Source organism: Gossypium arboreum, chromosome 5 (assembly GCF_025698485.1).
Source record: "Gossypium arboreum isolate Shixiya-1 chromosome 5, ASM2569848v2, whole genome shotgun sequence".
Lineage (NCBI taxonomy): Eukaryota > Viridiplantae > Streptophyta > Magnoliopsida > Malvales > Malvaceae > Gossypium > Gossypium arboreum.
This window is the reverse complement of record NC_069074.1, coordinates 3523445-3662499: the sequence shown is the minus strand read 5'-3', so window position 1 is coordinate 3662499 and position 139055 is coordinate 3523445. Positions and strand designations below refer to the sequence as shown.

At 34.0% G+C, this 139055-nt stretch overlaps 22 protein-coding genes, 1 long non-coding RNA gene and 1 pseudogene across 29 annotated transcripts; 7 read left to right on the top strand and 17 right to left on the bottom strand.

Annotated features, from left to right (window-relative positions):
- Window positions 1-799: 799 nt before the first annotated feature.
- On the bottom strand, window positions 800-1727 carry LOC128292810 (uncharacterized). The gene is made up of 2 exons (XR_008282737.1): window positions 1664-1727; window positions 800-966 (listed from the first exon to the last, which is right to left on the bottom strand). It is a non-coding gene; the product is annotated as an uncharacterized LOC128292810 (long non-coding RNA).
- A 21927-nt stretch (window positions 1728-23654) lies between these two features.
- LOC108473107 (shikimate O-hydroxycinnamoyltransferase-like) lies at window positions 23655-25485 on the top strand. 2 transcript variants are annotated; one of them, XM_053028883.1, is made up of 3 exons: window positions 23655-23718; window positions 23795-24226; window positions 24300-25485. In XM_053028883.1, the coding sequence occupies exons 2-3, from the start codon at window positions 23813-23815 to the stop codon at window positions 25185-25187; spliced, it is 1302 nt and encodes a 433-aa protein (XP_052884843.1). In that variant the 5' UTR covers window positions 23655-23718; window positions 23795-23812; the 3' UTR covers window positions 25188-25485. The 2 variants fall into 2 exon arrangements, with proteins under 2 accessions (XP_052884843.1, XP_017630156.1); XM_017774667.2 differs by lacking the exon at window positions 23655-23718 and having other exon boundaries at window positions 23755-24226.
- A 15898-nt stretch (window positions 25486-41383) lies between these two features.
- Window positions 41384-46400, bottom strand: LOC108473681 (uncharacterized). 2 transcript variants are annotated; one of them, XM_017775384.2, is made up of 6 exons: window positions 45307-46400; window positions 44232-45041; window positions 43478-43535; window positions 43307-43390; window positions 43090-43231; window positions 41384-42472 (listed from the first exon to the last, which is right to left on the bottom strand). In XM_017775384.2, the coding sequence occupies exons 2-6, from the start codon at window positions 44716-44718 to the stop codon at window positions 42104-42106; spliced, it is 1140 nt and encodes a 379-aa protein (XP_017630873.1). In that variant the 5' UTR covers window positions 44719-45041; window positions 45307-46400; the 3' UTR covers window positions 41384-42103. The 2 variants fall into 2 exon arrangements, with proteins under 2 accessions (XP_017630873.1, XP_017630874.1); XM_017775385.2 differs by having other exon boundaries at window positions 44232-45029; window positions 45307-45853.
- A 1126-nt stretch (window positions 46401-47526) lies between these two features.
- On the bottom strand, window positions 47527-49516 carry LOC108473682 (uncharacterized). Its single transcript, XM_017775386.2, has 5 exons — window positions 49130-49516; window positions 48950-49010; window positions 48735-48830; window positions 48269-48617; window positions 47527-47944 (listed from the first exon to the last, which is right to left on the bottom strand). The coding sequence occupies exons 1-5, from the start codon at window positions 49268-49270 to the stop codon at window positions 47923-47925; spliced, it is 669 nt and encodes a 222-aa protein (XP_017630875.1). The 5' UTR covers window positions 49271-49516; the 3' UTR covers window positions 47527-47922.
- A 727-nt stretch (window positions 49517-50243) lies between these two features.
- On the top strand, window positions 50244-51411 carry LOC108473098 (putative leucine aminopeptidase 1). Its single transcript, XM_017774659.2, has 3 exons — window positions 50244-50379; window positions 50478-50688; window positions 51257-51411. The coding sequence occupies exons 1-3, from the start codon at window positions 50331-50333 to the stop codon at window positions 51339-51341; spliced, it is 345 nt and encodes a 114-aa protein (XP_017630148.1). The 5' UTR covers window positions 50244-50330; the 3' UTR covers window positions 51342-51411.
- Window positions 51412-52751: 1340 nt separating this feature from the next.
- Window positions 52752-56395, top strand: LOC108470408 (transmembrane 9 superfamily member 10-like). The gene is made up of 7 exons (XM_017771703.2): window positions 52752-53305; window positions 53677-53841; window positions 53928-54037; window positions 54122-54230; window positions 54340-54452; window positions 54643-54793; window positions 54875-56395. Exons 1-7 carry the CDS (start codon window positions 53195-53197, stop codon window positions 56030-56032), a joined length of 1917 nt encoding a protein of 638 aa, XP_017627192.1. The 5' UTR covers window positions 52752-53194; the 3' UTR covers window positions 56033-56395.
- A 129-nt stretch (window positions 56396-56524) lies between these two features.
- Window positions 56525-69325, bottom strand: LOC108471505 (probable leucine-rich repeat receptor-like protein kinase At1g35710). The gene is given in 8 exon segments (XM_053028673.1): window positions 56525-56967; window positions 57073-57603; window positions 57823-58176; window positions 58179-58193; window positions 63814-64433; window positions 68233-68551; window positions 68666-69069; window positions 69071-69325. Coding segments are annotated over 8 exon segments (2790 nt in total). The 5' UTR covers window positions 69217-69325; the 3' UTR covers window positions 56525-56566.
- LOC128293150 (probable cyclic nucleotide-gated ion channel 5) lies at window positions 65796-67175 on the bottom strand. Its single transcript, XM_053028698.1, has 2 exons — window positions 66628-67175; window positions 65796-66476 (listed from the first exon to the last, which is right to left on the bottom strand). Exons 1-2 carry the CDS (start codon window positions 66820-66822, stop codon window positions 66114-66116), a joined length of 558 nt encoding a protein of 185 aa, XP_052884658.1. The 5' UTR covers window positions 66823-67175; the 3' UTR covers window positions 65796-66113.
- Window positions 69326-69427: 102 nt separating the features above from the next.
- On the bottom strand, window positions 69428-70691 carry LOC128293142 (probable leucine-rich repeat receptor-like protein kinase At1g35710). The gene is made up of 3 exons (XM_053028672.1): window positions 70400-70691; window positions 70042-70310; window positions 69428-69697 (listed from the first exon to the last, which is right to left on the bottom strand). The coding sequence occupies exons 1-3, from the start codon at window positions 70689-70691 to the stop codon at window positions 69428-69430; spliced, it is 831 nt and encodes a 276-aa protein (XP_052884632.1).
- Window positions 70692-71400: 709 nt separating this feature from the next.
- On the bottom strand, window positions 71401-72780 carry LOC128292599 (probable cyclic nucleotide-gated ion channel 5). The gene is made up of 2 exons (XM_053027436.1): window positions 72233-72780; window positions 71401-72081 (listed from the first exon to the last, which is right to left on the bottom strand). Exons 1-2 carry the CDS (start codon window positions 72425-72427, stop codon window positions 71719-71721), a joined length of 558 nt encoding a protein of 185 aa, XP_052883396.1. The 5' UTR covers window positions 72428-72780; the 3' UTR covers window positions 71401-71718.
- Window positions 72781-73566: 786 nt separating this feature from the next.
- Window positions 73567-77219, bottom strand: LOC108473244 (MDIS1-interacting receptor like kinase 2-like). Its single transcript, XM_017774761.2, has 2 exons — window positions 74270-77219; window positions 73567-74155 (listed from the first exon to the last, which is right to left on the bottom strand). The coding sequence occupies exons 1-2, from the start codon at window positions 77151-77153 to the stop codon at window positions 73755-73757; spliced, it is 3285 nt and encodes a 1094-aa protein (XP_017630250.2). The 5' UTR covers window positions 77154-77219; the 3' UTR covers window positions 73567-73754.
- A 1476-nt stretch (window positions 77220-78695) lies between these two features.
- LOC108473427 (probable cyclic nucleotide-gated ion channel 5) lies at window positions 78696-84866 on the bottom strand. Of its 2 annotated transcripts, XM_053027955.1 has the most exons (9): window positions 84572-84866; window positions 84395-84438; window positions 83254-83340; window positions 82518-83100; window positions 81806-82018; window positions 81350-81663; window positions 80268-80379; window positions 79914-80150; window positions 78696-79528 (listed from the first exon to the last, which is right to left on the bottom strand). In XM_053027955.1, exons 3-9 carry the CDS (start codon window positions 83310-83312, stop codon window positions 78830-78832), a joined length of 2217 nt encoding a protein of 738 aa, XP_052883915.1. In that variant the 5' UTR covers window positions 83313-83340; window positions 84395-84438; window positions 84572-84866; the 3' UTR covers window positions 78696-78829. The 2 variants fall into 2 exon arrangements, with proteins under 2 accessions (XP_052883915.1, XP_017630460.1); XM_017774971.2 differs by lacking the exon at window positions 84395-84438.
- Window positions 84867-85019: 153 nt separating this feature from the next.
- On the bottom strand, window positions 85020-89514 carry LOC108473428 (1-acyl-sn-glycerol-3-phosphate acyltransferase BAT2, chloroplastic). Of its 2 annotated transcripts, none has more exons than XM_053027956.1 (8): window positions 89222-89514; window positions 87709-87752; window positions 87306-87378; window positions 86833-87024; window positions 86325-86731; window positions 86031-86132; window positions 85610-85906; window positions 85020-85351 (listed from the first exon to the last, which is right to left on the bottom strand). In XM_053027956.1, the coding sequence occupies exons 1-7, from the start codon at window positions 89361-89363 to the stop codon at window positions 85691-85693; spliced, it is 1176 nt and encodes a 391-aa protein (XP_052883916.1). In that variant the 5' UTR covers window positions 89364-89514; the 3' UTR covers window positions 85020-85351; window positions 85610-85690. The 2 variants fall into 2 exon arrangements, with proteins under 2 accessions (XP_052883916.1, XP_017630461.1); XM_017774972.2 differs by lacking the exon at window positions 89222-89514 and adding an exon at window positions 87831-88165.
- A 1178-nt stretch (window positions 89515-90692) lies between these two features.
- LOC108471504 (early nodulin-like protein 1) lies at window positions 90693-91732 on the bottom strand. Its single transcript, XM_017773116.2, has 3 exons — window positions 91454-91732; window positions 90914-91262; window positions 90693-90810 (listed from the first exon to the last, which is right to left on the bottom strand). Exons 1-3 carry the CDS (start codon window positions 91632-91634, stop codon window positions 90747-90749), a joined length of 594 nt encoding a protein of 197 aa, XP_017628605.1. The 5' UTR covers window positions 91635-91732; the 3' UTR covers window positions 90693-90746.
- An 800-nt stretch (window positions 91733-92532) lies between these two features.
- LOC108470517 (nucleoid-associated protein At2g24020, chloroplastic-like) lies at window positions 92533-95845 on the bottom strand. Its single transcript, XM_017771862.2, has 7 exons — window positions 95535-95845; window positions 94989-95143; window positions 93868-93968; window positions 93746-93785; window positions 93351-93422; window positions 93055-93111; window positions 92533-92971 (listed from the first exon to the last, which is right to left on the bottom strand). The coding sequence occupies exons 1-7, from the start codon at window positions 95620-95622 to the stop codon at window positions 92891-92893; spliced, it is 594 nt and encodes a 197-aa protein (XP_017627351.1). The 5' UTR covers window positions 95623-95845; the 3' UTR covers window positions 92533-92890.
- Window positions 95846-97023: 1178 nt separating this feature from the next.
- Window positions 97024-99817, top strand: LOC108470957 (uncharacterized). Of its 2 annotated transcripts, none has more exons than XM_017772493.2 (4): window positions 97024-98336; window positions 98748-98818; window positions 98907-99300; window positions 99384-99817. In XM_017772493.2, exons 1-4 carry the CDS (start codon window positions 98208-98210, stop codon window positions 99576-99578), a joined length of 789 nt encoding a protein of 262 aa, XP_017627982.1. In that variant the 5' UTR covers window positions 97024-98207; the 3' UTR covers window positions 99579-99817. The 2 variants fall into 2 exon arrangements, with proteins under 2 accessions (XP_017627982.1, XP_017627983.1); XM_017772494.2 differs by having other exon boundaries at window positions 98197-98336; window positions 98729-98818.
- Window positions 99818-100217: 400 nt separating this feature from the next.
- LOC108471503 (photosystem II CP47 reaction center protein-like) lies at window positions 100218-100628 on the bottom strand. Its single transcript, XM_017773114.1, has 2 exons — window positions 100414-100628; window positions 100218-100329 (listed from the first exon to the last, which is right to left on the bottom strand). The coding sequence occupies exons 1-2, from the start codon at window positions 100626-100628 to the stop codon at window positions 100218-100220; spliced, it is 327 nt and encodes a 108-aa protein (XP_017628603.1).
- Window positions 100629-104838: 4210 nt separating this feature from the next.
- LOC108472779 (UPF0057 membrane protein At4g30660-like) lies at window positions 104839-105468 on the top strand. The gene is made up of 2 exons (XM_017774335.2): window positions 104839-105029; window positions 105119-105468. Exons 1-2 carry the CDS (start codon window positions 104940-104942, stop codon window positions 105254-105256), a joined length of 228 nt encoding a protein of 75 aa, XP_017629824.1. The 5' UTR covers window positions 104839-104939; the 3' UTR covers window positions 105257-105468.
- A 1410-nt stretch (window positions 105469-106878) lies between these two features.
- LOC108471502 (shikimate O-hydroxycinnamoyltransferase-like) lies at window positions 106879-108391 on the bottom strand. Its single transcript, XM_053028669.1, has 3 exons — window positions 108335-108391; window positions 107994-108227; window positions 106879-107652 (listed from the first exon to the last, which is right to left on the bottom strand). Exons 1-3 carry the CDS (start codon window positions 108389-108391, stop codon window positions 107107-107109), a joined length of 837 nt encoding a protein of 278 aa, XP_052884629.1. The 3' UTR covers window positions 106879-107106.
- A 1094-nt stretch (window positions 108392-109485) lies between these two features.
- On the top strand, window positions 109486-111489 carry LOC108470544 (F-box protein SKIP1). Its single transcript, XM_017771894.2, has 2 exons — window positions 109486-110680; window positions 110763-111489. Exons 1-2 carry the CDS (start codon window positions 110316-110318, stop codon window positions 111334-111336), a joined length of 939 nt encoding a protein of 312 aa, XP_017627383.1. The 5' UTR covers window positions 109486-110315; the 3' UTR covers window positions 111337-111489.
- Window positions 111490-112239: 750 nt separating this feature from the next.
- On the bottom strand, window positions 112240-114168 carry LOC108470542 (shikimate O-hydroxycinnamoyltransferase-like; annotated as a pseudogene).
- Window positions 114169-117862: 3694 nt separating this feature from the next.
- Window positions 117863-121830, bottom strand: LOC108473370 (probable LRR receptor-like serine/threonine-protein kinase At2g24230). Its single transcript, XM_017774882.2, has 3 exons — window positions 121609-121830; window positions 121155-121241; window positions 117863-121044 (listed from the first exon to the last, which is right to left on the bottom strand). The coding sequence occupies exon 3, from the start codon at window positions 120735-120737 to the stop codon at window positions 118179-118181; it is 2559 nt and encodes an 852-aa protein (XP_017630371.1). The 5' UTR covers window positions 120738-121044; window positions 121155-121241; window positions 121609-121830; the 3' UTR covers window positions 117863-118178.
- A 1490-nt stretch (window positions 121831-123320) lies between these two features.
- Window positions 123321-128980, bottom strand: LOC108473369 (ubiquitin carboxyl-terminal hydrolase 23). Of its 2 annotated transcripts, none has more exons than XM_017774881.2 (11): window positions 128435-128979; window positions 127934-128048; window positions 127655-127765; window positions 127305-127477; window positions 126737-127063; window positions 126291-126416; window positions 125221-125832; window positions 124980-125126; window positions 124253-124862; window positions 124016-124112; window positions 123321-123755 (listed from the first exon to the last, which is right to left on the bottom strand). In XM_017774881.2, the coding sequence occupies exons 1-11, from the start codon at window positions 128774-128776 to the stop codon at window positions 123596-123598; spliced, it is 2820 nt and encodes a 939-aa protein (XP_017630370.1). In that variant the 5' UTR covers window positions 128777-128979; the 3' UTR covers window positions 123321-123595. The 2 variants fall into 2 exon arrangements, with proteins under 2 accessions (XP_017630370.1, XP_052884159.1); XM_053028199.1 differs by having other exon boundaries at window positions 123654-123822; window positions 128435-128980.
- Window positions 128981-135436: 6456 nt separating this feature from the next.
- LOC108473368 (BTB/POZ domain-containing protein At2g24240) lies at window positions 135437-137792 on the top strand. The gene has a single exon (XM_017774880.2). The coding sequence runs from the start codon at window positions 136248-136250 to the stop codon at window positions 137577-137579; it is 1332 nt and encodes a 443-aa protein (XP_017630369.1). The 5' UTR covers window positions 135437-136247; the 3' UTR covers window positions 137580-137792.
- The last annotated feature ends 1263 nt before the right edge of the window (window positions 137793-139055 follow it).

Genomic DNA, 139055 nt, shown 5'->3' with positions numbered 1-139055 from the left:
TAATTTGAGTTCGGAATATAGCGTTGATGATGGTGGTATGTTGCGTTATCGTAATAGAATTTGTGTTCCGAATAATCCAAAATTGAAAAATGATATTCTTGTTGAAGCTCATAATAGTAAGTAGTCTATTCATCCGGGTTGTAACGCCCCTTACCCGAGACCGTTGCCGGAGTCGAGCACAAGGCACTACTAAACTTATTTGAGCACTTAACCAAATTTAGATAATTTATATAATACTTTTCAGACAAGCTGTCCAACTGTGTCATAGTTGCTAAATAATTCATATCTCGAGTTATAAAACTCGAAATCCAAATCCGTAAATTTTCTCTGTGTTTATACTAATATATCTACTTACCAATTTTTTTCTAGAATTTTTGGTCAAGCCAATTAGTACAGTTTATTATTTAAAGTCTCCCCTGTTTCAGGGTTTGACTACTCTGACCTTTGTGTATTACGAATCAGATATCTCTCTGTAAAGAGCTTCAATGACTATGCCGTTTGTCTCTAATAAAACTAGACTCAATAAGGAATCTGTACATATAAAGTATGACTTCTAATTATCTTTGTAAAATTTATGGTGAATTTCCAAAGTCAGAACAGGGGATCCAGAAATCGCTCTGGCCCTGTTTCTCAAAAATTTAAACATCTCATAAAATATAGCTCATATACCTGTTTTGCTTCTTCCATATGAAAATAGACTCATCAAGATTCGATTCCATAATTTATTCATTATTTAATTCCATTTCTACTATTTTTAGTGATTTTTCAAAGTCAAACTACTGCTACTTACTGAAAACTATTTTAGTACAAATATTGTTAACTAGTTTATAACATCTTTACTTCAATTCATTCAAACTCTATACATGCCATATAAATCTTTAAACATAAAACAAAAACTACCGGAATTGATCTGAATAGTGTGCCCTGTTGTGTTGATCCGATCTACCCACTTCACTTCAAGTCAATCTACATAAAAATATTAAACACACACAAGTAAGCTTATTGAAGCTTAGTAAGCTCATAGGCATATAAACACAAATCATATCAAATATCGTACACAATCATATATCTATTAGTTTAACTATTTCATCCTCCAAATCACAATTTCATTAATAACTCATTGGAATAATTTCCATATGGCAACTCACAATTTAACTCCCTTAGGCCCATTTCTCATTTATTTCATTGTCAAATTAGGGAACAATAAGGGAATTGAGTGCTTCATTATCACATTGCCATAGTAAACCATGGACTTTCACATTGATACGCATCACACACCGAAGCCATAGCCTTGCCATGGTCTTACACGGTTCACATATCATACCAAAGCCATATCCCAAACATGGTCTTATACGGAATCACATTATCACATTATACCGATGCCATAGCCCAGCTATGGTCTTATACGGAGTCACATTATCACATTGCACCGATGCCATAGCCCAGCTATGGTCTTAAACGGGCACACTTGTTACATATGTTTCGTCAACTCATCAGGGTCACAGAATAGAAGCACTCAAATCCATTGTTCCTACTAATTTGTACTTTTAGTTACACATTATTCATTAGTTAATGCAAATTGATAGTATTCATCAACAATAAAATACTTTAACAATCATAATATTTTCATATCAAAACATTGAACTTTGTCATATGAACTTACCTGGACTAATTTGTAAAAGTCGTAGAAATTCAGGGACTATTATTGAATTTTCTCCTTTCCACGATTCAGTTCGTTTTCTTGATCTATAATTATAAAATCATTCCTTCATTAGCATCCATTTCAATTCTATTTCACTTCACAATTTATGCTGTTCAAATTTCGAAATTGCACTTTTACCCCAAAATTTACAATTTTCACAATTTAGTCCCTTCTCAATTCACCCATCAATTGAACTAATTTTTCTCAATTAACACTTTATTTTATCATTATAAACTATTTCAAAACCTTTTATATTCTTAATTTCAACAAAAACCTTCAATTCACAACTTTTTCACAATTAGGTCCTAAATATCATCTCCTATCAAAATCACTTAATAAAACCACCTTAATATAAAATTAGAACTTAAATTTCATAATAATTCATCATAAAATTCCCTTATCCATCCAGGGTAACTTCCAATTTCACCCATAAAATCAAAAACTAATGAATTCTACAAGTGGACCTAATTGTAAAAGTCATAAAAACATAAAAATTATCAAGAAAAGTAAGAATTAAACTCACATGATGTAAAATATGAAAAACCAGCTTTCTCCAGACCTTCTATGGCGTTTTAGCTGAGAAAATATGAAGAAATGTCTAGATTTTTCAATTACATCATTATTTAACTATTAACTTTTATGCTATTTCCAATTTTGCCCCTTGTTCACATTGTTTTCTTGCTTATTTCATACCCAAACCGTCCAGCCATTAACCTTTGGGTCTAATTTCTCTTTAAATCCATCTTTTTAAATACTTAAGCTATTTACTCACAATTTAACAAATTTTGCGCTATTTTCAATTTAGTCCTTTTTAATTAATTAGCCATCCAAACGTTAAAATTTTCTAACGAAACTTTAACACTAACTCAATGACACTCCATAAATATTTATAAAAATATTTATAGCTCGATTTTCAACTTTGAGGTCTCGATACCTCATTTTTGACCCGTTTGACCTAATAAATTCTTTTAATTCACTAATTTCACCATTTCACAAATTCTTCTAAATTCTTACTTGACTCATAAATATTAAATTACTATCTTGTTCAATCTTATTTGTCGAATTTAGTGATCTCAAATCACCATTTCCGACACCAATTGAAAATTAGGTCATTATAACTCTCCCCTTTAAAAATTTCGTCCTCGAAATTTGTTACACAACATGATTTGGATATTGTGATCTCATTGACTCCTCTGTTTCCCAGGTTGCCTCCTCCAATCCATGTCGATGCCATAACACTTTTACTAACGGACTCGTTTATTAGTAGTTCTTTAACTTCCCGAGCTAATACTTTCTTTGGTTCCTCCGAATAAGTCATATCGATTGTAGCTCTATCTCAAGATGAGGAATCACATGTGAAGGGTCTGATCTATATCGTCTCAACATAGATACATGAAATACATTATGGATCTTCTCAAGTTCTAGAGGCAAGGCCAATCTATAAGCTACCTGGACCGATCCTCTCAATGATTTCAGATGGTCCGATAAATCGTGGACTAAGCTTTCCTTTTCTACCAAACCGTAAAACTTTCTTCCACGGAGAAACTTTCAAGAACACACGATCACCCACATTGAACTCTATATCTCTTCTTTTCAAATCTGCATACGACTTTTGACGATCGAAAGCAGCTTTCAAACTTTCCCGAATAATCTGAACTTTCTCTTTAGTTTCCCGAATTAAATCCACTCCGACTAATTTCGATTCACTTAATTCGACCAATACAACGGGTTCGCACTTCCTTCCATCTGAGCTTCAAAGCGGTGCCATTTTGATACTAGCTTGATAACTGTTATTATAAGCAAATTCATTTAAAGGTAAGTACCTTTCCCACCGCCATCGAACTCGAGTATACAACACCTTAACATATCTTCCAAAATCTGAATCACTCGCTCTGATTGTCCATCTGTCTGAGGGTGAAAAGCTGTACTAAATTTTAACTTAGTACCTAAAGCTTCCTGTAGTTTATTCCAAAATCTCGAAGTAAACCTCGGATCTCGATCAGAAATAATTGATGTCGGCACCCCATGTAATCTCACAATTTCTGACACATATAATTCCGCTAACTTATCAAGTGAAAAATCTGTTCGACCAGGAATAAAATCGCCGATTTAGTTAATCATCTACTATCACCCAAATCGAATCTTTTTCTTGAGTCACCGGCAATCCGGATACAAAATCCATCGTCACATGTTCCCACTTCCATTCGGAATCATTACAGTTGTAACAAACACAGAGGCACTTGATGTTCAACTTTTACTGTTGATGATTAAACATTTTGCCACAAATTCACAAATTTCCGTTTCATACCGGGCCACCAATACATTTTTTCAAATCACAATACATCTTCGTCTTGCCGGATGAATCGAGTACATACTACTATGAGCCTCGATAAGATATCCTTCTTCAATTCTAGATTATTCGGGACACAAATTCTATTACGATGGTATAACATACCACTATTATCAATAGAGTAATCTAAGTTCAAATTATCCCGAACCATTTGTCGTTTCAACACCAACTTCGGATCTTCATCTTGCAATTCCGAATTCGTTGAAAGAATCTGGTTTTGTCTTTAATTCAACTAATATAGAACCATTTTCATTAATGGACAAATGAGCATTTAACGCTCAAGAGCAAATAATGATGATTTCGACTAAGTGCATCCGCCACTACATTTGCCTTACCCGGATGATAATCAATGATAAGATCGTAATCTTTCAACACTCTAACCATCGCCTCTGTCTCAAATTCAGCTCTTTCTGCGACATTAAATATTTCAAACTTTTATGGTCGTATACACATAACATTTCTCTCCATATAGGTAGTGTCTCCAAATTTTTAAAGCAAATACTATGGCGCTAACTCAAGATCATGTGTAGGGTAGTTCCTCTCATGTGGTTTCAACTGTCGAGAAGCATATGCTACAACTTTTCTGATTGCATCAATACACAACCTAAACCATTCGAGACGCATCACTATATACTACATATGGCACACGATTCAGTGAGTTAACACCGAGCCTCTGTCAACATTTTCTTTAATTGATCAAAACTTTGTTGGCACTCATCAGACCATACAAACTCAACATTTTTCGTAATAATTTAGTTATCGGTGAAGCAATCGGTGAAAAATCTTTCACAAATCGACGATAGTAACCAGCTAATCCAAGGAAACTTCGCACTTCAGTAACATTCTTTGGAGTTTTCCAATTAATCACCACGACACCTTACTCGGATCTACCGTATACCATCAACTGACACAATGTGACCTAAGAATCCCACTTCATGAAGCCAAAATTCACATTTACTAAATTTTGCATATAACTGTTTTTCCTTAATATCGTAGTACAATTCTCAAGTCTTTGAGCATGCTCGGATTACGTCTTTGAATAGATCAAGATATCGTCAATAAACACAACCACAAATCTATCTAGGTAAGACTGGAAAATTCGATTCATTAAATCCATAAAAGCAGCAGGAGCATTTGTCAAACCGAATGGCATAACTAAGAACTCATAATGACCATACCGAGTTCTAAAAGTTGTTTTCGGTACATCACATTCCTTTACCTTTAACTGATAATACCCAGATCTGAGATCTATTTTTGAAAACACTGTAGCATCCTTAAGCTGATCGAATAAATCATCAATACGAGGCAAAGGATATTTATTTTTAATTGTTACCTTATTCAATTTTTGTAATCTATGCATGACCTCAATGAACCATCCTTCTTTTTCACAAATAAGACAGGTGCACCCACGGCGACATACTCGGTCCGATAAACCCTTTGTCTAATGACTCTTGCAAGCTGCGTTTTAACTCTCTTAATTCTGCTGGAGCCATTCTATACGGTGTCACCGATATGGGAGCTGTTCCTAAGCACATCTATCACGAACTCAACTTCTCTATCGGTGGTAACCCGGTAATTCTTCAGAAATACATCCATGAATTCATTTACAATAGATAGTTGCTCTAACTTTGATTCGAACTTGAGTATCAAGAATATAGGCTAAATAAGCCTCATTTCCTTTACGCAACAATTTACGGCGGACATAAAGAAAATCATTCTAACCATGTCATCCAAATTTCCAGACTCAACCAAAATAATGTCTCTGTTTGACATTTCAAACTAATTCGTTTTTCTCGACAATTCACTATTGCGTCATGTTTCATTAACCATCCATGCCCAAGATAACATCAAATTCCGAAAGGGTAGCAAGATCAAATCAATGGGAAATCACGACCCTTAACTTTCAAGTGGACAATTATGACATATTAAATTAACTACCACACTTTGACCTAATGGATTTGTAACTTGTACATCATAATCGTAGGCTCAACAAATAAGTTCTTTTCGAGATGCTAACATAGTGCAAATATATGAATGAGTAGACCGTGGTCTATTAAAGCATACAGGAACATCATAAAGATAGAAAGTACCAGCAATTACATCCGAGTGTTGCTTCTTCTCTCGCTCGAATGGCATAAGTCTGCAGGAGCCCTAACTTCGATCGGCTAGCAATATCTTTCATACCGAACGAGTAGCCCAGAAGACCGCTTCTCGACGAGGCGTCTTCCTTTTGAGGAAGAATTTTCGGTTTCTCCTCTGTTCCACTTCTTCTACTTGTAATTGGGGACAATTACGAATAAAGTGATCGATGGCCCCACATTTATAACAAGCCCTAATTTACTTCTACATTCACCGGGTGACTTCTTCCGAATGTTGACACTTGGGCCTTTGGGTATTTTGTACACTACCCACACTAACAAAGAAGTCTGTCGGATGCTTTGTAATCGATTGTCTTGGCCTACTTTTTCCGATCTTTCGGTAATTGAAGTGGCTCGATTGAATTCCTCTTTAGATTTCTTCTTTGGTAAAGCGAAAATGACTTAGATGCACTTCTTTTGAAAGATTCTTTACTTCTTCTATCTCGTTGCATCTTTTTATTATATACTTCTTCAAGCTTCGAGCACGATCGATAGAACAACAAATTCTCGTATCTCAATGCCCCTATCATCATTTTAATCTCATCATTAAGCCCTTCTTCAAATCGATACACATTTCTTCTTGATGGGTACTATATCTCGAGCATATTTGCTCGGATAAACAAATTCTCTTTCATATTCAGCCACGACTTGTTTCCCGTCATAAGTCGAGAAATTCTCTTTTCTTCTTATCCGGATATCTTCTACCGACATATTTCTTCTTAAATTCATTTTGAAAAAATTCCCAAGTGATCTTCTCAAATTTACAACATGCTTCTATTGTTTCCCACCAGTTATAAGCTTCTTCTTTCAATAATGACACGGCACATATTAAGTAATCATCTGGTGAGCACGCCATTTGCTTAAAAACCCTCATTATACTTTGTACAATATTCAGCTTTAACGGGGTCATCGTCTGTTCTTCCCCGAAATTCTTCAGCCTCATGTTTTCTGAGCTTTTCAAATGGAGAACGTTTGCCAGATTCAGTTGTCGGAGGAGGTGGAGGAGCAACCGGAGGTACTATAGATGTTGAGGTAGGGGGAGGAGGTTGCGGAGTCTGATTTCTTTCTCGCACATTCTCATTATACCACTGATTCATGAATCCATAAATCATATTTTTGAGTTCTTGTTCTCGCATCAATGAAATCGGAGCTTCACTACTTGTTCCTTGTTCAGAGATTTGTACTCTGCTATTAACTTCTTCTTGCTCGGTTTGTTCGGTCTATCGACATCTTTTCAAATCGAAGATAATCTATAATAAAAACAAGGATTAGATCGGATCATACACAAGACACTATCATAGATTTATATTGCATGTAATTCTAGACACTTTTCACATCATACATATTCGAGAATCGCTAAACCAAGCTCGATACCAATAAATGTAACGCCCCTTACCCGAGACCGTTGCCGGAGTCGAGCACAAGGCACTACTAAACTTATTTGAGCACTTAACCAAATTTAGATAATTTATATAATACTTTTCAGACAAGCTGTCCAACTGTGTCATAGTTGCTAAATAATTCATATCTCGAGTTATAAAACTCGAAATCAAAATCCGTAAATTTTCTCTGAATTTATACTCATATATCTACTTACCAATTTTTTCTAGAATTTTGGTCAAGCCAATTAGTACAGTTTATTATTTAAAATCTCCCCTGTTTCAGGGTTTGACTACTCTGACCTTTGTGTATTACGAATTAGATATCTCTCTGTACAGAGCTTCAATGACTATGCCGTTTGTCTCTAATAAAACTAGACTCAATAAGGAATCTTTACATATAAAGTATGACTTCTAATTATCTTTGTAAAATTTATGGTGAATTTCCAAAGTCAGAATAGGGGATCCAGAAATCGCTCTGGCCCTGTTTCTCAAAAATTTAAACATCTCATAAAATATAGCTCATATACCTGTTTTTCTTCTTCCATATGAAAATAGACTCATCAAGATTCGATTTCATAATTTATTCATTATTTAATTCCATTTCTACTATTTTTAGTGATTTTTCAAAGTCAAACTACTGCTACTTACCGAAAACTGTTTTAGTACAAATATTGTTAACTAGTTTATAACATCTTTACTTCAATTCATTCAAACTCTATACATGCCATATAAATCTTTAAACATAAAACAAAACTACCGAATTGATCTGAATAGTGTGCCTGTTGTGTTGATCCGATCTACCCACTTCACTTCAAGTCAATCTACATAAAAATATTAAACACACACAAGTAAGCTTATTGAAGCTTAGTAAGCTCATAGGCATATAAACACAAATCATATCAAATATGTACACAATCATATATCTATTAGTTTAACTATTTCATCCTCCAAATCACAATTTCATTAATAACTCATTGGAATAATTTCCATATGGCAACTCACAATTTAACTCCCTTAGGCCCATTTCTCATTTACTTCATTGTCAAATTAGGGAACAATAAGGGAATTGAGTGCTTCATTATCACATTGCCATAGTAAACCATGGACTTTCACATTGATACGCATCACACACCGAAGCCATAGCCTTGCCATGGTCTTACACGGTTCACATATCATACTGAAGCCATATCCCAGACATGGTCTTATACGGAATCACATTATCACATTATACCGATGCCATAGCCCACTATGGTCTTATCTGAGTCACATTATCACATTGCACCGATGCCATAGCCCAGCTATGGTCTTAAACGGGCACACTTGTCACATATGTTTCATCAACTCATCGTGGTCACGAGAATAGAAGCACTCAAATCCATTGTTCCTACTAATTTGTACTTTTAGTTACACATTATTCATTAGTTAATGCAAATTGATAGTATTCATCAACAATAAAATACTTTAACAATCATAATATTTTCATATCAAAACATTGAACTTTGCCATATGAACTTACCTGGACTAATTTGTAAAATTCAGAGAAATTCGAGGACTATTCTTGAATTTTCTCCTTTCCACGATTCGATTCGTTTTCTTGATCTATAATTATAAAATCATTCCTTCATTAGCATCCATTTCAATTCTATTTCACTTCACAATTTATGCTGTTCAAATTTCGAAATTGCACTTTTACCCCAAAATTTACAATTTTCACAATTTAGTCCCTTCTCAATTCACCCATCAATTGAACTAATTTTTCTCAATTAACACTTTATTTTATAATTATAAACTATTTCAAAACCTTTTATATTCTTAATTTCAACAGAAACCTTCAATTCACAACTTTTTCACAATTAGGTCCTAAATATCATTTCCTATCAAAATCACTTAATAAAACCACCTTAATATAAAATTAGAACTTAAATTTCATAATAATTCATCATAAAATTCCCTTATCCATCCAGGGTAACTTCCAATTTCACCCATAAAATCAAAAACTAATGAATTCTACAAGTGGACCTAATTGTAAAAGTCATAAAAACATAAAAATTATCAAGAAAAGTAAGAATTAAACTCACATGATGTAAAATATGAAAAACCAGCTTTCTCCAGACCTTCTATGGCGTTTTAGCTGAGAAAATATGAAGAAATGTCTAGATTTTTCAATTACATCATTATTTAACTATTTTCAATTTAGTCCTTTTTAATTAATTAGCCATCCAAACGTTAAAATTTTTTAACGAAACTTTAATACTAACTCAATGACACTCCATAAATATTTATAAAAATATTTATAGCTCGATTTTCAACTTTGAGGTCTCTATACCTCATTTTTGACCCGTTTGACCTAATAAATTCTTTTAATTCACTAATTTCACCATTTCACAAATTCTTCTAAATTCTTACTTGACTCATAAATATTAAATTACTATCTTGTTCAATCTTATTTGTCGAATTTAGTGATCTCAAATCACCATTTCCGACACCACTAAAAATTAGGCCGTTACAACTCTCCCCCCTTTAAAAATTTCGTCCTCGAAATTTGTTACCTGAAAACAGATTTGGGTACGAGGCATTACCGGAACTTACGGAACCAATTTCCATTTACCTAAACCAAGTACCATTTATTTATCAAAAATTACTATTATGTCACTTAGATGGGCTTCCGAAGCCCAAATTATGCATCGGGACCAGGCTGGAACCAAATCAGAATCACAGGGAATTTTTCACAAAATCCAAAAATTATACTTATTCTAGCCATGCCAATAGCTAGGTTACAAACATCCATTTCCGTGTAAACATTGGTATTTAGTCTATACATGTCATTCTTTCAAAATAAGTCATTTTTATATACCAAAAGATATGGGTTGATAGTGCGATAAAGCTCCGACTAATCTTCGACCTTAGAGCTCTCGAGTACTACAAAATAGGGAAAAAGAGAACGGGGTAAGCACATAGTGCTTAGTAAGTTCATGCAACAAGAATTATACTTACCATACTTATACATCCATCATTTAACAACACAAGCACACATCCAATTCACATAAACATATACCTATCACATACAAACTCAACTTTTGCATTAGTTAAGCAACATCATATAAATTCAATACAAAGATAAATGATTAATTTACTCATCAAATTCCATAATTTTCATGTTCTTCCATTTCTCATATTTATCCCGTTGAATTTCTTGAAATTTCGATAATATTCAGTAGTACACTTTTGTGTACAATTCCGAGTTCGTCAATTCGTACACATATGGGTATACCCTTTTTCTAAAAAGCACACTCTTGCGAACCACATTTCTTACAGTGAGATAACCAGTCCAAGCTAATCCCCTGTATCATATGCTCAAAGAGTATTGTCGAGATTACCAGTCCAGGCTAAATCCCTTGTAATGACAATTACTATAATGAGCTTAATTTGGATTACCCGTCCAGGCTAAATCCATTTCACACATATTCTTCGAGAGGGCTATATCATTGGGATCACCTGTCTGGGCTAGATCCTTTGTACCGTCAATTCCCTTTTCAGTGATCCATCGAAGTCCATTTCATTCAACCGGGATTTATTTCCCCTTTTTTATCGAGAATTATCAATTTTTCATCAAATATCATACAATGAACATCCAAACCATAATCACATCAATAAACATACATTCCAATAATTTAAGAATATAATTCAAGTTACACAAACTTACCTGTAACAATTTGTAGTAGTTGTAGAGATTTTAGGGACTATTCAACAACTTTTTCCTTCCCTCATTTATCTTCAATTTCTTGATCTATAATATGAAATTTTCCATTTATCAGCATCTAAATTTAATCTAATTTATTTCACAATTTATACCTCTCAATTTTTAAAGTTCATATTTACCCCAAATTTTTACAATTTTTATAAATTGGTCTCTACTCAATTAACCCCCTATTAAGCTAATTTTTCCTCAATTAACACTTTATTATATCATTTTAAACTACTTCAAAAATTTTTGAAATCATAATTTCAGCATCAAACCTTAATTCCAAACTTTTTTACAATTAAGTCCTAAAAATCAAGTTCTACTAAAAAAAAATTAGTAAATCCATCTTTTGATAAAATTAAAACTTCAAATCCATGTTTATTCATCATAAAATTCCAGTACTAAACCATGGTAACTTTCAATTTCATCCATAAAATCAAAAACTAACGAATTTGATAGTAGGACCTGCTTGTAAAAGTCTTAAAAACATAAAAATTACAAGAAAAAGGAATTAATTACCTCACTTGATGCAAAAATTATGAAATACCAACTCCTATGTCATTTTGGCTGATGAGAATGAAGATAAATCAAAAGAAATCTAGATATTTCCATATTAGTCCTAATTTTATTTAGCTAATTATGCAATATTCTAATTTTACCCTTAAATCATCCATTTTCTTGCTGATTTCATGCCCTCTCCGTCCAACCAAAATAATTTTGAGTCTAATTGCATTTTAAATCCTTTGTCATTAGAAACTTAAGCTATTTAATCATCCCAGTCACTTTTACACCTTTTTCAATTTAGTCCTTTTCATTTAATTGACTACCCAAACATTAAAATTTCCTAACGAAATTTTAATAACACATTAATAAAATTTCATAAGTATTTATAAAAATATTTCCGACTTAGTTTTATGAGAAAGAGGTCTCGATACCTTATTTTTATCCAATTTCTTTAATAATTTCTTTTTTTTAACAACCACTAAATCGGTAAAATTTTTCTATCGATGTTTTTATACGATTTTCCTATCACATAAATATTCATGAAAAAATATTAAAATAAATTTCTCTTCAAATCAGATTTGTGGTTAAGAAACCACTGTTTCAATAACCTTGAATTTAGGCCATTACAGGAGCTTATCGATTTGCAGCTCGGATGAACTTACGGTTTATCACTCGTATGAGCATACATGTATAAGAATTGATAGATTACCGTTTAGTACAGTTCGTGTGTACTACCTGTGTATCCTACGATATTCTAAGTGGTTCAACGGGAATAATGTTATTACGAGATTATACATGTTCGATACGAACTAGTACATGTATTTACATGAAAATGGTTTATATATGATATACGGATACACAGTATATATATGTTACATGTACATGAAACTTAATAATGGTTAAAATCGTACATAATTCTGTTACGAGTCTATATGAGTTCAATATGAACTAGACAAGTATTTACGCAATTACACGGAAATGTTTTGATTTATTGATTTATAAGTCTGGTAATGCTCCGTAACCGTGTTCCAACATCAGATACGGGTTAGGGATATTACATGTAATGACTTATTTATTGTGGCTAATAATTCTATCATGTTTCACATGTTACTTTCATGGTTAATGAGATTTTGTCATGTTTTCATAGTTTAAAAATATTTTACCTTGAACCATGTAACACCTCTATACTCGGTTTGATCGTATGAACCCGGTATAAGACTATTACATTCGGTGCTAAAGTGATTTTGGTTATACACTATATAATTTAAACATTTATCCATCATATATTAACTTATTTAACCCAAAATTGTTAATATAAAGGTATGAAGTTAGATTTTGTTTGAAAATTATTTTAATATTGTTTTTACTCAAAATAGAGGAAAAGTGTAGATACCAAAACAAAAGGTATTGATACCTTTTAAAAAAATATCTCTGCCACTGCACAAAATCAATACCAAAATAACATTTTGGAACTTTGAAAATTTAAATTTTAATGAAGGTATTGATACCTTATGCCTAGGTATCGATACCTAGCCTCTGATATCGATTCCAATGACAAAAACGATACCAAAATCACATTCTGTTTTGGAAATTTTGTATTTCAAAGTCTTGGTATTGATTCCTTAGGTAAATTTTAGCAAAAATCAGTTTAAAAGTCCACTAAACCCCCTGCAATCATAATCATCATATTAGCAAACCACATTTGCAAACATACTTATAGTTTCAATAATTTATTTATGAACTTTACAATTTGGCCTTTGATCAATTGTGGATGTTTTAATGAATTCCTTTAACTCATAATTAGTTATGTTGTAAATTCAATTATTACTAAAATGAGTTAATGATCTACATTAATTAAATAATATGATAAATTTATCTGAAATTTTCAGTAGTTGTTAGGCTAGGGGTGAGCGTTCAATTGAATCAAATCAAATCGAATGAAAAAAATTCGAGTTAATCGAGTTGACGAATCATATTTTATCATCCTAAATTGATTTGAAATTTTCTCGAATCAAGTTGAGTGAGATGGAATTCGAATCAAATATATTTGTTCAAGTTAAATTTTAAAAAAATAATTTTGGGTTTTTGTAACCGTTATCACCCACCGTAATAAAATTTGTCTACCTTAATCAAAATTTTTATTAACTTTCATCACCTCATAATTTATTTATTAATCTTTTATATACGGGTTAGCTTCTTTGCTTGCTTAGTTGTTTCAATCATCTTCAGTTTCTTTGTAATAGCCTAAATTCAAGGTTATCGGAACAATGGTTTCTTAACCATAGATCCGATTTAAAGAGAAGTTTATTTCAATATTTTTGCTTGAAAATTGATATGATAGGAAAATCGTATGAAAATATTGATAGAAAAATTTTACCGATTTAGTGATTAGATAGAAAAAGAAATTATTGAAGAAATTGGGTAAAAACAAGGTATCGAGACCTCTATCTCATAAAACCGAGTCAAAAATAATTTTATAAATATTTATGAAATGTTATTAATGTGGTATTAAAATTTCGTTAGGAAATTTTAATGTTTGGGTAGTCAATTAAATAAAAAGGACTAAATTGTAATAGGTGTAAAAGTTGCTAGAATGATTAAATAGCTTAAAAGTCTAATGAGAAAGGATTTAAAAGGAAATTAGACCCAAAATTTATTTGGGCTGGACGGCAAGGTTATGAAATCAGCAGAAAAATTGATAAATTAAGGGTAAAATTGGAATATTGCAAAATTAACTAAATAAAACTAGGACTAAATAGGAAAGATCTAGATTTCTCTTCATTTCTCTTCAATTCCAGCAGCTAAAAACGCCATAGTAGGGTTCTATAAGCTGGTATTTCATAATTTTTGCACCAAGTGAGTTAATCCTTGCCTTTTTCTTGTAATTTTTGTGTTTCTAAGACTTTTACAACTAGGTCCTACTATTAAATTCATTAGTTTTTGATTTCATGGATGAAATTTAAAGTCACCATGGTTGAGTGCTGTCAGTTTATGATGAAATAGAATTAAATTAAAGCTTTAATTTGTTTATGAGATGATTTTATTAGGTAATTTCAATAGAAATTGATTTTTAGGACCTAATTGTGAAAATGCTTGGAATTAAAGTCTATTGCTAAAATTCTGATTCCTAAAGGTTGTAAACTAGTTTAAGGTGATAGAATAAAATGTTAATTGAGAAAAATAAGCTCAATTGAGAGGCTAATTGAGTAGGGACGAAATTATCATTTATTAAAAGCTTAGGGGAAAAATGGTAATAAACAGCTTGCACAAAAACAGTTTGGACAGCAGCAGTAGACTAACTTTTAAAAATCACCATAAATTGTAGAAATAGAATTAGAAGATGAAAAAAATATGGAATTAAAGCTTATTGAGTCTAGTTTCTCATAGAAGAAATAGTGTAAGCAATGGATTTGTAAATTTTGAGATATAATGAATTTTATGAGACAAGGTCAGAATAAATTCGGGTTCCCCTGTTCTGACTTTGAAAAATCATAAAAAATTTAAGAAAAACAATTATGGGCTTAAATTTATATGTCTAGAATCCTTAATGAGTCTATTTTTAATAGAAACAAACGAGAACATTATTTGAATTCTGTATGAAGAGATAATTAATTTTTAGTGAAGAAGGGTTAGAACTATCGACAGCAGAACAAGGGTGACTTTAAAGAATAAACTGTACTGATTGGCTAAACCAAAAATTCTGAAATTTTATGGTAAAAAGATATATGAGTCTAGTTTCAGGAAAAATTAACGGATCTTAATTTGGATTTCCGTAGATCAAGTTATAAATAATTTAGTGACTATGACTCAAGTAGACAGCTTTGAATGAACTATAAATAATAGTTGAATTATAGAGAATGTTGCATATGAATATGAAATGTATTAAATTGATAATTAAATTTATTTATTTAGATCCGGAAGATTCAAATACGAAGCTAGATCGAGGAAAGGAAAAATTTCGGGATTAGTAGATTTTCTTGTTTACAAACAAGTATCAAGGTAAGTTCGTGTAACTTGAATTATATTCTTAAATGCTTGAAATGCATGTTTTGATATGAATATGATTTGAATGTTCATTATATGGAAATTTATGAAACATTGATATATTTGATAAAATGGAAAGAAATCCGTTTGAATGAAAGGAAAATTCGATGGATCTCGAAAAGGAATTGACGGTAAAAGGATCTAGCCGGACGGGTGATCCTATCTTGATATAGCCCTCCAGAAGAATATGTGTAAAATGGATTTAGCCGGACGGTAATCCGAATTAGGGTATGAATTTAGCTCGGATGGTAATTCAGATCCAAGCTCATTAGAGTAATTGTCGTTGCGAGATTTAGCTCGGGTGGTAATCCCGACAATACTCTATGAGTTTATATTGCGAGGATTTAGCTCGGTGGTAATCCCATTGTAAGGTTGAGGTTCATGGAGTGTGCTCTCGAAATGGAAATGTCGCACGTGAATATGAATTGACAGACCCGGAATTGTACACTAAAAGTGTACCTCTGAAAATCCATCGAAATTCCGATAAATCTAACGGGATAAGTATAAAAAATAACAAGGAAATGGAAATTATAATATTGATGAGCTCATCAATCATGGTATATATTATTGGTACATGGAAATTATTGTACTAACTTGAATGTTGAGTTTGTGCATATTAGGGTAATAATGCATTGAATGGATATATGGATGTTTATTGTATTGTATTGAAAATATTAGGTAAGTATAATTCTTGTTACATGAGCTTACTAAGCACGAAGTGCTTTCCCCGTTTCCTTTTTTCCTGTTTTGTAGTGTTAAGAGCTCGGAGGTCGGATTTGGTCGGAGACACATCACACTGTCAACCTCAGGATTTCGGTATATAAAGAAACTTTATTTTGGAAATCAATGGCATGTATAAGTTAACAAAGTAAATGTTAACGTGAAATGAATGTAAAGTTAGCCATTAGTATGGTTAACAAACCTGGTTTTAGATATGTGATGACGTTATCTTATAAATATGCATGAATTTATCTTGAAAATATGTTGAATTGATTTGGTTGATGTGGATTGGTCTTGATTTAATATTGCAGGGAAGGTTAGATATTTATAAAGGGCTATATTGAATATAAAAAAATTAATTAAGTAAACTCGGTAATGCCTCATACCTATTCCAAAGAATGAATACGGGTAGGGGTACTACATTCTTATCACTATGTATTTTGAAATTAAAAATATATTAATGTAAAATGTGATTTTTAATAAAAGTTATTTTAAAGATAAAAAGTGAAATTGATACCAATATAAAATTTTAACATGAATATTTAATGGCATAATTAATAATTCAATTTTAATATAAATATTCAACATGACTAAACAATTCAATAATATAAATAATATAAAATGTGAAATTTAATTTAATAATATAAATAGTAGATATAAATAAAATTATTACTATTTATGTTTAGTAATTTTTTGGATAATTTTGATTTTTTATTTGAGAGTAAAAGGTGAGAAGTAAAAGTTTAGGGGGAAAATAAAAATTTTAGGGAATAAAAGTTTGAGGAAAAGTAAATAGGGAGGACTAAATTTTAGAGGGAAAATATTAAAAAAAATTGGGGGGTGGAAGGAGGATGCGTTTGGGGTAGATGGGAGGTGGGATGGGAAGAAAGTAAAAATTTTAGGGGAAAGCAGGAGGGAGTAAAAATTTTAGGGGAAAATAAAAAGTTTTGAAGGTTTTTGGTAGTAAAATTTTGAGAAAAAGTAAATGAGAGAGTAAAATTTTGGTGGGAAATAGATTTTGGTAAATTGGGGGGTTGGGATGGAAGGGGAGTAAAAGTTTTGAGGGAAAAGTAAAAAGGTTTGAGAGTTTGGAGTAAAAATGTAAAATATTATAGTTTGATATTTGAATTATTCGAGTTATTCAAATTCGAAAACTCAACTTGATTTGAACTCGAAATTCAAAGAAAATTCGAGTTGACTCGAATAACTCGATTCGTTTAACTCGAAATTTGAATTTTTTTTATTTTTTGAGTCGAATCGAGTTTTGCTCACCCCTAGCTCTATAATGACCCAAAGTTCACGGGCATCAGAAAAGTGCATTATCGGGCCTCTGTCTTAATAAACTGAATTCGTAAATAATTAATAGAAATATTAAAGAGTTTAGTAGTGTGTTTAATTAGGCTTTAATTAGGTGAATTTAACTTAATTAGGAGAAATTAGGAAAAATGATTAAATTGAATAAAGGGTAAAAGTTTAATTATAGATTAAAGAAAAACTTAGGGGCTAAATAAGCAATTAGACTAATTGCTTAGAATGTGGCGGTTAATGAGTACAAAAATCTTTAGATTTTGTTATCAATTTATTATTATAATTATTATTATGGTTTTTATTTAAATATTATTATTAATATTATTATATTATGAAATAAAATAAATTAAGACAATCTGTATGGTGATAAGATGATACAACTGTAATAATATATATATACACTTGTATTATAATTATTTATTTACTTAAAATTTAAGTTAAAAGATATTTATTAATTAAATAATTATATTATAAATTTTTGTATGATAAATAAATAAATAAAAGAAAGACAAATGGATGGTCATGATAATATACAAATGTAAAAATATTTATATGTACAATTTTGATATATGTATTTGTTATTAAATAGATATTTATTATAATTATTATTATAATTTTATATTAAATTATTAAATTATGATTGTTATTATTAGTAAAATAAATTAAAATGAAGATAATTGTATAATGATTAATGGTACATGTAATAAAATAAAAGATATTTATGAATTATATATTATTATATTATATTATATTATATTATTATAATGTATTATTATTATTAATATTAGTAAGTAACATATATATATATATATATATATATATATGAAATAAAGTAAAATAAAAAAGAAACAAAAATGAGAAAATAAACAGAAGCTTTCGAAATAGGGAGAAAGAAGAGAAGAGAAGAAAAGAAAAGAAAAAAAAAGGGGGAAATAGAAATTTTAAAGCTTGGAACTTAAATAGGTAAGTTAATTAAGTCATTTTCTTTTAATTTTGATGTCTTAGAAGCTTTAGAACAAAGTTTTGTTGAAATTGAGTTGAAGTTTTGGAAGTTCTTAGGTTTTTAAACATAATTCATGTTGAACAAAATGATGAATTAGGGGTTTAATTGATAGAATTTTTAGTTAGAATTGATTAAAGGATTAAATTGTAAAAGAAGCTATTAGTTTTACATAGTAAGGACTAAATTGAAAGAATTTAAAATTAGGGTTTTATGATGAAATTAGATAGTTATGTCTAAGTTTGGTTGAAAATTGAGTAGAAATAAAGTATTAATTGAGATAGAAAAGTAAGTGAATTTAGTTTAGACTAAATTGAAATTAAAGTAGAAAATTGAATAGAAATTCAATTTATTACATAAAAATCAATATTGTATTAATGATTATGAAATTTATCTTAATTTTTGTAGCCAATATTGCATCCGAGGCATTCGCAAAGAAAGGAAGAGAAAAAAAATAGAGCGAGGAGTAAAAGCGAGAAATCACGTTTTGTATTACTATAATTAAAATCTATTTATTATTAATTGTTATATTTTAATTAAAATGCATGGTAAGTAAAATTAGGTAAGCAATTGAGATGATAATATTGATTTGAATGAAATTGATTCAAAAATGTTTATGGCTATTGAAATTGAATGTGAAGAAATTGGAAATTAAAAGTGATTTGAACTAAGTAATTGAATTATGAATTATGTGAATATTTGAAAGTATATTGATTGGAAACTAAGAGTGATTTGAATTGAATCAAATTGAATTGAATGAAGAAAATATGTGAGTATTTGAAATGTATATTGATTGAAAAGTAATTAGTGATTTGAATTTGATTGGAAAATGAATTAAATAAATGAATTAGTTTATGAATATGTGTGAATATGTGAATTGTGTATTGATTGAAAAGTGGTTTGAATTGGATCGAAATATGATTATATGTGATTATCTGAAATATATATTGGTATTGTATTGTTTATTGATTAAAAAGTGGAAAAGTGAATTTGAATTGAATGAGAATTGAATTGAATTGTGAATTTGAATTGAAAGTGAAATTGGCATTGAAAGTGATTTGAAATGTGAATTTGGAGACCCTATTAACTAGTCGGGCTAAGTCGGATATAGTTGGCATGCCGTAGGATTGAAAGAGTTCAGGGATATTTCGACCTCGAGTCGATGAGACATTGGGTGTCACTATTTTACTTTGGATAGATTCGATGAGGTACTGGGTACCACTTTGCTTCTGCTCTGCCAATGAGACACTGGGTGTCAACTTTGCTTCGAACTATCTGATGAGGCACTGGGTGCCAATCTGGCGTGTTTGGTTGGATCTACGTATCTGCCAAAGTCCGAGTCTGTTAATAAGGGTAATTAAATGGAAAGTTAAATTAACTGAATTGAATCGATTGAGCCATTGGAAAGAAATGAGAGAGTAGATTATAAATTGAAAATGTGACTTGAATTTGTGAATGGAATTAGGATGTGAGATTTAAAGCATGAACTTAAGGTTTATGAATTTGATAAAATATTGAATTATTGATATTGAAATTAGTTAAATAAATGAAATGAGAAAATCAAATGAATTGATCGATTAAACTATTGAAAGTATGAGAAAGTGAAATTATGAATTGAAATGTGAATTGAAATTGAGATATCAAAATAAGAAATGAAAATAGAATGATTTGGAAATAATGAAATAGTGTATGAATTAGTTGAATATAATCTTTGAATTAATTATAATTATTTTTATTGAGAAATGTTGGTTTAAATAATTATTGAAAGACTAATGTTGTAAGGTTTTAGATATGGAATAGAATAAGTTATTGAATTAGGATATAGAAATGAAATATATGAAATAATGATTTTATGAAATGGTTATTGATGAAATGCATGAAAATGGATATTGATATAATAAGAAGATATATAAATTAAAATAAAGAAAAGCTATTTAAGATATATATTATTAGAATAAATTTAAAGTTTAAATGCATAAATGATTTATTGAAGGTAAAATAGTGGTAATATTTAATGTGTATATATATTGTTTTTACCTTAAGTATTTAAATTATGGTAATACCATTGGTGTATACTCAGCGTACGGTTTGTTTCCGTGCGCAGATTGGGTATAGAAATTTTAAAGAGTTGAGATTACGAGTCTTCATCTCATCACATCTTCAAGTAACAAGATTTGGTACATTTTAAAATTTTGAATAGAATGACATATACTTAGGAAAAATTAAGTATGTCCCAAGTGGTAGTAATGGATTTAAATATAAATTATTTAAATTTATTATTTGTCCGTTTTTATGTTCAAATATTATAGTAATTAGCCAAGAATTACTTTGGCACCAAATGTAATATTTCTATATCAGGTTCCTTCAGTCGAACATGGTATAGGGGTGTTACAAGCTCCGGCAACGAATGTGACATCCTGGTGCCTTGACTCAGCGATCGGGTCAGGTAATGGGGTGTTACACTAGTGCATATTTGTTGGGTAATTCCATTTTTAATATTTAGCATATGGTTCTTATCATTATTTGTTAGTTTTTGACCGAGTTCATTATTGTCTAAATTTAAGCCTACACCATTAAGATTATCAAAATTTCCTTCTTCCATGTACTCTTTGAAGTATATGAATTATTTCAATTCCACCTATGATTAAAACTATAAAATATGCAACATGCTTATAAAATCCACCATGTTATTTTTTATGCTATACTAATGTGGTGATGTTAATATGAGAAATATTTTATTATAACAACAAATGCCTTCTCAACCACATTTGAAACCTTTTATAATACATAAATTAAGTCGAATAATTAATTTGAAGAAAAAACTTATGCTAGGTTATATCCCTTTTTATAATACATAAATTAAGTTAGGATAATATAAATTTAACCTTTATAAAAAAAATTCTTATAAAGAATATAATTTTTGTTTTAACTTTTAAATTTTATTATAAATGAGTAATAATTTTTTATAAATAAATACATTATTTTGTAATAAACAACATTGAGGCATAAATAAATTATGTCATTCAATATAATTTTTATAAATAAATATATTATAAAATTTTTATAATATAAATTTTTTGATGATAATTTTAGAATATTTTTAAAATTTAAATAATATTTTTTTATAAATTTATAAAATATACAAATTATTTTTATAATATAATTTTTAGTATTTAAAATATATATATATTTTACCATAACCATCTTAAATGGTCATACATGTTATATAGAGGTGATCATGGGCGGGCGGGCAGGTTCGGCCGGGCCCAAGTAAAATTTTAGGCCCGTCTACTAGGCCGGGCCGGGCCCGCCCAAATATGGGCCTAAAATTTTACCCAAGCCCGCCCGAAATAAAATTACTAAGCCCGAGCCCGGCCCGGCCCGACCCATATTAATTTTTTTCTTATTTTATTAAATAAAAATTTTAAAAATATAATAAATCAAATATATTTAAAACATAAAATAAATATTAAAACAAATAAAATAATACTAAAACAATTCTTAAAACAATACACAAATTAACAATATAATAAAAAATAGTTATATTAAAATTTAAAATAATTAAAAATAAAAACAAAAATATATTAATATATAATTCGGGCGGGAATGGGCGGGCCCGGCCAAAAACTCTTACCGAGGCCTGCCCGTTTTTAAACGGGCCTCGTTTTTGCCCAAGCCCATTTTTCTGGCCTATATTTTTACCCAAACCCTCTCATTTTTAGGCGGGCCTTGGGCCGGGCAGACCGCCAAACCATGATCGGCTCTAATGTTATACTTATAAAATAATTTTTAATATTAGATTTGGGTCCATTTCTCACCCCGCTAAAAACGGAAAGTGTAATTTGAATATTTTAATTACACCAAATTTTATGGATCCACTAATTATGATTATTATTTAAGCATATTATTATATAAATAATTATATTTAAATTTAATTATTGGGTAAATTTCTAAATATTATCTAAAAATCAATTTATTATTTATAATTTTACTCGATTTGACTTGTGAAAAAAATAATTATTTTTCTATCAATAAAATATTTATAATTAATTTCCACAGCTACTTATCATCATCAAATGAATCAGCCTTTCATTTTTGGATGGATTTGATTATTTTCTTCTCTCCTGAGATCGTGACGCCATAGACATAATCTCTGAATGTCTGACACATTAACACCTGTAAAATATCCTGGTTTGAATTATGGTATGTGCGGAATGGTGTTGTTGTGGGACACGGTTCGTGTTGGTTGGTAGCAGATTGTTTTTGGTTTTCTTAAGGGTTTCAGTGAATGTGATTGAAACCTTATTAAAAGGAAGACAGACGGGAGAGTGAGACAAGTAAACTATGTTGCCTTTTATGCGTTTGACTCTAGGAGGGTACGGACAGTAGCTATCATATAGATTTGAAAACTCAAAATTTCTAATATAAAATCTTAAATTCTAGTCATTGTTTTCTTCTATTGGACCTCGTGTTAAGTTTCTCAACACTACTTTTACAGCCATACGTCTCTTTTTATTTTTTTATTTACAACCATAAGTCTCTTTTAATATTTAAAAAAATAAAACGTGACAAGTAATGTGAATATGATTAGTTTTATTTTTATAAAATAACAAATAATACTATATTATTATATTTAAAATCTATAAAGAATTCATACCTAAAATAAATTTGAAGAAAATATCTTAAACATCAATGTTTAAATGTAGACAAATTGTGGTAGTTGAAGATTCCTCAATTTAATGCGCAGCCTATAAAAATTTACGTGTATTCTTTGTAAGTTCACAGTTCAATTATTAATGTAAATCTGTTTCACTGATTTCACGTGGAGGTATATGAATGATATAATACTTTAGGGTTTGATCCAATTATAAAAGCTGATTTTATGTTGGATATATTTTGTGCAGGGGCGAGAGATAAGAGATATGGAGATTACTATAAAAGAGTCAAGCATGGTGTATCCAGCTGAGGAGACACCAAAGCATCGGCTATGGAGCTCAAACTTAGAACTATTGATGACACTGCATCATGTCCCTACTGTTTACTTCTTCAGACCAAACGGTTCTTCCAATTTCTTCGACACTGGTGTGCTTAAGGAAGCTTTGAGCAAGGTTCTTGTTCCATTCTACCCCATGGCTGGGAGATTGGGAAGGGACGAAAATGGAAGGATCGAGATAGTCTGCAATGGAAAAGGAGCTTTATTCTTAGAAGCTGAAACTGATTATGTAATCGATGACTTGATTGGCGATACCATGATAAATAGCTCAGAGCTTTGGCGATTAGTTCCAAAAGTTGATTATTTTGCTGATATTTCGTCATATCCTCTCATTCTAGTACAGGTATTAATGTATATATACATAAGATATTAATTGTTTTTGAATAGTTTTAAGGTGCATATATTAATGTTGTTAGGTGACAAGGTTCAAGTGTGGAGGAGTTGGCTTTGGGATTGGAATACAACATACTTTAGCAGATGGTCCAGCTTCGGTTCATTTCATCAACAGTTTGGCTGAAATGGCTCGAGGGCTGCCACTTAGCACTCGGCCTTGCATAGATAGGTCACTGCTTCGAGCTCGAGTTCCACCAACTCCAACTTTTCACCATGTTGAGTATGACCCACCTCTTTCCATGGCCGCTACTAAAGGACCCCGATCGGATCCTGAAACCACTGTCTCCGTTTTCAAACTCACTCGTGATCAACTCAACACTTTGAAAGCCAAGGCAAACAAAAACAGCGATGGTGGTGTTTACAGTACCTACAACAGCCTCGCAGCACACATATGGCGTTGTGTGAATAAGGCCCGATGCCTCCTTGATGATCAAGGAACAAAGTTGTACATTCCGATTGATGGACGATCTCGATTGCGACCTCCTCTCCCACCTGGTTATCTTGGCAATGTAATTTTTATGTCTGCCGCAATAGCTTCACATGGTGATATACAATCTGAGTCGTTTTCGGATACAGCAAAGAGAATCCAGAACATATTGAGGCGAACAGACGATGAATATTTAAGGTCAGCTATTGATTACATGGAAAAAGAACATAATATAAAGGCTCCAGTCCGAGGAGCAAGGGGGTTTCAGTGCCCCAATCTGAGTATCAACAGTTGGATGTGGTTGCCTCTCTATGATGCAGATTTCGGATGGGGTCGTCCCATATGGTTAGGACCAGCCACAGTGTCCCAAGATGGGAAGACATACATACTACCAAGTCCGGCTAACGATGGGAGCTTGTCTGTTATGTCATGCTTGGATACTTCTCATATGAAAATTTTTGGGCAGCTTTTTAACGAGTTCTAGAGGGCAATCGATTTCGATTGTTTTGCAGTTGTGTGCATATTTATTTGGGCATCGTCTCTTGTTTAGTAGTGGGACCGAAAATAAGAGGAAAGACAAGACGGCATCAATGAGGAAATTCCAATCGTACGTCCAGTGAGTGTGTTCCTATTTCCCATGTACTGCGAGTTTATGCAAACGAAACTGTTCAAATTTACGTTTATGGCATTCGTACATTGCATCACATGCATATATATCTAATAAGTACTTGTACTGTTCGTAAAGCTGTCTAAATTTAATAGATTTGGCATATTGAGTGCGACCTTTGGATTTTAATTTTGTTTTTCTACCCTCAGTCCTGCACAACTCATAAAGTTACTTAACTGGCCAATAGTGTTAAAATTCTGACACGTGGTACATTTTTTATTTTATATTATGCATAAACACATATCCGGTCTCTTTTAATTTTGATAATTGAGAAAAAAATAAGAGCAGTTAATCCTATTAATTTTAGAAGTAAGTCACTAAAAATAATTAATTATGTTAATATTATATGTCAATTATACATAATTTTAATTACTAAATAATAGACCTAGCCTATAATTTTTATATATTATGTAATTGTTGACGGAATCAAGAAGTATTACAAGCTAAATTCGTCAAATTAAAATCAAGTTGGCAAAATGTGTAATTTTTAAGGGTTGAACTTGTTATACTAATGAAAAGTAGGGTAAACTGCACCCAATATCCCTAAACTATAAGTAAATTTATATTTCGATCATTCAAATTCAAAACATTACAAAATAGTCACCGAATTATTTAAAAATTTTCATTCAAACCACTAAGATATTAGCAAGTTTTTTATTTAAGTCTAAGTAGTGAGCTCCAAGTGACGATTAGATGATCGGTACAGTAGATCAGTACCTATCAACGAGTAAAAGAACATACTTTAGATCCAAGTTGATCTAATGGTCACTGTCGGAGATCGAAGAAGATAGCTGTTTGGATTTTGTTTCGCATATTCTTAATGTTTAAAGTTGTTTCATGAAAAAAAAAACTCAACTATAGAAGAGAAGGGGAAGAAAAGCTTTCAATTGGTACAATTGGTGCGAACGGAGAAGACTATGCAACAACGATTTTAACAGCTCAATGACTTATATAAAAAATTATGAATAATAAAATGACTATTTAGTAACTTTTTAAAATCGAGTGACTAAAATATAGATTTACTAATACTTCTTAGTTGTCCCGAAATTACTTTGATTTTTTTAGAACAATTAATTACCTTAATACAGTCTGTGGTAAGATTGTCTGCCAAAACTAAAAGAAAGAGAATTAGAAAAATGATGATATTAGTTGAATTTGACATCTGCCCAACTCACCTTTACATGTTTCTCATTTGGCTAAAACCTAACCTGTAAGAATTTCAATGATAAAAATTTACGTTGCAGTCAATGAATGATGTACCTGCCTGCCTCTGTTAAGGCTGAAACCTAAACACCTGTTTGGTTTAATGGAATGCCCCATTACGGGCCTATGCAGTAAAATTGTCTGATTTCTATTCTGTGTCCTCACCACCGACTACAGATTCAGTGTTTAAGGAGACCATCACCACCAAAACTCTCCCCACTTTGCCCTCTCCCATTTTCTCACATGAAAGGCTCCCCACTTTCTCCCTCCATTCCTTCCATATTCCTCTATTCCAATTTTTCTTCCCTCTTTTTTCTGCTTTCTTTTTCTTTCTCTCAATAGAGTTTTTCTTTTCCTCTCTTCCATTTCTTTTGTAACACCCCCTAACCTCGAATCGTCCCTGGAACAAAGTTACGAGGCATTATCAGACGTATCAGATAACTTATGAATAATTCACAAATAAAATAATATTCATAGCATAATTTAATTACTAAATCCCTATATTGAACTATTCAAATCTAAATCATACATTTAAGTAAAACGGAACTCGTTTAAGTACTCCAATTTTATTATTATTATTATTATTATTATTATTATTTTATAAATTTCGATAGCATTTCGCCTATTTTTACATAAAACCCCGCAATTAAACCATATTCATTTCAAACATAACCAATTCAACCAATTTATTTCACACATTCATTTTCTATTCTAAATGCCTTCTAATCAACTTCATCAATATAATACCAATTTAAAATTATCATTGTACTAATTAAATTGAAATGGATAGACTTTTTCATTATAATTCTTAGACTTGCAATACTAATATTTTAAACCTTTTATATTCAAAACATAATAACCTTTTTATACATCCTATGTACATGCCACATTATCAAAAGAAAATATACATCACCAAAAGTTCTTCAAGAGGCGGTCCGGCTTTGGATCTTTGGTTCAAGATTTGACTTCTACAACTGCAAGACGGAAACAACCGTACGCTGAGTATGCATATACTCAGTGGTATCACTATAATTTTGTAACGCCCCTAACCTGAATCCGTCACCGGAATAGAGTTACGGAGCATTACCGGAGTTACCGATTCATTTATCAGATATTTCATTAATCTGATATATTTTCTTTTCCACGTTCAAGTCTCGTATTCAAGTCATCCGGATCTTTATAAAGAAATTTGATCATCGTTTTCATTTATTTCATGTTATAGTACATTCAACTAATGCTCTAAACAAAATTATCATTTTGCCCCTAAACTTTTAATTAATGACGATTTCATCCTTAGGTTAAAATAAAATAAATTTATTGCAATTTAATCCTTATTTCCAGCCATTATTCTCACATAAATTGATAACAACCTATGAATTCTATAAAATGTCAGAATTTTCTATAATTTCAACACTTTTCAATTTAATCCTTAAAATATGTATTTCCTTGATCTTGAGCTAAATTAATAATTTCATTCAATTTTGTAATTTAAATAATAAAATAATCCATTTCATGCAAATTGTTCATTTCTAACATTTTTTACAAAATTGCCCATAAAATTTTACTTTTATTCAATTTAGTCCATGAGCCTAAAACATACAAATTAGCCATGCTAGCAGAATATTCATACATATTTTCCTCCTCCTCCTCTCCATTCCACATCCTTAATTTATATAACATGCAACAAGTAACATTATCAATAATTTCACTATTTACTTATGTATATTCAAAACTGTCCATTTGCGTCATAGTCACTAAATTATTTATATCTTAAGCTACAGAACTCGAAATTAAGATCCGCTAATTTTCCTGAAACTAGACTTACTTATCTTATTACCAAAAATTTTCAGAATTTTGGTTTAGCCAATAAGTACAGTTTATTCTTTAACGTTGCCCTGTTCTGCTGTCGACAGTTCCGACCCTTCTTCACTAAGAATTAATTATCTCATCGTGCGAGATTCGGATGATGTTCCGCTTATTTCTATTGAAAATAGACTCTTTAAGGATTTTAAACATATAAACTTAATCCCTTAATTATTTTTCTCCAATTTTTGATGATTTTCCAAATTCAGAACAGGGGAACCCGAAATCATTCTGACATTATCTCACAAAACTTATTATATCTCATGATTTACAATTTTATTGCTTACACCGTTTCTTCTATAAGAAACTAGACTCAATAAGCTTTAATTTCATATTTTATTCATCCTCTAGTTAGATTTCTAAAATTTTTGGATATTTTTCAAAGTTAGACTATTGCTGCTGTCGAAAACTGTTTTAGTGCAAAATGTTGACTTTCATTTTGCCCCAAATTTCACAGTTCATACAATTCAGTCCTTACTTAATTAACCCATCAATTAAAATAATTTTCTCAATTAATACTTTTCCTAGACATTATAAGTTATTTCATAACTATTGAAATTTAGAATTTTCACATAAAACTCTAACTTCAAACTCTTTTACGATTTAGGTCCCAAACATTCACTTTCTATTCAATTCTTTCAATAAAATCAGCATATAAACAATTTAAAGCTCTAACAATTTAAAGCTCTAATTCTATGTCAAATCATCATATACTTCCAGCACATATTCATAGAAACTTTCAATTTCTTTCATAGAATCAAGAACTAATGAATTCAACAAATGGACCTAGTTGTAAAAGTCACAAAAACACAAAAAATTCAAGAAATAATCAAGAATTGAACTTACTTGCAGTAAAAATATGAAAAACCAGCTTAAGGGAACTCTTCCATGGTGTTTTTTCTGATGAGAATGCAGAAAAATAAAGAGAAATCTAGATAATTCCACTTTAGTCCTAGCTTTATTAAGTAAATTTTGCAATTTTGCAATTTTTCCCTTAATTCCCCTTATTTTCTTGGTGATTTCATGCTCTTGCCGTCCAGCCCAAATAGACCTTGGGTCTATTTGCCTTTTAAACCCTCTTTCTTTTATCATTTAAGCTATTTAATCATTTCCCACAATTTTGCATTTGATACAATTTAGTCCTTTTTGTTCAATTAGCTATCAAGATTTTAAAATTTCTTGTGAAACTTTAATACTAACTTATTAACACTCCATAAATATTTATAAAAATATTTATGGCTCGATTTAAAATTCCCGAGGTCTCGATACCTCGTTTTCAATTTTAATTATTTTAATATATATATATTTAGTACATTTCACTATTTCAAAATTTTTCCTAACTTCACATTTAACTTATACTCACTAAATTAATAATATTTCCTACTCATTTGTCGAATTTAGTGATCTCGAATCACTGTTCCGACACCACTGAAAATTAAGCTGTTACAAATTCAGTTTATAATTAAATACATTAAATCACACACATACTTTTACAGTACAATTATCATCACTTAATGAACAATTCAATCTTTTTATGTTATCATTCGATTATATATATATCATTCTTATTTCTTTATTTCAATTCTCAACTTTTGCATATACTATATCATTCAAATTTAGTTTTATCAGTAGATTTATTTCATTTGTCCCTATTAAAAAAAGAAATATTGTTTGTCAAAACAAAAAGGAAACTTGCAATTGTTTTTTATTCCCAAGACAAGACTTCTTTCCTTTGGTTCTATATTCCTATCCTGAAGGAAGATATAAGAGGGACCTATGGATAGTGTGGTCAGAAATCCATAATAGAGTCCGACCATAACGACCGAATTGATTATCGTCATGTATAAGGATATTAGATTCCCTGGTATAAAAGATTTTAAAATCATCATTAACCTCCAATGGGAAACCTTTCTCCTCTTACATGAATCCAATTTTCATTTCATCCGGGAAAAGCCATCTTTTTCTCAACAATGTCTTCCAAGTGCAGGGGTTGCGGGTTTTTTTCTACCAATTGGAGCCCTCCCTTCACCACCCCCATGGGGATGGTCTACAGGGTTCATAACTACTCCTCTTACTACAGGACACTTACCTAGCCAACATTTAGATCCGGCTCTACCCAAACTTTTCTGGTTCACCCTTGTTGGACGAAATGATAAAAGAATACCCGGAAACACATCGAGGCAAGCATCACAACTTCTTCTACCCATCCTGTATGTTGTCCTTTTGGCTCCGTGTTGGAATAGAAACTTATTGTATTAGTAGACGAGATTTTACGAAAAAGGTTCTTGATAGGAGAAAAATTTCTTTTTTCAATTTTTTCAGTGCGGATTTTACACAACATGGGGAAATCACTATTTCTAATTGGCGGATACACGGATTCCAACCAACACACCAGTACAACATAATGTGCCTTAACGGTACACGAAGACCTAATCGATGTCGATAGCAGTAGCGATGGCGATATGATAAGATTCAACACACAAAGTCTTGAATCGTAATAGTAGCGATAACGATTCGACACACAAAGTGTCGAATCGATAATGAGAACGATAATGATAATGATGAGTCGACACATAAGTGCACGATCGATGGCAAGCAAACCCGTACTCTTCCGGATCCTATGGCATGCCAACTATATCCGACTAGCCCGACTAGTTAATAGGGTATTTAAATCATTTTCAGTACAATTTCCATTTCGATTCAATATTAATTATAATTTATTATTTTGATTAATTTTCACAGTAATTCAATAATTCACTTCATTAGAAATTTTACAGTTCAATGCAATATACGTAACATTATTCAGTAATTTCACAGTTCAATTCGGTATTCAAAACAATATTCAGTATCCCATAATTCAGTTCAGTATCAATCTCAATTTTAATACCTAATCACAAATTTTATCAGATCATCAAATACTTACCGTAAAAATACTTACCACACATTCATATTAAATTAAACACATATTAATTATAAAGCTTGAGTTATAGTGATACAAACCAGAATTCTCTTCGGATTTAATCCTCGACGATCTTTCCTTTTCCTTTTTGGGCCGATGCTTCAGGCTCGATATTAGCTACGAACAATTAAAATAATTTCACAATTATTAGCATAACACAATTTAAACGCTGAAATTTTTATCTAACGTTTACTTTAATTCCAATTTAATCCCAACTAAACCTATATATTTTTCTTTCTCAATTCATACCTTTTTGCTACTCAATTTCTTGCCAAACCCACATCTAACTATTTAATTTTTATCATATTTTCATAATTTCGAATTTATTTCAATTTAATCCCTAAAACTCAAAACTTATAGCTTAGTTTACAATTCAATCCTTTATTCAATTCTAACTTAAAATTTATTCAATTAAATCCCTAATTCATTATTTTGCTCAACATGAACTATGTTCAAGAACCTAAAAACTTTCAAAACCTTAACTTAATTTCAACAAAATTTTGTTCTAAAGCTTCTAAAACATCAAAATTAACTAAAAATGACTTAATTGACTTACCAATCAAAGTTTCAAGCTTCAAATCTCCAGTTTTTCCTTTTTCTTTCTCTTTTTCTCCCCTGTTTTCAAATGTTTCTGTTTTCTATTCTGTTTGTTTAGTTTCTATTTATTTTATGCTTTATCTTTTTTTACTTTATTTAATTTATATTATATTTAATTAATAAATATCTATTTAATAGCAATTATATATATAACAATTGTACACACACATGTTTTACATTTGTCCAATATCACCACCCTACATTTGTCATAATTTTATTTAATTATCACATAAAAATCTTATTTTATAATTATTTAATTAATAAATATTTCTTAATTATAATAATAATAATTAATAAATATCTACTAATTTAAATAAAATATTATAATTGTATAAATATTATCATTACATATGTATATTTTTATCACCTTACACTTGTCATAATCATACTTTATTTAACATATATAAAAAAATCTTATGATATAATTATTTAATTATCAATAATTTAATTTAATCTAATTATCTATTACTTTAATATTAAGTAAACAAATTATTTTATAACAAATACACATGTATCTATTTATTACAAATATACCAATATTTTTATTACCATACAATTCTCTACTATTTAATTTATTTAATAATAATACTAATAATAATATAAAACCATAACAATTAATAATTATAATAATCAATTATACAATATTATATAATGTATATATATAATCTAAATAAAATCTTAGATTTTTTTAATACATTTATGCGCCTCAACCATTACTTAATGGCATATTTCCCATTTTGACCCTTTTTACTTTCTATTGTTTTAGAATTAAACTTTTACCTCTTATTCAATTTAATCCTTTTCGTTAATTACTCTAAATTAAGCTAAATTTACTTAATTAAAACCTAATTAGACACACCACTAGGCTCACAAATATTTTTAATAATTATTTTCGAACTTATTTCATTAAGATGGAGGCCTGATAACACACTTTTCCGGTGCCCACGGATTTTGGATCGTTACATCTTTTTCTTGATCTATAAAATTCCATCGATTGTTGGAAAGAGCAAGAGGGTTCTTAGAGGGGGAATTGAAATCTAAATCGAAAACCGAAAATATTGAGGGTAAACCGAGTGATAAACCGGGCACGAACTTCGATTTCAAATTGTCAATACCTCCTAAGTCATGACCCAAAGATTTCCGCTTCACCTCCTCAAAATTTCGCATCAGAATTATCCATTCGCTTCTTCGATATTTACAAGGCAATTCCTCCATCTCCCCCTTTTTAACTCTAAAATATTTGATTTTTTAAGTTATAGTTCTTTTTAACTTTTTGTCTTGTGTGTGCAGCTTGCAAGCAAGGAAAAAATCGACAAAGAACGAGCAAGACAGTAAGTTTAAGCTTTGTTCGATTATTGAAATTTTGTTACGTGCTCTTTTTTCCATGAAATTTAATATAAATAATTGTTTTAATTTGATTTAGGGCAGTGTTGATGTGAAAAATAAAATAGAATAAAATAAATAAAAATAAAGAACACATAAATTTTACGTGGAAACCCTTTCGGGAAAAAAAACCACGGGCAGAGGAGAAGAAAATTCACTATGTCGAAAAATTTTTACTCTAATACAAGAGGAATAGACTATGTCTATTTATAGGCTTGCAAAGCCATATTCTAGTAGGATTGAAACACCTTATCCTAATCAATATAAAATAGATGGAGTTTAATAAGGTTTAAAACCTTATTCTAAAATAAAATAAAAGAAGTCTAGTTCTATATGGATTTTACTTTTATTTTATTTTCCATCGTATTTTATTTAAATAAAATTTGGGTCACTTAATTCTAACAATCTCCACCTTGACACAAATTCTCAATGAACAAGTTCTTCATCGCGAACTTTCAATAAACAAGTTCTTCACCTCTTCCAAAAACCCCTTAAGGGTTTAACTTCAACAATGAACACCAACCAAGTCTAAGCAATGCTCAAACTTGGTTATAGGAAGTGACTTAGTCATCATATCTGCAGGATTTTCATGAGTGCTAATTTTGCTCACAACAATATCACCACGAGCAATAATATCACGAACAAAATGATACCGAATATCAATGTGTTTTGTTCTCTCATGAAACATTTGATCTTTTGTAAGAAAGATGGCACTGATCGTCACAAAATCTTGTGCTGATTTGAAGGTCTTCATTGAGTTCACTAAATAGTCCCTTCAACCAAATAGCTTCTTTACAAGCCTCAAGAATCGCCATGTACTCAGCTTCGATTGGTAGACAAAGCGATTGTTGTTTGCAAAGTGGCTTTCCAACTAATTGCACAACCTCCGATTGTAAAGACGTAACTCGTGAGAGATCTTCTTCTATCAAGGTCTCCAAGCAAAATCAGCATCAACATACCCTATAACTCCATCTTTAGTTCTTCCAAACTGTAAGCAAACATTAGTAGTGCCTCGTAAGTATCTTAAAATCCTTGAATCGCTTTCCGGTGTTCTTTACCGAGATTCGCCATGTATCGCTAACCGCACCGATGCATATGATAAATCGGGCGTGAACAAACCATAGCATACATGAGAGATCCCTTGCACTAGAGTATGGAACATGGTATCATGCACTAGAGTATGGAACATGTGACATGTACTCAATCTCATTATCGATTGAGGAGATAAGGCCGATGAAAGTCCGAAATGGTCGCTAAAGGAGTACTAACGAAGCTTAGCACTCTGCATATTGAACACGCAAAGAACTTTCTCAATATACCCTTCCGACTTAGGTACAATTTACTTGCTTTTCTATCTCGAGAATCTCCATACCAAGTATCTTCTTTGCTGGTCCTAAATCTTTCATCTCAAATTCTTCACTTAGTTGGGCTTTAACCTTTCTTATCTCTCTTTTATCTTTTGTTGCTATCAACATGTCATCAACATAAAGAAGTAGATACACAAAAGAACCATCAACTTTTTCTTAAAGTAGACACAATGTCAAAACTACTTCTTTTGAAATCATGAGAAGTCATAAAGGAATCAAACCTCTTGTACCCTTTGTCTTGGTGATTGTTTCAAACCGTAAAGGGACTTTTTCAACAAGCAAACATAGTCCTCTTTTTCGAGACTATAAAACCCTCTCGGTTGTTGCATGTAAATATCTTCCTCAAGTTCTCCATGCAAAAATGCGGTTTTACATCTAACCGCTCAAGCTCCAAATCATGCATGGCCACAATACCAAGCAAAGCTCGAATCGAACTATGCTTAACAACCGGAGAGAACACATCTGTGAAGTCCACTCGGAATTTGATCAGTAACCCTTTGCAACAAGCCTTGCTTTATATCCGGGTTCTTCAACTCCGGAGTCCCTTCTTTCTTTTTAAACACCCATTTACAACGAATGACCTTTTTACCTTTAGGAAGTTTTACAAGATCCCATGTTCTGCTTTTTGTGGAGTGATTCCATCTCCTCTTGCATAGCAAACATCCACTTTTCGAGTCTTCACACTAATCGCCTCGAATAATTAAATGGCTCTTGATTAGCATCTATATCTTCACCACATTTAAAGCATAAGCAACTAGATCAACCTCGGCATACTTCTTTGGAGGTTTAATTTCTCTTCTTGTTCATTTTTGGCGATAGAGTATTGCGGTGAAGAAGCAACTCTATTCTCAATTTTGTATTGGCTTGAGGAGTTGATTACGTATTAATCGATGCTCCACCGCTTTTGGTTTTCTTTATTGGAAGAGTCTTTAAGAGATAAGTTAGGTAGCATAGCGTTTCATCAAAACAACATCTCTGCTAATCACAACTTTTCTATTTTCAGGACACCATAACTTATGGCCTTTTACACCAGCTTTATAACCAAGAAAACGCATTTAATGGATCTCGGTTCCAATTTTCCATTATCAACATGAGCATACGAGACACCCAAAATCTTTAAATCGAATAATTAGCGGGATTACCGGACCATACCTCTTGTGGAGTCTTTTTCTCAATGGCAACGGATGGAGATCGGTTGATCAAAAACATGCAAGATGAGGTCGCTTCGCCCAAAATGACTTGTAAGTTGGCATTTGACAACATACATCGAACCTTCTCCATGATCGTTCGTTCATTCGCTCGCAACGCCGTTTTCTTTGTGGAGTATGACGAATCGTCAAGTGTCTCATGATCCTTCCGACTTGCACAATCTATTAAACTCATCGTAATGAACTCTAAGCCATTGTGCATGCGGAGGTATTTTATCTGCTTTTCCGTCTGTTTTTCAATCATAATTTTCCAAGACTTAAATGTGGAAAACACATCGCTTTCGCTTCGGAAGAACGCCCAAACTTTTCGGAAAAATCATCAATAAAGGTTAGCATATAATTAGCTCCACCTCTCGAAGGCACTCGGACGGCCCCACAGATCGAATGGATATACTCCAACGTTTCCTTCGTGTTATGGATTCCTCTAGTGAATCGAACTCTCTTTGCTTCCCAAAACACAGTGCTCACAGAAATTCGGTTTGCAAATTCCTTGCCCATTAAGAAGTCCTCTTTGCTTAATTCGCCATGCCATTCTCACTCATATGCCCTAGGCGCATATGCCAAAGTTTAGTAATATCATCATCGACAAGGAAGAGGAAGCGGCAATTGCATCACCGATATGATAGAACCACTCAAAACATATAACTTGGCAATCTTTCTTTGCCCTTTCATCACAACAAGGGACCCTTTGAAATCTTTAAAACCCCACTTTCACTGTGTGTATCTGCACCCTTTTGAATCAAGAGTACTCAACGAAATTAAATTTCTTTTCAATTCGGAACATGCCGCACGTCACTAAGTGTTCGACAACTCCATCAAACATCTTAACTTTAATTGTTCCAACACCGCGATTTTACATGAAGCATTATTTCCCATCAAAACAACACCTTGAGATCTTGTTTCATAAGTTGTAAACCAATCCCGATTGGGACTCATGTGGAAGGTGCAACTGAATCAAGTATCCACTCCTCGCCACTTTAGAATCATTGATGAAGCAACTAGAAGTTCACCATCGCCGTAGTCTTCTACAACATCACTTCACCGGAATTTTCATTTGTTTTCCTTTTGATTCGCACCTCCCTTTTAATCTTATTTTGTAGCTTATAGCACTTTCAGATTTAATGTGCCCTTTCTTCTTGCGAAGTTGCAAGTTTTACCTCTGTTTGAAGATTTCGATCTACCCTTAGATTTACCACGAGGATTCCGTTCTGTGTTCTACCACGATCATCATCAACATTAGGTCTTGTCTCCCACGAACAATGAGACCCTCTCCCGAGAGTTGGGTTTAACCACAAGATGCTTCATCTTATCATACGAGGTTAAAGAATCATAAACCTCATCAACTGTGAGAGACTCGCGGCTATATAAAATCGTGTCTCTAAAGGTTGAATAAGACGGGCAACGAACAAAGTAGAATCAACCCTAGATCTTCCTTATCATCTTGAACCTCCATGGCCTCCAAGTTTGAGAGAATTTCTTTAAACACTTGTTAAGTGTTCGTGTACGACGCACCTTCCTCCAAACGATGAGCATAAAGACGCCGCTTCATATGCAACTTGCTTGTTAGAGTTTTCGACATACATATTTGTTCTAGCCTCTTCCATAATGCGTGGCAGTTTTCTCTTTCATCACATCCCGCAAAATTTCGTTGGACAAATGCAGATGTAATTGTGTTAATGCCTTTCGATCCTTACGCTTCTTCTCTTCATCTGTTAATGTCGAAGGCATCTTATCTATCCTAGCAGGGCATCCTCTAGATCCATCGTGCAAGAAGCGCTTGCATCTTAATTTGCCACAACGCAAATTTGGTGTTGCGATCAACAATAAATTTCATACTTCAAAGACGCCATTACCGTGATCGAGATGAATAACCCTAAGCTCGATACCAATTTGTGAAAAATAAAATAGAATAAAATAAATAAAAATAAAGAACACATAAATTTTACGTGAAACCCTTTGGGAAAAAAAACCACAGGCAGGAGGAGAAGAAAATTCACTATGTCGAAAATTTTTACTCTAATACAAGAGGAATAGACTATGTCTATTTATAGGCTTGCAAAGCCATATTCTAGTAGGATTGAAACACCTTATCTAATCAATATAAAATAGATGGAGTTTAATAAGGTTTAAAACCTTATTCTAAAATAAAATAAAAGAAGTCTAGTTCTATATGGATTTTACTTTTATTTTATTTTCCATCGTATTTTATTTAAATAAGAATTTGGGTCACTTAATTCTAACAGTTGATGAATTGAATAGAGGATATTTTGATGATATGTCTGAGCTAAAACAACCCGGTGGTAAGGTATTAACGATTTGTTCTTTTTATATACATATAGGCTATATCATTTGCAAATATGTTCAAATTAGTTGAATTGCAACCGATTTCGAGTAAAATTAATGTTACTTTCTATAAACATTTTAATTGTTAGTTTTTTTTCTTTTCTTGCAGATTGCTTTGGCAAATAAGATTTTAATTCTCGGAATTGCAGCAAGGAAGTTTCACGCCATGGATGTTATATATTCGATGGTAGAAAATCAAAGTCGCGGTTGTTTTTGATGCAAGTGGCGTTGATGCTAGCAAGTTAGTCGTCCTCAAGCATCTTTAGTCATCTATCATTTAGAGCAAACTCTGGTATGGTTTCCTTTTTCTATGTTTGTTTTGGATTAAATTTATGTATTTTTAATGATGTTATAAATCTTCCATTTTATCATGATAAGAGAATGTTGAATATAGTGCATTGCTTTAAAATTGTGATAAGAGGCATATCAGCGACTCCATGGCAATGGAGGGGTTAGCACTAAGTTGCAATCATGAAAACAACAAAAACAAGAGAAACAAAAGATGTTGTTGGTTGCTAACTTTTCTTTTCTCTTGTTTCTGGTTATTGTTGTTGATGATGCATTTTAACTCCTTTTCCTTGTCAGGCTATGGTCGATTTTTGAAGCAAGCCTTTTTATGACACCCTTTAGTGAGTCCAAGAGCGTGCAGCTATATGAGGTTCTATATTTTTGCTATTTAACTTTTCATTCCTTTTTGGCATGTGTGGTGAATCAATGATTCTCAGTTTTCTGTTGCTAGAAAGAACTTATAGTTACATGCATCTGTAGTCAATAATAATAACAAACAAATAAAACAGTGAACAAGAATAAAAGATAACCATGCTGGTATGACTTGAGTTATGACCGTCCTAGTTGAGCTTATAGCTCATCAGATCAGCCTATAATTAATAATGTAGTTATCCTTTTATTTACTGTATTTGAATGGAAATTCTTGGCGGTGATTTTATGTTTTATATAAGTTATTTGTTAAAATAATTGTGTTTGGAAATTATTATGTGTTGCTAAATGATAATATATTTTTTTGTTATCGGTATCTTTTATAGACTCTTGGCTCTTATGCTTGAATCCCATTAAACGATCGCTTCTTCGATTTATGAGGAAATCTAGTGATGGAGCGAAGGATGCTCTTCGAGGCATGTTGTTTATTCATTTGGTGATCATTATTACTTGAGAAAGGAACTTAAGATTCGAACCTTCTAACTGGGTAATCAAAAGTTTCTTATATCCTAATCAATAACATAACTAATATTCATACGATTCTTTTGTTAGTCCGAGAAGATGCTTTTCACTTGTTTGAAGGTACATCTTCCGCTTGACAAATTTGGTAGAATAAGATGGCGGGGCTTTGGTTTGGCAAAGCAAGGAGAGTTGTCATCGCTTTTTATTGCACGAAAGTTATTCGGAGGAAAAATAGGTAACCTGACATTTTTTAGGTACCGTATTATCTTAATGGGTTAATCTCCATTTTTTGCATTCAAGGGATACTAGTGTCAAATGAAAATAATGATGTGCTTTGCTGGAGACATGGTCCTGTTTGTTGTTTTCTTTTAGATTTCTGCAACCAAGCAAAGCCTTAGGTTTTCCATTTTGGGTGAGCGAGTGGAAAAGTAAAGAAGTATCCTTATGCTAGTGTCAGTTTTATTTCAACTTCACTTTCTTGTATTCTAGTTTTGTGTCAGACTTAAGTTATATGCCTATCAATATGATATTCCTTGCAGATACTTTTGGCTTGCCTGGAATAGCTTAGTTCTTACATTAAAAGCCTGTTGGCTCAACAGGATGAACAAGTTCACAGTTTTGAGAGACCTTAATTTTGTTACAGAAAACCTTGGTGTTGAGTTTTTCAAAGGTACTGTTGTGGTATAATAATCTTCCCATTACTGATGATGTGTAGAGTTGAATGAATTTTGTATTATTTTCTTCAACAATTAGAATAAATTGTATTTATCTCTTCGATATCAAACCAGTTGGCAAAGTTGTTGGCAAAGCTGTTAAGGGAGTATTGTTATGGAGCATTGGGATTTGGTGGACAAAGTAACTAAGCCGATAAATTGGCAATTCCAAGGAAACTTAAATTGCCAAATCTCGAGTCTTTTCGGGTTATATCATTTGGTATAATTTGTTTAATCATTTCCTTTAAAGCAATCATTAATGCAAAACTTTCTCATTAACATCACCTTTTCCAATTTTATAATGTAGATAAACAAACATTTTTGTTTCTTTTAGTTGAAAAAGAAAAATAAAAAGATGCTATTTTTTTTGGATGCTTTGTAACTTTTCTTTTATTTGTAATAAAATTTGGTGTTTAATACAATTAATTAATTTTAGATTATAACACGGTAAAAAGTTTTATATAAAAATTATGTAAATAACAAATAAAACTTTAGTTGAAATCATAAAATTGAGATAAATTGAGAAGCAATGCATTTAAATAATAGTGTACTATTTTAAAATATAGTAAATAAAATTTTAAATGTTTTAATATAATTAAATATAAAAATAAAAAACATTTTAGTATAATTTAATATAAAATAATTATATTAAGAATGTTATTAAATTATATAATTTAATAATAATCTTATTAAAATTTAATATCCATATCTAAAAGAAATTTAACCAAACACAATAATACTATTACAATTCTATTTCATTACATTCAACCAAATAATTAAATTATTGATTACGGTTTTATTTCATTACAGCTCTATTCAATTACAATCCTATTTCATTCGAGTGAACCAGACGTGCCCTAAAAGGCATTTCTTCATTTATATTTTGAAAATTTATTGAAACTTTATATTTATCTTACTGTGGAAGAAATGGATGATGTTTTAGGTGGATATCAAACCTAGACCTGCTGCTGAGCACATCTAGTAATTAAATTAAATATTCATCATTTTTATAATAAAGGTTTTGAAAAGTTAATCCTTTCATGATCTATTATTTCCATTGTGAAACTACAAAGATATACATGCAACTCTTCTGAGATGTTTTTTTTTTTTTCCTTAAGGAAGTTCATTTTTCTGTTAATCTATGTTATTGCATTGTATCAATGCATTCCTCTTAATCCATGACTTGGGCCATTGCTCATTTATATTTGAACGGTCGACCATCTACTATTTACTCTTCTCATCTAATGCAAAGTACAGCAAAGCATTGGAAGTTTTCTAGAGTTTTCTCAGACAGAAGCATCCATCATCAAGCCATTATTATCTCAACAAGAACCAAAGGAAACAGAGGTACCCTACAGCATTGTAATATTGGGTCCAACACAACAAACAAGCATGCGTAGTAAAGATGGGACCCCTTTCAGGACACAAATGTAAAACCCGGCCCATTTAAAGCAAACCGACTTTTGTCAAGTGTAAGCTTTAGCTGTCCAGCAACTTACAAGGTTTGAGTCCACACCTTCAGCCAGTCCCACATAATAATATGATGGTAAAGAAACTGGTGGCCACAGATCCAATGGCAAATCTAGGCAGCAGAAACCGATGCCAGTGTCGGGTATATAAAAGATGATCTTTACTTAGTAAACTTTTTCAAATATACAAAGAGAAAAAGAAAATGGTGCATCATAATTTAATACTTTTATGACAAACAGGCAGGCCCCCGTCAACAGCACATTTCACCGGTTAACTTTTAATTTACTTTCCAGAAATCTCTAATCTGGCAAAGTCATTATGAGCAAGTATTTAACAAACCTTTATATGCAAAAGGCACTTACGTTATTACCCAAGAGTATGTGTATTGAATCAATTACTGTGGTAAACTGATGGTCGAACCTGGAACGCCATCTACCACCACCCAGCATCATTCGGAGGAGAAACTCAATTCATCGATAGCTACGGACAATTCTGTGTTGATCACATTAACAGTTTCTTTCTTTTCAGTCGGATCTTTGGTTACATTTTCTTCTTTTGCTTCTGCTGCAGTTATACACTCCTGGAATCTGAAACAACTTGTGAGATGGTCGTTTGTTATTCCCGCCACTTGCATGAAAGAGTAGATGACTGTCGGCCCCACGCTTCGGAAACCTCTTCTTACGAGATCTTTGCTTATGACATCTGCTTTTGGGGTCTTAACTGGAACCTGACGAGGGTATCTGAATCTGCTAACTATAGGCTTGTGGTTCACAAAACTCCAAATATACTGGTCGAACGACCCAAACTCATCTATAACCTGGCATCACCAAAACCTACAAAAGGTCAATTGCAATGATGGAAAGTACTTACTTCAGTGACAAGAGCTAAAGGTTGGCAATGGAAAGTAATTAATCCATATGAATGACTTGGGACTTACCAACTATGCGAGCTGCATCTAATGGAGGGGGAATATTAAGTCTTGTCATTAAAATAACACTAATATGTCATCAAATTGTACATCCTAGTCATGTGGTATTTTTGTTCCATATGATTCAGAGAGGGTTTAGGACCACTATTTAGCTGCTTTTTATCTAACCTAATAAAATAAGTGATCACTAAGCACCTTTTATTTTTGTTTAACTACTTGCTAGAACAAGAAAGAACAAAGTAAGCGGTCCTAATATTGAGTGTAACGGTCAATTGAATGAATTTTGCATCAAGAAATATGTGTGTAGCATAAGGCCAGAAGTGTGATTTATCTTTCAAGATAGCATTGAATTATATCTTCCATTGTTAACCAACTCTTTTGTCATATTCTATCTGGTATGCAGCACTATTACTAATTTATTCTACTTACATGTGATTCACGGAGCGCTACCTTTCATGCCAACCAAGGTAAAAAGTAATGGTTAAAAGAAGAATGAGATGATCTACCTTAGATATTTGGCGTGCATTCTCGACAATAACTCGCAGCTTTAGTTCTGATAACAAAGAACTTGCCACGCTACCATGTGCTATTAACTTCTTCTCATTCAATTTTGATACAGCAACAGGATCAAAATCTATAAAAACTTCTCTGAATAAAACATAACAGTTCAGCAATGAGTCTGCTTATTCAATGGAGTAAATTGAACTTACAAGGAAACAGTACCTAAATATGTGCCTTTTGCTTAGGATAGCAGACCATGTAAGTTCAGATAACGAACCCGATAGTACAAGCAGCTCAAACAGTTTCCTGCATATGGACAACAATATCAAACGAAATTTTATTGTTAGAGAGAGAGCCCTTTTGATAAGCAAACAGACGGATGAGACCACGTACCTGTCATCATGTACAGGAACTCCCCACTCTTCATCATGGAAAGCAGCATAACTTGGATCTGATACCGAAAAAACAAAAATAAGTACACAGAAAACATGCGATAAGAGGAACCAAAGGATCAACGAAACCAAAGTGGAATGCTTTCATTAAATGAAATAGAACTCCCTCCATGGATTAGAGATGACTTGAAAACAATAGTCTGTTAGACAGTCTCTCACTTAGAATGTAATGCCTGAACCTCTGAAAGTGCAACTAATTCGCATTTATCCTATTACTGCCATATAATGTATTTGGTGATAACCATACAAAACTGAAAAATGTAAAGTAAATGGATAGTTCAAAGGCACTGTTTTACTTTTGCATGGGTCAAGAACTTGAGATGCCACCTATGGTTCATTTGGATAAATTCTGAACCCTCCTGGCGCTCTATAACTATACTACTTGAATAACCTAATACTGCAGCTGGGATTTGAGAACATGAAAAGTGTGAATTATACAATGTATTGCTTTGTTCTTGGTGCAGAACCAAATAAATTATATCCTATTCCGTATGCCCATGGCCGTGGCCATCCCAAATAATTCTTTTGTTTATGACAGTAAGAAGGTATATGCAGGGGAATTTGCCTAACATGATACTTAGAGGAGCTTCTGCAGCTATAACTACAATTCAAAGCAGTCTTGGGAAGAAGATGTTAACAGAATTTCTAATCAATCATGGAATGACACTGAGAACTTAGAGGACATGGGAACACACCTGTACTTGGTGTCACCCATGCGCATCTCTTCTTAGGATGTGAACTATTAGATGACAAATCCAAACTGTCATCAGAAACAACACTTTTCGGCTTTGATGCATATGGCTTCCTCCTACTTCCTAAACTATCGCAACGATTTAACCTACCAGTTGATGCTCGACTTTGAAATGAATCTGTGGAAGCATCCGATGAACATGAGGCATTTAGCGATAAACTAGAATGTAATAGGCGCTCATGGCGGCGTAGCACTGAAGGAACACTCAGAGAATGAGTTTTTGGAGAAAGAGAATTAACAGTTGATGATGGAAGTGCTTTTTTCTCCCCTACTACAGTCACCTCAACGGAAGACTTTTCAACCTTCTTCGAAGACTTTGAAGCTGGTTTTCTAGCACTCAACGAACCAGCTTTGTTTCCGGCAGGTCCTAGTACAGGCCTTGCCTCAGAATCGGTCACATTCATCGACCTCAATCTTGGAGCACCAGACATAGGTTAAGAAATCTATCAAATCAACACTAATTATTAAGGGATCTCAGTTTTTTCTTTTGAAACCCTCAAAACAGTCCAAAGTTCACTCACTTTATGAGCTCTTTAGCTCATTCCAATCCTCAACATTGTCAATCCAACCTCAATTATCAGAACTCACTAATAAAATCCAAAAAACAATCACATTCCTCATAAAGGAAAAGGTTAAACAACTTCATCAAACCCTTCAGCGCCAACAATTGCATAATATTTTGAGCTTACAGTACACACATTTATCCCTTGAGAGCTTCCCAAACAGATCTTAGCTTTTCACCCTACAAGAAGTCCTACAAAGTTAAAAACAAGGTCTTCAAATCAGCATGAAAACACAAAAGAACGAATACCCAAACCAAAGTTAAACAAAAATGAGATCACTTTTTTAAGAAGTAGAAGCTAAAGGTTCATACTTTAAACTTAAAAAACTTAGAAAAGAAAAAGGAAAAAAAAATGGGATCACGTTGTATATTCATTTAAAGCATTCGAATTTAGCTTAAAAGAAAACAGAGATTCTATTCTGCATTGTGGAAACGAGAGATAAAGTTATTCTGTTACCTCAAAAGAAAAGTGCTGTCAAACTGTGTCGTTTCCAGTCACTCTCTCAAGGAAGAAAAAAAGCCAACACATCTGCAAGCATCTCCATACTTTCTTCTTTCTTTTTCTCGAATAAATGCAGGAAAGTGACCGAGAAAATTTGATTGGAAACTTAAAAAAAAAAGTGTTCGATCTATGAGGACTGGATTACTGTCTCAAAATTACTATATTAATAGCGTAGACAGAGAAGTAACGAACCAATGAATGGAAGATAAAGAAAAGTGAAGATTGGCCTTTTGCTTGCTGTATTTTATATGAGAGTGACCGGTTCTATATATAGGTTAATGAAGGTTTGGTGTACCAAATAAGCATAGGATAGGGGGATCAACTTATTTTTTAATGTCTGCTACTGGATTTCATTTTATGAGAAAAAATGCCATTAAAATAACAAAAAATGATTAACTTGCTCGATATAAGTTATACAACTCAACTTAGGGGACCATCCTCCACGACAATAATTATATGTAGTGTGCCCGTGGTAATGGAATCTGTTCCAAGTTTAGCAGCACAACGAGAAGGAAGAACAAAGAATTGTAAGGTGAACTGTAATTGAATTTGACTTTGGTTTGATTTGAAATTTTTTGGTTCTGGCTTTTTACTTTTACATTCCAAGTTGAGATTTCATCCTATGACAATGACCAATGGAAACCCAGTTTTTTTTTTCTTCTGGGTCCTGTTGGGTTACCAAGAAATTCAATGGTTGTTAATTCTAAGCGTGGCCCACGCAGCTAACTCTTAATTGAGTTTTTCATGCGTCTGGGCTAAAATTAAGCGAATGGTTTCAGCTTCATTTAGGCCTCTGCTAAGCAATTAATCGCAGAAACGTGGTTTAGGGTTTTCAGCACAAAGATCAATTTAAGGAACTTGCTCAATACGTTGCCTGTTGGAAAGAAGAAAAGCTTGCTGTCACCAGGTATCGTGTTTGCACCACCATTTCCACAATAGGTATGTTTACAAAGTATTAACCTCTGCCTAAATCCGATTTTAGCGCTTGAAGGGAGATGTGTATTAACCAGTCCAATTTCCCCAAATGACAATATCTCATCTAAGAAAGAAAAAGCAATTAATATTTAGGTGAGTAATCTACTGTTTTGTCTAACCTATTTAATCAGTTAAACTTCTTTAAGTTGGGTCCAATATTTTATTATCTTTATGGTGTGGGGTTCAAGAATAAAAATAGAATTTAAAACCAAGTAATCTTCTAATGCGAAAAGTTTAATTTACTGATCCACTTACTCTTGAATTTTTCAAAGTACATATATGGATTATTATCTGATAGTGGATATATGCAGCATTTCAGCTGTAGTGGATATGAAAGTGGGAATCATCAACCGAGAAACAAGGGGGTAGAAATGAATCAAGTTTTCTTACCCAACACTTTTAAATAGCTATAGAGTAAACTATAATTTACATGGGGTAGGCCGTAGGCATTTGACCTAGTGCAGGAACGGGAATGTTTTTGTCATATTCTATTGACAAATATACTTTTTATATTGTACAACAGAAGAAAAGTTAGGATTAAAGTTAAAGAAGTGAAAGGAAGATTTAGAGATGAAACTTGAAAAGCAAAAGCGAAAGCAAGGAAATGCAACACAAATCCCTTTCTTGCTATTAATCAAGTAAAGGAGCTGAAAAAGAGAGATTTCATTCTTCAAACTTGAAAATCATAAATTCAGTCATTGGTCTCAAGACTCTCAACTCATACTAGAGAGGGCAAAGTATCAAATCTTAAGACTCTTATTTGACATGAGATGGGGTGGTGGAGAAGGCAAAGTATCTCAAGACTCAAATCCCTATCTTTCTTTGTTTGAACACTTCAAATAGTGCAAATGTTTATGGATTCTTTTTCTCACTCCCATAATTTTACGTTCCGCGTCAGCTTTCATTGAAAGCTAAACCAAACTTGCATTACAAACAAACCCAACCTCCCTCCAACCAAGCCTACAAATTAACAGTGTACATAAAACTTTCAAGGTCCTACAACCCTTCCCTAAGATATAATCTATATCACCGGCTACCTCATATGTAAGCATCTGAATCTGATCTCCATGTAAGCATGCTTCAAAAATCTCAAATTCAAGTTGACAAACTATTTGTTACGGGATAGTTTGCCATGTTCCTTCTGATAAACTCTCACTAGCTAATATTAGGGGCTTCCTAGTTCCTATCAAGAAGAATGGCTTCTTAAGAACAAGAACTCAATTAATCATTTAGCTGAAAAATCAGTCATTTCTCCTTAAACCTATGACTCTGAAACACCTACTAGAAATTAACTTCATTCATCTTGACATAGATTTGAGTTGTACAAGCAAGTGACAGAATAACAGCAGCAGTAGCTTTCCTTACCTCACAGCACACGGAATAATGAAGGATCAATCTAAAAGCTTAAAAAAAACCCCATCTCAGCAGTGCAAGAGAAACATTGGATTCATTCAAAAACAAAATATTTGGCATATCCTCAAGAATCCAAGGTATATATAGACGGAAAAAAAAATCATGTCAATGTGCCTGTCTGAGTGTTGTCTAACAGATAAAGGCAACCAAATTGCTGTATTCTGATCCATTGATGCAGAAAAATCACATGATACGAAAATGACATCTGCATAGATCCCCATCATCCACAAATTAGTAAATATTCCAAAGTGTATAAGTAGGCAACGCTAAGCAATTTATTTTTGCAGTTCATGCATATGTTAAGCAACAATATTCACTACAGCAATAATCTATAAGCCCTACTTGTCTCTCCTACTGATTGCATAAGTATATATTACTACTGTTCATGACCAATCATTATATCTGGCCTCAACTATTTTCTTGAAATTGAATATTTGTTTTAAAAATCTAAACTGAAGGTATAGATGTACTGACATGATTTGTAATTTAAAGCTATTACCGATAAGCAGATTAAGTAGAAATGACATACCCTAGCAAGCCCCTGCCTTGCCATGTTCTAGGAGTCAATGATAGATTAAGCAATGCTCCTTGTCTCATGATTATGACAGGTACGGGATGACCCTGATTAGCCTGAGCTTCAGAAGCAAGTCGTTGTAGCAAACTATCTCCAGCTTTCACATTACCAAATTTCACAATCTGGTCTCCAAGTTGTAAACCATCCTCAGCTGCCGGAGATGCATCAGCTATTTCATCAACCATTGCAAAGGGCATACTAGAAATCATATCCACATCATTCGCACTCGAAGAATCCCTCAAAACAAGGTTTTGCAAGGACGCTGATGCACCAGCAACTGATGCATTTTGATTCGTTTCAACACCTATCGGATTGGTAAATAGGTAATTTTAAACTTCCATTAGAAAACATAAGGTAATTGGAAGATCATAGCAGAAAATCATTTATCTAAACAAATGGTGCAAGAAATTGAGCTACTAACCTGAATCTTTAGGAGTTGACGTGAGTTTTGCTGAATGCAAAACTTGAATATTAACATCAATTTTTTCTGTAATTTCCTGGTGATCATTTTTCAGTTCTGCTCAAATTAAATGAAAAAAAAAAAGTTTATTAATAATAATATACTTAAGACAAACCTTCCTCAAATGCACAACTCTACCATCCTAACAAATATGAAAATAATGAAATGAAGCCTACCAGCAAGACGATGCCGTTGTGCTCGAACAACAGGGATGTCAATATCAGCACGAGGAAAACCCTGAAAATACAGAAACCCTAATTTCAAGAAAGAGAAAAGATTGAAACTTTCAATCCTAAAAACGAAATTGAAGTAAATAAAAAAAGATGGATATCCAAATAAAGAGAAAAGGAAAATACTTTGGAATCGACGAGGTTGCCAGAGAGACCAGGACCCCCAGGTTGACAAAGCTGTTCAATTATGGCGTTCATCTCAGCCTCCATTGCACTTCTCTTGTCCATCAGCTTCATCGTCTCCGATTTCAGATTTGCCCCTACCATTCTTAAGCGTAGTTCTGTAAGGTTTTAGAACTAACTTGGCGGAAAAGAAAATAGGGTTTGTGGGGTTTTCATTTTCTGGGAAAAAACCACTGTATATATCGTGAGGACTTGCAAGACGAAGGCACGTGATTCAGGCAATTTGGGCTGAGATTAAATTGATTGGGCTTAGGATTTTTTCCCAACGTCCGGTGGCAATGCAATAAGCCGAATCAAGGACTAGACCCATAAAGTGAAAGCACGGACTTCAGATGACATGAGATGCCCTTTAAAATGATGTCAATTGTCAATGCCATCCCTCATTTGCACGAGCTGATGATTCATTACCAAATCTCAATTCATGTCGAAACATGGTTCGTGCCTGTTAAGGATTTAACCACAAGAAATTGTTTCTTCGATGCAAATCTACTTGTGTCTCTGCAGCCATCTCAATCAGTTTCTCATTCTTTTCCTTTGAACTTCTTTGTTATTCACTAAGTAACGTTATTCGTCTACGCTTAGATTTTACTTACCACTTGCTTCTTTGTGTTCTCCTAAGAGTCAAGTTCGTGGCACACACTCTCGCCGACGTCACTCTTGGCCATACTCAGCCTTCTAATATAAAAAAATTTCTGTTTTAATTTATGTTATATGAATTCGAGTGTGAGTGTTGAATATGAGTATGTATTTGACACAATATTATTAATTTTTCTAAGTTAATTCATGTATTCGGAAAATCTTAAAAGTCATATCTCTATATCCGTGTGTTAAATACAAGTGTTGGATATAAATACTTCATAAAAATTAAAAAGTCTAAACACCATAAACTTTGAGTGCCTTTGGTTTATATTGAAATCTTAGAAGGGGTATTTATCTTTCTTAGAAAGCTGTCAACTTTGAATGTTTGGAGATACAAGTTCTGTTCTTAAAAACCATTGACCTTTGACTGTGGATTGATTCTTTAAAGGGCTTTAAAAAGTTTTATGTGCCTGCCCTTGGTTGACGAGTGTAGGCGCAATTCTGAAATAAAAGGAGCAAGAATTAGCTAACTACGTTGGTCAGCTTTTAGTACGTATGTTATAAGATGACCCTAGTTAGATCCTTGGATTCGCTTTTTCCATTGGTTAATTTTGGTTCGTACAAGCATTATCCTTGCATTTTTTGTTAAACCATCCTTTCTTTTAACAGTTATTAGTAAGGATGATTAATCTTTAATTTTACGTTGCTGCAGAGGCTTCAAATATTGCTTCCTGGTACAACGATATTCTACATATAAACATCTCGACAGTAGAGCAATGGAAGGAGTTGAAGATGAGATCTTATATGGGTGTTGCTGCAACATCTGTAGATTCCCCTTATCTCATCCATTTGTGCTACAAACCCCCAAGTGGACCTATTAAAGCTAAGTTATCACTAGTTGGAAAAGGATCAACTCTTGACAGGTAATTTCACATATACTTACATAAACATATTCTAACAAGAAGATACATTTATAATCAGTTACTTTAGGAAACAAAGCAAGGATAGAGATTAGATGCCTGCCTTTTTTCTTTTCAAGTTCATACTGCTTGTCTTAAATGTTGTTCGTGGTGGCCACAATATCAAGACCGGACTTGGTTGCTCGACTGAGAACATGAAAACTGACACGGAAGGTTCTGCAGCACTTCTTGGTACAGCAAAAGTCCTCGCGCAAATCAAACCCCCAGGAGCAGCTTTTCTTTATTATGTTTTTATTTATTCTTTCATTTGCATTTTCTTTTCCAATTTCCGCACTGGATCTTTTATTGTTGCATCTTGTGAAAACATGACACGTGAGACCTGGAGATATTATCAAAGCCTTTTTTCTCCTAAACCTTCCCAATTTCGAGCACACCAATTGGTAGCCTGGCATTGAATAACTTATCTTCTTTTCTGTGTTAGTTTACTACAATAGAGTATCTGCACTTAAATCTTCTTCATCATAGTGGCTGAGCTCTTTCCTGTTCACTTGTTTCAATTACATATGTGCAGAGAACAAGTTGTGGTGGGAGACATGAGGGTTATCATCATTCAAGCTATGCTGCAGTATATGCTTATAGAAAAAATAGCTCTGTAATTGATTTATAAAATGCTTATAACAAATCAGCAAACTTTAGGATAATAAGACAATATTTGATATTAAGAAAGGGAGATTTTGCCTTCGAAAAAAAGTGTTCTTACTTTTTTGTGATGATAGTTGTTATTTAAACTACCATTAGATCCAACATCTTTAAGTTAAGCGTAGTTGGATCATCACACCTAATCTAGAGATTGATCACTCACCAACTTTATAAACACCAAATCTCATATATTTAAATGAACCTCTCTTCTTTTTTTTTTTTTTTCTAGTAATAATTTTAGAAGTTATTGCGTTTGGGTTTTGATCATCATAATGTGCATGAACAGATCCAGTCCTTTCATGTCTATTCTTTGGGTTTAATGAGCTTATAACTTAAATACCCTTTTTCTTTATATTAAACACATAAATAAATAAATAATGAAAATAGTAATAAATTAATTATGATCTTATTATTTGATAGGGAAAAATGTGAAAATGTGATTTATAATTTATTAGTTTATGCCAATTATTATAATATAAAAGGAAAATGTATCAGAATCAATCATACACGTTTTAGAGGTCTAAATAAATTTGCTTTTCTAGATAAATCTGATAGATATTAAGAGTTATTTAGGTAGATAATTTATATGGTGTTTTTTAATTTTGATATTAAATAAATTGATTTATTTTAAAAAAATAGAGTAATTTAGTCCTTTTAAAATTCGAGTGAGCAATCATGAACAATTAATTACGGTGTTCACTACTTTATCGAGTTATCATACTTTTGGTTGGTATAATAGCCCTTAATATTTATATATTCTATCAATTTTATCCTAATTCTAAAAAAAACTTAACAAGTTTAGCCTTCACTATTTACATATTCTGTCAATTTAATCCTGATTCTAAATTTGTTGATATCCAATGAGCACTTTGTTGAATTTTCATAATCGATACTAGTGGCGAAGCCAGAACGATTTTTTAGAGGGGGCCGAATGAAATTTTAATTTTTTATAGTCTATATCTTTATAATTTTAAAGGATTAAATCAAATTTTTTAATTTTAGGAGGGTCAAAGTGAAATTTTATCTTTACTAATTTAAAATTTTAAAAAATTTTAAAGGGCTTAAATAATAATTTTTCATTTTAGGGGAGGCTGGGGCCCTGCTAGCCCTCCTAACTTCGCCTCTGATCGATACCAAAATGATAGAATTTGAAAGTATTGAAAGTTAAATTTGTTATTATATCAATTAAAACGTAGAATAAATTAATGAAAAAGTAAACTTTTTAATTGTCTTACTTTCAAAATTGATAGGGGTTAAATTACTTTTTTAGAGGGGTCAATTTGACCAATATCGAAATTAAGAGGGACCAGTGAGGGTTTTTACCAATTATTTATTATTCTCATTTATGAGAAATAAAAAATGGGCTCATCAATCTGAAAATTCTTCCTTTGTCAATAATAATAATTTATTCATGTTTTCATTTCTAGGAATAGACTGAAAATTAGACTGACACAAACACGAAGAACATATGTAAACCCTATGGCTCCAAACTGTCACCGTCAAGGTCACCTGATGAAGATCAAGACCGTACATCGAAAACCAGAGAATTTAAATCAGACGGTTGGTGACTAGGGAAGGAAGGGTCCCTCTATAAACGTATAGTTTCTGACTGCTCTCTCTCCGCAGGGCTTTCGTCTCGTGCTTACCAACGAACCACCCTTTTTCTTCTCTTTGTCCCTCACTTTCTCTTCATTTCTTCGCTCACAAACAAGAAAATTCAACTCAGTAAAGTAAGGTTTTTTTGTTTCTTCTTTTTAATTCCTTTGGAAAGTGGGAATCTGGGAAACGGATCTAGATCCGGACAGAAACCATGGCGGGTCATAGGTTTGACGTCGCATGGATATTCTCTTTGGTAGCTCTCTTCTTCCTTCGAGCCCATTGTTTCTACCTCCCTGGTGTTGCTCCTGAAGATTTCAAAAAGGTCAGTTTCATCAGATGCATGCATGGGACATGCATGTAAGTTAATGTTTGCATTATCGTGTGCTTTGGATCTTTGGGTTGACTTGGATTTTCCGTTCTGTTATTGGGTTTTGTTTAGATCTGTATTTTATGATCTCTAGAATTAATAGGTGTTTCGGTTTAATGAATTTGGATACGATGATTCTTTGGAAATTAAGTCTGTTAAGTTTCAAGCTTTTATTTTTTTCCTTAGTTCTATATGGTCAATTTGGCTTAACATTTGAAGATTATTTATGAAATTTAAATGTTGATTAAAGCTTACTGAATCTGTCATTCCCAATTATCAGTCTACGGGATCTTTGCTTTAACCAACTTGTCTCTGTATTTATGCAGGGAGATCCATTGTTGGTGAAAGTGAATAAGCTGACTTCAACTAAAACTCAACTTCCTTATTCCTATTATTTCCTACCCTTTTGTCAGCCTGAGCATATAGTTGACAGTGCAGAGAATCTTGGGGAAGTCCTCCGTGGTGATCGTATTGAAAACTCTCCTTATGTGGTGCGTTTGGACTCTAAGATCACTTCTTTATATCTCTTTTCTGGGCCTTGTTTTTTCAGTGATTGAGAGGGATTATTTGTTTACAGTTTAAAATGAGAGAACCACAAATGTGCAATATTGTATGTCGTAAAATTCTTGATAAAAAAGCTGCAAAGGCTTTCAAGGAGAAGATCAACGATGAGTATCGAGTTAACATGTGAGGATCTCATTCTTGATAATCTTATTTGTAGTTTCCCCTTTCTTCTTTTAGTAAGTGATATCTATGATATGTTTGCAACAGGATTTTGGATAACCTTCCATTGGTTGTTCCTATAAGAAGGCCTGATCAGGAAAATGCTGTAGTGTATCAGTATGGATATCATGTTGGTCTCAGAGGACAGTATGCTGGGGTAAGTGCTAGATTTTTTGGCATCTATTTAGAACTTTTTTTTTTTTTGTTATTATCATTTTTGCCATTTGATGATGCAAGCAGTGCTGGTTTGGTTTCCTTACTTGTAGAGCAAGGAAGAAAAACACTTTATCCACAATCACTTGACTTTTACAGTCAAATATCACAAGGATCCATTGTCAGGCTCTGCAAGGATTGTTGGATTTGAGGTCAAACCATTCAGGTTAAAAAATTTCATTCTCTATGATAGAGGCATATCTGTTACCCTCTATTACCACTGGTTTTATTTTGTACATTTCTTACCGAACCAATTTCATGAATGTACAATGCGAGGCATATCTGTTACCCTCTCTTACCACTAGTTTTATTTTGTACATTTCTTACCGAACCAATTTCATGAATGTACAATGCAGTGTTAAACATGAACACGAAGGTGAGTGGAATGAGAAGACCCGTCTGACAACCTGTGATCCCCATGCAAAACGTGCTGTTACTAGTTCTGAATCTCCTCAAGAGGTTGAAGAAAAAAAGGAGATCATATTTACATATGATGTTGAGTTCCAGGTCGGCCTTGTGTCTCTCTTTGTAAAATAAGAATACCATGTAGTTTGGCTAATCAACAAACTAATTGTTATCATCTTGCAGGAAAGTGATATAAAGTGGGCATCCCGATGGGATACCTATCTTCTAATGGCTGATGATCAGATCCATTGGTTCTCAATTGTTAATTCATTGATGATCATACTTTTCCTCTCAGGGATGGTGGCTATGATCATGCTTCGTACTCTTTATCGGGATATCTCCAAGTATAACCAACTCGAAACCCAAGAAGAAGCCCAGGATGAGACAGGGTGGAAGCTGGTCCATGGGGATGTTTTCAGGCCTCCAGCCAATTCTGACTTACTCTGTGTGTATGTGGGAACAGGGGTTCAATTTTTTGGTATGATTCTTGTTATGATGATCTTTGCTCTCCTTGGCATTCTGTCCCCCTCAAATAGAGGTGGGTTAATGACAGCCATGCTCCTACTCTGGGTCTTCATGGGCCTGTTTGCTGGATATTCCTCAGCTCGTCTCTATAAGCTGTTCAAGGGAACAGAATGGAAGAAAATTACACTCAAAACAGCATTTATGTTCCCTGCAACTGTATTTGCCATTTTCTTTGTCTTGAATGCTCTGATATGGGGCCAGAAATCTTCGGGAGCGGTGCCATTTGGAACCATGTTTGCATTGGTATTGTTGTGGTTTGGAATCTCAGTACCACTCGTTTTTGTGGGTAGTTATTTTGGTTTTAAGAAGCCAGCAACTGAGGATCCAGTGAAAACTAATAAAATCCCAAGGCAAATTCCAGAACAGGCTTGGTACATGAACCCAGCCTTCTCCATCCTAATTGGGGGTATACTTCCATTCGGGGCTGTTTTCATTGAGCTCTTTTTCATCCTCACTTCAATATGGTTGCATCAGTTCTATTACATATTTGGCTTCCTCTTCATTGTCTTTGTCATTCTTATTATCACTTGTGCCGAGATCACAGTCGTACTCTGCTACTTCCAGCTATGCAGTGAGGATTACCTATGGTGGTGGAGATCATACTTGACTTCGGGTTCTTCAGCATTTTACTTATTCCTCTATGCTGCCTTCTACTTCTTTACAAAGCTTGAGATCACAAAGGCAGTATCTGGGGTTTTATACTTTGGGTATATGTTGATAATATCTTACTCATTCTTCGTGCTAACTGGTACAATTGGTTTCTATGCTTGCTTCTGGTTCACAAGGCTCATCTACTCATCTGTGAAGATTGATTGATCTGATATTGCAACTTGAGGAAGATTTAGTTTGTTTCATTACAAGGATGTTCAGATTACACAAAACAGAGGAAATCGGCGAATTACCGTTTGGGGTTCAGTTTTGAATCTATGATCATAGAAATTGTTAATTATCTTAGCCGCCTCCATACAGGTTCTATGGTGGTTGCTGGCTATGTTTACTTGTTAATTGGTTCCATTACTATTTTGTATAAGACCCTTGAGAGATTGTTGAGAAATCTCTTCTAGAATTGAAGGATCCATGTATTTACACGCATAATAGTCCTTGCAATTCTGTGAAGAATGAATTCCAAATTTGTGTCCTTTAAGGATAATAAAAGAAATTATCAATTCAACGTCTAAACTGTCTGCTAACCTTTTATTTTTTGGTCGATGTCTTCTAGGATTCAGACAAATCCAATTTGGATAATACAAACTAATTGGAACATCAAGTGATAAAAACATGGGAAATCAAGGAAATGCAGAATCAGAACAGAACCAAAAAAAAAAAAAAGGGAGTATTTCATGCCAGGCTTCAGGATGTATAACAGCTGGAATCAAACAATTGGCTTATTGTTATTGTGTGAAATTGCTTCACCGAGGGTGGATTCCGAGTTGACAGCTCCTGAGAAACTTGTTGCATACTTGGTCGAGATTGTGGAGTGGCATGTAGGCATAGAGATGCAAGTTTTACAGCGAAGACCACTTCCGATGCTATTTTTTCCCTAGGAGATGGAAGACGCTGGTCTAACAGAGCCTTCAGTAGTAACTGATTGAAGGGTACTGATGATGAAAATGATGGTGTGAGTGAAGAAACTGATGATGACAGGAAAGATACCATATCCCCAGGATGCCTTCCCATAAGCGTTTCCAGTGTCACCACTCCAAAGCTAAATACATCACATTTTTCAATCACTTGCATGGTGTAAGCAAGCTCTACAAAACAAAAAGCGAGATCAAGTGCATGGTTATGATTTCAGCTCGTGTTTAACAATTCACTTTATCAACAATTGTAGCTTAAAAAAAGAAAACAAAGCATACCTAGAGCAATGTAACCAAAAGTGCCTCTAAATGAGGTCCAATTGGATGAATCAGGCTTTAGAAGCCGGGCATTGCCAAAGTCTGCAACATGAGCCTCATTGTCTGAATCTAGCAGAATGTTCTTGCTTGAAATGTCACGATGGACAATAGGAGGGGAGCAGTCATGGTGCATATAGGCCACAGCATTAGCCATGCCTTTGACAACATTTACCCTCTTAATCCAATCAAATTCCATTGCTTGTTCATTAATCCTCAGTATCTTCTCCAGGCTTCCCCCTTCCAAGAACTCGTATACCAAAATCAAGTGTTGGGGATGGGAACAGAAACCATGAAGTTTCAGAATATTGCGATGGCGTATTTCAGTCAAGGCCCGAATCTCACTGTTGAAAGCTTTCTGATCTCCCACCCCACCTTCTGGAAGTGGGTGAAGTTTTTTCACAGCAACAATTTGACCATCAGACAATTGTGTCTTGTAAACACTTCCATATCCCCCAACTCCAATGCAGTATTTGGAGTCAAATTCTTCAGTTGCTTCAACTATGATTTTATACATCATTTTCCCATCATAGTTACAAACTGAAAACAGATTATCACTTGCTACTACCCTTGGTGTGTTCTCGGTATTCCTTTCTCTTCGTTTTGAAGAAGAAAGAATCCCAAAGACAACAAATACAAAAAGCAGTGTGAATAAAATAGGGACTACAGTTGCAATCACAATTTTGCTATTCTTTTTCCGATCAACATTACTGCTTAATTGGGAAGAACATACTTCCAAACCTGTGATATTACCGCGCAAGCCTTTGTTGTTTCTGAAAGCCTCAAATGAAGCCTCTCGAAAGGCCTTGTTGTCTGGAAGAGGACCCTCCAACTGATTGTCGGATACATCAACAGATGTTAAGTTTAACATATCATCAAAAGTTGAGGGAATAAAACCGAAAAGCTTATTGTGAGAGAAGTTCAGCTTTTCTAAAGATTTCAAGTTCCCAACTACCTTCGGTATTTTACCCATCGAGAAAATTCGATTGAGATCAAGAATTTGAAGAAAAGACAAGCTGCCAACCTCGGAAGGAATTCCTCCACTCAATCTATTGACACTCAAATTCGGTTCAAGAGATTTTCACCTTGCCTCAACCATATTGGAATGGAGCCATTTAAGTTGTTTCCGCCAAGTTAAGATGATCGAGGACTAGATAGGATTCCAATTTCGGAGGAATACTTCGAAGATGATTATCACTCGACATTAGGTGAGCAACAATTTTAGCTCTCCTAGTTCCTTTGGAATGCCTCCGGTTAGATGATTTAAAGAAAGGTCACATACTCGTGGTGAGTTGCCTTTCCAAGTTTCGAGGTATTTCTCGAGAGATTATTGTTAGAGATCCTTAGGCTTGTTAGATTGTGGCACTGACCCCATTTTGATGATAGCTCACCAATCAATTTATTTCCACTCAGATCAAGATAGTCCAAGTTCGGGTATATGCCGAATTCTTCAGATACATTCCCGATAAGTTGATTGTGTTCAAGCCGAACTCTGCATAAGCTGGTACAGTTCTTCAAACTTTGGGGATTGGACCTATGAAATTGTTGCGCGGAAGCGTGTGAAAGAGTAAAATTATTGTACTGAAAAATCACACCAAGTTCAATTCCTAGGAAAGAGAGGTAGATCACGAAGATCACTTAAATACCAAGTCTTTCCTAGCCAGAATATCCTCTATCGTAATTTAATAGCACAATAAATCACTACAATCACATTCACAAAATATGCAAAACAAATAATAAAGAACACGAATTTTAACGAGGTTCAAAAATTTTGCCTACGTCCTCGGGCACTACCAAATATATTTCACTCCAAAATTACAAGTGAAATTTACAAATAGAGAGAGAATAATGCCTTAAGTAGAGAATGGCAATTATGGGATGAAGAAAGTAAGAAATGGTTAGGCCTATTTATAGTTGAGGTTCAAGGATCAACTTGCAATGTCCCTATACAATTAGGGACCAAAATTGCAATTATCCCATGCCAACTTTTAACCCAACTTGCCAACCAATATTACTTTCTACTTTCGGTGCCCACCCATTTGACTTTTCAAAGAATGGTGGGTTCCAATAATCTCCACCTTGAAGATTTGATTAGGATAATCTTATCTTCACACAATTCTTCTGCTTTTGACAACAATACTTGATAGTGCCTTCTTCAACTGTTAAACTTGCGGGATATTAATCAAGTTCAAACAATGTTTGAACTTGGTTCTTATTACCACCTTGGTCATCATATCTGCGGGATTATCTGCAGTCTTGATCTTCGAAGACAAATTTTCCCTCTTCAATAATTTCCGCACAAAATGGAATCGACGTCGATATGTTTTATCGTGCATGATAGACTTGATTCTTTGCTAAATGAATAGCAGTTTGACTATCACAATACACGTTAATATGCTCTGAACCAACCCCAAGGTTTTAGCCATACCTTGTAACCAAATAGCCTCCTTTACGACCTCATTATGACCATGTACTAAACCCGTGGTTGACAATGCAAGCGTAGAGCGTAGTGTAGACTTCCAACTTATTGGTCCTCCAGCAAGTGTAAACACATAACCGGTGGTTGATCTTCGCTTGTCCAAATCACCGCATAGTCGGAATCAACGTACCCAATAACACCTTTACCAAGTGTATTATCTCGCTTGAGCGGTAATCCAACATCCACGGTCTTACGAATATACCGTAGAATCCATTTCTGACTTGCCAATATCCTTTTCGAGATTATGCATATACCGCTCACTATACTAACGCTGTGAAATGTCGGGTCTTGTACACACCATTGCATACATCAAGCTACCTTTGCATTAGAATACGGAACTTGCAACATGTATTCTCGTTCCGTATTCGTCGAAGGAGATAGTTGTGCGAAAGCTTGAAATGAGAAGCCAACGGGTACTTACAGGTTTTGTCGCTCGTTCATGCCAAACTATTGTAGTACCTTTTTCAAATCGCTTACGAGACAAGCTAACTCTATTATGAGCTCTATCTCTCCATATTTCCATGCCGAGAATCTTTTAGCTTCTCCTAGATCTTTCATCTCAAACTCGAGATTGAGTTGAGTCTTCAATCTTTCAATCTCAACTTTGCTCTTAGATGCTATTAGCATATCATCAACATATAAGAGCAAGTATATGAAAGTTTCTTCTTGTAGCTTCGAAAATACACGCAATGATCAAATTTACTTCTTGTGTACCTTTGCCCTTTCATGAACTCGATCAAATCGCTTGTACCCTTTGCCTCGGAGATTGCTTCAATCCATAAAGCGACTTTGTCGGTTGCAAACCCAATTTTCTTTTCCAGCAACCTTGAATCCATCTGGTGAGTCATATAGATTTCCTCTTCCAAATCACCGTAAAGCGCGGTCTTCACATCAAGTTGAACTAGTTCAAGATCATATTGCGCAACTAAGGTTAGCAAAATCCGAATAGACGAATGCTTCACAACCTGGAGAAAACACTTCATTGTAATCTATTCCTTCTTTCTAGCGTAACCCTTTGCTACCAATCTAGCCTTGTATCAATTTCAATTTTATCGAAATCCTTCCTTCTTTGCATATACCCATTTGCACCCAATTGCCTTCTTTCCTTGGGTAGTGTCACCAACTCCGTGTCTTATTTTTATGAAGAGACGCATTTCTTCATTCATTGCTTGCTTCCACTTTACACCATCGGGGTTACTTACATACGTGTAAGTAGAAGGAACATCATCATCTGTAATTGGAAGTGCATAGGCCACTATATCATCAAAGCGAAGCGGGCTTACGAATCTCTCTTTTGGCCTTCTATATGCAATTGAATCTTGTTCTTTGTAGAGGTTCTTGGGTAGGAACCTCTTCATCATTTGTCCCTTCAATATTAGTTGGATCATCGTTAACCTTTTCAAGCTCCACTGCGCAAAGTACTCTTGGTTTTGTCATCCTTTTGTGAATCCTTGTACTTCAACATGGTTGATTCATCAAAAGTCACATCTCTCTTGAAAACAATTTTCCTTGTATTAGGACACGAGACGGTATCCTTTTACTCCATCGTTATACCCAAGAATAATGCTTTCTTTGCTCTTGGGTCTAACTTAGATTCTTTACATGATAATATGCGGTGGAACCAAATACATGTAAAGAATCATAATCGATGTGATTTACAGTCCACATCTCCATAGGAGTTTTTCCATTTATTGCGGTGATGGAAAGCGGTTAATTAGATGGCACGATATGTAATCGCCTCACCCAAAATTCTTTGTCCAATCCAAGCATTGGACAACATACATCGAACTTTCTCCGGTATAGTTCGATTCATGCGTTCTGCCACCCCATTCTGTTTGTGGTGTATCCCGAACGGTGAAGTGTTGCACAATGCCCTCATCTTGGCATACTTGTAGAAATGGATCGTTTTGTACTCGGTACCATTATCGATCGAAGTCGTTTGACCTTTCGACGATCGAGTCTCCACCATCTTCTTCCATTTTAAATGCATCCAAAACTTTACTTTTCTTTTCATTAGATACACCCATACTTTTCTTGAATAATCATCAACAAAAGTAACAAAATAGTGCATACCTCCCAAAGAAGCTACTTTGGTAGGTCCCCACATCATCGTGAGCGTAGTCCGAATTCCTTTCGTATTGTGAATTCTTTGGACCAAATTTTACCCTCTTCGCTTGCCCGAACACAATGTTCACAGAATTCCATTTTGCAAGAATTTGCACCTTTCAACAAGCCTTGCTTCGCCAATGTCTGCAAAGCTTTTTCACCAGCATGTCCCAATCGCATATGCCATAATCTGGTAGCCTCTGAATCTACATTTTTTGTAGAAATTGTTGATGTTGATCCAATAACTGTACTTCCATTTAAAAAGTACAAGTTATTTCTTCTTGTGCCTTTCATCACCGTCAATTGCCCAGCTACTACTTTTAGTAATCCATCTCTCAAAGTGATTGTGAGCCCTTTAGATTCTAGGGCCCCTAATGAGATGAGATTTTCTTCTGCTAGGTATGCGTAGCGAACATCTGTCAAGACTTGGATTGAGCCGTCGTGATTCTTCAATTGGACTGTACCCACTCCCATTGTCTTACAAGCACTATCATTGCCCATAAGAACAATTCCACCTTCTAGCTCTTTAAGACTAGAAAACCAGTCCTTATTAGGACACATATGGTAAGTACATCCTGAATCCAAAATCCACTCATCCGTTTGACATGCCATTGCCATGCTAACCAAGCTAAAGTCGACTCCTCATCATGCTCACTACACATGCATTAGAAATAGCCTTGCCCTTTGTAGCTTAGGACAATTCTTTTTCCAATGCCCTTTTCACGGCAAAAGGCACATTCATCTTTGGCGGGTCTCCTTTGGACTTTCCCTTCTACCAGATTTGTCTTTGTGTGAGCGACCTCTTCTTGTTAAGACTTCTGCGGTTGTATCTCGTGATCTCTTTTATCTTTCTTTCGAGACTCAGATCTATACAACGTACTACAGACTGCATCAAATGTGATCGTGTCCTTCCCATGAAGCAATGTGGTGGTAAGATGATCATATTCATCAGGAAGGGAATTCAACAACAATAATGCCTTGTTTTCATCTTCAAATTTCTCATCCAAATTTAGCAAGTCTGCTAAAATTTTATTGAATGAGTTCACATGGTCATTCATCGACATACAGGGTGCATACGTGAATCGATAGAGTTTCTTTTTCATATAAAGCCTATTTTTAAGACTTTTCGTTAGAAACTTTTCTTCCAGTGTATCCCATAACTTCTTTGATGTCTCCTTCATGATGAGTACTTCGCTCTTTGGCCAAACATAGGCGGATTGTACCACACACTGTCTATTGATCTTGGCCCACTCCTTGTCATCCATCTTGTCGGGTTTTTCTTCAAGGGCTATATCTAGCTCTTTGCGACATAAGACATCCAGGATCTCACATTGCCACATACCAAAATTATTGGTACCGTCAAATTTCTCTACTTCAAATTTTGCATTTGTCACGGAGTCCTTCTTGATGGCGATCTTGTCTGCCATTTTCTCCTCAATCCCAACTCATCGATATCGTGAACGATCCGTATTAGTAAATAGTGCCGTATCGTGAATAGTGCTATATCGTGAATAGTAATCGTAAAGCGGTCGTATTCCCCAAGTACGAATCTGCTCTGGTACCAATTGTTCTTGCGAAGCGTGTGAAAGAGTAAAATTATTGTCTTGAAAAATCACACCAAGTTCAATTCCCAAGAAAGAGAGGTAGATCACGAAGATCACTTAAATACCAAGTCTTTCCTAGCAGAATATCCTCTATCGTAATTTAATAGCACAATAAATCACTACAATCACATTCACAAAATATGCAAAACAAATAATAAAGAACACGAATTTTAACGAGGTTAAAGAAATTTTGCCTACGTCCTCAAGCACTACCAAATATATTTCACTCCAAAATTACAAGTGAAATTTACAAATAGAGAGAGAATAATGCCTTAAGTAGAGAATGGCAATTATGGGATGAAGAAAGTAAGAAATGGTTAGGCCTATTTATAGTTGAGGTTCAAGGATCAACTTGCAATGTCCCTATACAATTAGGGACCAAAATTGCAATTATCCCATGCCAACTTTTAACCCAACTTGCCAACCAATATTACTTTCTACTTTCGGTGCCCACCCCATTTGACTTTTCAAAGAATGGTGGGTTCCAATAGAAATAATTGTCATGGGCAGTAAAACTTTCCAGTACTCCGCCAAGGCACACCTGTTGTGGTAAATGGCCAATCAAGAAGTTTTCAGAGACTTCAAAAGCTTTCAAACTTGTAAGATTGTTCATCTCTGCTGGAATGAAACCACTGAGACTGTTGCCGAACAGTCGTAGCTCATCAAGGGATAGGAGTTTACCTAATTCCCAAGGAATCGAGCCCTGTAACTTATTGCAATGCAGGAATAGTTCAATGAGATTTGTCAAGTTTCCAATACTAGAAGGAATAAATCCTGATAGTGTATTAAGCTGAAGGTAAAGATATGACAATTTTTTCAAGTTTCCTATAGAAGCAGGGATTAAACCCGAGAGATTTGCGTGTGACAATTCAAGGTCAATGAGAGATCTCATTTCTCCGATCTGTTGAGGAATCGAACCATGAAAGTTGTTAGCAAAAAGGTAAAGACAATATACTTTGGTCAGGTTTCCTATAGAAGCAGGAATTTCACCAGTAAGACTATTATTGGACAAATTAATCACTTCAAGGGGACCCAGCATTCCAATTTCTTTTGGTATGGACCCCGAAATTTTATTGCTATGAAGGCGAAGAACAGATAAGTTGCTTAAGTTTCCAATAGAGGGAGGGAGAGAACCGACCAGATTATTGTCAGAGAGTGCAAGTTTATACAGGGACTTCAACATTCCAATTTGTTGAGGTATAGAACCATTGAGCATGTTTTTTTGTAAGTGGAGAAAAGACAGGTCTGTCAGGTTTCCTATGGAAGGAGGGATCGAACCTGTTAGGATGTTTCTTTCAGATGAAGCTCTGAAATAGACCTTAGCTTTCCTATTTCAAAGGGAATATACCCAGGAAGATTATTGGAAGACAAGTCCAGGTATGTTAATCTAGATAGATTACCAACACCTGATGGGATGGTTCAGCTGAGATAATTGGAGCTGAGATCAATAACATTAAGTTTGGGGAAGAAGAAGCTAAAACCATAGAATTCACCTTTTAAACCGAAATTTGAAAGGTTTAACTGGTTGACCCTTCTAGACTTGTCACAAATGATCCCAGTCCAGTTACAGTGGCCATTTCCATCCCAAGAAGAGAGGGAGGATTGACTTTGATTATCAAGACTAGCCTTCCATTTTAGAAGAGCATTCGGTTCCTTCTGTCTTGTTGATGCTTCTCTAAAAGTTCCCGAAACAGAATCAAAGACATGGAAAGAAGAAACCAAAAGCAGGCTGAAGAAGAAGACCCTGAATGATGAAAAGGCTAGTTTGTTGATAAAAAATAGCATAGCTTAAATCTGTAAGGGCAAGTATTGGTTACTCTCAACTTTAAAGGAAACTAGTGGCTCAGACGGTGATTATAAAGATAGACTAAGTATTACATTTATAGCCAACGTACTTTTGTGTTCCGCGTATCTTCGTGTTTATTGGGGTTGAAAAGTATGCCGGTGGCCAAGTGTTTCGTATTGTTAAGTACGATTCTATTTCAGTTAAATTTGAGAAATAATTTTCTAGTTAAACTTTGTTTATTTGTTTCAACTAGGTTCTTTGTTTTTAAATTTTTATACTATTTGTTTTTTTTGTGATTATAGTAAAATTATCTTTACTCGTAATTTTTTATCCTCTTTGAAACGATTTTTTCACGTTAAATTTATCTATTCAATTTCTTAATTTATTCTATTTTTTTACTTGTTACTTAATCGGGTCGATCCCAACACATATCTTACCTGTTCCATTAAAGAATTTTCCAGTCCCTTAGAACAGTCCAAATCATTGTTACTTTTGGGTCTCCGTGAAGAAGCATTATGTCATGTCAACTGTCAACCGTTTTCGTGAACTAGGGTGTTGACTGACCATTAATATTTGTTTCTGGACCTTCATCCAACTGTTGATAGCTTGAAAGGAAGACCAAGGAAAACCAAGCCTCAAGACAGCCCCTGAACCGACTCCTGAAATTTAATAACAATCCAATCGCCACCAAACATTGGGATCGGTTTGTTCATTAGAAAAAATTCCTTCTGGTACAGGTCACCATCACACTGCAACATGTAGGGACAATTGGAACTAAATTATGGGCCTGAATATTCTATACTATAACTGGCTTAGGAAATGGGCAATAAATATGGGAATTCATTGTCGTAATGCAGCAAGCAAGCTTTTACAGTCTTGCCATTTCTTCCATCAAGCTTTCCAATTGCAATTCCAAACTGGAGTGTGTTTGTATTATACGTTGTTTTTAATCTTCCAAGCAGAGTACAAAACAGTATTTTAACTCTCAAAATTAGCGGTAACGTATCAATCTGCATCTTCAGCAGAGAAGTCAGTATCTATCTGCAACTTCAGCAGAGAAGCCAGACTCGGGAGGCTTCTGTAGCTTCACCAGCTCCTTCGCACTCTTAGCATTCTGGTTTCGATGAATACCACAAAGCGCATTTGCTGCAAACTTAGAAGCGAAGAAACAGCCACCAAGGCTGTATGAACCTCCACCACTGTTACTACGGTATCCATCTGACCCTTCTGCTTCCTCTTCTTTCTTCCTACACAGTTCCATAATCTTTCTCTTGGAATAACGCCGCCAAGCAGCTTGGATAAAGCGAACTGCCCAGGTCCTCCACTGCTGTGAATGAAAACAGAATGTATGTTGCACCTGTCTACTGTGAAAACGCCTGAATTGACTCGCCACCTGCTAATTATTGATGTTTCATACGAATGCAATTATTTGTGTTAGTATAAACATTATATCCTCCAAAATATCGCATAGCAGAATCCACTGCTATCTGCTTTTCTTAATTTATATCTCTCAATCAACAGTTTGGAGGAACATGTTTTCTCACCTCAAATTCTGTAGAGCCCCACCACAAACAGTACAAGTATTTGGGAAAGAGTTTAGTTGATGAAACAATACCAGATGATAAAGTTTGTGTGAAGACTGCAAAATCAAATGGAGGATTATTATAATTTTCATTAACTGGGCACTTTTCATTAAGAACAGAATCTCGCATGCCCTTCCATATGTCGTAGCCTTTCATCTGCTGATTCCCACAGTAGTTGCAATCACTACCAATATCCTTACAAGCGTTGTGCCAGCACTATCATTTCGCTCTACAGCTACCAGGTACCAGAATGCCCCTACTATCTGAATCATCCATCCAACAAAAACAGATATCAAAACATGATTCTACAAGTAAGCTTCTTTGCCGAAGGACAGGGTTCAGACAGCATCAAAAGCAACAGGGAGGAGAATAATTGACAAGTTTAACTAGTGAAATAAAGACACAAAGCTTATATGACTGCAAAGCATATATAATAGCAAATAGCATGCAGCTCCAGCCCATGCAGTTTCAGCAAAGACACAAAGCTTACATGACTGCAAAGCATATATAATAGCAAATAGTATGCAGGTCCAGCCCATGCAGTTTCAGCAAAGACACCTGCGTTCTTTTCATTTCTGATGTCAAAGGTAGAACTCTAAGAAAAATAGGGATGTACTGCAGCAAGACAACAAAATACAACGCCTGTTTTGTTGCTAGCACTGCTGAACCATTGGAACTAAATATAATTATCAATTTAAAAAATAAAAAATATACATAATTGATTACAATTATCAATTTCAATATATACTGAAGTATATTTTACAAACTATTATAACTATTTAAGTAAAAGTTCGGACTAAAATTATTTACATTATCAATTTTAGTAAATACAGCAAATATTGAGTGCAACGATAAAACATATAAAAGAAATTAAATCATTAAAAATTTAAAAATATCTTAACTGAGTGAAAACACCCACCAAAAATTATATAAACCCAACATTATATATGATTTTAATCCAAGTCACGTTAGGAACGTTGACATGAAGACTTTAATCACTTTTCAACACAATTACCAACAAAATACAAACATAAGATTCATTAATCCAACACATTAATTATAAAATCCTTATAATTAATTATTTTAATTAAAGTTAATCCAAAACCATGAAAATATTTTTAACTTTGAAAATGCTTATTACTATAATACCATAAGACTTTGGGCAAGAATACAAGTGAGCAAGAGGCAAGAATTGTTTACAGACCGAAAAAAAAACCGTCAAAGTGAAAGCACAGATAAATATATAATCAATCAAGAGATTAAAAATATATATCTAACATAAAAGTGAAGCAAATGGCAGAAAACTGTCAGTATGCTAACCATTTATTTTTTGGTCGATGTCTTGTAGGATTCAGACAAATCCAATTGAGACTTGGATAATACAAACTAATTGGAACATTAAGTGATAAAAACATGGGAAAGCAAGAAAATGCAGAATCAGAACAGAACAAAAAAAAAAAAAAAGGAGTATTTCATGCCAGGCTTCAGGATGTATAACAGCTGGAATCAAACAGTTGGCTTATTGTTATTGTGTGAAACTGCTTCACCAAGGGTGGATTCTGAGTTGACAGCTCCTGAGAAACTTGTTGCATACTTGGTCGAGATTGTGGGGTGGCATGTAGGCATAGAGATGCAAGTTTTACAACGGAGACCACTTCCGCTGCTATTTGTTCCCTAGGAGATGGAAGACGCTGGTCTAACATATCCTTCAGTAGTAAATGATTGAAGGTTGCTGATGATGAACATGATGGTATGAGTGAAGAAACTGCTGATGACAGGAAAGATACCATATCCCCAGGATGCCTTCCCATAAGCGTTTCCAGTGTCACCACTCCAAAACTAAAGACATCGCATTTTTCATTCACTTGCATGGTGTAAGCAAGCTCTACAAAACAAAAAGCGAGCTCAAGTGCATGGTTATGACTCCAGCTTCTGTTTAACAATTGACTTTATCTAAGTTCAGAATAATTGTAGCTTAAGAAATGAAAACAAAGCATACCTGGAGCCGTGTAACCAAAAGTGCCTTTAAATGAGGTCCAATTGGATGAATCAGGCCTAAGAAGCCGGGCAGCGCCAAAGTCTGCAACATGAGCCTCATAGTCTGAATCTAGCAGAATGTTCTTGCTTGAAATGTCACGATGGACCATAGGAGGGAAGCAGTCATGGTGCATATAGGCCACAGCATTAGCCATGCCTTTAACAACATTTACCCTCTTAATCCAATCAAACTCCATTGTTTGTTCATCAATCCTCAGTATCTTCTCCAGGCTTCCCCCTTCCAAGAACTCGTATACAAAAATCAAGTGTTGGGGATGGGAACAGAAGCCATAAAGTTTCAGAATATTGCGATGGCTTAGTTCAGTCAAGGCCCGAATCTCATTGTTGAAAGCTTTCTGATCTCCACCCCACCTTCTGGAAGTGGGTGAAGTTTTTCACAGCAACAATTTGACCATCAGACAATTCTGCCTTGTAAACAGTTCCATATCCCCCAACTCCAATGCAGTATTTGGAGTCAAATTCTTCAGTTGCTTCAACTATGTTTTCATACATTTTCTCATCATAGTTGCAAATTTCAAACAGAGAATCACTTGCTACTACCCTTGGTGTGTTCTCCGTATTCCTTTCTCTTCGTTTTGAAGAAGAAAGAATCCCAAAGACAACAAATACAATAAGCACTGTGAATAAGATAGGAAATAATTGTCATGGGCAGTAAAACTTTCCAGTACTCCGCCAAGGCACACCTGTTGTGGTAAATGGCCAATCAAGAAGTTTTCAGAGACTTCTGTTGTGGTAAATGGCCAATCAAGAAGTTTTCAGAGACTTCAAAAGCTTTCAAACTTGTAAGATTGTTCATCTCTGCTGGAATGAAACCACTGAGACTGTTGCCGAACAGTCGTAGCTCATCAAGGGATAGGAGTTTACCTAATTCCCAAGGAATCGAGCCCTGTAACTTATTGCAATGCAGGAATAGTTCAATGAGATTTGTCAAGTTTCCAATACTAGAAGGAATAAATCCTGATAGTGTATTAAGCTGAAGGTAAAGATATGACAATTTTTCAAGTTTCCTATAGAAGCAGGGATTAAACCGAGAGATTTGCGTGTGACAATTCAAGGTCAATGAGAGATCTCATTTCTCCGATCTGTTGAGGAATCGAACCATGAAAGTTGTTAGCAAAAGGTAAAGACAATATACTTTGGTCAGGTTTCCTATAGAAGCAGGAATTTCACCAGTAAGACTATTATTGGACAAATTAATCACTTCAAGGGGACCCAGCATTCCAATTTCTTTTGGTATGGACCCCGAAATTTTATTGCTATGAAGGCGAAGAACAGATAAGTTGCTTAAGTTTCCAATAGAGGGAGGAGAGAACCGACCAGATTATTGTCAGAGAGTGCAAGTTTATACAGGGACTTCAACATTCCAATTTGTTGAGGTATAGAACCATTGAGCATGTTTTTTTGTAAGTGGAGAAAAGACAGGTCTGTCAGGTTTCCTATGGAAGGAGGGATCGAACCTGTTAGGATGTTTCTTTCCAGATGAAGCTCTGAAATAGACCTTAGCTTTCCTATTTCAAAGGGAATATACCCAGGAAGATTATTGGAAGACAAGTCCAGGTATGTTAATCTAGATAGATTACCAACACCTGATGGGATGGTTCAGCTGAGATAATTGGAGCTGAGATCAATAACATTAAGTTTGGGGAAGAAGAGAAGCTAAAACCATAGAATTCACCTTTTAAACCGAAATTTGAAAGGTTTAACTGGTTGACCCTTCTAGACTTGTCACAAATGATCCCAGTCCAGTTACAGTGGCCATTTCCATCCCAAGAAGAGAGGGAGGATTGACTTTGATTATCAAGACTAGCCTTCCATTTTAGAAGAGCATTCGGTTCCTTCTGTCTTGTTGATGCTTCTCTAAAAGTTCCCGAAACAGAATCAAAGACATGGAAAGAAGAAACCAAAAGCAGGCTGAAGAAGAAGACCCTGAATGATGAAAAGGCTAGTTTGTTGATAAAAAATAGCATAGCTTAAATCTGTAAGGGCAAGTATTGGTTACTCTCAACTTTAAAGGAAACTAGTGGCTCAGACGGTGATTATAAAGATAGACTAAGTATTACATTTATAGCCAACGTACTTTTGTGTTCCGCGTATCTTCGTGTTTATTGGGGTTGAAAAGTATGCCGGTGGCCAAGTGTTTCGTATTGTTAAGTACGATTCTATTTCAGTTAAATTTGAGAAATAATTTTCTAGTTAAACTTTGTTTATTTGTTTCAACTAGGTTCTTTGTTTTTAAATTTTTATACTATTTGTTTTTTTTGTGATTATAGTAAAATTATCTTTACTCGTAATTTTTATCCTCTTTGAAACGATTTTTCACGTTAAATTTATCTATTCAATTTCTTAATTTATTCTATTTTTTACTTGTTACTTAATCGGTTGATCCCAACACATATCTTACCTGTTCCATTAAAGAATTTTCCAGTCCCTTAGAACAGTCCAAATCATTGTTACTTTTGGGTCTCCGTGAAGAAGCATTATGTCATGTCAACTGTCAACCGTTTTCGTGAACTAGGGTGTTGACTGACCATTAATATTTGTTTCTGGACCTTCATCCAACTGTTGATAGCTTGAAAGGAAGACCAAGGAAAACCAAGCCTCAAGACAGCCCCTGAACCGACTCCTGAAATTTAATAACAATCCAATCGCCACCAAACATTGGGATCGGTTTGTTCATTAGAAAAAATTCCTTCTGGTACAGGTCACCATCACACTGCAACATGTAGGGACAATTGGAACTAAATTATGGGCCTGAATATTCTATACTATAACTGGCTTAGGAAATGGGCAATAAATATGGGAATTCATTGTCGTAATGCAGCAAGCAAGCTTTTACAGTCTTGCCATTTCTTCCATCAAGCTTTCCAATTGCAATTCCAAACTGGAGTGTGTTTGTATTATACGTTGTTTTTAATCTTCCAAGCAGAGTACAAAACAGTATTTTAACTCTCAAAATTAGCGGTAACGTATCAATCTGCATCTTCAGCAGAGAAGTCAGTATCTATCTGCAACTTCAGCAGAGAAGCCAGACTCGGGAGGCTTCTGTAGCTTCACCAGCTCCTTCGCACTCTTAGCATTCTGGTTTCGATGAATACCACAAAGCGCATTTGCTGCAAACTTAGAAGCGAAGAAACAGCCACCAAGGCTGTATGAACCTCCACCACTGTTACTACGGTATCCATCTGACCCTTCTGCTTCCTCTTCTTTCTTCCTACACAGTTCCATAATCTTTCTCTTGGAATAACGCCGCCAAGCAGCTTGGATAAAGCGAACTGCCCAGGTCCTCCACTGCTGTGAATGAAAACAGAATGTATGTTGCACCTGTCTACTGTGAAAACGCCTGAATTGACTCGCCACCTGCTAATTATTGATGTTTCATACGAATGCAATTATTTGTGTTAGTATAAACATTATATCCTCCAAAATATCGCATAGCAGAATCCACTGCTATCTGCTTTTCTTAATTTATATCTCTCAATCAACAGTTTGGAGGAACATGTTTTCTCACCTCAAATTCTGTAGAGCCCCACCACAAACAGTACAAGTATTTGGGAAAGAGTTTAGTTGATGAAACAATACCAGATGATAAAGTTTGTGTGAAGACTGCAAAATCAAATGGAGGATTATTATAATTTTCATTAACTGGGCACTTTTCATTAAGAACAGAATCTCGCATGCCCTTCCATATGTCGTAGCCTTTCATCTGCTGATTCCCACAGTAGTTGCAATCACTACCAATATCCTTACAAGCGTTGTGCCAGCACTATCATTTCGCTCTACAGCTACCAGGTACCAGAATGCCCCTACTATCTGAATCATCCATCCAACAAAAACAGATATCAAAACATGATTCTACAAGTAAGCTTCTTTGCCGAAGGACAGGGTTCAGACAGCATCAAAAGCAACAGGGAGGAGAATAATTGACAAGTTTAACTAGTGAAATAAAGACACAAAGCTTATATGACTGCAAAGCATATATAATAGCAAATAGCATGCAGCTCCAGCCCATGCAGTTTCAGCAAAGACACAAAGCTTACATGACTGCAAAGCATATATAATAGCAAATAGTATGCAGGTCCAGCCCATGCAGTTTCAGCAAAGACACCTGCGTTCTTTTCATTTCTGATGTCAAAGGTAGAACTCTAAGAAAAATAGGGATGTACTGCAGCAAGACAACAAAATACAACGCCTGTTTTGTTGCTAGCACTGCTGAACCATTGGAACTAAATATAATTATCAATTTAAAAAATAAAAAAATATACATAATTGATTACAATTATCAATTTCAATATATACTGAAGTATATTTTACAAACTATTATAACTATTTAAGTAAAAGTTCGGACTAAAATTATTTACATTATCAATTTTAGTAAATACAGCAAATATTGAGTGCAACGATAAAACATATAAAAAGAAATTAAATCATTAAAAATTTAAAATATCTTAACTGAGTGAAAACACCCACCAAAAATTATATAAACCCAACATTATATATGATTTTAATCCAAGTCACGTTAGGAACGTTGACATGAAGACTTTAATCACTTTTCAACACAATTACCAACAAAATACAAACATAAGATTCATTAATCCAACACATTAATTATAAAAATCCTTATAATTAATTATTTTAATTAAAGTTAATCCAAAACCATGAAAATATTTTTAACTTTGAAAATGCTTATTACTATAATACCATAAGACTTTGGGCAAGAATACAAGTGAGCAAGAGGCAAGAATTGTTTACAGACCGAAAAAAACCGTCAAAGTGAAAGCACAGATAAATATATAATCAATCAAGAGATTAAAATATATATCTAACATAAAAGTGAAGCAAATGGCAGAAAACTGTCAGTATGCTAACCATTTATTTTTTGGTCGATGTCTTGTAGGATTCAGACAAATCCAATTGAGACTTGGATAATACAAACTAATTGGAACATTAAGTGATAAAAACATGGGAAAGCAAGAAAATGCAGAATCAGAACAGAACAAAAAAAAAAAAAAAGGAGTATTTCATGCCAGGCTTCAGGATGTATAACAGCTGGAATCAAACAGTTGGCTTATTGTTATTGTGTGAAACTGCTTCACCAAGGGTGGATTCTGAGTTGACAGCTCCTGAGAAACTTGTTGCATACTTGGTCGAGATTGTGGGGTGGCATGTAGGCATAGAGATGCAAGTTTTACAACGGAGACCACTTCCGCTGCTATTTGTTCCCTAGGAGATGGAAGACGCTGGTCTAACATATCCTTCAGTAGTAAATGATTGAAGGTTGCTGATGATGAACATGATGGTATGAGTGAAGAAACTGCTGATGACAGGAAAGATACCATATCCCCAGGATGCCTTCCCATAAGCGTTTCCAGTGTCACCACTCCAAAACTAAAGACATCGCATTTTTCATTCACTTGCATGGTGTAAGCAAGCTCTACAAAACAAAAAGCGAGCTCAAGTGCATGGTTATGACTCCAGCTTCTGTTTAACAATTGACTTTATCTAAGTTCAGAATAATTGTAGCTTAAGAAATGAAAACAAAGCATACCTGGAGCCGTGTAACCAAAAGTGCCTTTAAATGAGGTCCAATTGGATGAATCAGGCCTAAGAAGCCGGGCAGCGCCAAAGTCTGCAACATGAGCCTCATAGTCTGAATCTAGCAGAATGTTCTTGCTTGAAATGTCACGATGGACCATAGGAGGGAAGCAGTCATGGTGCATATAGGCCACAGCATTAGCCATGCCTTTAACAACATTTACCCTCTTAATCCAATCAAACTCCATTGTTTGTTCATCAATCCTCAGTATCTTCTCCAGGCTTCCCCCTTCCAAGAACTCGTATACAAAAATCAAGTGTTGGGGATGGGAACAGAAGCCATAAAGTTTCAGAATATTGCGATGGCTTAGTTCAGTCAAGGCCCGAATCTCATTGTTGAAAGCTTTCTGATCTCCCACCCCACCTTCTGGAAGTGGGTGAAGTTTTTTCACAGCAACAATTTGACCATCAGACAATTCTGCCTTGTAAACAGTTCCATATCCCCCAACTCCAATGCAGTATTTGGAGTCAAATTCTTCAGTTGCTTCAACTATGTTTTCATACATTTTCTCATCATAGTTGCAAATTTCAAACAGAGAATCACTTGCTACTACCCTTGGTGTGTTCTCCGTATTCCTTTCTCTTCGTTTTGAAGAAGAAAGAATCCCAAAGACAACAAATACAATAAGCACTGTGAATAAGATAGGGACTACAGTTGCAATCACAATTTTTCTATTCTTTTTCCGATCAACATTACTGCTTAATTTTGAAGAACATACTTCCAAACCTGTGATATTGCCGCACAAGCCTTTGTTGTTTCTGAAAGCCTCAAATGAAGCCTCTCGAAAGGCCTTGTTGTCTGGAAGAGGACCCTCCAACTGATTGTCGGATACATCAACAGATGTTAAGCTTAACATATCATCAAAAGTTGAGGGAATAAAACCGAAGAGTTTATTGTGAGAGAGGTTCAGCTTTTCTAAAGATTTCAAGTTCCCAACTACCTTCGGTATTTTACCTATCAGAAAATTCTGACTGAGATCAAGAATTTGAAGAAAAGACAAGCTGCCAACCTCAGAAGGAATTCCTCCACTCAATCTATTGACACTCAAATTCAGTTCCAAGAGATTTTCACACTGCCTCAACCATATTGGAATGAAGCCATTTAACTTGTTTGCCGCCAAGTTAAGATGAACAAGACTAGATAGGATTCCAATTTCAGGAGGAATACTTCCTGAAAGATGATTATCATTCAGCATTAGGCTGAACAACAATTTTAGCTCTCCTAGTTCCTTTGGAATGCCTCCAGTTAGATGATTTAAAGAAAGGTCACATGCTCGTAGCTGAGTTGCCTTTCCAAGTTCTGAGGGTATTTCACCAGAGAGATTATTGTTAGAGATCCTTAGGCTTGTTAGATTGTGGCACTGACCCCATTTTGATGATAGCTCACCAATCAATTTATTTCCACTCAGATCAAGATAGTCCAAGTTCGGGTATATGCCGAATTCTTCAGATACATTCCCGATAAGTTGATTGTGTTCAAGCCGAACTCTGCATAAGCTGGTACAGTTCTTCAAACTCTTGGGAATTGGACCCGTGAAATAATTGTCATGGGCAGTAAAACTTTCCAGTACTCCGCCAAGGCACACCTGTTGTGGTAAATGGCCAATCAAGAAGTTTTCAGAGACTTCAAAAGCTTTCAAACTTGTAAGATTGTTCATCTCTGCTGGAATGAAACCACTGAGACTGTTGCCGAACAGTAGTAGCTCATCAAGGGATAGGAGTTTACCTAATTCCCAAGGAATCGAGCCCTGTAACTTATTGCAATGCAGGAATAGTTCAATGAGATTTGTCAAGTTTCCAATACTAGAAGGAATAAATCCTGATAGTGTATTAAGCTGAAGGTAAAGATATGACAATTTTTTCAAGTTTCCTATAGAAGCAGGGATTAAACCCGAGAGATTTGCCTGTGACAATTCAAGGTCAATGAGAGATCTCATTTCTCCGATCTGTTGAGGAATCGAACCATGAAAGTTGTTAGCAAAAAGGTAAAGACAATATACTTTGGTCAGGTTTCCTATAGAAGCAGGAATTTCACCAGTAAGACTATTATTGGACAAATTAATCACTTCAAGGGGACCCAGCATTCCAATTTCTTTTGGTATGGACCCCGAAATTTTATTGTTATGAAGGCGAAGAACAGATAAGTTGCTTAAGTTTCCAATAGAGGGAGGGAGAGAACCGACCAGATTATTGTCAGAGAGTGCAAGTTTATACAGGGACTTCATCATTCCAATTTGTTGAGGTATAGAACCATTGAACATGTTTTTTTGTAAGTAGAGAAAAGACAGGTCTGTCAGGTTTCCTATGGAAGGAGGGATCGAACCTGTTAGGATGTTTCTTTCCAGATAAAGCTCTGAAATAGACCTTAGCTTTCCTATTTCAAAGGGAATATACCCAGAAATATTATTGGAAGACAAGTCCAGGTATGTTAACCTAGATAGATTACCAACACCTGATGGGATGGTTCCCCTGAGATAATTGGAGCTGAGATCAATAACATTAAGTTTGGGGAAAGAAGAGAAGCTAAAACCATAGAGTTCACCTTTTAAACCGAAATTTGAAAGGTTTAACTGGTTGACCCTTCTAGACTTGTCACAAATGATCCCAGTCCAGTTACAGTGGCCATTTCCATCCCAAGAAGAGAGGGAGGATTGACTTTGATTATCAAGACTAGCCTTCCATTTTAGAAGAGCATTCGATTCCTTCAGTCTTGTTGATGCTTCTTCTCTAAAAGTTCCTGAAACAGAATCAACGTAATGGAAAGAAGAAACCAAAAGCAGGCTGAAGAAGAAGACCCTGACTGATGAAGAGGCCAGTTTGTTGATAAAAAATAGCATAGCTCAAAATTTTAAGGGCAAGTATTGGTTACACTCAACTTTAAAGGGAAACAAGTGGCTCAGACTGGTTATAAAGCTAGTAAGTATTACATTTATAGGGTTTTTTACTTAAATAATTTTTAAAAAAATTAAATATGAAAATTGTTTTTTATGCGCGCCCAAACACCTTTTTATATTAATTTTTTTAGTTTAAATAAAATATTATTATTTTATTTTTATTAAAAGTATTTAAATATATATACATGTCAAAATAATGTGAGCAGGTTAAAATACGAGTTAAAATATCTGAGATTAGTCTCTTTTGACAGGTAGGCCCAACTACCTCACTCTGCCCCTTACGAAAATATTTTTGTTATTAATTATTATTTATAAATTGTTTATGTTTAGTGCTTATGGTTTTAAGTTAATATTTTGTAAGAATGTAAATTTTTTATTTTTATAATTATTTTAAAATTAATTTGTCAATAATTTAGTATTATGTTATAAATTGTTTTGTTTTGTAATTATTCTAAAATTAATTTATTAATAATTTAAGATTATATTATAAATTGTTGTGTTTAGTTTAGTATTTGTTGAGTTTTTAGTAATGTAAAATTATTTTGTTAAATATTTTGTTAGTAATTTATTATAAATTATTGTGTTTTGTGAGTTTTAGTAAGGTAAATTTAAAAAAATTATAGTTATTTTGCTCAACCATTCGCGATTATGAGATAGGCTTCATCAATCGCGTCTACCAGATAGGCACCACCTACCCTCATATTATTTTTGTATATTTACATGAATCATATATTGATTTAGAAAAAAAATACAAGCAGTGACACCTATGAGAAAAGCGCCACCCATAAAATAATAATTTTTAAAAAATAAAAAAAATATTTTAATATAAAAAAATGGTTATGTCTGTCAGATAGACACGGCCCAAAAAAATTATTTTAATATATAATCCAGTTGATAATTTATTTCAATATTTAATTTTTTTAATTATTTAAGTAAAAAACCCACATTTATAGCCCGTACTTTTGTGTGCCCCATTTCTTCGTGTTTATTGGGGTTGTACAGTATGCTGTCGCCAGGTGTTTCATATCCTACTCGTTCGATTCAAGAATTTTCCAGTCCCTTGGAATAGTCCAAGTCATTGTTACTTTTGGGTCTCCCGGAAGAAGCGTTATGTCATGTCAACTGTCAAGCTTTTTCGTGAACTAAGGTGCTGACTAACCATTGATATTTGTTACGGGACCTACATCCCAACTGTTGAAAAGTGTATCACTTGGAAGGAAGACCAAGCTTCAAGACCGCCCCTGAATCCACTCCTGAAAAGAATCCAATCATCATCTAACATTGGAAACGATTTTTTCATTAGCAAAAGTTCCTTCTGGTAAGGTCACCAAAATCTGAACATATGTTTCATCACCATCACACTGCAACTTGTAGAGACAATTGGAACGAAATTACGGGCCTGAATATTCTATTTTATAAGTGGCTTAGGAAATGAGAAGTAAATATGGGAATTCATTGTCTTAATGCAGCAAGCAAGCTTTGACATTTCTTCCATCAAGCTTTCCAATTGCAATTCCGAACTGGAGTGTGTTTGTATTATACATTGTTTTTAATCTTCAAGCAAAGTACAATTAGAAGAAACTAACAGTATTTTAACTCTCAAAATTAGCGGTAACGTATCAATCTGCATCTTCAGCAGCGAAGTCAGGCTCAGGAGGCTTCTGTAGCTTCACCAGCTCCTTGGCACTCTTAGCATTCCGGTTTCGATGAATGCCACGAAGAGCATTTGCTGCAAACTTAGAAGCCAAGAAAGTGGCACCAAGGCTGTATGAACCTCCACCACTGTTACTACGGTTTCCATCTGACCCTTCTGCTTCCTCTTCTTCCTTCCTATGCAGTTCCATAATCTTTCTCTTGGAATAACGCCGCCAAGCAGCTTGGATAAAGCAAGCTGCCCAGGTCCTCCACTGCTGTGAATGAAAACGGAATGTATGTTGCACCTGTCTACTGTGAAGACGCCTGAATTGACTCGCCACAAATTTTAACTCCTCAGCTATAAGGGCAAAAGCCTCAACCTCAGTCAAAGCCTTCACCGTCCGAGTAGATGTTGGAAGGTTAGCACCGGATTTGGGGTCCAATGCCCATGTTAGAAGTTCCTCTCCACAGAAATCTCCTTCTTTCAGCAAACTGTGGTTGAAAAACCCACTCCTCCCACCATCTGTCGTTACACTCTCAAGGCGGCCACGAATAATAAAAAGCATCTCATCAACTGGATCCCCTTCTCGAACTATGTAAGTCCTATCGGTAAACAAGCATGGTTTAAGCCGTTCACAAATGGCATCAAGCAACCTCTCGTCCATATTCTCAAACAAAGGAACCTACAAAATGAAGTAAGGCAGTTACAAAATATTACAGACCAATAAATTATTGGAGGCCAGTTGGAAAACGACAACAAAAGTTGAGGATAAAGACTAATTCGCTATGCAAATATAAACTGAACTGAGATCACGAAATAAGAGCACAAAAATTTCAGGACTATTTACCAGAAAATCCACTAAAAATCTATAACCCATTAGCAATCAAGTTACATACATAATACAATCATGAGAATTTACTAGGGAATAACAGTCATGGTATTGTATTGCACAAACAATCCACAACTTAGTATTTCTCACTACTACTAATAGAAAAGACACCGCAAACCAAATTAAAACAGAAAAATAAATGACTGAGATGTGAAAAAGAGAAAGGAAAAGAATTTACCCTTCTAACCAAAGCCAGACAGAGGTGCCTCTTGATATCTCTCCTCAGATCCTTTGGAAGGCTCTGAACCAGGCTTTCTTCATCGACACCACGTGTTTCCAACCACTTGTATTGGTCATACCGTCTTACCCGTTCCCTAAGATCCTGGGGAAGCATCCGATGATGCATCCACTGTTCTGAGTCACGCCTTTTGATCCTCATTTCTTCTAGCCGAATTGTAAGAGATTGAAGATAAGTCTGTTTATAACATGAAAGCAACCGCATTTCCAGAAGATCATTGGATCAGGTGCTTCAAGAGTTTCACTCAACTTAGTCATTAATTAGATAAAGCATGAGATCAAGTCCAAAATTCACCTGCATGTTTCCGATCAGCAGTGCAAAGAGGATGAGTCCAAAAATTGCAAGTGCTATGGAGAATATAACCTCACCAGGATAGGTACTAGTTTGAAGCCCCTGGCCAAGGGTACTGCAAAGGAATTGATGGTTTAGTTTTTATAAAAGATAAATATCAGAGAGACACATGCATCATTTACATAATTTATTCATTTTGGCATGATATATTAGCTGAAATTTAATGGATAGTTAACAATGCCTTCTGTCATACAACATATTTTCGATTTTCTTGAATGTCCAGCACAAGATTATATTTTATACATGTGTAGGTACAGAGACATCCGACAATCTACACTACAGACTACAGGCACCTTAGAAAAGAGTTCTTAAAAAATGAAAAAGCTGAGTAAAGTTTTGCTCAGAATATGATAAACACAAGCATAGAGAATGTATAATCACAAATAACTGAATTATCACATTAAGGAGAGTAGGCTTGCTGATCTAATAACCAAATATCAAGTATTAAAAACACAAAGGGTAACAGGCATTTTATTTATTTATTTAGTCAAGCAAGGCCAAAAGTTTGGAGGAGATAGGAAGGTAAGATTTCAAAGTAGAATAGCAAATATAGGATGAATACAAGAGAAATGTTGTGAGATGCCTATTAGAACCCATGATCCATGAGAAAAAGTGGGTACATGTGGCTTCAATTCTAAGTTTTAGAACATTATGAGTTGACCAAAGGACTGCAGTCACAATGTAGATCTCTAATATATGTTTCCTGTATCATCTAGTTCCCTGTTAATAGATAATGGATATACAGAAAACAGAAGATACAACCTAGAGTGCCACTCATGAAAACTTTCCAAGTAGTCTCTAGCAAGTTCCCTTTAAAAAAAAAATGTTTTGGAAAGATTATTCAATGCAAAACCACAAATAAACTTTGCCACCTTCTAATTATTGATGTTTCATACGAATGCAATTATTTGTTGTAGTATAAACAAGCATATCCTCCAAAATATCACATAACAGAATCCACTGCTATTTTCTTTTTATTATTTTGTATCTCTTGATCAGCAGTTAGGAGGAATATGTTTACACACCTCAAATTCTGTAGACCCCACCACAAACAGTACAAGTATTTGGAAAAGAATTTAGTTGATGAAACAATGCCAGATGATAAAGCCTGGGTGAAGATTCCAAAATCAAATGGAGGATTATCATCATTTTCATCAGCTGGGCACTTTTCATTAAGAACAGAATCTCGCATGCCCTTCCATATGTTGTAACCTTTCATTTGCTGATTCCCACAATACAAGAAATCTTTATTGCAGTCACTACCAATATCCTTGCATGCATTCTGCCAGCATGTATCATTTCGCTCTACAGCTACCAAGTACCAGAATGCCCCTACTATCTGAATCATTCATCCAACAAAAATACAGATCAAAACATGATTCTACAAGTAAGATTCATTGCCGAAGAACAAGGTTCAGACAGCATCATAACAAATAGGGAAGAGAATAGTTAACTAGTTCAATAAAGACACAAACACTTACATGACTGCAAAGCATATATAATAGCAAATAATATGCAGCTCCAGCCCATGCAGTTTCAGCAAAGACACCTGCTGTTCTTTTCATTTCTGATGTCAAGGGTAGAACTCTAAGAAACCTAGGGATGTACTGAAGCAAGACAACAAAAAACAAGGCCTGTTTTGTTGCTAGTACATCTGAACCATTGGAACTTTGAAGAAATCGCCAAACAACAATCTGCATTTATGCGCAAAAAAAAATGAGAAAGCTATAGATTTTCTGACCAGCCAAGTTGCAACTAGGATGCCATGCAACAATGATAGCTAATTGACATTATTTGCTCCACATTTAAAAAAAAAAAAAATGCAGAGCACATATGCTCCATGAAAAATAAACCAAAAACTGCTCATGTGTTTCACACTTCAAATGATAGATTTACATGCAGTAAAGAGGGTATCAATGAGAAAAAAGTTGAAGCCTTTATAGCAAGAAAGTTTAGGGTTTAGGGTTTAGGGTCAACTAGGTAAAACAAGAAGAATGAAGGGAACAACTCTACAGCATTAGACATATTTATCACCCACAGAACTCATAAAGAAATACAACAGTGGCACACAAAACAAGGATACAAGAGAAGAAAAAAAAAATTATACACAATAACAAGAGAGCTAGATACATTAGAACAAGTGAAAATATGCAGCCATCAGCTATTGAATACTCGGGAAAGACACTTTCAAACCTGTGGTAATGGAGCCACCGCAAGAAAATCAATGATGAAATATCGCTGCAAGTACCGCTTGGCTATTTGTGCAGGATCTATCACAAGTTCACCTCGTCCAAAAACCCGAGATGATGGAGCAATGTAAGCTGTACGAAACTGGAGGGCCATGCGTATAAGATAGAAAGCATCTATAATGGTCCGCAGAGTCGTTGCACTGACTGCTAATTTTCTATCAATAGTTAGACACTTTTGCAAATCGTTAATAACTGGAAGATAAAAAAATAGAGGGTCCACTGATACTGCCAGAATACAAGATATGAAAAATAATTTATTGCATAGCAAGAGGAATTTATCCTGAGGATCAAAAATCTTCTTCTCTGAAACTTTAAGATCCTCTGGAAATACAACTCGTGAAACCCCAAATCCAAGGGAGCGACCAATTGACTTAAGTCCTTCAGATCCCTTTCTGATCCCTCTCTTAAAAGATCTTGATGTTGTATTGTTTGCATGGCCAGAGCGACCTAATCCATCAATGTTAAACCCACATTTTTTCAATCCTGTATCAGAGGATGATGATAATCTAGAGTCCAAGTCATCCAACCTGAAGAACATAGAAAGGAAACTAGAAGATTATGCCTTCGCTCATTAAAGAAAGAGGAATGTCCAAGAGCAGCGGCAGCATATTAGCCTTTAACTGTGACCGAAGGAGAGAAAGAAGTGGAGAAAAGAACATCTATAATACTGCTTTCAATACCTGACAAATTTCTCCCTCCGCCCACTCATATACTGAGCTTTATAACCACAATCAAACATTTTCTACAATGGAGTATAAAAATACATCCTGCAAACCAAAAAGAAACAATTCAATCAAGTAAGAAATAATTAGTACAGTTGCTTGGACAATCAGTCAAGCTCCAGCAGTTAAGCAGCTACAGTGCCAGAATATTGCAAGGTCTTTGGCCAAAGTTCTAATTATGCGAATAGATTGAGGAAGCACAAGACCTATGTCTCGTAAGACCAATCAGGTTTATAATGTCAAGAAGAAATATAATCGTATGCTGTGTCTCAAATTGTTTTAAAAGATTCCAACACCAAATTGGCCAAAAATTTTCAGACCATCGAATCCTTCCAATCCGAGTTTTACTTCCTGAGAAACAAATTCACACTTGACTCAATGCATGCCCTTGAAGATTCCCAACTTGTGCAGTTAGAATTTAGCAGTTTAATCCATAAAGCATCACTCAAAGCTTAATATTTCTCTACAGCATAAGTTAACCTCATTTTTCTTTTAATTCCAACAAGCTAAATGCCTCTGCTCTTGCTTTTTAGAAGCAAAGCCGAATTTTTTATTATCAAGGCAGCTTTTCTAAAAGTTACCAAAAGCCGCAAACTTCATTTCTTCTTCTACTAATCAAGTACCGACCATCATTTCAGTAAGTCTCCCCTTCCTAGTTCTTATCTCTTTAGAACTAAATTAGATAGAAATTGATTATATTCTCTAGCTATATTACAGGATCCCCAAAAATGGCTATTAACTTGATTCATTCATTCGCTTTCTCCATTCAAGAATCGTCAACATTTTCAGTATCCTAAAAATCAATTTAGTCCCATTAGTTGACCGATTAAACGAATAAAACATTCACTAAAACGCAATGAAAATACTAATTAGAGGGGGAAGGGACTTCTAGATCGGAAATTCTTTGTTCAAACTTCATCAAAACCAAACCAGATGAACGCGTAAGTTTTACAGTAAAGTGAAATAATCAGACAACTTTAAAAAGACAAAGCAAAATTTAAATGCAAAAAGAAAAAGGGCAGTAAAAACTTTCCAAGTATATCGTTATGAACAAATATAAAAAAAAATTTAATCGAGAAAAAGAGAAAGCGAGACTCACAAAAAAATCCTTGAAGTTAACTTCAAAAATAAATTACAGACGAACTAGTTAAAAGAACAAAAAAAAAAACACAATTAGGAGCCGTGCGACTAAAGAAGAAGGGGAAAAAAGAGAAAAATAAAACGAAGAAAAAGAAGGAAAATTGGAAAGGAAAATAGGGCGGTGAAATGAAAGTACCCTTTATCGAGAACGTCGGACATAAAACGAGAAAGTGCGTCAAATTGATTAATGACCAAAATATCCCTAATATGGCTGTTGTCGTCGTCGCTTTTGACACCCGCTAATTGTTGGATAGGGTATTAGGGTTTAAATATTACAAATTTTTAACTTTTATTTTCTAATTTTCCATGGATGGTTTAACCAAAATCAAAATCCAATCTCTTGATGAATCGAGATTTACAATGCAAAAACAACATCCACCAAATCTCTTATTTTTTTCAATCTTTTTTTTTTTTTAAATCCAATGTAAAGATCAATGTGGTCCAAAGGTATTAAGCCAACTAAGTTAGAGTTGGCTAACAATGCCTTACATTTGCTGAGACTTTGTAAACCACATTATCTTCGACCAGCCGCCGTGCCATTATAATATATATAAACAAAGACGTGAGATATGACCCCTTCACGGTTGTAAATTTATAGCCTCCAATTGCAAGTATCGTATGAGAAACTAATACATAATCTTAACCAAGTTTTATCAAGGGACAGCAAAATTTTGTGTTGGACTTTCCCATACAATATCTGGAAATGCAATACATGATATGAACAGAAACATTTTGATGCCAACTTCAAGCTGTAGTTTGGCCAACTCCATTGTTAAACTGTTAGCGTTGCGACCGCATAAAATCATCTGCCACAAACACGGGATCCCTCCAAGTCTGTTACGTGTGAAATGGAAGCAACTAAAGCCAGTAACCGATCACATATTACTAAAACGGTGCTAATTTGGAATTATAAAACCTGCAGAGAGATGGTTCAACAAATAAGAAATCATATACTTCAAGGAGAAAAAACAATATATTGATGTCAAACACTTTTTGTCAATCTATTCACTAACTTCTGAAAGTACAACCTTGATCCAAATTCAACAGGGACTGAGTCGTCCCTTTTCTCGAAAGAAAAATATAAAAAGTTCTAAAACCAGAAAGATGGGGGAGGGCTGCAAAATCATAAAATAACATAACAAGTACGACTAAGATGAAGGGTGACATTTTGTACCTTCCTACCACGTTCCTCAAATCAGCAATAAAGGATTAAGTATGAACCATAAAACCAAAAGATGTCACAGTGGCCACTTTCTCAGCCTCGAAGCTTAAGTGTATCTAAAATCGTGTTTCTAGCTATTTGGCGTAATATTTCAGGATCAGTTTCTTTGATCGGTTTATGAATAATAACTTTCACAGATCCTGAATTTACGACACCCTCCATTCCTGTAGGCATGATTCCGCCTGTGCCAATTAAGGTTATAGGAACGACAGGCACCCTAGTTTTTGCTGCAACACTGAATGCACCTTTCTGCCAATTTGAATCAAGATAAAACAGTTAGCTTTTAATAAGTAGTGGCATTATTACATCTTCCTTATTTCCGATAACAGCTTAATCAACCGAACATACAATAAGAATTCTAGTATGATCTCACCTTGAAATCACCTAACTTCCCATCCTTACTCCGTGTGCCTTCTGGAAAGAAAAAAACAGAGGCACCATTCCCGATGAGATCCATACATCTCTTAAGACACTCCTACATGCACAACAATAATAGAATTCAAACCCATACTACAGAAAAAAGAAATAAACCAAACCTGCGAAGGCCGAAGCTAAAAGATAATATTACAATAGATTAATCCTATATTGCCATCTAAATACATGTTAAACAGATCGATCCAATATTGCAATCTAAAGAATGATAACAGAAAAGGTGAAAAGGGAATACCAACTGGCTTCTGCTGTCCATGCGCTTTAATGGAATAGTCCCCATCATAGACATGGCCCACCCAATAATGGGAAAAAGAAATATGGCAGTCTTGCTGATGAACTTGAAGCTTCTTCCAAGAGTTAGAAGTGTATAGATATCTAGAAAACTCTGGTGGTTGGAAACATATACGGCAGGAGCATCATGTGAAGGCAAATTCTCCAATCCTTCATACTCAATTTTAAAGAACGGAGCAACAGTTGCTGCAGCCCAAAGTTTGGCAACAAAATGCTGAGCTTTTCTTCTGTAGCGATCAAACAAGAGCACAAAGGGATGTGCCACTATCATAAACCCAATAAGTGAAATAGCTGCAATTGCCGTGACAGCATAAAAGCATACTCCTCTAACTTTCGAAGATAGTTTAACTTCTGCATTTTAAAAATTGATGATAATATAAAATTGTGAGGGGCATGAGCTAAAAAGAAGAAAACCAAAATAGATCAATGACTGAGTAGCTTTCCATGAAAACCTGATAAAGAATAGGAAGCATCAGGTGTCCCAGCCCCAGCAAGTTCAGATTTCGCTACAACATATCTGGACAATTTGTTCAGGTTATATAATTTACTAATGCAATATCTATTTAAACCCTCATTTGGGCTAAAATAACACCGAGGTTCGTGATCATGCGCCCTTGAAATATGCAAAAAGTTTTTTTGAGCAGCTGCCAAAATAAAAGAGGAAAAGCTAATAATGTAAAGATCCATAAGGAAAGAATACTTATATACACAATGAAATACCAACCTCCTAACTTGGCATCCACCACCAAATTATCATTTAAACGGGATTACAAGAACAATTTAAATCCAATAAAAGAATCCATTAATGTACCCCAAAAAGATTCTAAATGAACAAATAATCACTTTGCAAAAAATTTACAGTGCATCCACGCGTTGCAGCATCTATCAAGAATAAATAACATGATCTTAGTAAAAATTATCTTACAGTTACATGAATTTCTCAAAGTTGCCCGTTTACGCACAGAGTAGCCAAAATAAGCTCTTGTCCGATCAGAAAACTGCATTAGACAATATATACTAAGAACACGGTCATAAAGCAAATCATTAAGGAATATAAAGGAAAAAAAGAAGAAAAAATCTCAAAAATTTTAAACTATCTCTAATTATAGCACACATATTTTCTCTTAAAGACGGAAAATTGATGAAATCATTTCAAATTGAAAACGATCAAGCAAATAAAAAGAATAGCTGATTAGTTCGGTGAAAAAGCTTATTTTCCCACAATTAAGAAATCGCGAAGTTCAGTCAACTTCGGTCAATACAATCAGCCTTTATTTTCAACGGAATCAAACAGATTGCACCCAAACCAAAAAAAAAATGAAAATTACCGGCAAGAAAGACAAGGTAGAAGAACTACTGGGCTTTGGGTAACCTGGAAAATGAAAAAAAAATTAATACATACAAAGAATAATACAAATACGTAAATGGGAAACATAGAATTTCGTATTACAGAGAGGAAGCGGTGAAAGGGAATGGAGGGAAGAGAGCTCCATGATGAGTGAGAAAGAAAAGGAATGAAAGGACTGGGGGAGATTTGGGTCGATCCGAATTATTTTGTTGATAGATTGCAAATTTCAAGGCCTATTGAAATTCCCAGTCTTATTTTATTCTTTTGCGCCTCTGATTCTTTCTTTCTTTTTTTTCCTGTACGGTGCTATTGGAAGAAAGCTTAGTATTTTATCTGTTTATAAATCAAGTCTGAAATTGTTCGGGGCCCGGACCTTACTTAGCCCACGCCCCTGTAATTCTTCTAGGCTCCCGCAGTCCCCGAAGACTTAATTGCATCACACATCCCTAAATTATGACCCTTATTTTAAATTAGTCTTTAAACTTTAAAATATTTTAATTACATCCCCAATCTATTGAGGTTATATCAAGAAGGTTTTTCCTCTATTAAAATCGTCAATTTAACCGTTTAATGAGATGTTAGATTTTATGAAACATAAATTTTAAAGAAAATGAATGTTGTAAAATTTTAATTTTGAAGTTTTTGAAGCTTTTATAGAAATTATTATTTACTTTTTTTACTTTACTTTTTAGTTTTTTATTTTATAGATTATACAATAACATTTTAATTTTCTTTAAAATGTTTATTTTAAATATATCACATAAGATTTTATGTGTCATTTGATGGTTAAAATAATGGTTTCAATAATAGAATGACCTAATTGATATAAGATTGATAGTTTAAGATCTAATTAGAATGTTCTCAATTTTATAACCAGTTTAGAATGTGGTGCAATTAACTCGTCCCTGAAAGTATATTCCTATGGCTAAAATAATTTAAAACTCCTTGAAACTTTATTTTTTTATCTAGATAAGTTCTTATAGTTTTTTATACACTTAAATGAACTCTTATTTAAAGTGAAAGATGGATTTATCTTGAGAATTTGAAGCTTAAGGGCTTATTTGGGTATTAGTTAAAGGTTAAGGATTTATTAGAATACAAGAGAAACGGTGAAGGGCTTATAAATGGAAGGACTGAAATGTAAAAGAAATGAAAACATTAGATAGGTGGTAACCATTGTAATAGAATGAAAGGAATTTATCATCAAAAGGTCAAAACTCGTAGAATGATTTGGTGTTTTCAAAAGTAGAATTAATAAAAGAAAAAGAACATCCTGTATGCTACCTGTCAGGAACAACATACAAATCATTACATGTACATATACTGTTCTGTTCTCAATCCGTAAGGGATTACAATATGACCCTTTTAACCATACGAGAGATCAAATTAAGAAATGCGATAAAAAAATGTGGAAAATTAAGAAACAAAAAGAGGGGAAATATCGGTGCATGAATATTGCAGCTAAGGTTGGTTTTAAATACGATGAAACTAACGTGGTCGGGTGTTTCCAGGCTTGGAAACATCGGCTGTGACTTTTGCGACGTCCTTGGCAGAGGCTTCAGGTTTCTTATTGGAATACAAGGCAAAGTAACCAAGGGTAGCAACAATGGCAACGCCATCAATGGCCATTTTCATTGAACGTGGTCCTTTTTTTGTCTGGTTAAGTACTTCCGTTGAATGTTGCGCTGTCTGGTCCTGCCATCTTCTGCTTCTTTCTATCTCTTGTTTTTTTTTTTTTTACTTGTTTTCATGATTGTTTCCTTTCTCTTCTGGATATGGGGAAATTTAAAGGGAAACATGAGGGTGGCAAAGTGAGCACGTTGAAGTATTACCACAAGTTATGGGGGCATAAGCCTTTGGTTTTCAGGCATGTGTCAAATTTACCGGTTTGCTATATAAATCCTTTTACCTTTTTACGTATTTTTATGGATATATATAAATCTTCTTTTTATATAAAAAGATTATTATTTTATTGATGACATTTAAATAATCCATTTAATCGACTTTAAGTTCGACCTTCAACGACTTCTCTTTATAATCTGAAAAATAAACAATATATATTTCGACAAGGATGGCAAGCCGTTAAGACAATTCTCCATAGTTTCTAGCAAAAAAGACAGTTGAATTTTCAAGTTTCAACTTTTTACGGTAAAAATTAGATGGATAGAGTTCATTGTTTTCTCTGCGCCTTCATTTCTTCCATGTGATTGATTTTTGTGCTAAAAAATATCCTCTTTTTTCATAAGAAATATTAAATGCCTGTTATTTAAATAAAATGAAATGTTATAAATTAATATATTGTTTTTGTAATTGAAACTTTATGAAAATAATATTAATTTATACTAAATTGAAATTTTCTTGTTAAATTTTATAAATATTAAATTTATATTAAAAATTGTTTGATAAATTAGTAAATATAAGTATTGATTTTTAAAAAATTAAATTTAATATTATTAATATAATATTTTATATTATTTTGGATAATTTTAAATAAAAATACATATGGATATTTGGATATTTCATTTTTAAGAAATGATTTTTTAATTTTAATAAAATAAAATCAGCTCAATATTTTCTACTATCTACTTACTTATCTTATTCAACAAATTTTTGTTGAAAATTTTATATCAAGTAAAAATTAAAATGATTATCAAACACATTTAAAATATTAAATGTTGAAAATTTTCAATTTCAATAAAAATTTCTATAATCTATCAAATACACCCTAAGTGTTAAATTTAAGTTATAAAATTTATTTGATATATAATTTAAAATTAAATTTAGAATATAATTAAATAAAATAAAATAAAATCATTCTATTATCTATTAAGAGTATTTATCATTTTATACATTTTTTTAGAAAATTTTTCTGTAGTCGTTTTTCGTGGTTATTAAATGTATATTAATTTTCATTGAATTTTTCAACATCTTATTAAATAAAGTCAAACTATTTAAAAATATCGATTTATGAGTACCCTAATATTATTTTATTTTGCTCATTAATAAAATAAGGAAATGTTATTCTTCAACCAAGTAGAAAACCCACGCCAAATACAATCCCATAATAATAATCCAATAAATCCTACAAAACAGATGATAATTAACTAATTAATTACTACTATAACTATCCTATTCATATCTGTCTTCCATCTTTCTATCAAACGGAAGTAAAAGCAAAAGCTAACCCTAGCAAAGACGTTACAGCCAAGAAGGTGCCATCCTTGTATGCAAGTGCCTTGTTGGGGCTAGTTTTGGCTGGTTCAGGCGCCGGAGCAATTGCTGGTTTTGGAGAGAAAGCAGGGGGATTATCATGATGCCGATGTTTTTCAGATATGACAGTAACTTCAAGCTTCTGTCCCTTCTGACAATGGCCATCAGCTCCACTGATGAAGTAAAATGGACCCGATTTATTCAGTTTCACCGTAGTGTTGTTACCGTTTTTGTATTCCTTGATTGGTTTTGATGTGTTGCAGCTTTCGTAGTTCTTCTCTGTCACTTGAAGCTCTGAATCGGCCTTGCCATTGTACTTGAAATCTACGTAAAAGAGAAGTACACCACACAAAATAAAAAATGAGACTATAAGAATAATAATTATATTTATGCTAGAGTAATACCTCGTGCTTGGTAAATGAAAACCAAGATGGATTTTCACTCGACAAAAAGAAAAATGAAAAAAAAAAAAACCATATAATATGAAGAATGTGGTTGTATGTATGAGATATTACTGAGGAAATCGCCAACTTTGAAGCGGTGTTTCCTAGCCCACTGATTCAAAGAATCCGAGGCGTTCTTTGGGATTTTCCATGCATCTTCACTGCCTCCAACTAGAATATCCTTGCCTTCACCTACCCTAAACAACACAAAAGCCAACGCTGAAAACCAAACCAAAGTTCTCAAAAACGCCATTGCCGAAAACCTAAGACGCAAAGAGCAAATCAAATAGTATATTAGTTGTACTACGTACAGTTGATCCCTGTAGCTCTAAGGCTCCTCGGCAACTTAAATAGTGGTCGGGTTCTATTTGCAACATGCGTCTGAAGCATTAAATGGAGGACACGTGTGAGCCCATAGTTGCAGAGTTCATTGAAACTGAAATTTCCTCAAAATGTTCTCATTGTGAAGTTTCAAGCAAGGAACCATTTGGGTTTATCGTAATCTCCGCTATACGATTGATTCTTAGACGTTTGTAGAAATAGCAGCATAACATTGATTTTTTTTCCCAATATAATGCAGAAGTCGGCAATTTTGAAACAAAAGGAGTATGGTACGTTTAATTATAACTTTTGTTTCTGTTAATATTCAGAGTTGTGCACATGCATGTCCAGTTATTTTCCTTTTATAATTGGACTTTAATTCAAGTCGGGGCACAATAATTACGAAGATTACGCTATAAGAAGAATATAAAAATAATTAAAATACAAAATAAATTACTATATACAATGTTACAAAAAGAAACGACTGATACGAACATGAAAAGACTACATTGTTATCACTAACAGTATACATGTTCGATATTCGATGAATTTGAACATGTATTGACAGTTATATTTTTGGAAAAACAGTTTAAATGCAAGCTTATTTAGCTATTTAACTTATTTGGAACTTAGCAAATTCACAAAAATTTGTACATTCTTAATTCAGTATTTGCAGCTATTAAAATTTGACACACACGTGAGTGAAAGTAGTGGTTGATTTAATGTCAAAAATAACATCAGTGGAACAAGTACAAATTGCATCTTTATAAGTTCTGTAAACATTCGACATTGTTATGCAACATAGCATTTTTGATACATTGGACCTAGGGTTTCAAGTAACATATATAGTGTTTCTACTTAGCATATTGTTAAGTAACATACTGTTTAAACTTACAAATCCATGGAAGGATGCATGCACTGTACCATCATATTTCCATTTTGGAATGTGCAATACCACCTTGAAGTTGAACAGATATTTTTAAGTCATCAAGGCATTTTAGAATAAAAAGTGTGAGTTCCATCAGAAAACTAAAACCACAACGCAGTTTCATGGTAAAAAGCATATATATGAGCATTTTCTGCATTGATTTGTATACAAAAATTGAAAGCTCATCCAGGTGTTGACTGCTGGAGATTTGACCATCGTTTAATCCCTTGCTAAGCTCCCATCGGGGACCAGTTGGGAGATCATTGTTGCTTTAATCCCTCACCAAGACCTTGTGGCATTCCTAAGCTTTGCGCAAGATCGCTCATCCTTTCTTTCATGGCCTGAGACAAATGGACAAAAAGAAAAGCATAAGTAGATTTGATTGTGGAAAAGGTTTTACCTCTTGAAATTATGAGATTATCACCTGGACACTCTTTTGATGTGCATCCTTGTATGCTTCATTAACTAAAAATGATAGCTTCTGCACGTATGAAGTTTCAGAAAATAAATTAGCACGTCGATACGAGAATCAAGGAAAACTGCACACAACAAGTTTTAAATTCTTCTGAATGCCTTAATACTCGCATCCTAACATGGGACATTATTGGGATCCAACTTAAACCAAGTGGAAGTTTCGAAAATGCTCGCTAAGATATGGCTATAATGCACGAGTCATCTAAAATAATCTGGTGGGAAAATAGTTTAATAATTGCTACTTACTTCTGCACCAAGTTCCATTGCTGCCTCAGTAATCTCTATGCGTATAGGCTGCTGGTTTCCAGATAATGTTGCCTGAAAAAGTAATATTTTCAGTCAGAATATCTGTAAAATACAATAGAAAGATACGGTGTTGAGACAAGAACAAGTAAAAGTTCATAAGACAAAGTGAAAGCTAAATGAAACGTCAGAACCATTCTTCATGCAAGGCATCTTTTATATTGTTACTAAACAACTGAATGAATGCAATTGAAGCAAAAAAAAATGGGAAGTTATCATGTGGAACTGAAAGTTGTAAAGGAAATTGGAACATAAAAATAAATCACCACGTTTATCAGCTAATGACACTACCAGAACTAGAGAGAGAGATAGTGAGAGAGAGATTTCTAATAACCTACCTTTATCAGCTCACCTTCACAATAGCCATCAAATTCTGCTCTGCAATAAAGAATAAAACCGAATGGAAATCATGAACAGAAGCTAAAGTTCAGATACTAAGAGGGTAATGAAAGATCCATACGCAGCTAGTTCTTTTTGCACCTTCACAGCCTCAACCTGGACAACCATTTGTGCTTTCTTCACCGTCTCATAGAGATTTTGCATATTTCCGAAAATTCCTGCCTATAAAATCAATTCAGTAGGACAGCAGCATTAGTTTAGGAGGGAGAGACAGTCAATAATCGTGCAGACTTCAGTGCTCTAACTATCATGTGCAATTGTCAAAGATGATTAAGCTTGTGTGGTAATCAAGTTAAGCATAATAATGCTCGGTCACATGACTCGAGCAGTCAATCAATTTCAGTACGTTGAAACAAAGTTTTTTAAATATAGTGACAAGACAGAGGAGTGGAGTCACACAAGCACAGTGGCTGTCTCAATTCCCTCTCTCTCCATGTATGATATATAGGAGTAATAAAGTGAAAAAGAACCACAAGATAAACTTCGCTAGCATATAATTGACTAGGAATACCATCAAAATGGTGATTTATGCCAGGCCTTCTAGCCCGACATCCAGCAGTTCAGTAAAATCACATTTCACACAGAGTAGATAATATGATTTCACCCAGATACTTGCTACGACAGTTTTGCAAACCACCTCAATACATTTGCTTCACTTATGGATTGATGCATGAGTGGCCTATGCATAAGCAGAAACTCCTTCAGTGCTTGCCACCTTAAATATGGAGAACAAACAAAGGCATAGAATAAACATGCATCCAATGCATGGTCATGGAGCAAAAATATAGCTTATTTTGACATGGAGCATATAATATGATACAACAAAGACCAGGTACAGTGCTCCACTATGATCTACCCAACCACCAATACCAAACTCCTCCAATAGATGTGTCACTTTCTCATGAATTGCTAATGGAAACAAGTAGAACATGTATAACAATCAAAGGTATAACTTGAATCATCATTTTCAATCCTAGATAAGGCTACGACCATTGCAATTAGTATTAGCTACGAGTCTAAACAATGGGAATCGATTATAAAAATATAATAAAGAGGCTAATATCCCCATAATCTACACTCCATGCTAGATCCTACTAATGCCAAAGATCAATGCAGCCATTTATGAAGAACAGTTGAAAAAATCATGCACTTGAACTAGATGCCAAGGTTACCATAACTGACCTTGGAAGGTGCACCATCACCCTCGTCACCATTTTCCTTTTTTCCTCCAAACAGCCCATACACACGGAGAGACTTATAATTATGGCCAGTTTTTCGACGAAATGTCGATGATAAAAGCTGCTTACAAGCTAGATTTGTATTCAAATTAAAGTTACCTGAAAAGCATCGACAGAAAAACAAATTACAAGATACAACCCACTCTTTAAGATCATATATTGGAGGAAACTAATAAAGATAAACACCCACTGCAAAATAGAGAAGAATAAAAGAAAAGCACACAGAAAAAGCAAACAATCCTCAGTTTGGTTACTGGGAAATTTCTGATTCTACTTAATAAAAACTGAAAAGGGGAATTCAAAGTCCATACCTTACTATTAAAATAAAACCTATCAAATGAGAACCAATACAATTATTTCAGCCATGCTGACACTCCATCTCTTCTAAAAACAACCACAAAAACAAACCCACAAAACAAAATCAAAACTTCGCATGGTCGATTCTCTATTTTCTCATCAACTAAACACAGACAGAGAGAAAGAAAGTTACCAAGGGAGGGTGAATGGATGGCCTTCTTCCAATTAGTGGCTCCATGTAGATTTGATATTTGAGCAGTCACGGCACCTGTTGAAGCCATTGCGTTTGCAGTTTCTCTTCACCCAGAAATTTTATAAAAAATCAAATATTTCTACAGATTGAAAGTGAGAGATCCCACAAGATAAGGTGGTTTTTTACAGGTGATTCCAAGAGGACCAATAAGAGGACGACACATTGTCCTGTCCGGGATATGTTACTCGTTTTTCTAGGTGGAACGTGGAAGCAAGAATGAAAGGAAAATTTGTTCAAGTTAAAGAAAAAGGCTCATAATTCAACACTGGAAAATGGAAAATTTTCTATAAGAATGTTATTGTGATTGTCAGGCCCAATTTCGTTTCTTGGGCCTATTACATGGTTTCTACTTCAAAGTCTGGTTTCTGTATCACATGTTGATTCGACTTAAAATATTCAATCACTTGAACTATGAGTTAGTATAATAAAGAAGTTCATACATTCATGTTATAAGTACCTGTTAATGCACTTCGTACAAGCTTTTTTCAGTCATTTGCCTTTAGCATTTTTTTCAATGTTTCCTGTCAGTTTGAGCTCCTACTTGTTCCAAAGTACAGAAAAAGTTCAAACAAAATCGTCATGGTTCTGTTCTAATTTGTAAACAGTAATAACAGTAATAATCACTACAAGTCGTCAATTGTGGAAGTGACCCCTTTGCTTCTGCTTCTGTCACTTCATGAATGGTCCACTTGCTCATAAGCAAAGTTGCTGGTACTTGATTGTAGCCGAAAACAAAAAGACGGGTTTGAAAAGTGCCTGCTTACGAGCCTAGTGCTTTGAACAGTTCAATAAAGGAAAGCAATAAATCAGCTTAAACAGTTGAGCCAATAAGAGAAACATAAGCACATTATTTTCAAGGTTTTTGGTTATCCACTTGTTTACTTTTGACATATTGGAAAGTGGGTTTGTTTCACATGGAAAAGGCCTTACTCAAAACTGAACTAAAAATAAATAAAAAAAGGCACCAGAACTCTCTATTAAAGAAATTAGGTTGCCACCGAACAGTGATGATGATGGAGAGCCAATGCCATAAGTGATAAGCTCATATATTTTATTTCATTGACAGATGGGGTATCAAGCTTAACCTTCAAGGGAAAAAAACTTCCCAAATGGAAGAATTTTATGGAAATTTGTTCCATTTCACTCTCACATGTCCATATTATGCAGGGAATCAATGATTAATGTAGATGAAATGAGAAAGACAAAGAGACAAGAGTTAAATATGACTATATGATATTGTTCACTGCACTCTCACATTTAAAATGAACAAACAGTAAGAACCGGTCACCGACAGTGCTATTACAGAAGGGAAACAAACTTCAAGAGAGTACCCCCACAAACCCGCTTTTTTCCTATTTTATTTTTTCACCATGCCATCAGCTATTCACTAATGGTGGGTACTAGTCATACCTTTATATGAAATGAAGCTTGTTTTACCAAGATACCCTCTTTCATTTCTATGAAAAAAGGGAACTTAAATGACGATTTTAAGTTTATCAGATTTGGAAATCATCAATGTCAACCAAGCTACATCATAGTAGAGAAAATTTTGGAAATAGGGTCGGGATCCTAAGTCACCAACTTTGTTCGTTTCCACTTTCCAGCATGAATTTTCTGCTAGTTGTGATGAGGCTGATGGCTAATAAGATAGGTTGGTATCCTTACAGGGTTAGGTTAGGTTGGTTAGGTGGGTAAATCTGTAGATATATGGATGATGAGTTTTATTCAAATTGGGTGTCTGATATTACTAGTTTAACCTAATATGGGGAATTGAATAGCAGAAAAACTAGACAGCCTGCAACTCATGTTTGATCCTATCCATTCATACAGGTTGTCTAGCAAAGGAGTTCCTAGCTTGAAACCAGATGGGGACTTGCAAGGTTAAAGGGTTTTTTTCCCACGGAAACTATAGTTACTGATAAGACCACAAGCCAAAGGCAAACAAGTGAAACACCAGCCAGGCACGTACCAGCTACAATAACAACACACAAGAAAACAGCATCGTCCTGTTTTATCCTCTTGCCTTTTCAGACCCCCCCCCCCCCTTTTTTTTACAAAGCCTACATCTTTCTCTCTCTAGAAGAAAAAAAAAAAAAGGAAAAGAACTTGCTTTCCTTTCTCTATCTACTCAAGGGAAAAACATGGGAACTCCACGCACCCCCATCAAAACCACCCACTCTCTCTTTCTTCTTCAATGGCCCAGCTGGACCAAAATTTATGTACAAGGAAAACAAAAAAGAAAGGAAAGAATAGATAGAGAGAGAACGGTGAAAGCAAGAGAAGATATAGTTATCTTCAGATGTCCCCCAATCACAAAACTCTCTCTGTTTACCGGAAATACCCTTCTGAAAATCCGCCCCAAAAATCCCATCTTCATCTCTTTCTCAATCCTCAAAACAAACAATTGTTTTTTTTCCCCGAGTTATTCGGGCTTCTTTGGGTTTTCATTGTTTCGGTCAGAGTTTTCACAGGGTAAACAGGGAGACCAGAACCTTCCTCTATAACTTTCCCTTGACTTATCGATAAATACTCTACTTTCTCCCCCTTTGTCTCCCTCTTCCTCCATATTTCCTTGTTTTGGCCTTTTGGGTTTTTTTCTTTGTGACCTAAAATATGAAGAAGATTAAAGGGGTTGCTGCTGCTGCAGCCGTCATGGCTTATTCTTCATATGATATGTATGATGACCAAAGAGCTACGTTCAGGTATCCAATTCATATGGAAGATATTGAGGACTTGCACAAGGTAATAACTTTTTAGCGGATTGTTTAGATTTTGAGTTACTTCCTGTCAAATTTCATTAAATCTCGATGTTTGTTAATCTTCTGGGTTTTCTTGATTTATGTTCTTATCTTCAATCTTTGGTTGGCGATAAGAAGAGCACACCGTTGTTTGGATTTATGTTTTGTGTTTTGTATAGTGGCATTTTATTCCTCTTTTCGTTTCGTCGAATGCCTTTGTTTCTGTTTTTGATCAAATAAAAGATGGAGGAAATAAGAAGTTCTGGATGTTTGTTTGTTTGTTAATATTTCCCATCTTGCTATTCAACACTTATCTACCTTTGTATCTAATCAACTATGGCACGTTAAGAACTTACCAATCCATAAGCCCCCACCATACTCTTAACGAATATTTAGTTGCTTTATGTTCCTTCAGGAAACAGAGTTCCTGAGGAAGAAATTGCAGATGATGAAAGAACAAAGATTGACCCTGTTGGCAGAAGTCAAGTATGATCATGTTCTTCCATAAATTTGTGGGATTTTCATAATTTTAGAATCATTATTATTGATAAAGATTCAACATTTTTGTTGTTAGGTTTTTGAAAAGGAGGCACAAGTTCCTGATGCAAAACCAATCAAAACCCCCAGCAGAACGACATTTTTTGCAACCACAGGATATGGTGATTAGAAGCAAATCAAATATGAAAGCAAAGAAATCCACTGGAAAGGGTACTTCGTCGAACCGAGCTATGGCTTTTCATCTGAACCAAAAGGGAAAGACAAATGGTGTAAAGGGAACCTGTTTCACTCATCCTGCCCTTATGTTGGACGTAAACCGGAAGCAGAAGAAAATTTCCAGTGGAAAGGTGGAAGTTACTTTGCGAAGTTCTTTATCGGTTCTCGACTTGAACCAGAGGGATAGGCTTTATGGTGGAAAAGAGGCCACTGCTCAAAGCATAAAACCGATTTTTGACCTAAACCAGATTTCGGTAAATCTGTTATTATCATAAAAATTTGCATGCTATAATCTTTTTATCATGAGATAATCTCCCTGACATCTCATTCAATGCAGAGAGAGGAAGAAGAACTAGAAGCTCTAACTAATTCAGTGAGAATTGAGGAATTTAAAAGAAGTTCAACCAGAATCGGAAGTGATGAGCAGCACCATGATGTTAAAATATCAGCCTGCAGGAACACTGGAAATGGGCCAAACAGAACAGGAAAAAGAAAGATCTCATGGCAAGATCAGGTGGCATTGAGGGCTTAACTCTCTTGCCCGTTATAGAGGTGCTCACTGATTAGTTTGAGGGATTCGGAATAATAGTCAGTTTAGCTTGCCTCCTCCCTCCACGCCCCCCCCGTTTTTTCTTAATTGCTCCATGTTCTTTACTTCTGTCTTTTTATCTCGTATGTAAAGAAAAACAATCTTATTATAGACTCGTTGTGATCTTGTGATCTTGTGATCTTGAAATTATATAATAATGGAAACAGCAACCTTAGTCGTCATCTCTATATCTGGTTTATTGGTTTACTTAAGAGATCCATTCGAGGAACATGGGGACTAATTGAAGTAATGATACTTCAATTGAGATAATGAAAAATCATTTCATTTTTTTAGTTAGAATTTTAGGTGGTTCTCGAAAAAGGATAGTGAAAAAATTATCACTAGACTAGATACTAAGAGAAATGTATAAACCAATGTTTCCATAAATTCGGTCGTGATTTACAATTATAGCTTTTGTACCTGTTTATTTTCGTACATGTTTATTTGGAATCATCTCCCGAATAAAATAAAGAAAGAACAAGAATCAAAGAAAAAGCAGAGATTTAAATCAAGATTTTTTTCAACAGCCTATGACAAATCACAAATAAAAGTAGAAACGAAAAATAACAAAGCAATCTTGCATCATACTATTTGTTTTCTTGTAGTTGGATCTCCAAGTTTTTGGAATGCTTCAAATTCCACTTGAGCATCCAAATCTGGATCAATACTGGCAAAAACATCTCTGAACAGGGTTCTAGCAACATGCCAAATGTGTCAGAAGAATAAAAGCACGGCAAACGAAACATGCCCAAAAGTAAACCAACCCTTGGACTGTTACAAAAAAACACCATCAGATTTCAAAGTAGCACGATCTAATTCAAAAATTTCAGCCAATTGAGCACGTCTAGCATCTTTTTTCACAGTAGCAGGATCACTATAACTCACTCCATTGAGTTTGCTGCCATAGAACTCAACGGTTACACCTGCTTGCTTGACACTATGCTTTGATTGTGCCCTTCTCCCCCCCCCTCCTTTTTTTCTTAATTGCTCCATGTTCTTACTTTCTATCTTTTTATCTCTTATGTAAAGAAAATATAGTTGCAACTGTTGGATTTATAAAGATAAATATAATAATTGCTACTTGGGAATTAGATACATGCTTACTAAAAATGTAGCTTACTCGCATCATATTATTCATGACTCATGGTTGTTGCTCTGCTCCGCTTTGGTCCGTGGGAGTAATCGAGAAGCAAGTTTCATGTCTTGCAATTATTTGTGATGTAAATGATTGTTGAAAGGTTCCAAATTTTGTTCCTTAAGTTTCGTTTGCTAAGCAATGGAAGATGATCTTGGCACATGATATCAAAGGCTTAGTGTGGTCCTAAAGCAAATGCAAACACATAATTATACAGTAAGTGTAACGTCCCTAACCCTATACCGTCGCCAGAACAGGGTTACGAGACATTATCAGTTAGTATAATTCAATTCCGATCATTAATTAAAATAAATATTCACACTCATCCTAGTTTTAAGATGTCGTCCCTTTAATGGGCCCTCGCGGTCCAATATGAACAGTAAATTCAATTCGGGACTAATTTAGAATTACTACGAATTTTCAGTAAATTTCAAAATTCATATTATATACCGTTGCCAACCATAATTTACTCATTTCATCAATACTTCTACAACCTAAATAACTCTCATAAAACATCCTAGGTACATGCCATTACCAATACTCAACATACTTTACCTCATTGAATTCGGAATTGGCCTGGGATGCTGATTCAATAGTCTAGCCTTAACTTAACTCTGCATACGAAACAAACCGACTGCTGAGTATACACTCGATGGTATTTCTATAGTCCGAACACTTAAACAATTATAAAACATATTAATTTATATATATTGAACTATTCAAACTCAATGAGAATTCAAACATTCACTTTCCAACCAATGTTTTGGTCTACTTTAAATTTCAAATCATTTATTATTTTTCAATAGCAATTAATCAATCAGTAATGCTCATTAACACTCAGAACAATTATTTATTCAATAATAGTCAATTATTCGGTAACAATCAATTATTCAATAATAACCAGTTATTCAGTATCGATCAATTGATCGGTTATCCAGTAACAGTCAATTATTCAGTAAAATCAAATATTCAGTAACAATTAAGTTATTCAGTAACAGTAATTCATTCAGTGACAATCAGTTATTCAGTAATGATCAATTATTCAGTAATATTCAATTATTCAGTAATAGTTTAATATCCAGTAACAGTCAATTATCCGGTAACAGTAAATTATTCAGTAATAATCAGTTATTTTATACATTTATTTACCCCTATTAACACGACTCGGACTTAGAAGGATACACGAATCCAACCAACACACCAGTACGACACATAGTGCCTCATCGGTGAAGCCGAGCGATAAGATGTGACGCGATGCGGTACGAGTACCTCATCGGAACAAATCCGAACGATGTGATGAGTCGGCACATAAGTGCCTCGATCGAAGAAGGCAAAAACCCGTACTCTTTCATATCCTATGGCATGCCAACTATATTCGACTACCCCAACTAGTTAATAAGGTATTTAATTCACTTTTCAGTTTCCAATTAATTCATATTTTAATTAATTAACTATATATTTTTTCAATTCAATATAATTCCATTCACTTTTCACTAATAAATATTCAATTTCACAATAATCACAATTTTCTATCAATTTCATCACACTTCCAACTACATATATTTTCCAATATAACAAATATTTATTATTCAATTTCCACATCAATATTCATTTCAATTCAAACATTCACATATATTCATAAATTAATTCAATATAATCAATATTCAATCCAATTCAAATAATCATCTCAAAACACCTACTACATATATATATTAAATAATAAATCCAACAATTTAAGTATTAAGTTCGGATTATAGAAATACAAACCGTAATTTCCGAGCTAACTCCCGTTGACTTTGTCTTGTCCTTTTTTAGCCGAGATTTCCGGTACCACATTGACTACAAAATTAATACAATTCATAATCATTAATACATTACTAATTTATATCTTGAGTTACAGAATTCTAAATTAAGATCTGCTAATTTCTCCTAAAACTAGACTCACAAATCTTCATATCATAAAATTTTCAGAATTTTTCATTTAGCCATTAAGTACATTTTATTCTTTAAATTCACCACTGTTCTGCTGTCTAACAGTTCTGACCCTTTTTCATTAAAAATTAATTATCTCACAGTACAAAACTCAGATAATATTCCATTGATTTCTCCTAAAAATAGACTCATTATGGATTCTAAACATATAACTTTAAGCCTCTAATTATTTTTCTCCAATTTTTGGTGATTTTCCAAAGTCAAAACAGGGGAACCCGAATTCATTCTGACCTTGTCTCACTAAACTCATTATATCTCATAATATACAATTCAATTGCTTACACCGTTTCTTCTATAAGAAATTAGACTTAATAAGCTTTAATTTTATATTTTATTCATCCTATAATTCAATTTCTACAATTTTTGGTGATTTTTCAAACTTAAACTACTGCTGTTGTCCCAAACAGTCTTAATGCAAAATGTTGATTTTCTACTTTAATTTCAATTTAATCCTAACTAAATTCACTTACTTTTCTATCTTAATTCATACTTTATTTCTACTCAATTTTTAACCAAACTTAGACATAATTATCTATTCTTCATCATAAAACCATAATTTCAAAATTCTTTCAATTTAGTCCTTAAAGCATAAAACTTATGAATCACTTTACAATTCAATCCTTATTTCATTTCTAACTTGAATTTCTATCAATTTAGCCCTTAGTTCATCTTTGTGTTCAACAAGAACAATGTCTTATAATCAACTATCTTACAATATATCAATTTAACTTTATCAAAACCTTGTTCTAAAGTTTCTAAAACATAAAAATTAAGTAAAAAGGGCTAAATTGACTTACCTATTTAAGCTTCAAGCATCAAACCCCAAATTTTCCCTTTTTTTTTCTTTCCTTCCCTTATTTCGTCCCTGCTCTCTGTTCTTTCTCCTTTCTTTTTCTTTTGTTTCTTTATTTCGTTTACTTTACTATAATAATAATTCTTATATTATAAGTAATTATATAATTGAATTACACATGTATATTTTATTACCATACATTTGTCAATTTGTAATTTATTTCATAATAAATATAAATTTAATAAAAATAACATTAATAAATATTAAATGTAAAATCATAATAAATAATAATAATTTAATATACATATTTATGCATAGAAATCTTTGATTTTTATGCATTTGCCACTCTCACTTAGGACAAATGGCATAATTTTGGTCCTCTTTATTTTCTTTTAATCTACAATTAAACTTTCACACTTTATTCAATTTGATCTTTTTACTTAATTACTCTTAATTAAATTAAATTCACTTAATTAAACTCTAATTAACCACTCATTTTACTTCGTAAATATTTTTAATAAATATTTACGAATCCGTTTTTCAGAAACGGAGACCCGAAAATATACTTTTTGGTAACAGTAAAATTTGAGTCATTACAGTAAGTGTAAGGTGATATTAGCTCGAATGTCACAAAAAATATGGGAGCTTGAATGGCTATGTCCAAGTCCCAATTCATGGACCCTCCAGTATCACATTGTTTTTCTACAAAGAATGTTAGTTTCTATCAATCATTCCATGGCGCCTTACTCTATAGTTTTAATGTTGAACTAATGGCATTTTCACTCTAAATCCTTGGTATCTAAGCAATTAATAAGCCTTGGCCTCTTACCTTTACCTTATTAAATTTGGGATTTCAGCAAAACACCAACTTCTAATCAAACAACGATTTTCAGACGGCTTAAAACAAGTCTTGGAGAGTAGGTTTTGAGTTTTGACAATCAATTTAGAAGAGGAGATGGATTTAACTATAAAGAAGCTTCTCATTTGCTTTCCTTGGTCACCACATGATCAATGGCATATGGTGATGCAGGAAACAAAAATCTGCCGTATTTTACCCTTAAGAAGAAATAAAAAATCTCCTCCTATTTTGGGCATTTAGGTCTTATGGACTATAGATAACGTATCAAATATCAATTCAATAATTTTAACACGTCCAACCAAATGTGGGTCAGCACGTGATCACACTTTGGGGTAATCATGATCGTTTATTTAACTATATTGACTAAAATGAACGGTTTAGATCTAATAAGTTCCTTTTTTTTCCCTTGAAATTTCCTCTCTTGTTTTTTTGTCCATTAAGAAAACCGAATCTCAAAAAGTCTTGGACACCTTTATTTCTGGTTTGTTAGTTGACCCACTTTCTAATCTTCACATCAACAACAACATGCCTAGTCGCTGCGAAATTCTGTGTGAACTTTTGATCGCGATTTTGATCCCTCCTTTGGGAGTTTGCTTCAGGCACGGTTGTTGCAGCGTGAGTCGATATTTTATCATCTACATCTCTCTGAGTTGAGGTTTTCATGTTTTGTTCTAATGAATTCTGGGTTTGGTTGTTTTTTTCAGGTTGAGTTCTGGATTTGTGTGCTGTTAACTATTCTGGGTTACGTTCCTGGGATTATTTATGCTCTCTACGCTATTGTTTTTGTGGATCGTGATGAGTACTTCGACGAGTACAGGCGTCCACTTTATTACTCTGCTTAGTTCTCTTTTATGATCTCTCTCTTTTTCTGTAAAGTGGTGATCCTGAAACTGTTTGCATTTGTTTTTAATTGAACTCGATATTGATGTGCTTCTACTCTTTAATTGATCTTGACATTGTGCGATTGTAAATTTGTAATGGTTCTTTGATCTTGTTTGGATTTCAGACAAATGTTTGATTTTAACTTAAAGTGAGTTCATTTTTATATGTGAAATTATGCATGTAGAAACGTGATGAAATATTTGATCGACTGCATAACCAGAAGTTGAATTATGGTATTGTTGTTAGAATGAGGAGATATGGGAGATTAGGATCATGAACTCAAACCCTGTCTAAACGTAGTTATTGTTCTGCTGTTGTTTTAGATTTGTCACTTAGAAGTAGAAGTACTTTGTATTATGTCACAAGCTGCCATTTGAAACATGGGACTGTTTTTCCTTTGAATTGATACATGTGACAGAGGTATGTAGAATGTCCTAAATTCTTATTTTCGTGTAATTTTTGAAATGGTGGGAACTTGGCTGAACTTGCAAACTCGAAGTTGTCAATCTGCTTCTTCCTCATATCTCACCTTTGAGCTTTATTTTCCTTGTTATGTGTGTCCTCTGTGAACTGTGAGCAGAATTGCTGCAAATATTCGAGAAAACTAGGCTGAAGTAGATATGTAATCCAAGAAGGCAAGGCTCTTGAAGTTTAGTTTCATATTAAGCTTTTAGAATCTACTTACCTCTTTCTGAATGCCCATCCACAATTAAATTCTCATTTTCTACTCTTTTGATTGGTTGAGTTAGCTACATTATGTTCCTTTTTCAGCCGTATAAACGAACTTTATCTTCTTATTGTTGTCACCTATTGACACTTTGTCAATTTTGTCAGATACGGTTACAACTACCGTCTTCATCTTTGTTTCAGTCATTTGTTTGCATTGGCTCATCCCTCTTATGATGTAACAATTTATCACTGTCTGAACCCTTGTTTATTGCAATTAGCCTCCTTTTGATTCAAAATTTGCATCAGAGAGATGCTGAAAAGTAGATGGTAATTAATAGGGAAAACAGTGATAGCTGCTATCGGCATTATCTTGATGCTTTGCTGGTATACTATCTTTGCTGAATTTCTGGTCCTGAATATAGTGTTGGATACTGTGTGAACTGCAACTCCCTTATTTCGTGTCCTATAAGGTAAAGTCTGTTGGAACCACGTATGGTGAAGGTGAACAATGGATATGTCCTATCAGGAATTGAGTTGTTGTTGGTATGAAATTATGAGTGAACAAAAAAAGGTTATGGAACACGTAAGTGGATGTGAATGTTGTATACAGGCAAATGTTTAATATGGATATGTTCAGTTTTTTGAAGTTTTTTCCATGTATTTGAGCCATGCCTTAGTACATGTATCTAAATAAATGTTAGATACGAATGTCAAAGTTGAAGCAACATAAATTTATATGTGACAGTGAATTGAACCTCAAGCAATCCAATATTGGTTACGCATTTCAAGAGAGAAAATTTAATCAATGACTAAATTTTCCACACATCAAAAACATCTACTTACCAAACGTTCTAACATGGAGTGCGAAGGATTCAAACAAAAATATGTCTAGCTAGCCTAGGATGACATGCAGTGCTTCAAATTAGAGAATAGGGAATTTAGGTGGTAATATTTAATAAACAACAAATGTGTTTAGTTAGAGGAAACAGACTATTGATAGAGAGTAAGAACAACTAATATCGAGCCTTTTTGTTATCAAATGACATCAAGCCTTGGTATAGATGTTCCTCGAAGGGTTTCATATGAGGGGTCTGTAGGCATGCTACCTATGACAAGCTCCCATCATCAGTTGTAATTGGTATTAGGAATATTTTTCCTTCACTGACAACGTTTGCTGGTCCCGTGTATAATGGACGACCCCAGCCAAAATCAGCATCATGCAAAGGCAGTCGACTCCATTTGTTGATAAATAGGCTTGGACATTGGTAAGTTTCTGGTTTTCCCCTGGCAGTGTTTCTAGGTAGTCAATAACTGATCTTAGATACTCATTGTCCATCCTTGCCAATGCTCCATGTACTCGCCCTAGGGTATTTACAAACGGCTCTGATTGGAGGTTTCCAGATAGAGCAATTGGTGAAGCCATGAAAATTACATTGCCCAGGTAGCTTGACGGGAGGGGAGGATGTAGTCTGGGGCGTCCATTAGTTGGCATCAGTAACCTGGTTGGTTGATCATATGAGAGGCCCCGAGCTTTCGTTGCACAGCGCCATATGTATGCAGCTAGAATGGTGTAGATGCTGTAGTTGGTTTTGTTTTCATATTCCCGTGACTTGGCTTTTAGGATATTAAGTTGATTTTGTGTGATCTTAAAAACAGATACAGACAAGGGTGTAGGATTATTAGGCCAAGTAAGGAAGGAGGTGGATTATATTCAAGATGGTGAAATCTAGGGGTTGGTGGCACTCTTGCTCGGAGAAGGGTTCGGTCAATAAGTGGTGGCATGCTAATTTGGGACAAGCCTCTTGCCATTTCAGACCAACTATTTATGAAATGAAGGACAGTTGTGCCATCACACACAGTGTGGAGAGTTGTAACTCCAAGACAGACTCCACCGCATCTGAAACTAGTTAACTAGCAAAACATACAAACAACTAACCTTTTCTCTTAGCTGAGAGCATAGTGTTAAGGATGGTTTAACAGTTATTATATATGGTAAGATAATAGTTTTCTAGTCTCTCATTCACGAACCTGGGCCATAAAAAGCGGGTAAGAAGTGGTATCTCCAGAGCAATCAAGTGCGGGAACTAGTTTCTGCAGTTGGGAGCAGGGAGTAAAACCGGCAAGATCGTCGATTACCGATGAAGTTTCAGCTTCTATCCACAGGACTCCCTCTGCGTTGCATGTTATCTGGAATCTACCATTTTCATCACATCCCAACCTCCCAGCCATTGGATAGAATGGCACCAGAGTCTTGCTCAAAGCCTCTTAAGCACTTAGGGTTGAGGTGAACCATATGGTTTGTAGAAGAAGAGCAAAGGGACATGAAATGTTGCCTGCACCATGTCCAAATTAGAAATCCAATGTGTTACTTTTGGAGTATGTTGAGCAGGGAATATCATGTTGGATCCCTTTACAGTAACCTCCATCTCGAACTCTGATCTGATGCACACCAGTTTCTGATCTTACCTTTGCTCTCTCAGAAAATGAACTAATGAAGAAGTTTTGAAGAAAATGGATAGATTTAAATGAAAATTCATTTCTCGCTGTCTGAAAATAAAAACAAATCTGTGAATGAATAGGACAGATTGAGCAAAAGATGTTTGAATTTTAAAAAAAATGCCACTCAAATGAAAACGAAATGATAAATTGTTTTGTAAGTTATAGTAACATAATTGAATTTGTAATCCATGGTTAGTTTACCATAATTAAATTTGTAATCCATGGTTAATTTTTTTTTATGGTACCATAATTTAATTTTTTTTATGTTTTTAATTTAGAACGGTAATGCAAATTTTTCTCAAAAAATCTCACGGCCTAAAAATTATTTTTAACTCTGATCGATTTGAAAAAAAAATAGGCTTGGGGAAATTATTTTTCTGGAAATAGATCTACTTTGAACCGATTTTTAGAACTATAAACAAATTTAGTAGCATTATAAATCTTGGAATTTGTGAAGAAAAAAATAACACTCTATGCTTGAAGATGATAAAAGCAGTTGGAGTTAGAATATGATAAAAGGTTTAATGATAAATTTAGTTAGTAACCTTTACATATTTTGTTAAAACAGATATAGAATTTTATGTGTGAAATTTTTTAATAAGATGTAATTTATTATTTAGATAACTCAATAAGATAATTACACGTGAAAAATAAATAAATAATACATTAAATTAAAAAAATAACTCTTAATTTAAAGAAAATAAATATAATTATCTAAAAAATTTAACCCAATAGAAAAACTTCTCAATAAACAAACATGTGAAAGATTGAAATTTTTTAAAGAAAAGAGAGATTGAAATATTGAATTTATTCATTAAATCTAGTGAATTTATTCATTAAATCTATTAGAAAATGTAGTTTGAAAAAAATCAAAAGTAGATAGTCAAAAAGACTCAAAAATACAATTAAGACCATTTCAGTAAAACATGTGAACCTTAGTGGCCAAATTTATCATTAAACCTATAATAAAATGGTGGAAGCTTTGTACAAGGAAACAATCAATTTTTTTTTTTTTTGTGTTCTGTTGATAAGAAAATGTAAAAAAAATTGGTAAAAATTATTTGATGGGAAGAAAATATAAGAAAACATGATAAAATTAACACTATTATATTAAAAATTGCTGTAAAATAAATAAAAGTCTACAAGTTGTGATTGGCTATTTTTTTTAACGGGACTAACAGTTGGATTAAAATAAGTGACGATTTAATAGTTTAGGTATCAGTTCAGACCAAAAAAGTTTAGATAGCAATTGAGGAAACCCGTACAGTTTAGGTATCATTTTATTGTTTAAGCCTTTTAAGTATAACTTAAAGATATGCGTCAATTTCTCAATCTCTAAGTTAACAATTTGCACATCAAATGTCTTTAGTTTTATTTTGGTCACTTGACTATTAATATTTTTTATTTAGTGGCTTAACTTTTCAAAATTAAATATTTTATTCACTGTGATGGAAAATTGATCTGGACACTTTATTGATCTACATCAGTTTTTCGTCACTCATCTAATGACAAGTAATAAAAAAATTATTAAAATGTTTAATTTTGAAAAGCTTAATAATTTAAACAAAATACATAATTGTTGAGGTTATTAAAAGATAAATGTTTATGGGACGGGAATGAAAGTATTAAAATTTCCTTTATATGGAAAAAGAACTAATAAATTTTTAGAGTTTGGATTATTGGAAAGAAAATCAAAATAATTTATATTAGAAAAAATAAAGCAAAAGCGATCTAACGCTTTTCCCATAAATTACTATTTTATCCGATTCGTTATCCACAAGTTCGCGAATTATAGTTTTTACAGCAGAGGGAAACAATAGTTGCTGCTTCCGAAAAGGATCGTTTTCTAACATGGAGTGCAAAGAAGGAACCGGGGAAACTGATGCTGAGTCTGTACTCATCTCCGATTGGGCCGAGTTAACCCACGAGTGCCTCCTCAACATCCTTTCCCGACTCACTTTCGAGCAGCGATGGACCGGTCCTATGTTTGTCTGCAAACCATGGCTCAACGCCTGCAAGGATCCCTCTCTCAACTCCGTCTTCGATCTCGAAACTCGCTTCGATTCCTCCTCCGAGTCAACCCGCTGGTGGACCCCCGAATTCGAAAGACGAATCGACTCCATGCTCCGATCGGTCATCACCTGGAGCAACGGTAACCTAACCCAGATCCTTACCCGTCACTGCTCCGATCTCTCTCTCAATTTCGCCGCTCAAAGGTATTTCATCTGCGACGCCGTTTCCCAGTTTTACATTTTTTTCCTCAAATTTCCATAACTGATTTTCAATTTTGTTTTCAAGGTGTCCAAATCTCCAAGTTCTTTCCATAAAAAGCTCTCCTCGCGTGACCGATGCGTCGATGGCTCAAATAGCGTATCATTGTCGGAACCTTAAACAGCTCGACATCAGTTACTGCTACGAAATCTCACACGAATCTTTATCGTTAATTGGTCGGAATTGTCCCAATTTGAAGATCCTAAAACGGAATTTGATGAATTGGTTGGACCCATCGCAACACGTGGGAATTGTTCCAGATGAGTATCTAAATGCTTGTCCGCAAGATGGAGATACAGAGGCTGCTGTTATTGCGAAATTTATGCCTCAATTGGAACATCTTGAAATCAGATTCTCGAAATTGTCAGCTAAAGGATTAGGTTCCATTTGTGAAGGGTGTTCGCAACTGGAGCATCTTGATCTGTCTGGATGTGCTAACTTAACCAGTCGGGACATTCTGAACGCGACATCAAATCTGAAGGATTTGAAGGAAGTGAAGAAGCCAAATTTCTATATACCCAGGTCAGTTTTTCACACTGAGAGATATGGGCATTGGAGGTTGTATGATGAGAGGTTTCAAACTGATGTTTTTCGAATCTAGGAGAAGGAAAAAAAACAGGAACCTGATTTATGTTCCTTGGCTTTACTATTTGCGTGTTAAGATGTTATCAATCATATATTTATGTCTGCTTGTATGATGGATTGGTTTTCTTTTTGCTCAATTTGTATTAATATAGCACTTGTTTTCCTATTACTAATTTCTCCTTCCTCCATTGTTTACGTCTGAAACAGTAAAAAGAACATAGCAAATGAGCCTGTTTGGAATTGTCACTGTTTTCTGGGTTCATTTGTTAGAAGTTGTTTTTCTTCTCAAGGCTTGAGTTTGTCAATGCATTATCCACAGAAGGTTAAAGTTAAATTGTTTAGTATATGAAATATATCTAGCTAGGTTAGGATGATACGCAGTGCTTCAAATTAGAGATGGGGAATCCAGGTGGTAAAATTCTTTCTTTCTTTTTTTTTAAAAAAAAAAAGTCAGAAAGCGGAACATAACATAATTAAACAAAGGTACGGTACAAAATGATCCCACAGGCATGAGCATCACAGCCTTCAAAACAGGCTCAATACAGACCGGTGGACGATTATGAATACCCAGGCCCCCTAATCATATCGTATTATAACTACTGCTACTCCCCTACCTGGATTACCAATAAAAGACCCGTCCATATTTAATTATACCACCCTTCTAGGGGTGGTTTCCAACTTTTCATGTCACACCTAGAAAGTTTGGTAGGAAAATATTCCTAGATAAAACTGTTGTGGCCATATTGAATTCCCTCCTTCCTTCATCAAATATCACAGAGTTTCTATACAGCCATCTTTCCCACAAGAGAAAACACAGAAGAATTTTCCATGGGATACGATGAATGTGGTGAACACTCATAGACATGTGCCTGTGGAACATCACTTCCCCAACATAGTCCTAACCCCATAATTTATCGGCTTCCATCAACATCCGCCAGGCCAGATTAGGTGGTAAATTTCAAATAAACAGGATTCAAACAAAAAGTTTTAGTTAAAGAAAAAGAAACAACAAATATTGATAGAGAGAACAAACAACTAATATCGAGCTTTTATTTTGTCAAATGACATCAAGCCTTCGTATAGATGTTTCTCGAAGAGTTTTATATGAGCAGTTTGTAGGCATGCTACCAGTGACAAGCTCCCATCATCGGTTGGACTTGGTAGTAGGTATATTTTTCCTTCATGGACAATGTTTGCTGGACCCATGTATATTGGTCGACCCCATCCAAAATCTGCATCGTGTATAGACAGTCGTATCCAATTGATGATATTTAGGTTTGGGCACTGGAAAGTGTCTGGTGCTCTCCTGGCAGCTGTTATATCTGGCAGTGTTTCTAGGTAGTCAAGAGCTGATCTTAGATACTCATTGTCCATCCTTCTCAATGTTCCATGAACTCGCTCTAGGGTATTTACAAACGATTCTGATTGGAGATTTCCAGATAGAGCAATTAATGAAGCCGTGAACATTGCATTGCCCACGTACCTTGATGGGAGGGGAGGATGTAGTCTGGGGCGTCCATTAGTTGGCATGTATAACTTGGTTGGTTGATCATATGAGAGGCCCCGAGCTTTAGTTGCACAGCGCCATATGTATGCAGCTAGAATGGTGTAGGTGCTGTAATTGGTTTTTTTTCCATGTTCCCATGACTTGGCTTTTAGGGTATTAAGTTGATTTTGAGTGATCTTGAAAACAGATACGGTGGAGTGTTTATGATTATTATGGCCAAGTAACATACAGGAGTTTAAGGAAGGAGGTGGGTCATATTCGAGATGATGAAATCTAGGGATTGGTGGCACTCTTGGTCGGAGAAGGGTTCGGTCAATAAGTGGTGGCATACTAATTTGGGGCAAGCCTCCTGCCAGTTCAGACCAAATATGATGAAATGAAGGGCCGTTGTCCCATCAGTCAAAGTGTGATGAGTTGCGATTCCAAGACAGACTCCACAGCATTTAAAAGTAGTTACCTAGCAAAATATACACACAACAATAAAGCTTTTAAGCTTTCCAGTTTCCAATTGCCTATATAGCATAATACACACACAAATAACCTTTTTGAAGCAAAATATATTAACTTCTTAGCCGATAGTTTTTCTTGTGCTTTAACTTTATTAATTATCATCAGGCTGTTTGAGTTTTTTCTGAGCTTATCCTTGATCTCCTACTACAACTAATAGTTGTCATCTATAATACGATAATAGTTTTTCATTCACTCATTCACTTACCTGGGCCATAACAAGCGGATAAGAACTGATATCTCCAGAGTAATCAACCGTGGGAACCAGTTTCCGCAGTTTTGAGCTGGGAGTAAAACCTTCAAGATCATCCATGGCCGATGTAGTTTCAGTTCTACCCACAGAACACCCTCTGTGTTGCATAATATCTCGAGCCTACCATTTTCATCAAGTCCCAACCTCCCAGCCATAGGATAGAATGGCACAAGAGTCTTGCTTAAAGCCTCCTTAAGCACTTGAGGCTTAAAGAAATCAGAGGAACCATTTGGTTTGTAGAAAAAAAGCAAAGGTACATGGTATGTTGTTATCACCATGTCCAGATTTGAAATCCATTGCCTTTCTTTAGGAGTATCTTGAGAAGGGCGTATCATGCTGGATCCCTTTACAGTAACATCCATCTCTTCAAATATCTCAAAATATGATGATATGATGTTCTAGTAAGAGGCAAACCTGTTCCTGATACTATCTCTTAAAAATCAATCATAATTTGGAGATATGGGTTTTGGTTCTGTTGACGAAAAACATGTGTATAAAAAGGAAAAACCGACAGAAGGGAAAGACAGAAAGCATCCATCTATCGTAAGCAAAGGCTAGGTTATTTTCTCTGTTGGGAGGCAGCGGATGGGCGACATCTGTCTGCTAATGTTTCTTTTATGGCTTCAAGGTAATAATTGTTGTTATCAATGTCACACAAACTGCGGTTATTTTTAAAATAGCTAACAAAATGGACCAGTAAGATAATCACACAAAATAATAATTTTTTAAAACCATTCATATAAAGAGAAAAATGGTTCCGACCTCCTCCTTTAGAATTTGGTTTAAAATTGAAGTGAAAAAAGGAAAAAAAGATTCAACTGAACCCTCAGTCTGACGCCGGGAATTCGTTTTAAATCGGGAAACCAGTTATCAGCTATGATGTCATAGCCGTCATCATTCCCGGTTATTTCTATGGCGGTTTCAGTTGAAATACATGTCCAAATATTCTCTCATATTATCATCTTCATAACTTACTATTTACTTGTCTCTTTCAATCACCCAGTTATTTTAATTTAACTTAGAATAAGAAAAATGAACCTAAATAATTTAAAAATACACATGTCATTAGTTCACTGGCCCATTCTATCAGCTATCTTAAAAAACAAACCTCGTTTGTCTTAGGTCCCTGAGGATTGACAACATTTAAGGATCAATCAAATCCAAAAAGGAAATTAAAATTCTAATATGAGAAAATTTGTCAAAGACCTAATTAATATTGAGCCTTCTTTTATTAAAAAAATGTGGTTTTAGAATATTTAAGATTTAATAATTTTAGGCTGCCGCGTAAAAATAATGGACAACATTTGAATTTTGAAGTCCAAGTTAAAAAGTACCTTTTGCTCGCAATAATCGTAATTTAGGTTTTTTTAAGTGAAATTATTAAGATATTTTTATTTATATTAAATTTTATCATACTTACTATTAGAAAAATAAATTATATTAAAAATATTTTTAAAAATTTATTTAATAATAAATATATATGAGTGACAATGAATTTATATCTTAATACTAATAAATACAAGTTCGATCATTAAATTTTAATCATTTTACACAAAAAATGATATAAAAGTATGAAAAAAATTAAAATGTCATTATAATAATATTAATTATTTTTTAATATTTCTATAATTTTATAATTGAATTAGTGACTCAATTAAAGGTGAACTAATTCAGTAAAATGTTTAAATAAATGTATTATAATTAGGTTAAAAGATATATAAAATATTAGATTAATTTATATTTTATGTATAATTATATTATATTTAAATTTCTAAAATATTTAATGTATAATTAATTATTTAAAAGGAATTTAAGATATATATTTCATATAAAATTATTTAAATATCATATATCTTAACTAATTTTGTATCCTCTATCATAATCTAAAAAACATTTTAACTTCCAACTATATATATATTTTAATAATATCACATTTTCCATATATTTTTCAAAAGCATTTTCATGTGCCTACTTACCCAAAAGTAAGAGCTGCTAGGAAAGATACTGGACATGTGAGACAAGAAAAGGGCGGCTGCTGTTGGTAGTTTGAAGATCTTTTATTTGGATTATTATCTTGATAGTAATTTTCATAAATTGATTCCATTTATTTTTGAAGTGTATAAAATAATTTAAAATTTTGTATATTCTTTAATTGATTTGTAATTTTATCCTATTTATTTTTTATTTTAAATTTTTACAAACATAAATGTTTGAATAAGTACAACCAAATCAAAAAGAATGTCCAGTTATTATGGATAAACTTTAATTTGGTCATATGTAGTCTTTATACTTTTTAAATTTTAAAATATGAGCTAAATTTATAATTGTATGTATAATAAAAAATTAATAATTGAATTTAACGAAACGGATTTAATTGCTACTATTTGGGTCAAAGTTAAAATTTTAAATGAAAAAAAGTATAGGAACTGATCAAATTAAAATACAATAACTAAATCTATAACTTGCGCAAAAAAAAGGACTAATAGAAGAATTTAACATTAGAATCCATGGGCCTAAAATGAGGCACCAAAACCCAACCCCAATCAACTTTGTTTGTTTAATAATCTTGGGTCAAAATGACATGGAAGGTAGCTTTTGGTAGAAAATGTACAGTATTTTTCATCCATTAATTTTCATGGCTTTGAATATTGAGTAAAATTTGATCAAGGAAGTAGTTGTAGGCAAACTTTATATTTCTTTGATTCCTGGACTTCCCTTTTTTAATTCCAGTACCCTATTTCTCTTATTCAAGTCAAACTCAGAGATACGTGGCCCATAAGTATTAAGCCCAAAGAGAACTACATTCAAACCCACGAGTTGAGTTTTTGGGTGAAGATCCAATGCTTCTAAGCTGAGGGCTTAGATTGTTGTTGGAAATTTATTTATTGAAGTGATGCATTTGATTTTAGTTAAAACCGATATATAAATTGACTTCACCAATTTAACCCATTTTAGTATATATTTTTTATTTAAATTTATTTATAATATATAGTCATAATTTAGATTTAGCCTAAGTTATATATGTTAAGTTGGTTCAAAACTGGTATTACTTCCTTTAATCTGCCTCTGCTCCCTCCTGGACCGCCTTGTTGAATTATGAAGGGGGCATAAACTTTCCCCATACTGCCTCATAGCATTGATTTCCACCGCCACCGTGATTCACAGATTTGCCCATGCTTGTCACTGCAGAGTCCATGAACCGAGGAATTTGCAACCACGCAACTTTACTCTCTTGTATTAGGCAAGTGAGCTGCTAATTTAAGTAATTGATTTGAATAAGAACGGCCTTGTATACCAGTCATTATTCAAAATGTATTCATCTCCTAAATTGATATGATAGAATAGTCTAAAGATGTAGTTGCTTTCTCAATGATGTTAGTCCAGGAAAAATAATCTGGAAACAAGCACAGCCCTTTAGTCCATATGATGTATTCACCATCATGAATTTTGTTCACAATCATTACATCAACCAATTGATGCATAAAATTTGGAGCCAAATCTTCATACCAATCTTCTATGATGCTATATGTCCAAGTAAGTGTGGAAAATTCCAGCATGCTAACCAAGGACAGCATTTTTCTACACCAACCCATGATGCTATAGCCTATATGGTCCATTGATAGAAACTTGCTATCTCCAATTTTGGACTTTAGGTCAATATTTTCTTTTTCTTCCCGTAACTTTTACATTGCTTACAAGCTTCCTTCTTAGGTTTTCCTGGAACTTGTCTCAATTATTAAAAACATAAGATGGGTGTTTTTCTTTTGCAATTTCCACCTTTCACATGCTGGAAGTCAAAGTCACAAAAGATGCCAGGCAACCAACCCAATTAAGCTACCTATTTAAAAAAATTATCTAGACTACATGACTTGACATTACCCAAAACATTATGAGATGTTAATATAAGTGCCTCATGATGACATCTAGTGTGGTAGTAAATTCTTAAGCATTTGAAAATGTGTATTAACAAGTATATGATCTTACATGATTAGCAGTTCAAGTGTACATGTCTTATAACTTTTGGTGGGAATCTTTCTCCATCACTGCCACCTTTATTCTGCAATGTATTAATATATATTTTAAAGTCTTAATATACTTGGTATTGAGCTATAAAATTTTCTTATCATGGAACAAATATCATTAACCAGATTGAATATTTGACAAGCATAACTCACATTTTCTTTCCTTCATGTAGCCGCACAGTATGTCCTCCATTGATGGTGAAGCAGTGGTCCATCACCAAAAATAAAAGTAACCTTTAAAGAATGCAAGCAGTTGCATACAGTCGAAACTCCATTACTTTTACTGGTTTTATAACACAAATTCACAAGCAATTTGCTTGTTTGGATGAAGATAAAGCAAAATGAGTGCCAACAATGGAAAGTGATTCAATCTTCAAGGATCAAACTCGTTAAATTATACCATGATGCCAACAATGGAAAGGTGAAGAAAGATATTAGTCCAAGACATAACTTAAGAATTACTGTACATCCTCTCCTATTGTGGCATAACGTAAAAAACTCATGGTACAAAAACAAACAAATTTAGAAGGAAAAAAAACAAAAAAGAGGCAACTTATAGTCATTGTTTCTCATTGAGAAGCCCTTGGTTCAATATCCTTGAGCAGGCCAACAATCTGTTGCATGCTTGGTCGCTTGGTAGGAAGATCAGCAGTGCACAGATATCCAATCTTGAGGGCTTCCTCCATTTGGTAATCTGGACCTGTATCACGAATTTTAGGATCAATAGCTTTTAATCCTTGATTCCTTCTCACCAATCCTCTTACCCAACTCACTAAATTTGCATCTTGCTCTTCTGGATAATCGTCTCCAATTGGCTTTTTCCCTGTGATCAGCTCAAACAAAACAACACCAAAGCAATATACATCAGATTTTGGTGTGGGGGCATCACATTCGAGCTGAGAAAATTCTGGTGGTACATATCCAGGTGATCCACGGGCGATTTCATCCTCTAGACCAGTTCCAAAAATCTTGGCCAATCCAAAGTCGGATAATCTAGGCTCCAAATTTAAGTCAAGATAAACACTGCTAGCTTTAACATCTCTATGGATTATTGGAGGTGAGCAGCCATGATGAAGAAATGCTAATGCTCTTGCAGTGCCAAGGGCTACTTTGTGTCGAAACGCCCATGTTGTTAACAACCCTTCAGAGCCAACATTTTGTATCCCATTGTTGTCTTCTTCCCAGGTATCAGTGCTCCAGTCCTCTGTTGCTTGAACACCAAGTGGCAAGTCATGTAGCAAATTCTGCAAGTTCCCATTTTCCATGTAATCATAAATAGCAATCCTTTGATCCCCGGCCAAGCAATATCCTGTTAATGGAACAAGATTGGGGTGCTTGATTCGACCAAGATACTCAAGCTCTCTAGCAGCTTCTTGGTCCGTCAACGTTGATCCATGAACCAAAACTTTAACAGCTACATGAATTCCACCAGGCAGAAATCCTCTATAAACAGGTCCAAATTTTCCTTCAGCTAGTAGAGTGTCTCGATCAAAATTTGAAGTTGCAGACAAAAGGTCTGCAAATGAGATGTTTAATAGTGGTTTCTCAAAAATCACTACAGGGACTAAAGTTGCCTGCTTAACATCAGCCACCCAAGTGGTCGAATCAGTTTGGAAAGAAAAGGGACCTGAAATATTCTGTTCCTCTTTATATGAGGGTTGCTTAACTACCCATGTCCTGGACTTCCTTCTGCAACCGAAGGCTAGGAACAGCAAGCCAGCGAGCAAGAACACCATGGAGAAGGTTAAAGCTAAGGCAAGTGTATACCCCCTATGTCTATTGGCTTTTCTTTTGAAAAAGACTGGATTTGCTGCTATGGGACAGCTGTTTAATGAGCCATAAAATGCTGTTTCCAAGGTCTCAGGGGAGAGCCCTGAATCACAAAGGGTCAAGTTGTTGTAAGAGAAGTTGTACCTTTCCATCCCTGTGAGTTTTTCTAAGAGAGAAATGGGAATTTCTCCACTCAAATTGTTATGTGAAACATCAAGTATTTTGAGGCTTTTGTGAGACAATGATGGAATATGGCCAGTGAGATGGTTTGATGAAACATCAAGTACTTGTAAATTAATCAGTCGTACAATTTCATCAGGAATATGACCGATGAGGCTGGTTTTAGACAAATTGAGATGCTCTAATCCCAAAATCATTTTAATTCCGGGAAATTTCTGTCTAGCAAATCTATTGCATGCAAGACTAAGATGTTTAAGGTTTCTGGCTTGACTCAGATTTAGGAAAATTTCTCCACTAAGCTGGTTTTCAGACAAGTCCAGATAAACCAAATGAGACCACTTGTAAGTAGAAATGAATTGTACCTGAGAAATGTGACCTTGAAACTGGTTCTTGCTAAGGTCAATCACCTCCAGTTGCCCTTGAAAGACACTCATAACTGAACCCTTAAACAAGTTCCCTGAAATGTTAAGGCTAGTAAGAGACTTCATTTCTGCAAAATCCATGACATGGCCGTTAATTTCATTTCTGGCAAGGTTTAAAGTTCTGAGCATAGGAAAAGCTGCACCAAAACCATCTGGCAAGGAACCATTTAGACGATTTAACGAGAGGTCGAGAGAAACCAAAGACCGGCAACTTAGAAACCCTGTTGGAATTCTCCATTCAAATCCATTTCCAGCAAGCTTAAGCACTCGTAAACTAGCTAGGGAGCTTATAGCTGTAGGAATTTCCCCAGTGAAATTATTGCCAGAAAGATCAATGACTTCAAGTTGACCAAAGTTGCCAATATTGTTAGGCAGAAACCCAGAAATCTGATTAGAGGAGAGATTAAGACTCTTAAGTGAGCCTAAACTCCATAAGTCTGAAGGCAAAGCAGTGATTTTGTTATTGCTAAGATCCAAAGACTGAAGCTGGGTCAGCTTACCGATGGTGGTATCAGGAATTAAACCAGAAAGGCCTAAACCTGAAGCCTTTAAACCAAGAACACTCTCCTTCTTGGTATCACAGTGCACTCCTTTCCATGAACAACCAGAATCAGAGAAGTAGGATAAAGAAGAGTTTGAGCTCATCTTCTTCAAGAAATCAGAGACATAATACTCATCTGTATTGGGCAGTTGGCAGGTAAAATGCTTGAAGAAGAGTGAAAGGATTAGTATAGATCCCAAGAAACCAAAACCCATTTAAGCCAAAACCTTCAAAAACAATTTTAAGGAACAATAAGCAAGAAAGGCACCACCTTCAAGCTTCAACCAACTCAAGCCTCTATTGTTGAACTTCAACTCACTAGCTCCATACAATAACGAGTTCTGAGTCAACCGAAAGACAACACTTTCCAACTTCTGTGAATGTCCAAGCCAACACCGCCAATAAGAGCCAAGTTGTGAGCAGTGTTATGGAGTTTCAAATACGAGGTGATTATTTGGCTAGAAATGGTGCAGACTTGCAAGGGGTTCTCGTGACGACCAAAAAATCCCAAAAAAAAAGTGCCTATAAGAAACCAACTAAGTTAATAGTGGTCTTGAAAGAATAAATGATAATTTTCATTAATAAATTACATTATGAAGATTTGGGTGTCTCAAGAGAGAATGTAAGCTTACCTTGACTGGTTTTGCAAGTCTACCAAATCCAACAAAACAACCAAAGTGAAGCAGTTTGGTCTCAGTTTTTACGAACTTTCTTTTTCCCTGAAAATAATATTAATACTAATAAGTATAAATACGACAAACTCAGGAGGAAACCAATAACAGGGTTTTGAATTTTGAAAGGAGAGAGAAGGATTTGAGAAAGGGAGAGATGGCGGTTTAGAACTGTCAAAAGCTCAAAACTTGAGCTTCATAAATGAAAAAAGAAGAAGAATTTAATGCAAATATATTTACAGAAAAATATAGGTGGGTGAATTTATCAAAGGATTATTGTTGGTGGGTATTCAATAATTCCTCATTGAGTGTTAAATCATCTTTTCTCTTTTTTTCTTGCTACCATTTATAAAAAGACCAATGGACTTTTTTTCTGGGACATGTTTTCTTTTCATAAGAAAAAGGAAAATCAAACCTCTTTACAAATTTGCCTTCTTTTTTTCTTTTTGATATGGACTTGGATAGATCATACGTTTAGGGCCGATACAGTAATATTAAATACCATAAGGATACTATAATGTGGGACTACACCACCCATTTAAAGAAGCACTTGGTCAGGTTCTCCAGTAGTTTGATGGTGAGTTGTGAAAATCAATGATCAGCCATGCGTTATGCCATACTCATGGGAGGGAAATTAACAGTAAAACGACAGTCTTCAAAATCTTCTTTTTATCTTCAAAAGTAAGGTAACTGTAGACTTTATTCAAACATGTATTCAAAAGAAAAGGCTAAACTAATAAAAAAGTAAAACTATTGTTATTTTGTATGGTCTTAAATTTGTAGTATCTAATTTTATTTAAATATGCATTTAATTTTTATTTGTGTCCATATAATTATGTTTAACAAAATCGATATTTCATTTTAAAATAAAGATTAATATAAAATATTGTTTTGTTTTATAATTGAGTCCACCAAAAGTTGTTCTTCTTATGATTTCAATTTAGGGGCTCCTCCAATACTGGTTTTCATCAATTTTGACCCCACTTTCACTCTCCTAATTTTTTTTCCAACTTGCTTTGTGTACTTTTTGAGTGCTTGTGGATGGATCATTATGGTTACTACCATTATAATCACAATCATTATCCCTATTACTAGTTGATAGTAAAATAATAAAAAATTTATCTCGAACCTAGATTTTATAGATAAAATTGCAATTAAATTTATATTTATATGTGATTTACAAAATAGTATTTTTAATGAGTGAGATTATGAAATATTATATAAAATCTCTTGATTCGGTCTATTCTTAAGCTTAATATATTAAAATATTTTAGGATTTACAAATTGATGGATGGTAATAAAGCAAAAAGTCTCAAGTTGCAAAGAGTTAGTAATAGTTTATGCACATGCCCAACTTTTAAACGAAATTGAAAATGAGGGGAAATGGAGAAAAAAAGGCTAAAGGGGAAACAAAGGAAGCTGCTGCAATCTTGATGAGTTGCATTGATTGAGGAAGTTGAGTAATAAAACATCAACCGACGTGTTTTTAATAATTTTATGGGAAATAATAATAATAACAACATTAGTGGTGGAAACACATGATACCAAACTTATTCTTCAAACTATGTTCATCCAAAATAAATATTATATTTTTCTAGTTTAAATTTTTGTTTATGTTGCCATAATTTAGCTCAGTTAGGAAATTTTAAGAGTCAAGACCATCAAATATTATATAGAAAGGCAATGCTTTTTAGAAATAACTACTTTAAGAACACTTTTTAAGGTTAATGAAAAGTAACGTTCCCTCTACATTTATATGGGATTTTGCTTTCTTATATGTTAAACGAAAATGCATACCAAAAGTGAAGTGACGGGTTGAAGAGGCATGATGGATTGTCACCAAAAATTTATGTAGGAAAGAAGCAAAGTGAAGCTTTTGGGGGCACTGCCACTGCCACTGCTTACTAACAATGATGGCAACAAGAATGAGAAACAACTCGTGATAATTTATACTATATAATAATCATCACCGCCACGCATCAAAAAGTAAAGTTGTTGATGAGCCTCTTCTCTTCCGTATGGACTATATTGAAGATCAAACACAAAACCCCGCAGTTTTAAGAAAAACAATTGGTCCACCTTGCTCACTTACCAGGTAGATGTACATTAAAGAGAGATGCACTAATCTTTTGTTAACGGGAGATTAACCTCCCCGATTGCAATACCGTTTAATAAAAATGACATGTTTCTTTATCCCTACTGAAGAAATTTCAAAAAAGGAAAACATATAAGCTTAATTGTTTGAATGTTCTTTCTTTGATCTCCACTCTCAACACTCTGCAGATTTACATGATACAATTTAGCTCCTGCTAACAAGACAGCAACAATTACAATATATAATATTAAATAACAGCATACAGACATGTCAAAAATTGTTCCAATTTTGATATGGTTTTAGTCCTTCATATCCTGAATGGTCGGTTTCCAGAGCTAGAACGGTCCAATTTGGCCTTCTTTAACTGTGTTTTCTTGGTAGCAATTTGTTGGAAAGGATTTGGACCACCAAACTGATGCTTATTTTGTCTTATCTTCTTCCTCTTACCACGGTCATACTCCTCATCCCTGTTAAAATATTAAACCAAGCATTATCAGAGATTTAAAACCTTCAAAACGGTCATACTCCTCATCCCTGTTAAAATATTAAACCAAGCATTATCAGAGATTTAAAACCTTCAAAACCAGTCAAAGCTATATCTTCATTCACAAGCATCCTATGAGGAAAATCATAAGCAAATATATTTTTCCAGATATTACAAAAGCAGCAGCTAAAAGATGTGGCATCCCAAGGACAAGAGCGAATGCATATATATCTTTTGACTCACCATTCATCCGGTACATATCCAATTTCAAGACCATCTATACCATTTGATTCTGCAGTCTGCATGGGTGAGGTTAAGCCTATATCATCCCATCTAGGAACTGCACCAAACAAAACAGGACAAAGAAATACACGGCAAGTCAAAGGAAAATTCATCAGTTAATGTATATGTAAATGAGAAATAATTCATAACCAAGATGCAAACAAAGAAATGAAATAGATATTTAAGACAAATACGCACCAACTGCCTCCCCTATACATTGGGTAAGCACGTGCCTATGAGCCGATGCACCTGTTTTGCTATGTTTCAAAGAATCAGTTTCTCTTGAGTTATGCCGGTTTGCTTCTGAGACTGAGCCAGAACTGCTGCCTACATGTTGATCAGTAGCAAGAACAGTACCATTCTCACAAATCCTCTCTTTAGATGCTACATCTACGGTATTCATCAAGGAACTGGCACTATTGTCACCATTTTTCTGAGTACTATCATCAGCTGTCCTTTTCCTCCCATGAACCGAACCTAATGTGATTGTGCTGAACTTCTCACATGTAGATGGCCCCAGGTCCAATGAACAACAATCCTTTTCCTTGCTCCTTTTACGTTTCTTCTTGCCATGCATGAGTAGAGAAGCTATGAAAAATTTTGATTTTAAGCCAAGAGGCATATTGTTAGGCTTACGCTTCAGATGCTTCTTCTTTGATTTTCTACAGGGTGCATATTCAGGATCTTCAGTCTCCAGTGATCCATTTGGCATGCTCGAAGGTGATCTGGAAATGGTTTTTTGGCTATTATCATCACCTTTCTCATTCAATGACTTATCCCTACTACTGTGGTAGGAAACATCGCCAATCTGGAAATGCAATGATAAAGAAATCACTTTTTTTTGGCCAAAGAAATCATAATTCATTGTACACATACTAAAATAGCATCACTGGTGTTAGATATGGAAGATGATATATATAATCACCTTATTACTGTCACAATGTGGCTTATTTGGAGACCTAATCGCATGAACATTCTTAGATGCTTCACTAGGAGCTTGCTTCACTGCTTTATCTATTGAATCATCCAATGTGACAGTGTTTGAAACCTTAATGTTTGAAGCAAGATTAATCTGGAGGCATAGACAGATTTAAAATTAGAAATAGGAGTAAATACGGCCCATGAAGGGAGACAAAGCTTATGTAGGGAAAGAAACATGCATATACCTTCTGCAATGTCTCTTTAGCTACAATCTTATCAGTGCATGACTTCAGAAGACCACCACAATTCGGTGGTACCATCACTGGGACTCCAAATTCCCTTTTGCAGTTTCCACTCTCATTACTATCTTTGGCACCAGTACTAACAGTTGGGTTTTCAATATTAGAACTCGCAACATTGCCAACCACAGAACCTGCTGATGGTTGCAAGTTTTCACCATGAATCAGGTTTGAAACAGATGCTTTTGATGAGTCCTTCAATAATGGCACATTGAAAGAGGGCAAAATGGCCTCCTTTTTCAGCACTAACCCTTCTTCCATTAGTTGCACATTGTTTTGCTGAGATGGCACTTCCTTCATGATTGTCTCCTTTGATAAGCCACCATTAATGATATCCTTCTGAGGCACAGCAGCAGATAACTTGTTCTGAATTGGACCAGTTTGCACATGTTCCCCAGGATTCTGATTAAAAATAGACTTCCCATCCACACTTGCTTTTACATTATCTCTCTGAAGAATATCAACAGAATTTTTTGGAGCCGTATTTCTTCTGTCACGGACGTAAAACAACATGTAAGCCTTCTGCTCCAAAACAGTCTTCTCACTGACCTGGAAAACCTGTTGCATGCAACAGAAGGAAGGTTCATTTCCAGGATCCATAACAAAGCATCAAATAAGAAACTTCTAAGTAATAGGATAAGAAACAAAAACAGTTTCACATCCCCCACCCTTGATTTCTCTTCATTCCTTAAAATGTGATGGAATGAATATATCATAGGAGCCATGTTTGCATAAATTATATGTGGTCCTCAAGTTCCAATAATGAACATCTCTTGCGGCTTGCAAACAGCATAGTAAGCCACAAGTTTCAAAGATAACAATGTGCTTCTAAATCTTGCAAAAACAACAGGGTTAAAATAGGTTCAGCATCTTGATCGTTTCCCCAGTTTTAGTGGATATTGAAGAAAGAGAAGGATGCCCTTCCAAATAAGTGGGGAATAATGTCCTCTCACTGATGATCCCTACCAAAATTCAAATAGATAGGAAAAATCGAAGGAAAAAGTTGTTTCAAGTACCCTGTTGTCATCAAGGGTGTACCACATGCCACTTGATGTGCGGACAAAACAGTAATAGTGGCCAGAATGTGTGCTCCATCCACGATGAACCAGAACGCCATAAAGAGTGTACTTCAAATATCCTTCCTGCAAAGCCAACAAACTTAACTTTTCAACTAGTCATAATATCAAGCATGATGTAAAAGTTATTCCCAAGATGATTACAAGTATAGTTTCTCACAGCAGAATGCTGGACATATTCATGATTATAAATAAATAAATAACAGAATAAAAAATTAATGAACAATATACTTCTTCCTAGTATCACTGCCGCTTAAAAGTCATATGAGAAAAGACAATTCAATGATATTGCCTTATTTTTGTGTGAACATATTTTATGTTACTAAGTGAATGGCCTAATAAACTCACTTCAGAAAAGTTACATCATGTAAAAGAAGTGTACTCACATTGGAACCACTGACAAAAGGCTTCATGTCTATGGTAGGACCAAATTCAACTTTCCTCTCAATCTTTTGCCCCAAATTATGTGCTTGAAATCTCTTTAGATGGATTGTAAGTACATGCGGTGCATTGTAAACTGTGAGCTGTTTGATAGCCCTAACTTTCTGCTTGCAGCGCTGGCATTGATATTGCCTCTCCCCTCCATCTAAGAGCTCCGCAGTAGTGAAGTTTTTAAGTGCTTTAAGCAAGGAATCTGCCTTAACTATTTCAAGACTTAAATCAAGGAAGGGATCAAATGTGTTGGAGCAGTAAGAACATTGCAAGCATTTCACCTGATGATGTAACAAGAAACCACTGAATACCATAGAGGACCGCCATTTATAAGAAGTTTAAACAACAACTTGAATGAGTACATGAATATTCAATGATTAGTTGCAACACATTCAGAAATTGTTAATACATGAATATTCAATGATTAGTTGCAACACATTCAGAAATTGTTAACTGTCAAAATCTAGCAAAGCTGTTTAACATTCGGTTGGTCATATCATAATCCAGCAAGAAAAACTATACCTGACTACGAAGGCGACCACCAAAGATCTTGTGCACCAAACTCTTCTCATAAGCCCTAGGAGATTCACTTGGTACTCCTGAAGGTAAGCAGCACTTGTGCATCGATTCCAGCAGGTTTACCATGTACTCATGTGCATCTTCCTGTCTAGAATTTCGGAAGTTTCTAGATATGCCTAAGCATGAAGTCAAGAATCACAAGTCCAGGAAACTAAAGAAAGAAATAATTCCCTCAGATGAACTTTAGAAATATATAGCTAACAGCATTGCACTGACTAACATCAATTTGCTTAAGACTAATACAGAAATATGTAATCCGCATCAAACAAATAACAAGTTACTTAAAAGGATACATCGCAGGTTTGAGACAAGATCATTTGGCGCCAATATCCTCCCAGTTGATTTTAGAGCACGGCTAACATGTTTCTGAATAGCACATAAGGCACAAAATCCAGCAATGTGGCCTTCACAAACCAATTCAAATAAGGCCATCAGAGATGAAACATAAGAAGATAACATGTGAAGCTGAGCTTGTACTTATAGCAAAACATCATAGGTAACTTAATGCACACAATAGAATAAAATATCTATCAAATGTAGTACTAGAGAGAAAAGAGGATAGTTTCACTCACAAGAATTTTGATGCTTGCCACTTTGTAGGTAAGCTACTAAAGGCTCTGTGTACGTCAGGCATTGCAATACTGAATTAAGAAAACAAGTGTTCCCAAGATTCTCCAAACCAGCACCCTGTAAATATTTCATGTCATGATAGTTTCTGATTAATTGTAGAATCCACTATAATTACCATTGCCAGTTGTAACAAATAAAACAACTGCGACATTAAGACAAATTTCATATTATTGTGGAAAGAAACCAACAAAGCTCAAACTTAGGAAATACCATATCAATTTCCACGTAAGCGAAAAAAGTATAAAAGCAAGCTCAATGAAGTGACGCAATTTAACCATTCATGGAGACATCCAACAGAAATTTGACATTAGATCCTAAAGATTAAGCGAACAATAAACGAAACTAACCTAAAACTAAACAGAGCACAAAATTTGAGAAAGTTTAAATATAAGGGAGAAATCTCATAAAAAAAAATACCGAGATACATTAAAGGAAATGCTTACAATTTTGCGAAAAGTAGTCCTCAAACTGAGAACTGGATCCAACCCGTTCTCCCAAATATCAGATGCGTCAACCTTCCATCCTGTAGCACCCACTTGAGCCGGCCGCACCCCATTTACCCGCTTCGGATCCGTCCCAGGGTTTAGAGTCTCGATTTTAAAATCCTCATCCGCACAACCATTAAACCCATTAAGGGGCTTCCTCGCTGGATGGAATACGATCCTTCTCTTAGACAGGCCAACACTAGTAGAACCTGAAGCCGATGAAAAGTTCCCAAGATCCGAACACTCCTCAGTCTCAGCTTCGATTCTCAATTCCGAGCAACTAATTACCGTTGCTTCCATAATTACAAAAGAAAATCGAGTCAGTCTATAATTCAGCGCCGGTTCTAATATGTCGAGAGGTTCTTTGCTTAAAACAAATTATAAAGCAGAGAGCTTTTTCCGGCGGCTGTAAAAGAGGAAGAGAAACAAAAAAAGGAGAGACGAAGCTCACCATTAAACCCTATTACAGACCCCCAAGAAATGATAATTATATAGTAGTATTTCATTTTCATATTAAGTGTACGTTGATTTGACTATCGTGGGGTGTGATGCACCTGATTATTTCTCAATTTAAGTAAGGCATTGCAAATTACCAATTGGGAAGCACCACGATATGGAAATATCCTTACAAATTTTTTGCCATACTGTTGGAGTTTGTAATCCGCTACTCTTACCCTTAAAAAAAAAACGTTACACGCGGTCTAAAAAACTCCCGGAGTGATATATATTATTAATTACCCGAATTTAATTAATAAGAATATCTATATGATATTAAAATCATTTTTATTTTTATTTTAAAAATATATTTAATAAAATTAATAATAAAGAAACATATCTATCTATATCTATAATATAATATTATAGGTAAAAAGCACGTTTTTGAAAAAATTTTGAATTAATGATAATACCATTTAAAAGTTGCGATAATATTTAATTTATGTTTAATAATAATTATAATATTTAATTTAATAATATTAATCAAGAAAATTTGAACTGAAATAGAAGTTATAATAATTATAATATATTTAAAATATATACAATTTAATAGAAATTGTGATAATTATATATTTAAATATTTATGATTTAATTTATAATTATTAATTAAAAATTGTGTTAATTTTAAAATAAAATTATTACTTAAAGAGAATTTTAATTATTACTTAATTAATATAATTAAATATTATTTTGAATAATGTCAATTTGTATTAATTACATAAAATAAAACTATATTATATATTAAATATGGTAAAAATATTTTAATTTTATGTGAATTTTTTAATTATAATATTTAAATTAATAAATTAATAAATTTTAATTGCAATCAATAAATAAAAATATTATTTTATGTTAACTATTACAAATAATAATTTAAAATCATTAAATACAAAACACATAAACTACATACAAATGATGTTACAGTAGAAACTAAAGATAAATTTTATTTATTACAACTCCTATCATTAACAATATCCCAAACTCTTAAATAATAAATTGTTGGTATAAACGGAAATTTTTGAATTCTGTTATTTTATTAAATAATAAAATTGTTAATCCGACCGAATAGCGCAGGGGAATCGGTCAAAGCGGCGCCGCGGCCACGGAGAACCGACTCACACAATCCCACGGGTTTTGCCCGTTTCTTTCTTTTTAGAGGTTTCGCACGTTTCATTACTCCGGTTCAGCACAGACATTTGAGAATGGACCAAACTGAAAAAACAAAACTTGTTTTGGGGCTCAAAATCATAAAACCGGGAATATTTAGGCCCATATCCCGTGCCGTGTTTGGGCTTTTTATAAGGAGAAATGAAACTATATTAGCCTAAATAAAACATTAGGCCGACATCCCATGCTACTGCTCTTGGCAAATCAACTGATATCTATTATACTTCCAAAACCTTTTTTTTTTTTTGGTAGAAAATAAAATAAAAAGAAATATAAATATCTTTCTCAAGTAGTCTTATAACATATTGTGGTGGTTACATAAGAATAACTAGTTAATTTATCTTATTTATTGTTACCTTTGTTAAACAATCAACTACCTTATAACTTTCTCTCAAAACATATCAAAATTTCAGTTTTAATTTTGAATGCAACATTCATGAATTAATTAAATTTTGCAACATTACTAATTGATGCGAAACTATTACTAATAGTATTGATAAGCATATTTTTATATTAATACTTTATAACTAAAGTCAACCACAATTATTAATTCTGTTATTAAAATTTAATTGCCCCATGGATTTGATTCACATAATGTAATATATATTTCTGGTAACATAATTTTATAAATGTAAGATTATTTAGCTTTTTTTTTTTAACGAATATGCTAAAAGAAATTGAAAATGGATTCTGGAAAATAAAAGCCACATTGTTTTTATTTTAATTCCTCCGTGTAAAATTCATGTCATTTGTGGGTTTTTTATTAAACCGGATACGTGTCATTGCACTATTGCTTACTCTCACCAGGCCATCATTTTGTAAGGGTATGGCCTACTTTTGAGATACAGCGACATGTAGAGGTGTCATTAAACTATTGATAAAAAAAAATTGAGGTATAATTTAAGGGATAAATTGGTATTTAACCCTTCATTTTAAATAACCTTTATCAAATTTTCCTTAAACCATAACTGGTAGTAACATGTTTTAATAAAATTAGAATCCCTAGCTACTTCTTGAGTTATCGTTAATCTCTGATTTCAGTTTATTTATTGGAAAAATAATATATGAAATTAATTTATTAATAAAATAAAATATTATAAACTTTAACACGAGGAAAATAAAATGGAAGCAAAATTTAGACGGACAATTTAATAAAAATATATTTTAAGTAATTTTACATTCTATTAATCAAAAATAAAAGCTTATGTTCCAATCAAACCAACATACCTAATAATGTACTAAATAATCTTTTAATTCATTAACCACACACCCTAAATTGTTTTTTTATAGATTTCTTTAAACCAAGCAATAATTTTGGAACACTGATTAATTTTTAAAGTTAATGATAAAATTAGCAAAAATAGTTATAACCCACAAAATATTTTTAAAGTTTGAATTATTTGTAACATTATGGTTGGTATGCGTACTCTTAATTCAAATATTAAAAGTAAAATTCAGTATAGATTCGTAATTGAAATGAAACCAATCCAAATACATAAATAATAATAAGTAAATTAACATAAGGATCTTGGTTTTGTTCAGAGTTGCAAGAAATAAACAAAGAAAAAGAGTTCATTTTTCCTTGTTTAATTAATTTTATATATTTCATTTGGTTTAAAGGTTTAAATTGATCAAAATTATAAAATATGATAAAAGTTTTTTCCCAGCAAAAAATAGTATCAGTATTACTTTTATATTGAAAATCTTGACTCCATTAAAAATATAACATTATTGGCTCAAGATGATATTCGAATCAAAATAAAAATTTTATATCGCTCTTAAAATTACAAATTTATTCAAACTAAACATTTCTTAAATCGTTTCAAATTAACATTCGATTAGAATTTAATATTACCTAAAATAGAAAAGAATATTTTAAAATCTTAATATTATTGAGAATGTAAAATTACTAGAATCGAGCATGTTCAAAACTTTAAATTATTATTGGAAATGTGAGATTAATCGAATGGGATGAAGAATAAATTTTGAGTTATAAAGTGATGCGTGGTGGTTGAGACATAGTAGTTAGATTGATGTTGTAAATGTTGTATCCAAATCCAGGGAAGGGTGACCCTTCTCCAACACAAGCACTTCACTGAATGGGTTACTGACTTTTGCATGTGAACAAATGCTTTTCTTTACCCACCAAATTCGACCCTACACCATTATGATTCACCACAAAATCTGAAGTCAGAAACGTTCATGCAGCTCACTTATTCAAGAATAAAGGATCAGTCCATTTGATTTACATAAATACATGTGATCATATTCAATTTTAGGTCTGATTGGATATTTTCTTTTATTCGTGAAATTTAATTAGATTATCAAATGGATTTAAACTCAAATTTCAGAAGAAAAAACACAGAGTTTTTTTTTTTTCTCTTCTATTATTTGGATGAATTATGGATGGTCCGGTACGAGATCCGTCCGAAAAGGTAGAAGGATTTGAGTAAAAATATAGGTTTGAAAAATGAGTATGGGTAAAAAAAAAAAGACTCATTTAAAAAATGGGTCGAGTTTTGGGTAAGACTTTTTTGCTTGAACCCGACCTGACTTGACTTTAATTTACAAAATGTTATTTTTTTTACTGTCTTGATGTTTTTTTTTTTTGTTATTTTCCTACTATTTTGCTACCATTTCATTATTATGTTGTTACTATTTTGAATATTGTATAAATCTTGTTTTATTATTAAGTTTGTTACTATTTTAAAGGTATTTGCTTGTTAAGTTGCATCTATCTTAATATTATTTAAGTATAGTTTTTTAAAAATTTGTTGAGAAATATTTATTTTAATATTTTTAATAATTTTAATGTATTATATTTAAAATATATATATATATATATAAATTAATATAGACAGACCAAATTGAAATTTAACAAAATTTTAAACTCATTTTTTAAATCAAACGGACCTAAAATTTTGATAAAGTGGATAAAAAAACAACTCTAATTATGGATAATAATTATTGCAAGCAAAGGAAAAAGCTGGAATCTTTTCCTTCATATTTGTCAAGGATTTCCCATTAACTGTCTATATTTGTAACTAACCATCTTAAATTATTCAACGACGTGTCAATTGTCTTCTTCTAATTTTTTTTCTTTTAAATACGCTAGTTTGGATTTTTTATAAAATGTTTAATATCTTTTATTGTTATAGACGGATAAAATAATAAATGTTAATTTTATTTAATTTTAGTTTTATTTAATTTTTAATAATAATGAATGAAATTGACCTATTTAATAATAAATAGATTAATTTAATACAATTCTGATTTTTCAAACACTCTCACCAATGTTTATATATAGGAGTAGAATGTTTTATCTTCGGATTCGAGTCTGAAAATTTTCTATAATTATAATTATTTATTACATGTTTATGAAAATTTTAGTATATATTTAATTATAATGATCGAAATTATTTTTTGCCAAAATATTTTAATTATTTATTTTATAATTAAAAATTCAATTAAAAATAAATTCAAAAAATGATTATTTATTAAATCAAATGATTATTGATAGTATTATGTATAGATTATTGTATGTTAAATTGTGGTTAATGGTTCTTCTACTATATTTAAATTTAAATTTTAATATTTATACTTTAATTTAACATAATTTAATTCCTCTATTTTTATAATATCGTTCCAATTTATCATATCGTGATAGATTTTATATATGTGTGTTAAAGAGGTATTTAAAAAAATTCACTTCAACAATTTAAAAAATAATTAAGAATATTATTATTTTTTACTAATTCATGTTATTGTAAAAGTAGAGATCAAATTATATCAAATTAAAATATAAAAAAATTCAAATGTAAGCATAACAAATGGATCAAAACTAAAATTTTCCATTTTCTCAGAGTTGGACTTGGTGTTAGAGTAACATAAATATACCTTGTGGGCTTGGCATCAATGAAATTGGAACCAAATGGGGACCAGCCAGCTGAGTGAAGCTGCCACCGGTAAGTAATTTTAGTGTCGTTTTTTTTGGGCAATCCGCGACAGTACAACACTGTCAAAAACTAATTTCCAGATTTTACTTTGCGATTCAAAGTTCCTGAAAAAAAGGAAGATACAGAATTGAAGTAAGTTTCAGAACAGGAAAAATGGCGCAAACATTTGTACTTTTGCGTATTTTCAACGTAAAATAATGGTATAACATGAGTTTCTTACAGTGCTGGTTGTAGTTTCCAGCAATTAAAAGAAGAGAAAAATCAGAAACATGACTGAGACAGTGAAACTATTGAACACAAATTAGAAAAGATAAAAGTAAAACCAATGAAACCAAGTCTCTTTGAGTTAAAGATAAAGATAGCTTCTTCTAGTACTGTAATAATGATTATGTAATGTCAATAAAGCTTGAAGTAAAGTTTGATTATCTTTTGACAGAAGCTCCAAGAATCTTCCTAAGCTTGAAGTAAAGTGTTTGTTATGGTGTCATTCCCCCCCCCCCCTCCATAATTATACTTAACAATCAAAACCCAGAAAGAAACAAGAAAAATCATTAGCTATTGAAGGTTGCTTAATATGGACTTATGGGTTAATAAAGTTTATTTCATTCAACAATTCAAATCTTTTTAACTTGATCTTCTCATTTGCATAAAATGACAAGGAAAAAAATCCAGGTTTTTGGTGTTTCTATCTGTATTTATTTCATCCATCAATTAAAAGCTATGTGCTATAAATGTTTAACAGCGAATGAGTTGGGGAGACTTAAAGAATAAGGGATTCAACTGATAAAGCTAATCCTAATCCCTAACCAAATTCAATTGAAAGAATCTTCTAAATCTTATCATATAGTGCACAAATTTTTGGCCCACATAGTTTGATGGATTAAACAAATACAAAACTTGAGGGCTTTTAGACAATGCTTACAACTTTCAAGAGAGTGCCTTGAAAGCATGAAAAAAAATGAAGCAGTAATTTATGGAATGCGACCTATTAGATTTCTAGTAAGTGCAGCAAACCCTATCTGTCATGATGTGCCGTCCATGAACCGCAGACAAAGCAATCCCACAAATAAACAGACTGAATAAAGCAGGGGAACAAAAAAAAAAGAAGAAGAGTTCTAATTTGTAGATTTTTTAAATTATTTTTTGTGTAAATGATTTAAATACTTATCCCATTAACAACACCATAAGCTTATCTTTACCTACTGAGTTGATGTTACAAATGCTAAACGACAAGAGGCCTTACTAATATTGTATGATAGGAAGGGTTGAATTAAGCTCCAAAGTCTCAATTTGCGTGTCTAATTGGATTGTTAGTTCATATTCCAATATGAGGCTCAAAATAAAGAGGGAATTTAAGGAAAATAAAGTTACAAACAAAAAGAGTTTTAAGACACCCCACAAGACACGGCCTCTTTTGGCTAAAGACTTCAATATAGCTGACTTCATTCACCAAAGAGACTTTTTTTAAATAAACCCCAAAACTGAATTTAATTATGAAGATCTTTATCGTCATGTATCCACCGTTTGATTAAAAAAAATTCCATATGATTTTGAATTTTGAGCCATCAACGGTGAAAACATGAGGAGAAACTGGAACCCATTAGGGACTACTTCATCTGCATAAAGTTCAACCATTGTCCGGACCAAAGAAGAGAGAAAAAAACATGTAGAGATCAATGTCAGAGAGGGAACTCAAAGAAAAAAATAATAATAAAGGGGAGGGAGAGAGAGAGAGGAAGAGTCAGTTTATTTGAAATTTAGACGCTCCAATTCTTTAATTCTGCTTCACCAAATTCCACGAAATTCAAAACCCAGCTTTAAAAACCTAGTCTTTCCAATACCCAGATCTCAATTTCTTTCAGTTTGATTAAATTTGGCTCGTTTAATTCATTTCCCCTGTTTCTCGTTCAACCAGAGCATCTTCTCTTATAGTTCAAAAAAACTGAACTTCTCATTCATCTTTCTTTGTTGTTAGTTTCGCAGCTAGCTATCTTTGATTCCTCTTTTGTTCTTAAATTATCTCTAAATTCTCTAGAATTTATATATCCTCTGCCTTGTATTTTTTTCCCAAACGCTCAATTCCCGGACCAAAACCAAATTTTACCTCTGTGTTTCGATCCAGGATTCTTGAAACTTTGACAAAGAGTCGAGTCATGGGAGTCCAAAAAGATGTAGTGAAATTCAACGTAGGGGGCAGAATCTTTCAAACGACGGCGACAACCCTCGCAAACGCAGGCAGGGATTCTTTTTTCGGTGCATTGTTTGACGACAATTGGGACTTACAACAACCACCAAACAACCGCCAAGAATTCTTTATCGACAGAAACCCCGACTGTTTCGCTGTCCTCCTCGATCTCCTCCGAACAGGCGATCTCTACATTCCTTCCAATGTCCCAGAAAGGCTTCTTTACAGAGAAGCCATGTTTTACGGCTTAATTGACCATGTCCGTTCGGCCAAATGGGGTCCATTTGATGGTAACAGGTTAAAGCTATCCAGGTCAGTAACGGGACGAGCTCCAGGGGATGGAACTGCCATCCGAGCTGGTCCAGTTGGCGGCTGCTGCGTAGCTCATGGCAGCATGGTTCATGTCTTTGATTGGATGTTAGAGGAACACCCGCCAATCAATCTTGACTACCAGAGGGTTAACGACATAGGTTGGGTCAACTCGGAGCATGTTTTGATAAGTGCTTGCGAAAGGTTAGGGAAAGGAGATGGTGGGATGGGCTTGTTCAGTTCATCAACTGGAGATTTGAGATACAAGTTCAACGTTGTTCATGATAATCAAATTAAGAGTTACACCGCTGGGGCTTTGAGTTTCAGTCCAGATTATAAGATTTTTGCAAGTTGTAAAGGAAGAAGCAATGAATACGGGATTGGGGTTTGGGACCAAGTTACGGGTAAACAAATGGATTTCTTTTATGAGAGTCCTGGCTGGTCCCTTGGTGATGCTGATAAGCTCCAATGGTTGAATGAGAGCAACTGTTTATTAGTTGCCACGTTGTTTCCCAGGAAAGATAACTGTTACATCAGTTTACTTGATTTTAGGGAGAAGAGAATGGTTTGGTCTTGGTCTGATATTGGTGCTCCATTTACTGTTGATGAGAAGAGAGTGAGAGATGCTATTGCAATGGAGGAATGTAATTCTGTCTGTGTAGTGAATGAGTATGATGATTTGGGGTTCATAGATTTAAGAATCAATGGAGGAAGTGTGAGATGGAGTTCCAGAAGTAGGTTGCTCAAGGGGAAAATGCCTGATGAGCCTTGCTACCCCAAATTGGCATTGCATAATGGGCAGTTGTTTTCATCAATGAATGACTCCATCTCAGTGTTCTGTGGTCCTGATTGGGTTCTAACATCAAGGCTTCGAAGATGTTACGGAGGTTCCATCTGTGATTTCTCCATCGGGGGTGATCGTCTGTTCGCGCTTCATAGCGAGGAAAATGTGTTTGATGTATGGGAAACTCCACCGCCACCGGTTATATGATTCAATTCACGGTTGTAGCAGTCTTTTCTTTTTCCTTTTTTGTTAGTGAAAGAACATAGAGGATGAACTTACAATTAAAACAAAAAATCATATAGGTTAGGCAAAGATTACAGCCTTAAAAGGCTCATATTTAAAGTCTTGTACTGTACAGAGTTTGCTTGCATGCTGTTTCAAAGAAATGAAAATTGATTGCTCAACGATCATACTTCACAAGTTTTCACTTGCATATACAGTACTCTGCAGCAAAATTTGGGTATATTGTTGTTTACTTTTTCCTCTTTTTCAACAGACATGTCTCAAAGGCAAGGTCACTAAGATTTTTCTTGCCCTTCTTTTTTTTTTCTCTTTAGGACAGACCGCTTTATCTTTTCCACTTTTGACCTAGTCTTCATCAATGTTCCATTGCAATTGAGTTCCAGTTTGAATAAAAAAAATGCTGATTACATGTGAGCAGTTGCAACTGCTTTACTATCTTATTCTGAATCAGAAGAACATATGACAGAATGATGAAGTGGTTCTTTGCATAAAGTTGGGCAAAGTGGGTAACAGCTTTAGGTGCAGATACGTTATGGATTGGATAGAATCCTAAAATCTACTTTGAATCTATTCTCAAGGTATCTTTTTTTTCTGATGCACCAAATCTACTAAAGGTAACCCTCCCACCACAACAAACTCAGCCTGCATTTAGTAGGTTTGTTCACCATTGATGAATGTTTGATCACCAATTCAAAGAGCCCCAAAGGGGGGGGGGGATATAGTATCTCTTCTCTCTCTCTCTTACATGAATGAATAAAAATGTGGGTAACTAAGATTAGGTTTGCAATTAGTTAACAGTTAAAAGCTCATATGTTAGCCATAACAACTATCTGGTGCCAACCAATGTCATCGCCCTGTAGATCATTGATGTTTTTAATCAAAGTACTGACAGATTTGGTCAATCTAACCAAAAAAAAAAAAGAGTTACGAGAGGAGGATTTACAGAATCATTGCCTGTAATCCTTGAAGAAATATGATGGGGAATGTCAACATTTATATTGTTGGAAGTTAAGCTTTCTTGGTATCTAAGTTTGAATCACATTGTACTGTTCCATTCGTCTGAGCCTGAGCTGCAATCCAATTTATGAAGATTTGGAAAAGGGCACACGAGGGTAGCACAGTGATTCACCAGTATGAAAGCACTCATTTGCCAAATCTTGTCCACTGATAAATTCCCTGATAAGTGATAACTATTTGAGACTAGGAAAGTAGCATTACAGAAAAGGGATAGCTCAACCATGGCATTAGCCAAAAACTTAATCCATCCCAGGGTTCATGTCTTCTAGGTTGATCAATCGCCATCCGGTTGCCATAAACTCGAAAATGAAGGCCAAACTGATGTTCACCCTTGTGCTTTGTTTGATCTGAATTAAATAGGGGAAGTGAGACGTGTTAACTTACTAATGATAACTGTGGACACAGCTGTTCTAAAATAAATAT

Bases quoted from the DNA above. Each gene is read 5' to 3' on its own strand.
- LOC108473107 (XM_053028883.1), top strand. From the start codon at position 23,813: ATGGAGATTACTATAAAAGAGTCAAGCATGGTGTATCCAGCTGAGGAG. The intron at 24,227-24,299 runs GTATTAATGTAT...TAATGTTGTTAG, and splicing joins ATCCTCTCATTCTAGTACAG to GTGACAAGGTTCAAGTGTGG.
- LOC108473681 (XM_017775384.2), bottom strand. From the start codon at position 44,718: ATGTCTGGTGCTCCAAGATTGAGGTCGATGAATGTGACCGATTCTGAG. The intron at 43,536-44,231 runs GTGTGTTCCCAT...TTTCGGTATCAG, and splicing joins ATGGGTGACACCAAGTACAG to ATCCAAGTTATGCTGCTTTC. The intron at 42,473-43,089 runs GTAGATCATCTC...TGGTGATGCCAG, and splicing joins ATGCACGCCAAATATCTAAG to GTTATAGATGAGTTTGGGTC.
- LOC108473682 (XM_017775386.2), bottom strand. From the start codon at position 49,270: ATGGTAGGGGCAAATCTGAAATCGGAGACGATGAAGCTGATGGACAAG. The intron at 49,011-49,129 runs GTATTTTCCTTT...CTGTATTTTCAG, and splicing joins GCAACCTCGTCGATTCCAAA to GGTTTTCCTCGTGCTGATAT. The intron at 48,831-48,949 runs GTAGGCTTCATT...TAATTTGAGCAG, and splicing joins ACAACGGCATCGTCTTGCTG to AACTGAAAAATGATCACCAG.
- LOC108473098 (XM_017774659.2), top strand. From the start codon at position 50,331: ATGACCCTAGTTAGATCCTTGGATTCGCTTTTTCCATTGGTTAATTTT. The intron at 50,380-50,477 runs GTTCGTACAAGC...ACGTTGCTGCAG, and splicing joins TTTTCCATTGGTTAATTTTG to AGGCTTCAAATATTGCTTCC. The intron at 50,689-51,256 runs GTAATTTCACAT...ACATATGTGCAG, and splicing joins AAAGGATCAACTCTTGACAG to AGAACAAGTTGTGGTGGGAG.
- LOC108470408 (XM_017771703.2), top strand. From the start codon at position 53,195: ATGGCGGGTCATAGGTTTGACGTCGCATGGATATTCTCTTTGGTAGCT. The intron at 54,453-54,642 runs GTTAAAAAATTT...TGTACAATGCAG, and splicing joins TTTGAGGTCAAACCATTCAG to TGTTAAACATGAACACGAAG. The intron at 54,794-54,874 runs GTCGGCCTTGTG...ATCATCTTGCAG, and splicing joins CATATGATGTTGAGTTCCAG to GAAAGTGATATAAAGTGGGC.
- LOC128293150 (XM_053028698.1), bottom strand. From the start codon at position 66,822: ATGAAAGGCTACGACATATGGAAGGGCATGCGAGATTCTGTTCTTAAT. The intron at 66,477-66,627 runs GTGAGAAAACAT...AATAATTAGCAG, and splicing joins GGGGCTCTACAGAATTTGAG to GTGGCGAGTCAATTCAGGCG.
- LOC128293142 (XM_053028672.1), bottom strand. From the start codon at position 70,691: ATGCTATTTTTTATCAACAAACTAGCCTTTTCATCATTCAGGGTCTTC. The intron at 70,311-70,399 runs GTGAATTCTATG...CCATCCCATCAG, and splicing joins TTCAAATTTCGGTTTAAAAG to GTGTTGGTAATCTATCTAGA. The intron at 69,698-70,041 runs GTCGGTTCTCTC...CTTTACCTTCAG, and splicing joins CACTCTCTGACAATAATCTG to CTTAATACACTATCAGGATT.
- LOC128292599 (XM_053027436.1), bottom strand. From the start codon at position 72,427: ATGAAAGGCTACGACATATGGAAGGGCATGCGAGATTCTGTTCTTAAT. The intron at 72,082-72,232 runs GTGAGAAAACAT...AATAATTAGCAG, and splicing joins GGGGCTCTACAGAATTTGAG to GTGGCGAGTCAATTCAGGCG.
- LOC108473244 (XM_017774761.2), bottom strand. From the start codon at position 77,153: ATGCTATTTTTTATCAACAAACTGGCCTCTTCATCAGTCAGGGTCTTC. The intron at 74,156-74,269 runs GTATGCTTTGTT...TTTGTTTTGTAG, and splicing joins TTTTGGTTACACGGCTCCAG to AGCTTGCTTACACCATGCAA.
- LOC108473427 (XM_053027955.1), bottom strand. From the start codon at position 83,312: ATGTTTGATTGTGGTTATAAAGCTCAGTATATGAGTGGGCGGAGGGAG. The intron at 83,101-83,253 runs GTATTGAAAGCA...TATGTTCTTCAG, and splicing joins CGGAGGGAGAAATTTGTCAG to GTTGGATGACTTGGACTCTA. The intron at 79,529-79,913 runs GTAAATTCTTTT...TTCATTTTGTAG, and splicing joins GTCTGGCTTTGGTTAGAAGG to GTTCCTTTGTTTGAGAATAT.
- LOC108473428 (XM_053027956.1), bottom strand. From the start codon at position 89,363: ATGAAAATGGCCATTGATGGCGTTGCCATTGTTGCTACCCTTGGTTAC. The intron at 87,753-89,221 runs GTTAGTTTCATC...TTCATTTTCCAG, and splicing joins GCCTGGAAACACCCGACCAC to GTTACCCAAAGCCCAGTAGT. The intron at 86,133-86,324 runs GTATTCCCTTTT...TTGTGCATGTAG, and splicing joins TGGACAGCAGAAGCCAGTTG to GAGTGTCTTAAGAGATGTAT.
- LOC108471504 (XM_017773116.2), bottom strand. From the start codon at position 91,634: ATGGCGTTTTTGAGAACTTTGGTTTGGTTTTCAGCGTTGGCTTTTGTG. The intron at 91,263-91,453 runs GTAATATCTCAT...TCTTTTACGTAG, and splicing joins CAAAGTTGGCGATTTCCTCA to ATTTCAAGTACAATGGCAAG. The intron at 90,811-90,913 runs GTTAGCTTTTGC...TCTGTTTTGTAG, and splicing joins GCTGTAACGTCTTTGCTAGG to GATTTATTGGATTATTATTA.
- LOC108470517 (XM_017771862.2), bottom strand. From the start codon at position 95,622: ATGGCTTCAACAGGTGCCGTGACTGCTCAAATATCAAATCTACATGGA. The intron at 93,423-93,745 runs GTAGGTTATTAG...TTACTTTTTCAG, and splicing joins GTGAAGGTGAGCTGATAAAG to GCAACATTATCTGGAAACCA. The intron at 93,112-93,350 runs GTAAGTAGCAAT...TCATACGTGCAG, and splicing joins CAATGGAACTTGGTGCAGAA to AAGCTATCATTTTTAGTTAA.
- LOC108470957 (XM_017772493.2), top strand. From the start codon at position 98,208: ATGAAGAAGATTAAAGGGGTTGCTGCTGCTGCAGCCGTCATGGCTTAT. The intron at 98,337-98,747 runs GTAATAACTTTT...ATGTTCCTTCAG, and splicing joins ATATTGAGGACTTGCACAAG to GAAACAGAGTTCCTGAGGAA. The intron at 98,819-98,906 runs GTATGATCATGT...TTTTGTTGTTAG, and splicing joins ACCCTGTTGGCAGAAGTCAA to GTTTTTGAAAAGGAGGCACA.
- LOC108471503 (XM_017773114.1), bottom strand. From the start codon at position 100,628: ATGGAGCAATTAAGAAAAAAAGGAGGGGGGGGGAGAAGGGCACAATCA. The intron at 100,330-100,413 runs GTAACAGTCCAA...GCATGTTGCTAG, and splicing joins AAATCTGATGGTGTTTTTTT to AACCCTGTTCAGAGATGTTT.
- LOC108472779 (XM_017774335.2), top strand. From the start codon at position 104,940: ATGCCTAGTCGCTGCGAAATTCTGTGTGAACTTTTGATCGCGATTTTG. The intron at 105,030-105,118 runs GTGAGTCGATAT...TGTTTTTTTCAG, and splicing joins TCAGGCACGGTTGTTGCAGC to GTTGAGTTCTGGATTTGTGT.
- LOC108471502 (XM_053028669.1), bottom strand. From the start codon at position 108,391: ATGGAGGTTACTGTAAAGGGATCCAACATGATATTCCCTGCTCAACAT. The intron at 108,228-108,334 runs GTAACACATTGG...AGTGCTTAAGAG, and splicing joins CTGCTCAACATACTCCAAAA to GCTTTGAGCAAGACTCTGGT. The intron at 107,653-107,993 runs GTTCGTGAATGA...TCCTTCCTTACT, and splicing joins ACCCGCTTTTTATGGCCCAG to TGGCCTAATAATCCTACACC.
- LOC108470544 (XM_017771894.2), top strand. From the start codon at position 110,316: ATGGAGTGCAAAGAAGGAACCGGGGAAACTGATGCTGAGTCTGTACTC. The intron at 110,681-110,762 runs GTATTTCATCTG...TTTGTTTTCAAG, and splicing joins CTCAATTTCGCCGCTCAAAG to GTGTCCAAATCTCCAAGTTC.
- LOC108473370 (XM_017774882.2), bottom strand. From the start codon at position 120,737: ATGGGTTTTGGTTTCTTGGGATCTATACTAATCCTTTCACTCTTCTTC.
- LOC108473369 (XM_017774881.2), bottom strand. From the start codon at position 128,776: ATGGAAGCAACGGTAATTAGTTGCTCGGAATTGAGAATCGAAGCTGAG. The intron at 125,127-125,220 runs GTATATGCATGT...CTATGCCTCCAG, and splicing joins CTAAAGAGACATTGCAGAAG to ATTAATCTTGCTTCAAACAT. The intron at 124,863-124,979 runs GTGATTATATAT...TTGCATTTCCAG, and splicing joins CACATTGTGACAGTAATAAG to ATTGGCGATGTTTCCTACCA.
- LOC108473368 (XM_017774880.2), top strand. From the start codon at position 136,248: ATGGGAGTCCAAAAAGATGTAGTGAAATTCAACGTAGGGGGCAGAATC.